A 144,179-nucleotide genomic window follows, 5' to 3' on the forward strand; every position below is an offset into this window, starting at 1 on the left:
TTTCGCGCTCTATTGCACAGGCTATGGGTGGTCTCAAAGAGGCTCACCACCGTACGAGACTGTCTGGAGAGGTTCGCCAGGATATGCGTATTTGGTTGGCATTTCTGGCGGACTTCAACGGTCGAGTCGTCTGGAGCTCCCCGCCAGAGTCTTCGGAGGAATTGGGTCTATGGACCGACTCGGCAGGGAGCGTGGGTTTTGGTGCCATCTTGGGTGATCGATGGTCGGCACAAACATGGCCAACATGGTGGCACTCCGACGGCCTCACAGGTAACATTGGGTTCCTGGAGTTATTCCCCATCTGGGTTGCTCTGATGACATGGGCCGATGACTTCAGGGGCCGCTCAGTGGTGTTTTGGTCCGACAATATGACTGTCGTAGATTGCATTAACCGACAGGCAGCACGCTGCAAAATGATGTTGAGATTGTTGAAAGAGATTGTGCTGCTGTGCATGAGATTGAATGTACTGTTCAGGGCGAAACATGTGCCAGGTGTACTGAATCATGCGGCTGATGCACTCTCTCGTTCACGTATGCAGGCATTCAGGGGTTATCTGCCCACAGCAGACTTAGAGGCAGCACCATTCCCAGAAGCAATGTGGCTAATCGGTGCCTCGGATTACAAGACCTCGTGGCAGCGAGTTTAGCCCCCAGGACAAGGAAAGCATAGGAAGGAGCGTTTCGTTCTTATTGCACATATTTGGGTCCTGTGGGGAGTCTGCATTGGGGGCAGGAGGAATCCTTCCTGGGGTACCTGGTTGCACTACACAGGGAGGGCCGATCAGTGGCAACGGCCGGTAGGCATAGGGCGGCCATTTCATTCATGCCCCAGGTACACAGCATAAAAGACCCTACAGGTTCCTTTTTGGTGAGGAAAGCCCTTCGCGGCTGGCAGCGCCTTAAGGGTTGCAAGAGAGATACGAGGCACCCGATTGGCTTAGACAGACTGTCTCTGCTTTTAGCAAAGCTGGACGAGACGTGTTCCTCCCATTACGAAGCAGTTCTGTTCCGGGCAGCGTTCACATTGGCATTCCATGGGGCCATGAGGGTGAGCAAGCTTGTCGCAAGGAACAAGAGAGATATGGAGGGAGGTTTGTGCAGGGATCACATCCAGATAAGGGGTGATTCGATGGTAATCATGATAGCCAGGTCCAAGACCGACCAGGGGGCTATGGGAGATAGTGTGGTCGTACAGCGCAAGCGAGGGTCCCCCGTCTGCCCGTTGAAGTGTGTGGAAGACTATTTGGCGCTGAGAGCGGCCGCTTGGGGGGGGAGCTTGCTCCAACACAAGGATGGCACCCCACTGACGAGATTTCAGTTTCAGAGGGTGCTGGCACTGGCAATCGCTGACGCGGGCATGGACCCGTGCGATTTTGGGACCCACTCCTTTAGGATAGGGGCTGCTACTGAGGCTACAGCCAGGGGTCAGAGTGCCGAGGAAGTGAAACAATTGGGCCGTTGGTCCTCGAATTGCTTTAAGAGGTATGTGCGATTGCACATGTTGTAAGTGATCAATTGACATGCACTCACGTTTTCTGTCTTTTGTTTACTTTGCAGTTTCGCGGGCCTGCCATGCAGGGCGGAATTGGAGGTCGACCATACATCAAGAGACCAGCGGTCAGAGATCACCGACTGGGGAGAGGATGGTATGGGTCGTGGGCCACTCATACGTGAGGCGCGCCGGTGACGTATTCAAGGAAGGTGACGCGATTCACGCACCTGGGGAATACGGGTTCAGAGTGGCTTTCCATGGGAAAGGTGGGCTCGTTTTTGACAAATTTGAGTCATTTTTCGAGGGACTTTTAGGGCGGCATAGGTCACCGCCATCTATAGTCATAGTACACCTGGGTGGCAACGATTTGGTGACACTGGGTAGACGAGTGTTACTTGAACGAATCTTGTCGGCTGTTAGCTGGTTGGCTAAAAGAGTCCCGGGGTGCACGATTGCCTGGTCCCACATGATTCCTAGAAGGAGGTGGCAAGGGGGCCTTTCGGTGTCAGCTCTGAACCATTCAGTTAAACGGGTCAATAATAAGATTAATAGACTGTTCCGTTCTGCACTGTTGCATGTCATTCCTCATGGGTGTATCCGGGGTGACCATATGTATCTGTACGATGGGGTTCACCTGTCCAGGGAGGGGAATGATTTACTAATAGGAGATTTGGTTGCATGGCTGAGAGGTTTGAGGAAGTATGACCTATAGGAGGAGTTGGGGGGACCGGATAGTCGGTCAACTATCCGGTCTGTGGCGGTAAGGTCATGATCGGTGAGCAGGAATTTAAAGGTCCCTAGAGTGGGGCGCCACCCACAATGGATGGGAGCGCCCGGGGGAAGACGGCCATTGGCCCCTTCCACGGGGAGGCGGCACCCACTAAGGATGGGGCGCCTAGGGGGAGATGGCCATGGGCCCCTCCCAGGGGGGGAGGCGGTTAAATGCCCCTCCTGACTAATTTCCCGGGGGCCGGATATCCGCGACGGCGGATAGAGAGTATGGGGTGGGGGGAGAGTCCACGCTGTCCTTCCTACAGAGACCTCATACGGGAACTCGGACGACCCTTAAGATGGCGTCGAGTAGAAAGGGGGCCCCCACCACGACAAGGGAAGTTACAGTTGGCAATGAGGGTAGAGCCCTCTGCGCATGCGCCACTCACACGGTGAGGGCGGGAGTTTGTAGTAGGGATCTGACACCGGTTAAGACCTTGCCGTTGGCCCTTAATGCTAGGATGTACAATTTGAATTAGAGTGTATGCATTTTCAGGATGTTAGCCAAAAGTACATGACTGCATCGAAATGTAATAAATGTTAAATTGTACATAATGCATAATGATGAAACTTTTAATTTAATGTTTTAAATTTTGTTTCCTATTTTAATAAATACGGCCGGGAGGGTGACTCCCTCCCGTCTTCCAAAAGTTCAACGATTGTCCGACTTCCCATCCTTGGGGATGTGTGTTGGGAGGGGGTGGCGGGCATCCCGGCCATATGGAAAGGGGCGACCGCTCGGTCCCCCCCGAACGTATGGATGGGGGCCCGAACCTCCCGGGAAGCCATTTTGGGCGGGGTGGGCGTGGCCCGGCTGGTATGCCCAAAGCGGCGTAGCGGGAGCGCGCCTTCCCCCGCCCGAGAGAGGTTGTCCTAGACACCTCGAAGGAAGACCACGCCCAGTAGGCGTATCAGGGACGGGTACACGCCCTCCCGCAGAAGGATAAAGGAGCGGGAACCCAGAAGATCGTCCTCTTGTTCCTCGGATCGGAAGGCTGCACCCACTCGTTGCTCGTGAGCCCTCGACGGAACAAGCAGCAATTTTGACCCACCCACCAGCCCCTGATAGCAAATGTTTGGAGAAAATAAAGTTTTCTGAGTGATGAAAGTATAGGCCTTTCCTTTTCCTTGGTAGAGTGAATAAAGGAATGTTGAGAATGTAAATATGGTTTGCATTGGAGATATTTCTTCTTGCAGGAATGATCAGTAATAGCAGTAAGATGATGTGGAATTTTTTCTTTTTAGTAGGTAAACAACTGTCGTATTTATTTGTCGGGCGGTAAGGTCATGATCGGTGAGCAGGAATTTAAAGGTCCCTAGAGTGGGGCGCCACCCACAATGGATGGGAGCGCCCGGGGGAAGACGGCCATTGGCCCCTTCCACGGGGAGGCGGCACCCACTAAGGATGGGGCGCCTAGGGGGAGATGGCCATGGGCCCCTCCCAGGGGGGGGAGGCGGTTAAATGCCCCTCCTGACTAATTTCCCGGGGGCCGGATATCCGCGACGGCGGATAGAGAGTATGGGGTGGGGGGGAGAGTCCACGCTGTCCTTCCTACAGAGACCTCATACGGGAACTCGGACGACCCTTAAGATGGCGTCGAGTAGAAAGGGGGCCCCCACCACGACAAGGGAAGTTACAGTTGGCAATGAGGGTAGAGCCCTCTGCGCATGCGCCGCTCACACGGTGAGGGTGTGGAAAAGTAAATTTTGCCATGTTCTGTGTCCCTACGCCTCATCCATCATATGTTATGTGTGCATGATCAATATGCATATGTTATTCCCCATTTCTGATTAAAGACGCAATTACAGTTGTGTCCACCTCTAGTATGTTAGTTTCTAGTCCTCGTGAATACTACGAATATCAGGCCTATGTAAAGTAATGTTGCCACGTTTCTCAGTGTGCACGTTATTCAATTATAAAGTCCCCGTTTCTAGGCCTCAAAAGGGCCCGGACCACAGATTCAGCTCCTGTCTCCTGAAAACCTCGCTGAGGAGCGATACAGCCCCCACCTGTATCCCTGACCCTTCACTTACTTCCTGCCTCGCAGTGCCCGGTGCAGCCCGGCCCTGCCTCCGAGACTACCAAAAGTATGTTATAGTTCCTGCTATCAGTTCAGTCCTCCTCCTCTGCATTCCTAAGCTACTGAACTGCATCAATAGTTTCCATCATTGTCTAGCCTTCTCGTCTCCACGTTAGAGAAATACTGTATTTAATAGTCATTTAATATTCTTCACGCACTACATGTAGAATAATGCATGGTCCAGTCTTAGAATCAGGTTAGCCTCTCCCCTCATGACTTCTAGTTTATATCAACATGTTCCCTAAACATTAGATACCAGATAGGGTTTAGGTACATGTCGCTCCGACCCTCTAGACTCTAGTCTCTGCTCCTAGAACAGAGTTCGTAAGCCCCCAGCTTCTCCTAGTAACACGTCATTGCTAGTTTTCGCGCACCATTAGGTTAGAGGTCCCGGCTCCTTAGGTAGCCCCCTCCTATGTGTCCGCCCATTCATGACATATTCTGTTACGTTTGCATCACATGTCTAAGTAAACTCCCAGTTACACCTCTTTTTACTGTTATCTCTCGAGACTGTTACGTGTCACGCCTTCTACTCCACCCACTGTTACGCCTACTGCAATGTAATGCTATGTGTTTGCGCTATGTATATAAGTTGATGTTTTGTTATTGAAAGTTAGCGCGCTCATTCCAGACCTAGCCCCAGCAGCTGCTGGGCCCCAGTTGTCCTGCTGGGTCATCCTATGCAGGTTGTCCTGATCCTGTCCTTATGCTGTAATAAACCTGCAGAAACTCCTACTACCTCGAATCTTGACTCTTATTTATTGAGCTATCTGTTATGCTATAAGTCTAGTCAAAAATAGGGTATTATTTATTTATTTACCACATAATGGCGCCCGAATAGGGACTTGCCCTTTCCCCACGCGTCGGTGAAGCCACGCCGACCCCCTGACCCTCTGCAGTCGTGACGGAACCATACTGGCCAAGTGCAGATATTTCTGCTTCAAGTATCCCTCAGGCCCACGGAGGAGACGGAGGAGGCGGTCCAGCATCCGAACGAGACGGTGGAGGAACGCGGCGAGTCCCGACCAGAGCCCAAGCCGAGAGTCCAAGGTCCGAGGTATCCGGAGGTCCACCCGTAATTGAAGTCCGAAGTCCGAAGTTCGTCGTCGTAGTCCAGTCCCGTCCGAGGCCTTCCGTTCCGTGCTGCCCGGTGAGTACCATTGCTGGGGTAGTGTCTAGACAGGGTCAGTCTAAATTGACTCCTGGTCCGTGGGTTGGTGGTACCCAAGCCCACAAACGAAGTGTTCACCTAGGTGGATACGGGTCTTGATGTGTTCCTTTATGGGACCGGTATGTTCCGTACTGTTACAGCAGTGCATCCAGTAACTCTAGTCTGTTCCGTTCTCGAGAATTCTGTTCTGTTTCTGTTTTCAGTTTTTCAGGTAGTATTCTGTTCGAACTGTTATTTATAATGTTGTTTAATGTATTTTCAATGTCGTGGTATGCCTGAATTGTTTTCCCAATTGTTACTGTTTTTTCGTGTATTGTATTGTGTTCCGATTCAAGTTTAGAATGCCGCTCTTTTCCAAGTTACGTCAGTTAAAAACTAGAAAGGGTCTGCTGGAAGCAGCAGTTCCTGTTCCGCCTAGGGACAGTCCAGGTCACTTTATGTATCAGAAACATGGCATAAGCGCCATATTGTATCTAGATTTATGGGTAGAGTATACCAAACAGTTAGAAGAAAAGTATAGATGGCCCGTATCGGGTACATGGGATGCCGAATGTATCATGCGAGTAGAAGAAGCATTATGGAAAAAGAAAGCCAGACAGTCACAGAAAGATGCCATCGAGTTATGGCGTAAGGAAGCGCATAGAAGAACGGAAAAGGAAGTCAGAAAGTCAGAGTTAAGTAGAGAATCCCAAGAACGAGCCCAAGAAAGAGAATTAATCGAGATAGGTGAACAAGTCAAAGCCGAACAGTCAGACAGACAGAGGCATGCCCTTATTAAGGGTATGTATCCTCTCCTTGCCGAAGGCTTGCCAAAAGCGACCCCAGAGGCACCCAGTAATTTCCCGCCACCGTTAGTTCCGACCAAGCTACGTCACAAACCGACCGCAGCTGATATTTTTATTTCGTCCTATTTGGACGACATAGTTCCAGAATATGCAAATCCTGTTCGCGCTCCGCCAGTCCCTGTAAATCAGGCACTTCCCGTTCCTCCAGACACCGGAGTACCTGTTACGGTACCCCCGGGTCAGCCCGCCGTACAAGTTCAGCCCACGTTACAATTACCGACTCTGCAAGCACGAAGAATGTCAGTCGACGATTCTAGTCTAGGGGCCGCAGGAGGAGGTCCTCCTCAAACCCCGCCGCCACACAAGCGTTTAACAGCACTCGAATTACATGCTCAAGCATCACAGCGTACTCCTAAAAGTAATAAGTCTGTTACAGAAATCAGACAAGCCCTTGCCGAATGTGTCTATGACACAGTCCCAGGCGAGTATAATATGGTTTTATATTCCGTACGCGTAAGAAGGGTGACCGAGTATCTAGTCACCTTACCAAATATGAAAGAAGATCTAGACAGAATATATCGTTTCATCCGTACAGGGGATGATCCAGAAAGTATTGGCGAGATTATGTCTCAAAGGAAAGCCGAGATTCAGCTCATGATATTAAAGTTCCTGATCAATTGTCTAATAAGGGAACAAGATTACCCGTCTAAAGATCCCGCCGAGATGAGAATCCTAACAAGGTGGAGTGATAATATAGCCGAGGGTAAGCACAAGACCATTAGTGCCATGGAAAGTATGTACAAGAAAATTCGTAAAGAAATAATAAGGTTACACGAACAGCGTAAAGCAGCACAAGTAAGCGAGAAAGAAAGTATCTCTGATCCTGAAGAGGAAGACGAGAATCCCGTCAGAATAGCGTATGTAGGAAAATCCAGATTTCCAGATCGCCATTTACGTCCAGAACCTAAGTCTATTTTTCATCATCCAGCACCAGAACGAGAGCCTTGCTCTCTAGAACAAGTATTTCAAGCTATCGATCACATTCTGAAATCACGAGTCGGTTATAGCGAATTAAGTACCATGCACGAACAAGAACTAGCCCGATCAGCAGTCCGATGGATTACTGATTCTACCACTTTTCCAGACGAAATAGTGGCACAAATGTTTCTGAAACTGCCCCCAGCCGAGCAACGACTGGTGGGTATGTATATGATCCAGCACCTCATTACCTTGTATGAGGGTCAACATTCTGATCCAGGCCCGTTACATGATATCCTGAACGAGTTACTCCAGTACAGATGGAGAGGTCTAGGTACCGATTTAATTAGTGTCATTCTAGAACAGCGCCACAAGTATAGAACGTTCTTGAACCCGCATTTTGTTCATGTCTCACCCCCAGAAAGTAAACCATTCTACATAGACAGACAGCATCCGTTACGAGAAGTCCACCCAGTCCAAAGGGCGGGTGGCGACATGCAACGAGTGTTTGTATACACTCCAATTTCAAAGATGGAACTTCTCGAAATGAAGAAATTAATTCCCTGTCATGACAAAGATCCAGCGGGGTTCCATAGAGAATTAAAAGACATGCTCCGTATGGGAGAATACACTTACCCAGATGTCATTAAAATGTTAAAGGTTCTGCTACCCGCAGGGGTGTATGAAAAGTTAAAGGAAAAAGAATGGGAGGTGGGAGAGAAAAAGATCGATTGGACAGCTCTAGAAGCTGAAGACAAGGCACGAGTACCAGGTACCGGTCTTGGAGATAAATGTAAAGAATTACCAGAATTATTGATTCAAGTTTTACCCAGATTATTGACAACAAGAAAAGAAGACTGGGATGCAATCTCAGCCTGTAAACAGAAACAAGATGAGGATATTAGTGATTTTTATTCTAGATTCGAAAAATGTTTTAGTATTAATAGTGGTCTCAAGACAAGTAGCGAGTCATACCCTCACCTTTTTGTTACTAAATTAGTCTAGAATTCAAGTCCACAAATTAAAAATCGAGTTTTGAAAGTCGAAAGCACCTGGCAAGCCAATACTCCGTCCCAGATGCTCCAGATGCTCCAGTATCACCAGAATAGAATCAGAGAAGAGCAAGAACACGAAAGAAAACGTATGAAAGACACGAAAATGAAAGTGCTAGTTGCACAATCTATTCCTCAAGACAGTCAGAAGAGGGGTCCGAATCAAGCCAGTCATCCTGCGGCTCCCGTTAGAGGGAACTGCAATTATTGTAAACAGCCAGGTCATTTTATAAACGAGTGTGCAGTTCTGAAACACAACATAGCTACTGGTAAGACCAAAGAAAGACCACGTCCGCCAAGACAAGAACAAGTTTCACAGACTCCTCAGTCACAGAATGCACAACAGACAGTTACAGTACCGCAGCCTATTGCTGCAACACAGCACGTTACATCACAGATGTACCAGTATGCACAGTCCGAGTATCCAGAGTACCAGTCATATTCATGAAACAGCCTAGAGAGGGAGGTAGGCTTGCCTCTCATCGAGATACCTGTAGACCAAGAAGGTCCCTATGTTCATAGTCAAGTATTAGGGAAAGACAGAAAGTTTTTGATCGATACAGGGGCAAGTAGGACCACAATTAGTCACGCCGAAGTTCCAGGGGCTCCGCTCTCAGGCTCAAGAAATGTTTCCCTTGGATTTTCAGGAAAACCCATAGTTAATGAGATATCAAAGCCAGTTACTCTAGAAGTAGGTCCATTGTCCCGTACTACTGATCTGTTACTTACTAAGTCATGTCCAGAAAATCTATTAGGAATTAAGACATTGAAAGAATTAGGTGCAGTTATTTGCTGTTCCCCAGAGGGAATACGTCTGTTCCTACGTGACTTTAAGGGTCACTATGTATTGCGAGATTTTGATTCCAGATTGTCTAATGTTCCGCAGCATTTATGGGCGCAAGGTCCAACTGATGTAGGTTACATGCAAATCACACCCTATCGTGTGACTCTCAAACCAGGTGTAGTGTTACCCCGAATCAGACAGTACAGATTGCCACCTGAGGCTGTAGCAGCCTTATCCAAAATTATTGACGAGCTCATGGCTCAGGGAGTAGTTGTAGAAACTGACTCCAATGTATGCAATTCTCCGATCATTCCAGTCATGAAACGTACTGATCCAAATGTACCCCCAGTATATCGATTAGTGATTGATTTACGCGAGCTTAACAAATGTATTATTCCTCAGTACCCAGTTGTTCCAGACATTTCTTCCCTGTTAACTGCCATTGATTCCGAAGCCATGTTTTTCACTGTTATTGACCTCAAGAATGCATTTTTTAGTGTTCCCATTCATCCGGACAGCCAGTTTCTTTTCGGATTTTGTTTAAATGGAAGGAGCTATATGTTTACACGCGCTCCTCAAGGTTTTACAGAAAGTCCTAGTATTTACAGTCAAGCACTCAAGAGACAACTAGACAACATTCACATGCCAACTGACACTGCCCTGCTCCAGTATGTCGATGATCTACTGATCACTGCCCGTTCTGAACGTGACTGCGAGCGAGCATCACTTACAGTTCTGTATTTTCTAGCCGAGATGGGGCACAAGGTGTCACCTTCGAAGCTTCAATTCTGTGTCCAGCAAGTGGTATACTTAGGACACTTGCTGTCCAAGAGGGGTAGGCAGTTGACACCCGACCGTATCCAGCTAATAGCGAGTCTTCCCCAGCCCAGAACCCAGAAGGAGGTACGTGCATTTATCGGCCTTACTTCTTATTGTAGACAATGGATTCCCCAGTATGCGTTTCTAGCCAAGCCACTGATACAGTTAACGACACAGGAGGCAGCCGTATCGACTGTCCTCCCTTGGACATCTGAACATACACTTAGTTTCAATGAGTTAAAGAAAGCCCTATGTCAAGCTCCAGTTCTAGCTACACCGAACTACAGTAAGCCTTTTACACTTTTCGTTACAGAACGCGAAGGTACAGCATTATCTGTTCTTACACAAGATCAAGCAGGTCAATACAAGCCCTGTGCTTATTTTTCGAGCACATTAGATCCAGTCGCCCAGGCGTTGCCTGCATGCCTCAAGTCAGTTGCAGCCACAGCACTGGCTATCAGACAAAGTGATTCCATAGTTTTAGGACATTTCCTGACAGTACAAGTCCCACATTCAGTAGAAGTTCTTTTAAACCGAACACAAACTCAGCACTTGACCATTGCACGTTTAACGGGTTATGAATTGACACTGTTCCAACCACACATAGAAATTAGACGCTGCAACGTCCTGAATCCTGCTACACTGTTACCATCAGTTAGTTCAAATCCAGACACACATGATTGTATGGAAGTAGTTAACATTACGACAAAGCCAAGACAAGACCTGACAGATATTCCGTTACCGGATCCTGACCTGACACTTTATGTGGACGGTTCATGTATGAGAACTAGTACAGGAGAACTAGTCGCCGCGTATGCAGTGACTACTGACACTGAAGTTATTGAAACACACCGTATTGATACCCTGTCCGCTCAAGCAGCAGAGCTAGTCGCTCTGACACAAGCCTGCATACACGCCAAGAACCTGAAAGTTAATGTTTACACAGATTCACGTTACGCATTCGGAGTTGTACATGACTTTGGAGTGCTCTGGCAAGAGAGAGGTTTTATGACTTCTCATGGAACCAAGATTCAGCATGGTCTCCTTATTCAAGCTCTGTTAGATGCCATACATTTACCGACATCTATTGCTATCATGAAGTGCAAAGCACATACGAAAGTTACTGACATTATTTCCCAAGGTAATGATTTAGCAGACCGCACAGCCAAGCTTACAGCACAGACTCCAGACATTCCAGTTAATCAGACACATATTCCAGATCCGACTACATGTATGACAGTTAAGGACCCTACTCAAGATGTCATAGATATTCAGTCACATGCTACTCCCGATGAAATCAAGAAATGGTCTGTACAAGGAGGGGTCCAGACAGATCAAGGATGGTTAACGAAGGGTAGAGCCACATGGTTTCTCCCCGATTCTATGGTTCAAGTCATCATCAATACCGCACATAGTCCAGCACATTTAGGAGAAAAAGCTATGTTAGACAGTATCCAGAACATTTGGTTTAACAAGCATTTACGAGCTGCAGCCAAGCAGAAAGTCCGTACCTGTATGATATGTTGTCAGTTTAATCCAGGTAAAAGTGTCCCGGTGGAACAAGGTGGTTTCCAGCCCCCTGACCACCCTTTTGAGGTCCTCCAGATGGATTATATTCAAATGGAGCGATGTCGAGGTTTCAAGTATGTCCTTGTAGTTGTATGCGCTTTGTCCAGATGGACAGAAGCATATCCAGTCCCAGATTACACAGCCGCGACCACTGCCAAGCAGTTGGTTCGTGAATTCTTCCCTAGATATGGACTCCCTAGAGTCGTATATTCTGACAACGGCCAACCATTCTCATCAGAACTCATGAGACACGTTTCCCTGTTGTTAGGGTACCAGTGGAGGTTCCATTGTGTACGCCATCCAGAAGCAGCTGGACTAGTCGAAAGGCATAATCAGACTCTGAAAATCCGTATAGCAAAAGTCTGTAAAGACAAGGGTGTGGACTGGTTAGTAGCTTTGCCAGTCGCTCTGTTTTACATGCGTATGGTCGCACATTCCAGATCAGGTCTGTCCCCGTATGAGGTCGTTTTCGGCCGCCCCCCTAATATGTGGGGTACTCCTAGACCCCGAAGTATTACCGATGTTTCATGTAATATGCTGACAGATTACCTAGCTTCCTTGATGTCTGCCCTCAACTCATGTCGTTCACAGGTTGCCGCCGCATTTCCAGACAATACCGAGGTGGCACCGCACGAGATCGTTCCAGGATCCTTGGTGATGATCAGAAATTTTGACAGATCAAGTCCGCTGGAACCACGTTGGAAGGAGCCACGCCAGGTCCTCTTGACCACCCGAACTGCCGTCAAGTTGGAAGGCAGGAAGGGGTGGGTTCATCTTTCTCATGTAAAACTTTTCAAAGGACCGAAATCAGTCTTCAAAAACACTTCCAAGAACATTTCCCAGGATTCGAAGGATTGCCAGAATATTGTTTTAAAGGACTGTCCCGCACCGGACATTATTACAACCCCTCCCTTGTTAGAGAAAACTCCGCAACAGGAGTATAAGTTAAAGCTCAGGTCTAATAAGTCAGTCAGTTTGATTGTATAAGTCCTCCCCTAGGTGAAACGGTTAGACTGTTTCTGACATGTATAAAATAGACCCCCATAGTGAGAGAGTCAGTCAAAGTTAACTTAAATGCATCGTTTTTCTAAGTTTCATATTGTTTCTTAGCATAATGATTTCCTGCACCAGTTATGCTTTCTATCTGTGTTTTCCAGTTCCTCATGTAAATATGTCTGCTCATGCTACAGTAGAGCACACGTTTAGTGATCTGCCTCCTCACGAATATTCATACCGCCTCGCCATGCGTAATAACACATTCATCCGTATGTTACATTATTCACACCAGACCAGCAATGCCACTAATTGTTGGGTGTGTGGTCGACTCCCCCCTTTCCAGACATCGAAGGGAGTTCTGCCACTCTTTCCTTATCCATTCTCACACAATGGTTCGTGTGGAGCATGGTCCACGTTAACGTCATCTTCAACAGATATGTCTTTTCTTAACAGTACATGTTACCCAGACAAGCAAGGTTTTCCCCACAGAACAGGTTTAGATCTAGAAAATGAAGTATATAATTTAGGAAATTATTCGTCGAATTTCATGGTTCTGAATGTTCAGTCTGATACTACTCCAGACTCATCCGCTATTTCAGTACTACCAGTCAAAGGCGAATTATGTGTCCGTAGTTATGGTTCTGTACATATAGGTCATAGTGAATGTACTACTGTTATCCAGTATAGTGACAGTAGGAAATCTATTTTTAAAGCTTCACGTCATTCTTATTTTGTTTGTGGTCAAACTGCATATGTTCGTCTGCCCCTCGATTGGGAGGGAACCTGTTACATTGCTTTCCTACTGCCACCTGTTTTTCTAGCCCCACCTGACTATCATAGTAATTCTTTCTTAGTACACACTAGACACAAGAGAAATCTCCCGATTGTCGATTATACTGAAACCGCCGCAGAGCAGTTCATTGATATAGATAAAGGAGTTTTCCCTTATTTAGGTACAGTTGTAAATAGTAAGCTAATCCGTAGGTTAACAAGAACCCTTGAAGCAGTAGTAGATGAGACTGCCTCCGCTCTAGGTAACTTAACTGAAGAACAATCCTTTATGAGAATTGTCGTTTTACAGAATCGTCTCGTCCTTGACGTCATACTGGCCGATAGGGGCGGGGCCTGTAGAATTCTCGGATCCAGTTGTTGCATTTTCATTCCAAATAACGCGCCGTCTGTTTATTCCGCTATAACCAGACTCCATAAAATTGCCCATCTGTTACACCAAGATCCAGGCACCTGGACATGGTCCGGTTGGTTCTGGAATATAATTTCTGCCTGGGGATGGAAAGTCCTGTCCTTTCTAGGTATTGCAGTAGCGATTATATTTAGCTGCTGCCTCTGTATACAATGTGGCCCTGCGATATGCAGTATGTGTGCTACCTCTTGTATTCCCAGTCCCAAGCCCTGTTCTAAATCCCGTGCCAAAACAATTCGAGACGAGCAAATGGTACTGTATGAAATGATAGACGGTATCATGAATATTGATGTTTCCTGATGGAAACGTAGTGACAAGGAGGGAATGTGGAAAAGTAAATTTTGCCATGTTCTGTGTCCCTACGCCTCATCCATCATATGTTATGTGTGCATGATCAATATGCATATGTTATTCCCCATTTCTGATTAAAGACGCAATTACAGTTGTGTCCACCTCTAGTATGTTAGTTTCTAGTCCTCGTGAATACTACGAATATCAGGCCTATGTAAAGTAATGTTGCCACGTTTCTCAGTGTGCACGTTATTCAATTATAAAGTCCCCGTTTCTAGGCCTCAAAAGGGCCCGGACCACAGATTCAGCTCCTGTCTCCTGAAAACCTCGCTGAGGAGCGATACAGCCCCCACCTGTATCCCTGACCCTTCACTTACTTCCTGCCTCGCAGTGCCCGGTGCAGCCCGGCCCTGCCTCCGAGACTACCAAAAGTATGTTATAGTTCCTGCTATCAGTTCAGTCCTCCTCCTCTGCATTCCTAAGCTACTGAACTGCATCAATAGTTTCCATCATTGTCTAGCCTTCTCGTCTCCACGTTAGAGAAATACTGTATTTAATAGTCATTTAATATTCTTCACGCACTACATGTAGAATAATGCATGGTCCAGTCTTAGAATCAGGTTAGCCTCTCCCCTCATGACTTCTAGTTTATATCAACATGTTCCCTAAACATTAGATACCAGATAGGGTTTAGGTACATGTCGCTCCGACCCTCTAGACTCTAGTCTCTGCTCCTAGAACAGAGTTCGTAAGCCCCCAGCTTCTCCTAGTAACACGTCATTGCTAGTTTTCGCGCACCATTAGGTTAGAGGTCCCGGCTCCTTAGGTAGCCCCCTCCTATGTGTCCGCCCATTCATGACATATTCTGTTACGTTTGCATCACATGTCTAAGTAAACTCCCAGTTACACCTCTTTTTACTGTTATCTCTCGAGACTGTTACGTGTCACGCCTTCTACTCCACCCACTGTTACGCCTACTGCAATGTAATGCTATGTGTTTGCGCTATGTATATAAGTTGATGTTTTGTTATTGAAAGTTAGCGCGCTCATTCCAGACCTAGCCCCAGCAGCTGCTGGGCCCCAGTTGTCCTGCTGGGTCATCCTATGCAGGTTGTCCTGATCCTGTCCTTATGCTGTAATAAACCTGCAGAAACTCCTACTACCTCGAATCTTGACTCTTATTTATTGAGCTATCTGTTATGCTATAAGTCTAGTCAAAAATAGGGTATTATTTATTTATTTACCACAAGGGCGGGAGTTTGTAGTAGGGATCTGACACCGGTTAAGACCTTGCCGTTGGCCCTTAATGCTAGGATGTACAATTTGAATTAGAGTGTATGCATTTTCAGGATGTTAGCCAAAAGTACATGACTGCATCGAAATGTAATAAATGTCAAATTGTACATAATGCATAATGATGAAACTTTTAATTTAATGTTTTAAATTTTGTTTCATATTTTAATAAATACGGCCGGGAGGGTGACTCCCTCCCGTCTTCCAAAAGTTCAACGATTGTCCGACTTCCCATCCTTGGGGATGTGTGTTGGGAGGGGGTGGCGGGCATCCCGGCCATATGTACGTTTGACCTTACTTCTAGGGTTCTCTACAGGCTTGAGGCTTTAGTGAGGCAGGTTGTCTCCACTATTTGTTCTTTACACATGTCTCCGTGAGCTGGTTCCTGTCTCTAGAGTAGGGCAGCTCCTTTCTTCTATGATCAGTTCTCATAGTTGCCAAGGTTTCAGATTGCTATGTATGACGTTTTCATAATTTCAGTGTACATATGAGTGACATTTCAACGACTATGAGTGACACTTTCCTGCGAGCAAAATCAAGCAATTTAGATGTATCCCCACCCTTGAACAGTGACCCTCAAGTCTCCATAACTTCTCTCTTACATGCTTTTGTTTTGTATTATAAAGCTTCTCATACCAGTGTAGAGTGTCAAGCACATTATATCACGCAGAGATAATGAATCCCACGTGTGTAAATCAGTGTATAGGAAATGTTGCATAGGAGGTGTAGGAAAGGAGTCATAGGGCATTCATACTGTGTATAGTTTAAGAGTGCTTGATTGTGAGAAGCACAACCCCAGAATTTAAAATGTACCATTGTGGCTGGAGTCGTCTTTACTAATAGGAATTGATTTCAACGCAAATGAACCCTTTTTGTATCATTAGGATAATGAAAAACTGGGGGAGAATTAAACTCTTTAAACTATACCTTGGAGTTTCCACGCAGCTCTTTGTTGACTGTTAATAGTTCACTGTTCTATATTAGGATTTAAAATTTATAAATTGCAACTAATGAAAGGATCTCCCCCACAAACGCAGTAACCCACTGAACTATTTACATTATATGCACTTCTGTAATCTGCATGGTACACGTGCTTTGCAGTTGGCAAATTAACCCTGTGAACTACTTTAGGAGTCAAAACTTCCATTAGAGAACACTCGATCGATCACCAGAGTTTTCTTGACATTGTTATAGTTACTTGAAGCTTGCAGGCGGCAAGGAACCTGTTTGGTGCCATGGAAATGTGTCAGAAACATCGGAGGGCGTGAGATATTGGCTGATATGAGGTCAGTGCCCATCACCAAGGACTGTAAATATGCAAAAGGAGGTGGGTACATTACCATCGATCCACGAGAAGGCCCAATCGGCCTGTGGGGATGAGTCTGCAAGGCCTTATAATTTTTAAAAAAAATATATATATATAAAAGAAACTTTTTTCGGGTGCACCATAGTGCAGATTAAATCTCAGTGATAAGCATAAAAAAACTCGGGTCAGGTCAAATGGAGCATTCAGGTGAGCACGGAACAGCTTGGCACACCGGTCAAGTGTGAAAATGTTGGTGCACAAACCTGTCATAACCAAACGTTGCTACATCTGTGTAGTTTTAACTGGGGAGGGGGGGCAGGGTTGTATAAATGACACGACCCTGTGCGTTGCTGTGTTTTAGTTGCTATGAGGGAAACTGCATCTTAAGTTTTCAGCTCAATGTTGTTTCCCCTACCACTGAGTACTGACCAGGTCCATTGCCCCTTCCATATTCTCAAAGAATGCCCTACTGGCCGATGCCCCATCCTTCTACCAATGCAAGCGCCCCATCAGCCTATAAGGCTTACAACAGCTCAAGTCCCTGCCTCCTTGGAGTCCATCTGAGGTCAGAGAGGCTTAGGGCCACTTCCATAGGCGACTTTACTGTTGGGTCTCACACCTTACCCTCATCTCCCTTTAACTTAACTGCTGCTCTCCACACACACTTCTAATCCTAAAGGCTGCCCTACGACCAATGCTCCATTTGTCTGCCAACGCCCCTCCATCCCAGAGCGCATATGCATACAGCGGGTCAAGTACCGCTTTCCGCCATTCCTGCTCCTTGGTGTCCATCTGAAGGCTGCGCGTCCCTTCATTTTATCGAATTACACTCTTATCCTTCTAGGATGACTTGAACAGCACTGACTCACTTTGTTTTGCTAGTGGAGCAGCAATTCGGTATCGGCCATCTCGTGGCCACAACGACTCCCACGGCAAGCACCAACTGCCCGAGCATGATTCCGTTTGACTCTCAGTCTGAGCACTAGATGAGGGTTCCAGTGGCTGCAGCGGTCCATGACGGTTGTGGGGTTCTGCATTTTCATTTTATTTCAATAACATTATTTACCATGGTGCAGCGCTGCCATTACCTGTAAAGCTTCCCCCACAACCCCCCACTCAGAATGCAGCTCTCACTGATATCATCTATTAGGAATGCTGCGCTGAGTGGGTAATACTATTGTTACTTTGTAGCACTACAGCTAAATCTGGAGAGCATCTCAGCCAGTCCCGAATCCTGAAGGAAGCATCACGCATGGCACACTGCTAAATTCAGCTTTAGTTTCAGTCTGCATTGATTATTGGTGCATAGCAGCGCTATGGCTTGACAGACAAGGAGGCGCTATGCCATTTATGAGTGACTTTCCCTTTCAGTGCAGTGATGCAGACCACCACACTTAAATGCGTTAGTCTAACACCTGATGCGTGGTATTTGGCAGGGAACTGCTACTTATCTTCAGGGCATAAAATATAATCACAGCTTTTCTGTGATGATAGGATTCTCTCGATTCTTCCGATGTAGGAAGCCTGTAAGCTGCTTAAGCTTACAGGCTTCCTACATCGGAGAGAAGTTGAGGCAAACATTGGTGAAGGGACATGAATTGGCAAGTCACAGACTAAACATCCAAAAAGAGCATTGGTACATCACTATGGAGATGACATGCCCATGCACCCAAACTGGGTTCAACCAGTTGCTGTTGCAGGGCATACATCAGCCTGTACTTGAATAAGTCTGCTACAAGTTGTGTATACTCAGAGGGCACAATTTACAGAGTACACAGAACAACTTCACTATAAATACTGTAACTGAGCACAGTCACACCATATGGTCGAAGATGGATGAAATGGACCCCACTTAAGGGAGATTGAATGCAAAAAGTTAATCTTCCCATAGCCTGATGTGGAGACATGCTAAATGTGGTCTGTCCTTTGAGTTCACCTCAACCCATTTTCTCTGCTGTGGAACAAACCAAAACACTGCAGGACACCTCTACTCTGCTACATGATGTTGAATCTACTGAGGAAACATGTACGGGGTTGGCTGAAAAAAACAAGAAAACAGGACGATAAAGAGCCCTGATGACTTTAAGTTGTATATATATCTGGCAGATGTTACTCCTTTGCTGGGGTGCTAATGAACTTTATTAGGGAAAGATTATTGATCAACTCTCAGTTTTGCAATGTGATGTCCCTACAGTGAATGCTACAGTAAAGAACAATATATGCATAGAAATGGACCACTTCAGTAGCCTGTGGATTTCAGGCTTGAGTCAATGGCGTAGTGATCCATCTAGATGATAAAGAAGGTGCATATCAAGTAGAATACAAATGGTTTTAATGCCTAGACAATCATTACCACGTTTTATTCCATGGGCAACAAGCTATGATTGATCTATGTCACTAAATGCCCTCTTCACTTTATTTTCAGCTGAATGAGAATGAATGTTCGTGCAATGAAGGTTTGGTGGTACCAAGGGGCCCTTTAAAAGAAGTTCCTCATAAAGACAGTTTCAGCTTGTGAAAAACCACATGACACAAGCTGCCTAAATCACATTCTTTAACTGATTTTTGGATGCGAGGTTAATAAAAGGGTGGAACTGTTTTACCAATCTTAGCTACAAATCTTGGGAGTCCCAGCGAAGGTTTGACTAAACTTGCAGTCCAGCACAAACTAGAACACTAATTTAAGAGGCTTAATCTTCCCACTAACCACCTATATTGTGGAGGATATCTCAGATGTTAGAATTAGTTAGCTCTTGGTTGGTTACCTTGATAATCAATTTGTACATCCTTTTTCTGGGGTACTCTGTGTGTTCTTTTACATTAGAATTGTAGACAGCTGAGCTACCTTAGTGAGCAACACGAAAATCATCCATCCTCAACAGAATCTCATTCACGCATGCGAAAATGTAGCAGAGGCATTCCTGAATCTGAATGCCCGGCCTTGAATAGGGAATGTCTTTATGATGTGGCATTCAAGGGCAATCTACTAGTACCTCTGGTCAATTCAAAAGTGATCAAACTTAGCAGCACCCAATCAATCTTCTCAGCTCTAGAAATTTGAAGGGCAACATTCTTGGTTACTTCAATTAGACCTCTATTGCATATGCAAAAGTGTTAGGCTAATAACTGTTATTTCCCAAGCTAACTACCAAGCTATTACTTAAGTTAGAATTTCATCCTCATGAAACCCTGCAGACCTAATTTTCTGAGGTATACATGCTCTTAGCTCAGAATTTAATTTTATTTGAATGGAAACCATCTTTAAATCTGCTCCTATCAAGAATGATCTCAGTTTTGACTGGATTCATATCAAAATTACTTGCAGACAAAAGTGACTTGTCTTCTCCAAGGCATGTGACATCAAGAGGTAATTATTGGTAGTCATTTCAGTATGCAAAATTACCTAACTTACACGCTTCCTCCAGTTAGAGTAATTAAGAGTAATTTGAGGCAATAAACCTACCGCAGGGTCTCAGGAACAGCAAATTAAGAGTGGCTACTGGCTTTTGCTCTTTGTGTCTTGTTGCATTTAGTGCTTATTTCTTAGCGCAAAAGGCATTCTTGGGCTCGTTTTGGATGCCAGGTTTCATTCTGCACTCAGAAAATAGTGCTAAATGCTGGATTATGCTTATCACACAATTGCACATAATTGTGAGTAATTTTGCCGTAGTTCAGAGTAATAACGCTAGAGAGAATTTTGCCAGTTATGGCTACTCCTAATTATTACCCAGTACTCGCCATGGCCAAAACTATTTACTAATGGTGTCTCAGGGCCTTGAACTATATTGCAAATCAATTATACTCCTTCCGCAACCAGTGGTGACTTTGCCAGCAGTTATGGCTTGCTCCAGGTATTGTTAGTAGGTTTTGAATTTAAATGCATTATGACAGTGATCGCACAATAAATTCCATATCTAGTCTGGCAAGTGTCATAAAAATATCAGGAATAATCTTAAATATTGGAAAAATAAGGAAATTAAACTAAGGATCAGAACAATACACTAGGAATTTCTAGAACTTTCTGAAGTATTATACTATAATGCTGTTAAAATGCACTTCTTTGACCAAAGATAGTCCATGGAGAGATTTTGTGAAGATGCAACAGAATTCAGATTTCCTAAATGATCTCAATACATTCTCGGTCCTATGCTATGGACAGTGGGTGTGTTACATTCTTCAATCACAGGCATATATTAGGTCTGCACCTTTAAATGTACTTGTATGTATTTGTATGTTAGAGTTCTATTTAGAACTCACTGCAGCTGCTAGGCATCAGGGTCAGTTGCCTGGTCCTGATTGTATAGTGGCTGCTCTCATCTGTTGCTGTGCCGCTGATAATAAATTATCTATATATCTACAAGTGTTCCTGTCTATTTTCCAACAAAATTTGGCGACGAGGAAGAAGAACAAACTTAGCGGCACAGGTGTGGAGCTCAATTGTTTAATTTGATATATTTTTGCAATTCAACGTTGCTGGGATCATAGCAAAAAGAAGACGGATTGGCGCACTGTTTTTGGGAGCAACTTATACTCCGTCTATTGAAACTCCAGAGTATTTGACTCCAACCAACAGTGAGTGGGACATTTTTAGGCGTTTTGGAAAAAGAAAGGACGTTGTTTTACTTTTGACTTGTTCTCACTGGCAGCTGGAGCCGCGGGTGCATCTCTTCGTTTTAGGAGCGAGCGAGGAGACCGGAGCGAGCACGGAGACCTGAGCGACAACGTAGCTCTATGACGTCGGAGCTGAGAGAGTCCCTAGCGACATGAGCTTTCCTCAATCTCCGCATCATCACGTTATAACGTAGCATGACGGCGTTAACGTGACGGCCATTTTGATTTGTGATTTTGGTTTCCATGGACACATATTTACCGACCGCAAAGATTTGTTTATCTAAGGAATTCGCAGGATAAAAGCAACCTTTATTTATTTTGTGGTGAAGCAATATTTGAAGTAAGTACTATTCACATTTTGAGAAGAACAATATTTTAATTTGGAAATCGTTTTTTTTATCTGCTGGTTTCTTCATTACATCGTTTTTTTTATTACATCTTAAAAAAAACACATCAACATACTTTGGAAAGATTTGTACAATTTTAAAAAACATACAGCGTATAAAACAATAAAGGAAGTCACTACAAGGAGGCATTTGGAGACCTAAGTAGCACATTATTTATGTTATAACTCTATGTTAAATAACAATTCTCCTGTTAGTACTTCTGGTATTTGACAGTTATTACCACTTTTGGAAATGCAAATCGACCCACCAGAAAAGTTCCTACAAAATAAAGGTGATCCGCCAATTCCTTGGACACGATGGAAGGAGGAATTTTTCAACTACATGAAGGCCATTGATGGAGAACATATGGGTTCAGAGAGAAAAAAAAGTATTCTGTTACATTGCTTAGGGTCAGAGGGACAGATGGTTTTCAGGGCCTTACCTCCCATTCCACCTGTGGAAGGTGAGGGTGAAGGCTCAAATGTTTATAAGGAAGCGTTACTTAGAATAGAGAAAAGATTCAAACCTGTTTCCATTATTGCTTTAAACAGGTATAAGTTTTATACATGTGCACAACATGACATGGAATCATTTGATGATTTTATCACTGCTTTAAGGTCCTTGTCTATACATTGCAATTTTGGTAGTATGTGTGATGAAATGTTGAGATACCAAATCATTCTACATGTTAAGAATAAGAAAACGCAGGAACGCTTATGGGAGTTGGGTGATCCTAAATTGTCGGAAGCAATTGCCATAGCTAAATCGTTAGAACAATCTGAAAAATGGATGCTAACAGTCAAAAAACATAATGAACATAAATCTGGTTCTGGGGATGAAGTCTGTTTGGTTAAACATACAGATGGCCAAGTTTCTGATAATTCACATTTTCAACAGAGTTACCCTAGGTTTAATAATGCGGGGCAATTCAAAAAGTGCAGGAAATGTGGAAGGTTGGGACATTTTTCTACAGTTTGCAGAGATGTCAGAAAATTTGTTCAAAATCCAAGAAGCAAAATAGCTTATGGTACTGAAGAAACACCCAAGGTATGCAAATGCACTTGTGTTAGTGGTTCTGCTTGTAGTGAGGAAAATAAAGGATTTGTTGTTTTTCTTAGTGAAGGTATTTCTAGTCTCAATGATTCTACTGAAGATGATTCTATAAAGAAGCCCATTTGTGAGATGTTTGTGTTGGGACTTAGAATTGATCTTATGGCAGATTCGGGTTCGCCTTGGACGATAATCACTAAAGAATATTTTGATGAGCGTCTGGGATCTGTTCTAAACTTGGGTGATATTTTACCATCTGATGTTTGTCCCCTGAGTTTTAATGGTTCAAAAATTGATATGCTTGGTTTTTTTCCTGTTAATCTTGCTTTCAGATCTAGGTGTGTTAGAGTGAAACTATATGTAGCGGTAAAAGGTGTAAATGTCGTAGGTTGGAAAGATCAATGGAAATTCGGGATTATACTTAATCCTCGCGCAAAAGATCCTTTTTTGTTAGATGAAACATTTGTTTTTGATAACATTTCCTCCATTATATCTGAGAAGAATACTGATGTTATCAAGTCTGAATTCAGAGATGTTTTTTCAGATAAGTTGGGCATGATCCAGAACTTTTCTCATAAAATAAAGCTCAAATTGGGTGTTTCTCCTGTAAAACAGAGGTTAAGAGGGGTACCGATTAATGTTAGAGAAGAACTTAAGAATAATTTGAATGAGTTAGTATTAGAGGGGATCATTGAACCTATAGATTCTGCTGAATGGGTTTCTCCCATTGTTTTAGTGAGAAAACTGGATAAAAGTTTGAGGATGTGTATCGATCTCAGGGCTTTAAATTCTGCCATCATTGTAGACTGTCACCCTCTTCCTAACATTAATGAGGTGGTTTCTATGCTGGAAGGAGCTAGGGTCTTTTCCACCCTAGATCTTAGATCTGCCTATCACCAGATTCCCCCGACTGATGATTCTAAATGTCTCACGGCATTTATTACTCCTCAAGGCCTGTATCAGTATACAAGAATGCCGTTTGGCTTAGCTTCGGCAGCCTCTGTTTTTTAGAGGGTCATGTTTAATATTTTTAGAGACGTTGACCAATTTGTCAAGTGTTTTCAGGATGACATTCTGGTTTATTCAGGTACCGCTGAGGAACATTTATTACATTTGCGCTGTGTTATTGAGAAGTTGAGGAAAAGTGGTTTGACTTTAAAGTCAAATAAGTGTAAATTGTTTCAAGACTCTGTTGAATACCTTGGTCATACATTATCTGGTGATGGGGAGGTTCCTAAGAAGTCAAAGGTAGAAGGTATTAGTGATGCCCCTTCTCCCTGCAATAAAGAACAGTTACTTTCTTTCGCAGGTATGTGCGAGTATTATAGTAAACTTGTTAACAATTTTGCAGCCAAAATGGAACCTCTTAGGAAGCTTCTCAGGCATGGGAATTCTTTTGAATGGGGTAAAGAACATCAGTCTGCTTTTGAACATATAAAACCAGAGATTTTACATGCTCCCACACTTAAGCCTTTCTGTTTGAATAAAACATGTATCATGACTGTTGATGCAAGCATGTATGGCATTGGTTCAGTCTTATCTCAGACATCTGGTAAAGAAGAATGGAATGTATGCTTTGCATCACGTACTTTAAATGAGCGCAAACGCAGATATGCTGTAATAGAAAAAGAACTGTTGGCCTGTGTGTGGGCGATTGAACATTTCAGAAACTATATTTGGGGAAGTAAATTTGTCCTGAGAACGGATCACATCCCGTTAGTTAACATTCTTTCTCCAGGATGAGGATGGAATTCAACTGCACGTATTGCTAGACTTACGTCTAGATTACATGAGTATTGTTTCATGCCTGAATTTGTACCAGGAAAAAAAAATGTAGTTGCTGATTTCATGTCTCGCCTTCCTTGTAAAACGTCTGTCAACAACATTTCTGATAATACTGATGTAGTTACTTGTTTACAAGACGTTTTATTGGGTACGTTTGCAGATAATCAAGATCTTTCTCTGCAGACCATTAAAAAATATATTTTGGAGGGTTGGCCTGACAAGAAGAATTTAACAGAAAATGTTATGCCTATGTTCAAGGTTTATAATGAATTAGAGTTAGAAAGTAATTTAATTTTCAAATCTGGAAAATGTGTACCACCGTTTGCTATGCAAAATGTCATTTTGGAACTTGCTCATAAGACACATCCAGGAATGTCTTCCATGAAACGCTTAATAAGAAATTACTTTTGGTGGCCAGGTTTAGATAGGATGGTTGATCGCAAAGTAAGAGAGTGTGAGGTTTGTATGAGCAGTGAGAACATGTTAAAAGTGAATGTTCCTCCGTTGAAGACTACACCCTGGCCAACTGATCCTTGGAAAAAATTTGCATTTGATATCTCAGGGCCATTCATGTGTCTTCCCAATGAATCTCGTTATGCTTTTGTTCTTATTGACTACCACTCTAAGTGGCCGGAGTTCAAGTTTGTTTCTTCTGCTTCTACCAATATGGTCATGGAGTTCTTTAAAGAAGTGTTTTCAAGAGAAGGTTGTCCTTCGACACTTGTCACTGACAATGGGGTTCAACTGACATCATTAGAAATGGAGGATTTCCTTAAACGACAAAACAATGTACACCATACGGTGTCGGTCTATGAACCCCATGAAAATGGTTTAGTTGAACGTTTCAATAGGGTTTTGAAAGGGTTCGTTTCTGATGTGGTCAAGTCAGGGAGCAATTGGAAAAATCTATTGCGAGAAAAGCTTTGGCTTTATCACATAACCCCTCACTCAACAACTGAGGTTAGTCCCTTTCGTCTTCTTAAAGGACGTGATCCTGCTTCTAATATTTGTCCTTGGTGGTTCAGGGACAAATGTTCAAATAAATTATTTTCAAAGGATCTTGTTAAGGATGCTGCCCATAAAGTGGAATCTAAACAAGCTAAAGCAAAGGAGTGGCATGATAGTAAATGGAATGCCAAAGTTTCTGATTTGTCTGTGGGTGATTAGGTTAGGATTAGAAGGCCAGGTTTTTTAACCAAATGTTCAGATAAATTTGGTAAAGCTATGAAAGTGGTTAAAGTTTTTACTAACTCTGTCATCACTCAAGATGGTAAATTGTGGAACATTAAACCGGTTGCTAAATGTCCTGAGGTTCATGGTACCAAGTCTTCTGATTCACAACAGAAAACCATGGAGTCTATTGCATCTAGGCTTAAGTCATTTGCCCGACCTAAATGTGTTCCCAGGAAATTGCTGACTATGTTTCCTAACTATCTTGCTTTCCACAGACTGTTTTATGCTTATGCTTTTGTATTTTTATTTAGTTTTTCTTAATGAAGGGAGATGTGTTACATTCTTCAATCACAGGCATATATTAGGTCTGCACCTTTAAATGTACTTGTATGTATTTGTATGTTAGAGTTCTATTTAGAACTCACTGCAGCTGCTAGGCATCAGGGTCAGTTGCCTGGTCCTGATTGCATAGTGGCTGCTCTCATCTGTTGCTGTGCCGCTGATAATAAATTATCTATATATCTACAAGTGTTCCTGTCTATTTTCCAACAGGGTGCCATGTTGAATATCAAACCCACAATATCAGGGAGAAAAAATATAGGGGACAGCATTTCAAAAAAAGATATATGGACAGGTCAGTAAGCTTAGATTTTCCATACCTAGCTCCACATACAAGTACATATGCAGTACATATATCTTAAAGGTATGGTGATGTGCAGTTAATCTATGCTTTCCAAGGACATGTGAAGTTAGTTTGGTCATTGTCAATGTTATTTTATGTTATGTCATATCATGTGTATGTCATATCATGCCATGCCACGGATTGTTATTGTAGGAAAGTAATCTTTTTGCCTTGATGATCCCCATTTTTGTGCAGGAAAGTAATCTTTTTGCCCTGATCATTTCCCTTTTTTGGTCTGATGCTGATGACTACTGCCTCTGACAGTGCCCTGGGCTCTTCTAACCAGGTCCAGGGCCAGTGCCCAATCCTCACAAGGTATGTGCTGTTTGGTTTGATTTTAATTAGTCAGGGCAAGTCAGGGTAAGTCCCTAGTGTATGGGAGGGCTTGTAGGTTTAGAGACCCCAGTGGCCTTAATACACTTAATGGTGCACTGCTATAGAGTCTGGCGTCATTTTCAAGCCCAACCTGCCTTGCAGCCTGGTTTTAAAATAAAATTTGACGTTGGAATTAAAAACACTCTTAAAGTTCAAAACAACCTTTCTCTTACTTATAAGTCCCCCCTAAGGTATTTCCAAGGTGCCCCAGGGGTAGAGTGCATAGGTATAGAAAGAAGGGACAACATAAAAGATGTTGTATATGCCCCGGTAAGGAAAAATAGCTAAAGTTGTTTTTCACTATGGTAGTGTTGCTAGCCCCACAGGCTAACAGGGGTATGACTTTATTATATTTTATAAATTCTAACTTTGGATTAGAGTTAGCTAGAAATATCATTCAAAGTATAAAATGAATAGTTATATTATTTCAACAACTTGCCTGGGTTGGATTTAATATAACTATTGCATGAAACTAGCTTTAGAACTTACTGTCCTGAATTTTGATTAAAGCAGCCTTGTAGCAGCCTCTGAATGGTCAGCCTTTGACAGCCTGAGCCAAGCTGTTCTCTGAGTAGGTGTGAAGAGGCCTGGGGCTGCAACAATTGAGTCATTTGGTGGGATTAGATCTCCATCTTGGATAAGCCAGGGAGAGTAAGGGGCTAAGTATATAAGCTGGACTTAAAAGGCAGGAGCCTCTACCGAAAACAGATGTCACAGCACCAAGACCATCTCCACTTCCTTGATCTCTAGCCAGATGAGAGCCCCCTAATTAGATTAGAAGAGGGGTTGGAAGGTGAGAGTAGTCAGCTGTTAGCCACACCTCTTGGTTGGATTACACAGGCACGCACACCTAGTAGAGATTCTTCACATTTTGATTTTTGGAAGAATTAAGTATTCTGGCCTAGAGGTTTGCCACACTTCACAGGAAGTGGTCATACTAGAGGGAGGTAGCTTAATTCCTGTTGGTTAGGGTCTTTACCCTCAAGCCCAGAAATTAAGGACAAGTAAGGCAGCTCTGCAAAGTTGACTATATCACTGCCTGGAAAAGAAGAAGAGAAGAAGGACTGCTCTGTTGGAACCCTGGACAGCACCAAAGAGAGGATTGCACTCTGAAAGACTGTACCTGCTGCACTCAAAGACTCCACAAAGAAAGGACCTGGAGAACAAGCTGCCATGAACAAGCCTTACCCGGCCACGACATATGACTTTACACGCTCTGTGATTCTCCTCACTAAGTATGGGCGCAAAATCTGTTCCGCTTCTGGAATTTGCAAATTTTCAGCAATTTTGCAATCCGAGAATCTCGCGAAATTGCCGAAAAATTCACAAATTCACTCGCGGGCGGATTTTTTTGCACATGCCCCAGTTGCAGCTCAAATAATCAGCCCAAACAACTAGTGAGCACTGTCCAGGCTAGGCAGGTGTGCTTCCTCCCTATATTATATTAAACCTCAACAGGAAGCACTTACAGATATAAGCAGGTGCCCGAGTTGAAGCTCAAATTCAGTCGCGCATTATAATCAGCCCAAACAACTAGTGAGCACGGTCCAGGTCTGCTTCCTCCCTATATCTACCGCCTACAATTAGAGGTAATCCTTGATGGAGGTCTTTGCATCCACAAGTTTCTCAAGCGCAATCCCGGTGTACTTCCTGTGACCAGGAGGCTGCTTTCTTCTCATCTGCTGCTCTGAGCAGTCTCTGACCCTTTATAAACAAGAGGCATGTGAACTCGCATAGAAGCCCCAGCCGTTTGGCCCCGCCTCACACACTAGGGTATGCAAGTCCGTCTTCCCGCCCTTTCCTCACTATGATGGACATCTCACTCGAGGTACCTCGGCGCCTTTCGGCACGGTGGCAAACTTACAGACACATGTGGTCACTGGAGACAACTCTTCTGGCCCTTTACGCAGCTGTAGTGTAGCAAAAGCACTATACATTTACCCAACGAGGTAGCACTTACTGATTAGCCAGTAGAAAGTACTCCAGTTGAGTAGAGATATGGCACAACACGGTGGCATCTTCGTGGATAAATATGCAGGCAGGATTCATTCTGGCACGATGCTTCTGTCACAAAAATTAAACCTCAACAGGAAGCACTTACAGATATAAGCAGGTGCCCGAGTTGAAGCTCATATTCAGTGGCGCATTATAATCAGCCCAAACAACTAGTGAGCACGGTCCAGGTGTGCGTCCTCCCCATATCTACCGCCTACAATTAGATGTAATCCTTGATGGAGGTCTTTGCATCCACGAGTTTCTCGAGCGCAATCCCCATGTACTTCTTGTGCCCAGGAGGCTGCTTTCTCCTCATCTGCTGCTCGATCGGTCTCTGACCCTTTATAATCAAGAGGCATGTGAACTCGCCTAGATGCCCCACCCATTTGGCCCCGCCATACACACACTAGGGTATGCAACGTCTTCCCGCCCTTTTCCCCACTATGATGGACAGCTCACTTGAGGGACCTCGGCGCCTATCGGCACGGTGGCAAAGTTACAGACACACGTGGTCACTGGAGATAACTCTTCTGGCCCTTTACGCAGCTGTAGTGTAGGAAAAGCACGATACATTTACCCAATGAGGTAGCACTTACTGATTTGCCACTATTTGTGCAAATCCGCGAGTTCGTGAATTTTTTCGCAAACTCGCGGATTTTTTTGCGATTTCCCGCAAATTTGCGGACCGCATATCCGTAAAATTCGCCCATACTTACTCCTTACTGACGACGTCAAGGACACAACTCCTCCCTTTACACTGAGCTGCTGTTCTACAGCAGGTTGCTGTCGTCGACCGGAACTTCAGATCCAACCAGCCCAAGGAGCTGCCGATCAGCCAGTTGAAGTACATTTTTTTTCATTTAGTCTTTAGAAATTCATATCTCCAGTTCATTGAATGGTTGTTGTTTTAGTGTCATTTTAAAGATAAAAATATTGCCTATTTTTATAATCGGTTGCTGGATTTTTATTGTGTGTGGACTTTCACTTATTTACTGTTTTGGCAGAAACGAATCCATTACACATACCTGTCTCCTAAATTAAGCATGACTACTGGTTTGCCAAGCTACCAAGGGTATTTAACAAGGACAAATATATTGAGACTTGACGGGACCAATTTGTGAATGTGGTATTATTACTAGCTGAGGGTGAATACCCCCACCTATTGTTATCCCACTTGCCTGCATTTATATTAAGTTATGCTATTTTATGTTATGTTCCCAAGATTTATTAGAGAACACATGTCACCCACAGATGAGTATCCTGACGTTAAAGTGGAAAACTGGAGTTATTGAAGAAGCGTGAGGAATCAGAAGACCACATTTTATGATTTTTCTTAAATTCTTGAAAGGATGAGAGAAATGGAGTTCAGGAGGAAGTTTGTTCCACTTATTTGCAGCTGGTAGGAGAAACAGCCCCCAGAGCATGCCCTGGGCATATAGTGGATGTGTGCAAGATAAAGGGAAATGGTCCTTGAGGCACTTAAGAAAGGCACTCCACTATTGAGGTGATTAGTAGTCTCCCAAACTAAGTTTGCAAAAAGGCGCTTGGATATGTTACTTAGATCCAGACTTGTAGATAGGAGCTAAAAGAGCTGAAGGTAATTCATTGCAGGCTTAGTCAGGGAGAACAACTACATAGATAAATGGCGATGAACCTGTAATGATCTCCTTGAAAGCATATTTACCAAATGTTCACACAACGCAGGGTAGCAAGCAAGGTTGGTATGCTGCATTGCATGAATGGGAGAGAGCTGACAATTGCCATATCTACTAAGATATGACGCTCTTCAGCTCTAGGGGATGGCACACTTGAGGCTGCCTACAGTCAACGCAGGCATCCTTGCACCACAGGGCTAGAGTGTCGGTGTTACAGGCAGGATTGCTTTTGTAGAGGTGGGTGTTAGAAGCGGCTGTCTCTAGTTGGCAGAGGTATGCACTTCTGACAAATAAGGACACACCTTTTCTAGTCAGGGCAAGGGGATCACACACTTAGATAACCCCTGCTCACCCCCTTGGTAGCTTGGCAAAGCAGACAGGCTTATCTCAGAGGCAGTGCGTTAAGCATTTATGACCACATACAGTAATAACGTGAATACACTACAAATGGACACGACACAGTATATTATAAAAATAAGGATTTTTATATAAGGCTTAGCACAAGACCAAATAACGACAAAAATATACCACAATCTTAATAAATACTCTTGGAAGGAAAAATAATGGTTCAAGCACGGTTTCTTCTTAGCACAAAAGTCTTTAGTATCAAAAGCAACTCTTCTTCTCTAAAACACAGTTCTTGGCAACAATGTAACCCACACGGGAGTCACACGACGTCGAGGCAAAGTTAATCCAAAGGTTCGGCGTCGACCGCGAGGAGCGCTACGTCGAGCCTGGAGTCGCACAGACCCCAACAACACAGTACCTTGGAAAAGTGAAGCACTCGATGATCAGCGGCGTCGAGATGTCCGGCGTCGCGTTTTCGGCGTCGATCGGGCCTCGGAGTCGGGGCGATCTGCAGCGGCGTCGACCGAAGTCAGGCGGGAGCAGCGCTCACGAGATGAAGCAGGATACGGCGTCGTCGATGTCGATGTTGCAAGAGTGAGCAGCGCTCACGGCGTCGAGAGGGCTCGAGGTCGATGCGATCAGCGGCGGCTTCGACACAGGGTCACTTGGAGCTGGAGCCGAACTCGCTACTCACTGGCGTCGCTACTGGCGTCGATCGGGCCCGGCGGCCGGCGTCGAAGGTGCGGGACACTGGAGCCGTTACTCACGATGTCGAGTTGGATTCGGCGACGTCCGTCGGCGTCGAGATTGCTGGATTCTTCAGAGGTGCTGGATTTCAGGTTCCAGCAACAAGCACTTTTAGCAAATAGATGAAGTCCTTTGGCCCTGTGACTTCAACAGGAGGCTGGCACTTCTTCCAGCCCTTGGAGATTTTCTTAGCAAGTTTGAGAGTACACACTCAGTTCCTCTCTCCTGGTTCCTTGGCAAAAATAAAGAAGCAACTGCAGGATTCCCCCAACAAACAGCACTCTGGCAGAAGGGGTAGACAGTCCTTGGATCAGCAGGCTTCTTGTCTTTGGTTCAGGTTTCCTTGTCAGAAGTGATCTAAATTCTTGGTTCAGGGGTCCTTCTCTTATACCCCTTTCTGGCTTTGATCCCTTTGTCCATGCAGGGGAATTTCCCCCCATCCTGGGTTTGTTGTGGGTGTTGCCAGGCCTAGGCACCTGGCCTATTCACTGTGCAGGGCAGAGTCTTCAGCCACCCAGCAGGAGCGGAGCCAGCATTGTCACTGGCAGGGGCAGGGCCATCAGTGGCCCGGCAGGAGGGGGGCCAGGAAAGTCCCAGGCAGGCACAGAGTCATCAGCCGCCTGGCAGGGGGGCGGAGCCAGCATTGTATCAGGCAGGCAGGCTATCAGGAGCTACTCTTCCCCTACTCTCAATTCAAATGCCCCACTCATCCCACACGGACTCATTCAGACCTCTGGAGCCACCCAGCTCCTGTCACACGCACACCAGAACCAGCAGAGAACGGTAGACAGTTAGACAAGAAAATAGCTACTTTCTAAAAGTGCTATTTTCAAACACAGAGTCCAAAAACCATCCACACAAACGGATGCGTTATTAAACCCTGAGTTCAGGGATACCAAACTCGACATTGCACCATGCTCCCCGAGCCCGCTAGGATTATAGCATTAATAATCCTGGCAGCCCATTCTAACTGATGGAGAGCAGGTTACCTTACAATAGTGATAAACGAATATGGCTGTCATTCACTATTAGGACATGCCAACCTTGTCAGGCTTGTCCTACCTTATGCTTACAATGCACCCTGCCCTTGGGCCTACCATAGGGGTGACTAACATAAAGTTAAGGGAAGGTTTAGGGACTGGCAAGTAGGTGTACTGGCGCAGTCCTCGTGACAGTCAGACTGCACGTGGTCTAGCAATGGTAGACCTTCAGACATACTTTTACTAGGCCGCTCTTGTGGGTGGCACAACACGTGCTGCAAGCCCACTAGCAGCATTTGTATTTACAAGCCCTGGCACTCCTGGTGCACTCTACTAGGGACTGACAGTAAACCAAATAAGCCAAACATGGAAGTCAATCAATACAGCAATTTCACATAGGGAGCACTTGCACTGTGGCACTGATCAGCAGTGGCACAGTGCCCAAAGCAATATACCAGCAAAAACATCGTAAACAGAGGAGGCAAACAGAAAAAATGGAGGAGAGACTCATGTCAATGATATCAGGTCTAACACGGGGGATAACTTACTGCTCAAGAACAATTTAAGGCTGCATATTACTCATTTTGTGCGTGAAAGCAAATGAAACAAGAACAAATAAACATCTTTCTCTTCGTTATGCCTCTCTGTGGTTGGCCTACTGATTTCACACCATTCGAGCTTTACAAACCTTAGTAAATTCGTAATTGTGTGAAATCCATGGGTGGACGCCTACCACTAGGAAATGTAACGCAGCAGAGTGCAAGCTGCTACATTGTGTTACTTTTCTTTAAAAAAGAATGCAAGGCCATGCAAATCAGGCCTAGCATCTTTGTTACTCCAAAAAATTAACCTTTTTGTTGCTCTGCTTCACCCTGCGTAAGGCCAGGTATGAATCTGGCTACATCAATCCTGTTTAGCACAATTATTTTATGAACTTAAACACTTGTTATGCTGTTGCTTTGTTTCTGTGTTATGGATGACAGTCATCATCATCATCATCATCCCTCTTCTTCTAAGAATAAATGCTTTGTGATGGCTAAGCTGTTTTACTTAATTTTAATCACTGAAAATACTGCCTGCTTCAAACTCATCTCAAAATTACAGAATATGTTCCCTTGTCCCCCCAGTCATGTACCCCTCGATTGGTTGGGCAGGTTTTCAAGTATCATTAACCAAGACATGATGGTTTAATATGGAATTTGGGGGTTCAACAACCAAGAAAACAGACATCCTTCATTTTATGCTGGCCATACATGCAGCCAGTTAAAGAGTCCTGGAAATTTGCGTTGCAGCAGGGTCACAGTGTAACCCAATCGCTTTACCAGCCAATTCAAAGTTTGGACTATCAGAATGGGAGATAGGGCTCGGTTTCAGTTCTCCAATTGGCATGTAAGGTGGCACAATTTCCTCCTCCACTATCTTCACCATCCAATTCAGGGTCATATTTATGAGCGCTGTTGTACCACTCTTGCACCACACAAGAGAGACGCAGCTCAAAAATGAAATTTATGAAACCACGTAAAACCTCTATTGTGAACCCTCAGTGGCTTCATAAATATCAAGTAAAGCAACACAGCACAGCGCAGTGCTATGATCCACCTTACAATGTATGCACCCTTGTACCATGGTGCAAGGGTGCCTGCTTTGGCTTAGGCAGCCAAAACAGCACCAGCACAAGGGAAAAGGCAGGGATGCACTGTATTCTTATAAATGCGGCACATTCCTGCCCTTTCCCTGTCACGAAGTGCAGCAAAGCAATGTGACATGCTGCGCTGCACGATAAACTCATCAGTATATCCCTCAAATCTACAATCAGGTGCACCCACTCTGTAAATCACAAATCCAGCTTTAGAGTGGGACTCGGACTGAGACTGATAGCTGAATTTGTTACCAAATCATTTTACACAGCTTGAAGAGTTTCATCAAGGAAATGTCTGTAAGGATTTATATGTCTGTTTATGCCAAAATAAATGTGCCTGTTCTGATGGTGCACTTGTACGAACGTGTGAACGTGACCGGCATTGGGGACTCTCTCCTTGCTCATTGGCCATCAGGCACCCTTGTACATGAATCAAGAATGCAGTTGAAAGAATTTGGGAACCAAAACAGTATTACGGCTTGTTTTAGGTATACTAATAGATGATCACCTTAAACCTGTTTTAGTCAATTCTTCACATACACGGAAAACAAGATGTGATGTCTCCTTTGTATATTTCACGTTAAAAAGCATTTCATACAAATGATCGCTTTAATAGTAAGGGTCTAATAATAGCTCCACTGCTGTTCAGTGCCAAAGTGCAAGTGCTCCCTCTGTAAATTGTACGAATTGGTGATTCCATGATTGGCATTTTTGATTTACGGGTGAGTCCCTAGTACAGTGCACAGTGTGTGCCCAGGACCTGCAATTCAAATGCTGCTAGTAGACCAGCAGCACTGATTGTGTCACCCACATGAGCAGCCTGTAAATGTAACTCAGACCTGCCTCTGCAGTGCTGGTGCAGCTTGGTAATGCCATGTCGACCTGGCAAGTGCGCCCGCTTGCCAGACCCTGACCTTCCTTTTTCTTACATGTGAGTCACCCCTAAGGTAGGTCTAAGGTACCACTGCGGGCAATGTGCAGTGTATGTGAAAGGTAGGACATGCCCAGATGTGTGTGGCATGACGTGATAGTAAAATACTGCCAATTTCGTTTTTCACTATTGAAAGGCTATCTGTCCCATAGTATAGAATGGGAGTTTATTTATGACATCTTATAAATATAACTTCCCATTGGAACAAGATAGGAAAATGGACTTTAGTATGGCAGAATATAAAGATGCATCTTTTAGTAAGGATGATTTTTATATTCTGGGTTTGAAATGCCACTTTTAGAAAGCAGGTATTTTCTTGTTTAGCCATTCAGCGTGCTGCTTGTTTATTGACTGTCTGGTTTTGGAATGGCAGAGGCTGGGGATGTGGATGTGCGTTCTGTTCAGACAGCCACTAAAGGGGTGAGGTGTGTCCTGCCTATCCAAGGTGAGTCATAACTGGGCTGAATAGACCTGGGCCGCAATCAGAGTAGGGGGAGGAGATTTCTTTCATACCTGAATGGGCCTGGTCTGCCTAGGACAATGCTGCTTACACCTCCTACCAGCAGCTGCTGTTTCAGAGAAGACAGAACTGGTTCTGGCTGGGTAAAGATACTAACTGCCTCCAGAGAACAAAGGATTTTGCACTCTAAAAAGTGGGGACCTGACCCCAGCTTTTAGATCACTTTTGGACTTCAAGAGGGAACCTCTGCCAAGGAGAAGAGCTGGAAGAAACTGGAGGAGGAGTACTGCCCCTTTTCTGTGTGCTGTCTGGGTTGGCCTGCAGTAGTTGTTTCTGCCAAGGAGAGGAACTGTGTGCATCCTGCTTGAGAAAGTATTTCCAAGAGCTTGGAAGTGGAGCTTGCCCCCTGTTCAAGAAGTCTCAGGAACAACAAAGACCTCACCATCCTTCTGGGCACTGTCTCTGGAACTGCTGGTTTCAGACGCTGCAGAAGAGAGGAGGAACCGACTCTGTCACCAAGTCCGTCGCAGGTTTCTATGTCATGCAGGCACCGCAGAAGGCCCCCCTGCACTTCCACCGCATCCTTGGTCTCATTGACACCGTCTAGATGATCGTCACTGAGCCATTGCTTGCACCGCATCCTGTGGGTACCGCACTCCGCACCACACCTCCTCGCCTCACCCTGCCTGGACGCACTACAAACCGATCATCGACCTTCTTCGTCGCCTACACCAGAACCTGCCAGCACCGCATCGAGCACCGCCTCACCCTGCACCATAAGCCTTGGTCTCACCGACGCTGTGTGGATGATCATCACCGAGTCGCTGCCTGCACTGCGTCGTGAGGGCACCCCACCTTGTACCGCTTTCATTTTGCAACACAACTGTGAAGGTTGCAGCAGACCGACTCGCACCAACGTGTCGGCTGCAACAAGAGAGATACTGTTCAAGAGTCTGTCAATGCTTTAGTTGACCCGCACTGTCAGCTGAAACTGTTGAACTCTGTTGTTTTCAGCATCGCAGTAGCCCCGGATGGAGCTACTGACTCGGAAGAATTGTGTTTTGTGTATATTCCTACAAAATTAAGGTTCTCTTGCAAAGTAACTATTTTACAGTATTGTATGTTGACTTTTTGTGGTATTTGATCTTGTTGGCTCATATAAATGTTTGCTTATTTTTCTAAACTGGTGTGGTGTCCATTTGAAGTGTTTTCACTGGGTTACTGTATGTGTGCACAAATGCTTTACACACTGCCACTGAGATAAACCTGTCTGCTCATGTCAAGCTAGCAAGGGGGTTATTTTACAAGTGTATCCCCCTACTTGGACAAAGATACAAGCCCTTGCCAACTAGAGACCCCCATTTCTAACACTGACGTATTTCTTTTAAGATAGGCTCCCAGTGATTTTAACAAAACCAGTATTCACTATTTATTAATTTATTGTCTGCCTTAAAACTGTTCAGTTTAAGAATGCTCTTTTTAAGACTGTAAAGTTGAATTTGCTCCCATCAGACCTTCCATGGATTTATCAGCAGCTAAGAGCTCTGCAAAAATACTTCAGAAAATGAGTCACCCTCACACAAAAACAATAATAGCTACTTATTTCAGTAAAGGCGCTGCTAAAACGTGCAGTTTAAACCTACATTAGAAATGTAAAAGGTCAGAACTGAACAGAACTCCACAGGACGAGTGTTCCAAACTAGCAGGCAGCAATAAAACAAGAACAGGCACCATCAGACGTTAATTGCACTCTACTTCTAAATGGAAAGTTCCTGTTGAGTGCAACTTTTAACCTACTCAGTTATATTTTAACGTCATGCGAATTCAGCAATGGTCTTGCAATTCACAAGGCCCCCAAACTACGGCTTTGTTCCGCTGTGAGTCAGTGTAGGCACATTATAAATGTGATGGTAACACAACACATTTCCCTTTGACGCAAATGAAATAAGTGACTTTTAAGAATAGAGAAACCGAGAACCAAAGAACATTATTCCAAGCAATCCAACTTAGAAAATACAGTAGACCAAAAAACGTTTATAGTTGTAGGGGTATCTGTAATTTTGACATTTTGTCTAAAGCAAGTGTCATTAAAAGTATAAATGTGAGCACAACTAGAAAATGCCATGCAGAACAACTATTTAAGTTAAAAGCACAGCGTGCAGCAAATTAATTTAAATGAAATAACCATTGATGTTTTTCATTCATTTGAGTAACGATTATTTCGCGGGTACTCAAATTAAGGAGAAAAAATGTCACACAAGTTGCAACATAAAGTGAAAAAATAAAAAGAATAAAAAGAACATAATTTAAAACTAAAGTAATTCTCATCTCCCAAAACAAAAAAATACAGTTTACATGCTTTGTGTTTTAATTAAATACATGGACAGATCTTGCAATCATATTGTCAATGGATAAAAATGTGTGAAGTCATTGATGTCTGTACAAGCATTGGCAAAGCTAATAGGTCTTTTCTTTAACCGACCAGTGCCAACGTGCTGGCACTGCCAATATTTTTTATTTAACCTGTCTAAAATGGCTGTTGGCCATGTTAGAATATCAAAATAAACAAGGTTTTGCAAAGCAATACGTCTCACACTTACGAGAGTTTGAGCTATTGGCATTGTAAATGAAAATGCCTTTTATTTATGTGTTGTTTTTAAAACAGATAAATAAAAGGCAATATAAATTATAATGCCAATAACTTAAACGCTCGCAAATGTGAAACCTATTGCATTGCAAATGTTTTTAGAGGCGCTGGTGCCACTATCACCGTGGCATGTCATTCTATGAAGAAAAAAGAAAGCATTGCGGGAGAGCATCATTTACTCAACCCTACCGTATAAGCCACAAAAGGGCTGTGTGATTGAGCATGAAGAAAGTAATTTCTTTGATTCCCTGGTAATGTAGTTAGTTAGCCGTGCTGCCGCAGCTACTGAGGTATATATAAACTTTAGATCGTGATACAGTTGTTTAGCATGAAATGTTCCTGGACCTAAGAGTTGATCATGTAAGATATTCTAAACCCCTGTAGTACAGGGCTCGAGTCGGGGTACCACGCGGGTGGACGGCGTTCCCCCACTTATTTTACCGGGAGCTCGATAACTGGAGGAAATAGAGCCACACATTCACTCTTTGGCCTCTCTGGGGTGAGATCGGAGCCCATTCAGAACACTGCTCACGCGCTGGCTTCTCTGATGCAATCGCATCTAAGGGGTGAGCGAGGGGAGACAATGAGTCTGATGGTGCAAGCCACCTTTCGTGACGTCACTTCCTGTCGTGACGTCAGCGTCCCCCCACTTCTTTTTTAGGACTTGTGTCCTGCTGTAGTCAGATGGACTCAGAAGTACATGTATAACTGTATTTCATAATACTTTATTACGTGTTTACACTCTGTGAAACCGACCAGGGATTTGGGCATATTGCTGTACAGATCAGTCCTAAAATACCATCATGTTGTGTTGGTGGTGACGATAGGTAAACTAGGTCTTCTAGGATACACATTAAACACTTCCCCAAAAAAACTTGAACGGTATATGGGTTACGAGCCTTACAAAAGCTTGTACTCTACTTTTAGACTCTTGAAGCCCTTGATAAATGTTACTAGTTTAAGACACCAAATGTAGTTTTGTCCAAACCTGATGCACGTCTGGCTCTGCCTAGTAGCAGTTTCTCATGAATAGCATTAGCTATCTTGTCACGGGACGTCTCAGCCTCAGTACAATGGCTAATGAGAAACTGCAATAGATTTTGGTGGTGTTTAAGAGCCCTACCCTGGGCCAAAAACAACCGGAGATCATGCAATACCGCCCTGGACTCAAGTTGCTTCGGTATACCTTACAAACAATCTTTCCTTTTTTCAGGCTTCTGTATCTGTTATTAAAGGGAATTAAACATCTATAAAGTCGTTTATAACGTGGCAGCAAGTTCGTGGATCTGCCCCGGTGCTCACACTAATGCTGCAAGCTGCTGCGGCCATGGAGGCAACGTCAGATCCAGTCGTTGATAGTGTCCTTCAATACAGCGCCACACCAACATAGAAAAGGGACAGGTATGGTGAAGAAAGTGCAAGAGAAACTGCATGAAAGGTGAGCTGTAGGAAACAAGCACACCGAGTAGCCATCTTATGAGTAGGAGGCTTCCCTTCGAGTACAGTACATCATTGATTTAAAACAAACAAGCAAGGACAGGGAAGGGGGGCAGAAGGGACAGCACATGGTGGGAGTAGAAAGCAGTAACACAGGGAGACCAGTGAGGAGAGAGTAGAAACAACACATGTGAGAGCAGCTGCTAAAAAGAACAAGCATTGTTCAATGCAAGAAAACGTGCTACAGCCAATAGAACTGAAGGAAAAGTAAGTGGTCCGCACAGGAACCAATGAAAAGCCAGGAAAGAGTGGAGGCGGTATGTAAACCCGTTGCAGGCCATACCTGAAAACAAGCCCAATCCCTTTAAAAGGAAGCCCAAACCATGCACATATCCTACTAGAAAAAGCTCAACTGACGGTGGAGATCGGAAAGTGCAAAACACCTAATAAAAATATACAAGCAACGAAGCAGGAGCCACAGTAGGGGATGCAGCAGTAAAAAAGACAGCAGTAACACAACTGTGGAATTAAGAGGAGGTGGGAGGAATAATGCTATATTTGAATGTAAGAATCTAGGGAGCTGAAGCTAAACACAAAGAACCAGTAACTGAGCAAGAACCAAGAAAAATATAGCCCCCCAAAGAACAGATAAAGAACCATAGCGGAATGAGACAGTACTAAGTCCCTGCTCTCTGGGAGGAACAGAAGAAAGAAAGGAGGAACAAAGAGGCAAGACTGACCACTAGCAAGCAAGGGTTTTTAAAGGACACTGACATAGACAAATGCAAAGAAATGGCAAAGAAGGGAATGGGCTTGAAGCGCACTGACTGAATACAGCAGGTCTTGAAGAGCCATGCATGCGCTGTCTAGCTCAACCTAACAAAAACAAAGCAAAATGTACCTGCATGAGAGCACATGATGGCAATGTTTCGAATGGCTTCATTCCAGAACGGCTGCTTTGTGCGCTCATGCATGCACATGCATTACAGTGTCCACTCTTGTCGTAGAGTTGTGAATAATGTATGTGTCATGGTGCACCAGTGGCCAGCCATCAAGGCTTTTTTATTTTCTTAATCCAACATGGCCAAAGATCATTTCAGAACATTAATATAAATATACCAAATGAAGGAGCACAAAAAAGAAAGCAAGAAGCCTGGTAGCACTTAGCAGCTGATTGGCCCTAAAGAAATGTGAAGAAAATGGGGTACATGACAGGTATGAGTTGGGAAGCAGATGGGCACAACAGATGAGTGGGGTGGTGAAGGATAAGCATCCAGAGATATCACAGAGTATATAGGCCCTCGAGTAAAAAAATGAAAAAACAGAAAGTAGAAAGGAGATGCGGGTCTGCAATCATGCAACATATTCAAATTGCACTCAGTAGAGCCAACATTCACTGCCCTTGTGCTGGCAAAGGACTCGTTGTCTACTCCTGCTGTAAGTGAAGTACTATGGCTTGTAGTGTGGCTGGGTGTGATGCTTCACTCATGACACACACAGATCTATGACTGACAAAAGTTGAGTCCCTCAGCCACCACCAGCATTACTAACTCAGCTAGAGCATTCACTGTTGAAATGTACATAATCTTGCCTTACTCTTTTTGAAGTCCTGTCAGCTGCTAGAGTAGTGGTCTTCACCTCTGTAGCAGAGTTTGAGGATATACTGGTTGGTTGCCAGCTAATGATGCTTTGCCCAGGCAAAATTGGATATTCTGCACTTAGCAATGCCACAGGCTCCTCAATAGTTTTATATCTCTGTCTTTGTCTACAGCCAACTCAGTGTCTGCTGGTGATGTTTGAGAGGGGCTGGTTCATGCTGTGGATTCCCCCATGCGTTAAATTTACACTTGGGAGTTCCCATTTAGGTGATTTAGCACCACAGGTTTGTAGTAGGGCTACAATGCCTGCTCAAAATGGTACTTGCCCAGCTCTCTCAAACACAATGTTGGCATAGATGAAAAGATTTTTTACAAAAGTACCCGCAAAATATGTTCACCCTCTCTTTACTGGCTCTGTGCTGCCACTGAGCCATTAAAGGGGGCATGACCAACAGGCAGGCTGTAGAGGTGATAATGCCTCTGCTGCCTGCCTTTGAAATGCATCTCGCCCCGTCCTGAGCAAAAGCCTTCAGGCCGCCTCACACGTTTGTGTGCCCATACGGACTAACCTCTAACTTCCCACATGTCTCGTAATCGTTTTTACCTACCCTCAACCTTCTCTGCCGCCACCCTCCTCTCGCCCCTCCCAGCCCTGATGCCCTGCACGCATAGGTTTTCTGATGCCAAAAAGAGCAGGTTTCTTATTGCAATCTGCTCTCTTTGACATCAGACACCCTCCGATTCCTGCTGCAAATTTTGCCACCCAAAGCCTCAAACTCCTGGGGGTCGGACTTGAATATATTGAGCAATTATGTGTTGTACTCCTGGGTTGGGGAATGACATGAAATTGCATTACTTTCACTCCACTCTTTCCGAATGTTTTCCCCAAATTTCGGTCAGTTTGTCTGTCATATTTCCACCAATCTTTTTTTTTTATTGAGGGACATGTACCTAAAAATCCAGTTCTGGCAAGTTCCTAAAAGTTTTTTCTGCTCTCAACTCTTAGCTGATGTAAAGCAGATCAGCAGATTAACAAACTGGAGAGCCCTCAGAAGTCTTATCCAATTTATTTTAAACACGTTTTCCTTTTTTGTTGTATGACTGTGGCATATTGAATTGAAACCCGCTTCATGCTATCGACATTCGAGTGAAATATGGATATCCTTTCCCACAGCAGCATCCGTGGTGGTTTGATATGTATAATAATAATAATAATAATATCATTTGTATAGCGCTTTGTTACACCTAATCGGTCTGTCCCCAATGTTATAGACAACAAAAGAGCCGATTGAGGTAGACCACAGTGAACATGTATGATCTAGAAACCATTCTCAACATCTGCCACCTGTCTGCTAGAGAAGAAGTAAACAAGGGTTTAGTTTCCATTGATGCAGCAGGTGCAGTAGCACCGGAGCACTGAGTTCTCAGGTACCTACTGAACATTCTTTATTAACGCTTTAAAAATGAAAGCTTCATTTATACAGTTAAACTTCATTACTTATTTAAGAAAGATTAAATAATTCAACATGTCCAGCCGCAATAAATGTCATTAGACAATCTGGTTAGATCAATGTCATTGATGGCCAATAAGGATGCTTTTGATAGAAATCTGATTAGGTACATATTTTGGGCCCCATTTTTCTTAGTTGCATTTCCCGCCAATCAAATATCAATGTAAAATGTATGTGAAATTTTGTCTCGACCATTAGCATTCAAAATAATAAATCACAACTTGTCATTGCGCGAAGCAAATTGTAAAGATAGTTCATTTGCAGAAAATTGCCTTGGCATATAAGCGGACAGTAATTATAGCGCATTGATAGAACTAACACTTTACAAATCACATGTAATACAACATAACACTGTAAAACAACACTTATGCCGTAGGTCTCGTAAATGCACGCAGGCACGGACAGGCACAGACAGTCACTAATAAACTCCTAACATCCTTCTTCCAACTACCCACATTGTTTTGTTCTCGTGTCTTGACCTCTGGACTCGGGGCTGAGGTGTTGCTTTTTAATTCTAGTTGTTTGGAGTTTCTTGCATCTGGAGTCAACATCTGTTTTTGTTATTTACTTTTCCCTTTTTTCACCTTTTTGCTGCAATTGCTTGTTTCTCCCACGATGCCCAGAAACATCTGTTTTTTTATAAGGAAAAGGTTGTCTGCCTCACCAATTATAGGGTGCACAACATTCCTCCCTCCCTCCATCCAAAACACACACACACACACACGCACGCACTCCCCCACACACATCAATTGTGATCTTTTTGCCATAGCAAAAAAAGAGTTTTGCCATGGCAAAGCTCGTTTTGAGCTTTGCCATAGCACTCAAGCATCACCTCGCTAGAGATCCCCAACACCACAAAAAGTGTCAGTCACCGATTGCATCTGGTGGTTCTGTGTTTGCAGAGGACCAGGAAATAAAAACACTCATTAAAAGCGTGACCCAGATTAATTAACCGTGAGTAAAACGAATTCAATCCTTTCATCCATCATTTTGTGGCCTACTCACTGAACAACCCTAACGTGAGCAGTATACCTATATATACGTCATGAACCTTCCTCTGCTACAGTTCGCAGGCTGAAACTCACTGAAAAAGTACAACAAAACAGAAACACGGAGTGTGACGTGCTGTTTGGATTTGACCACCCCAATAGGGCAGGGCCAGGACTTGATAGGATATGAATAACAGCGGTTCATTCAAGCATTCTGCTTTTCACTTTCTGTTCTTCTCAGTGAATATATTGAAGTGAAGTAGATAGAATCACACAAGTTCCACTGCCCCAAAAATCCCAAAGCTCCTCCACTGCCCAATCATTCACATTGCTTCCTGAAGCTTAGTCACTGATCTTATGTCACTTTAGCGAAAATTGTTTTGAATATCAAGTCATCTTGCAAGAAAAAGAATTCCTATCATCCTCATGGTCATGCCCCACTCCCCAGAAATCCACTGGCATTTGTTAAGCGCAACTTCTCACCCGTAAGGGTCTCAAGGGGCTGCAATGACAAGGCTAGTGCCAATAGGCAATTGCCAGGGTCCCCGCAGACCAAAAGAAGGCAGTAGAATGTTCGATTATGTCGCCCCAACACCCATCCGCCACTGTCTGGCTGAAAACTCTAAACTTCACAATTGCCATCAACCCTGTCATCCTTAGATCATTTTCGACCTGTGGCTCCCAGGGAAGTTCTTTGTCTGCTGTTCTGTCTGTGGCTCTTACCAGACGTACTTCAGCAAATAACATGGGCTCAGAGGCTGCTGGGGTGAATGGTAGATGAACCAGGTATTTTCTTTCTGAGGGGTGGGGGATAGAAAGTGGCAGGACACCTGGTGTATTTTGGGTGGGTGAGGACTTTTTCAAGATGTTTGAGTGCTGGAAATGTTGCAGTATAACAGGGATTTGTTAATTAGGGACGAGACGGGTGGTAGCACATTGGGTACTTGTTATATTAATGTAGAGATGTTACAAGGGAGGTAAGAAAGGGCAGAAGGACGTCAGGCATGGATTATATGAAGGAGATAGTGATGTATAACAAGGAACAAGAGGATTGCATTAAACCAGGCACTATATAATTTTACATATTTAAAGTGGATGGAAGCGGGTGAAGAGAGCATGGTAGAAGAGGAAAAGGATCCAGAAGGGCATTTTGCAAGTTGATTCCATGTGCTTCTTTTTCCTGTGCAAAGTTGATCCATTGGATCAGTTTGCTGAGTGGGGGTGATCCCAAAAATTAAATTGAAAATGGATTGCTATCAACAATGGGATGTTTTTCATCTTGGGATTTCAAATTACATGAGACATCACTTGGAATTCCTCGTAAGAAAACAACCTTGATCTTATCATAAACATCGAAGGTAGTGGTTAGCTTTTATAGCAAACATTTTGTAGAAGTGGCTCAAGTTGAATCACCAGAAAGGCAGATTTATGTCTCCTTTCCTTGTGATGCCTTCCGAAAGCTCCTGCACAAAGCATTACAATGATGTCATTGGACCTCCTGACTGATCACCAGGCGATAGCCTATTAAAATACCTCTATCCATGTCCCAAAATGTCTTCCAGAATTTGAAAATGCAGCTTCATTTTCTTTCATTCTCCAGAATTAGCTGATTCAGAGCTGACGGTGTAGGACATCTGCCAGAGAAGGTGAATGTCCAGTCCATCCAATTTAACGCATGCCACATCCCTACATTATAAATAGGTCGGAATGGGACATTCACGGCTTTTTGGAAGATGTTCTGCATCCACCAAACTTTAATTAAGGGCTTTCTGTGTTGTGCAAAACAGTGAACACATGTTGTAAATGTCAGCTGCCCTATTGAAATTCTTGGGAAATTGATTATTAGATAAATACAGAACAAATAATTCACCCAAAAGCACTCCTCTCTAAATAGCAGTCATTTGTATTGTAATACCCACCTGGTGGAATGTGTGGACACATTTTGGGAGGATTTTGAGGGTCCTGGGTCAAACTTATTTTGGGGGCATTGTTTGGAACAACTTTGAATTCATTATCCACTTTCAACTCTTTCATGCCTTCTCCTGCCAGGTAACTGCCAGTGCGTAGGCACATTAGTCCACATTCTAAATGTGTTTACATCTAATGTCCAAGGATAGTGATGTGCGTTTTCAATATTGTAACACAGCAGCTCACTATTATTACTGCAAATAATCTATGTGACCCACTCTCCTATTTCTCATATGTGAGATACTTTTTTGATCTAAAAAAAAAAAACTTTATTATGGATATTGCATGAAACATAAACACAGCACTTGTCTGAAAATGTTCTGTAATAGACTTTCAAACATCACCTGCATTAAAAACAAATTAAAGGAAAACGCTGTGACCACAATCTGTTTAAAAATATTCAAGGTCACTAGGGAAAGACTCTCTCAAGGGGCCCCCTGAAAGGATGGGGCCCTGGGGCAGAGCTCACTTTGCCCATGCCATGTTTCTGTGCTTAAATTTATATTTTGAATCTAATCCCTGGATTAGCTATTATCCATGTGCTTATTAAGGATTTGTGTTTTTTTATACCCATGTGACTTTTGTGACTTCCCAACACTCTTACACTGTTTCAAGACATCAATAAATATGTAGTGCAAAACCAAAACTTTGACCAAACATGTGCTTGTGCCTCTAATGGGACTTGGAGTCTTGCATTGCCTTGTTTAAAGCTCATCTGAAACCATCAACCCAGACACAGGTCATTACTTCTTGTCAATATCCATGTTATTAAGAACTGAGTCATTAGCCATCAATGAGACGATGTTTATTTCAAGTACATTTCAACAGTAAAGGAAATCAATAGATTTCTTAGTGTGACACTAATAGCTGATCAATTTCAAAGCACTATGGCCATACTTCAACACAGTTCACTAAATGTGGCAATTATAACTCCAACTCTAAGGGGAATGCTTGTATTTCAGCTGCAAACCAATCTCATTCTAACAATGCGTTACTGTCTTGAGTACCTATATAGCTAAGAGCCTGGCGTAGCTGGCTCTACTGGCCATTAAAGGCCAGCTCCAGGGTTAAAGGCCTGAGCCGACAAGGAATTGGATCTTTAATGGTCAGTAGAGCCCGCTATGTCGGACTCGAAGGCTATTAGATCATTCCCACCCTGGAGGCAGAATGCTCTAATTTGTAAAACAAAAGCTTCATAAGTTGAACTCCCCTCAGGCTCCTTGAGGCCTTTCTACTTCACAGCTTTTGCTGTGAACAAACATTGAAAGGTTGATGCTCCTGGCTTCTACTAGCTATTAGAAGCCTGGAGCACTCCATTGTCTTCAGTGTAGAGCTCAACATTTCAATGTTCTAATATTTATTAGTCTGGTGAAGCATTCTTCAAGGTAGAGGTTCCGCTATTGTTATCGATCTTCTCAAACCATGTCTTTTTGGGAAGGCCTGCCATTGACTCGCCCCCTGAAGGTAGGCATGACAGTTGCTGGCTATTCTGCTTTGGAGCTGCTTCCAGAGTTAGACAGGCTGCCCTGACCCAATAGGGAAAACCTTTTGTTCCATTCTAGTCCGAGCCTCCGGAAATGTGGGTCTGGTCAGATCATTTGTGGTTTGAAAAGTTTTGTCAGGGGCTGGTTTGGTGTCCAATAAGACCCTGATCTTAGCAGCATTATTCTGAAATAGTAAACTTGAACAATTATAATTGCCTGCCGAAAAAGTCATGACACTCCAGGTTTACAGATGGCCAGGGCTGCATGTTCTTATTTTGCACAGGGATGGGGCTAAGAGTGAAAAAAACAGGAAGAATGTACGAGCTAGTAGGTAACAATAAACATCAGTTATTTCAGTGCCAAGATACCCAAGACTTGGGTGAAGGTGCGCTTTCCACATGCTATGGTATGTTTAGGAAGGAGTTGCGGCAGAGATGTGTCGAGTCAGATTAGGTTGGTGTGGTATGAATTGCACATTAAATGCTAATAAAATATCACAAAAATACGGACAGTCAAAATGATTTATGAAATGTTGTCCCATGTTATATTTCGAAATGAAAGAACTCGCTTCGGAAGTTTTCAAGATTAGTTATTTAATTATTTTAAACGACTATTGCCAATTAGGTAATTGTTATTGTTTTTTATGTATGATGGGGAACAGCATTTGCAGTCTGCCAGCTTCATTTGTTAGCAAAAAAGTAGATATAAAGAGAGGATTGTAATGTTAAATGACACAAATATACATTTTGCATTGTACTTTCGAAATGATTAGAGGGCAAACATGGATTTTCTTTCTGTGGTTGCAATGCAGACCGCACTCTCGTGTTCATAAAGTCAACACAATAACTCGATGCAGCATAGCAATTCTTTTGTTTTTCTATTAAAAGTGCCATGGTTTGTTCATATGTAGGTGTGACATTTAAATTATGCAGTCATAGTTGTGTCATTTCTGGAATTTCGCGTTACGTAGGTTATGCAAAATTCCTGAAACCATGACATTACATTACGTCACAGTGATTAAATACAGTGCACAGCACAATTCACTATGTGCTTACGGGAAAAACGTGAATAGTCAGAATATGAGTGACTATTGCTTATGCCACTATTGGTTTTGACGCAATTTTTTCTGGCAAAATATGTCTTTGCATAAAAAATTGATGAGTGGACGGATGTCCCACAAAAATATAGCCTTAAATGACGGATTTCCAAATAGCATAATTTTACAGAATTTTCGCCTAATTATAAGTATGCAAATTGCACAAGTTCTGCCCACCTCTTTTCACAAGTAGTTCTCACTTAAATTTACTTAGGTTGCAAAAACTGACAAAAATGAGTTCATACAACAGAGGAGAGGCAACAATAGGAAAGCTAAAGTAATCTATAAGTCAAAAGATACAAGGAAATGCAGATTTGTTTAACAGAAGAATTATTTTTTTTCTTCCAATAAGGAGCATAAAACTCAGCAAGACAGCCAACATGTTTTGTTAATATATCACGAGCTTCATCAGGGCTGCAATCATTAAACAAAAACATTTACAAATAATTAAAAACATACTGATTTGTACAAAAATGCACTAAAAATAGGTAACAGCCTATTATGGCAAGTTTATTAAGGAACCCACGTCGAAATTGTTGACAGAAACAGACGATACAGGAACTAAACAGTACAAAATAACTTTATTTTTCAGGTCAACTATTATTACTGCAATCTTATTGGAACATACACACCTATACTTGTTCCCAAATCAAACAAACCAACTCTCATATTAGCAAAAATAATTTCTAACCCGAAAACCAACATGTGAGAGAAAGTAGCAACTACATTACATTTCAATATTATACATAATAGAGATCGGGAACAAACTGGCGGGGGAAGAGGACGAGCTGAGCTCATCACTGAGAGCTCCACCTCCTCACTTCGTCCTCTCAGCTCACATGCGGATGCCATGTGAGCAGCAGCAGCGGTGATGACCACCACCTTCTGCCTGCGTTGTCCCCCGCAATTTTCCCACAATTAGCTCTTTTGATCAGGTATTTATGATGGTTTAAGGATTTTGGGTGCCCTTGTTTGGAACAGCTTTGAGTTTATGATCCAGTTGCCACTCTTTTATGCCCTCTTTGGCAAGGTGACTGCCAGTGCATAGGCAAACTGGTCAAATTTCTAAATGTGTTTACATCTAATATCCAGGGAAAGTTATGTGTATTTTCAATATTGTAACACAGCAGCAGCTCACTAATATTACTGCAAATAATCTATGTGACCATCCCCTCCCCCCATTTCCTATAAGTGAGGTACTGATTTGATCTAAAAGAAACTTTTTTTATGGCTGTTGCATGAAACATAAACACAGCACTTGTCTGAAAAATGTTTATAATAGACTCTCAAACATCACCCACGTTAAAAATAATTTGAATGAAAACGCTGTTGACAACAATCTGTTTAAGGATTATTGAAGGGCAAGACTCTGTTAAGGGGCCCCCTGACAGGCTGGGGCCCTGGGCCAGAGCCCACTTTGCCCATGCCTTAAAACGTCTCTTCTTCTGTGCTTAAATTTATATTTTGAATCTGCTCCCTCGATTAGCTATTATCCTGGATTTATCGAGGATTTGTGTTTTTATACCCATATAACTTTTGTGACTTCCAAACACTCTTACACTATTTCAAGACAACAATAAACCTGCAGTGCCAAAAGCAAAAACGTGACCAAACAATTGCGTGTGTCTCTTTTCTGTAGTCCTAATGGGACTTTGAGTCTCGCATTGCCTTCAAAGCTCATCTGACACCATCAACCCATACACAGGTCATTACTTCTTGACAATATCCATTTTTATTAATAACGGAGTCATTAGCCTTCAGCGATAAGATGTGTATTTCAAGCACATTTCAACAATAAAGGATATCAATATTTTTCTTAGTGTGACACTATTAGTTGATCCATTTCAAAGTACTGTGAACGTACTTCAACACGGTTCACTAAATGTGGCAAATATAATTCCATCTCTAAGGGGGGTGCTTGTATTTCAGCTGCAAGCCAAGCTCATTCTATGCACGCGTTACTGTCTTGAGGACCATTATAGCCTTAGAGACCATCGTAGTGGGCCATTAAAGACCCGCTCTAGAGTTAAAAGAGGTTTAACCAGTAGAGACCGCTAAGGAGGGCTTTAAGGCCATTAGAACATTCCGCCCCTAGGAGGCTGAATGTTTTAATTTGTGAAGACAAAGGCCTCATGGAGACCAAGGGGGTTGAACTCCCCTCGGGCTCCTGGAGGCATTTGTTCACCACTGTTGTTGTAAACAAACATTGGAATGTTGATGATCGGGGCTTCTACCAGCTATTAGAAGACTGGAGCACTCCATTGTCTGCAACGGAGAGCTCAACATTCCAACATTCCAATGTTCTAATATAGCCTTAGAGCCCAACCTAGCGGGCTCTACCGGCCATTAAAGGCCCGCTCCAGCGTTAAAGGCCTGAGCCGATGGCTAGGGCCTTTAACAAGGGAGCGGGCCTTTAATGGTCGGTAGAGCCCTCTAGGAGGGCTCTAAGGCTATTCGAACATTCCGCCCCTAGAGGGCAGAATGTTCTAATTCGTAAAACATAGGCCTCATGGGGACTGAGGAGGTTGAATTCCCCTCAGGCTCCTTGAGGCCTTTCTTCACAGTTGTTGCTGTGAACAAACATTGGAACGTTGATGCTCTGAGCTTTTTCCAGCTATTAGAGGCCTGGAGCACTCCATTGTCTTCAATGAAGAGCCCAACATTCCAATGTTCTAATATAGCCTTATAGCCCACCACAGCGGGCTATACCGGCTATTAAAGTCCCGCAAGGAAGCGGGATTTTAATAGCCAGGATAACCCAGCTACAAAGGGCTACAGGGCTATTAGAACATTCTGCCACTAGAGGGCAGAATGGCCCTGGCTCTGGGTCTTTAAATGCCTTGGGCCCAATGCTCTGCATTGCCAGGAATGATAACGACGACTATGGGGGTTACTCCAAAGTAAGCCCCTTTGCAGCATTCCCAAGCTCAGAAAAAATGTGCTCTCTGGCGTGAGGGAGATAAAAGTGTTGCCAGCACTTTTTGACAGATTACACTTTGTCTGTGCACTCAGGGCACACGTGGCCGATTCCCGAAATTCTTTATGTCAGCTGCAGTACTTCTCTTGCACTCGTCCTTCCCAATGCATTAAGAGTTGCAGGAATTAATAATAAACGGTGCTGGAGTAGTCCTCTTAACTTTTTGTAACTTCCTTGCCTTGCCTCAGCAGCAAGTAGGAATCTATTGCTGGAGCTAAGTGTGTGTGTGACAAGACGTAATGCATTTGGTGTCACATGTGGCATTATGGAGAATCAACAACCACAATCAAAATGTCTTTAAAAGTGTGAGTGTATGATGTAGTTTAATATTCAATCAATACCAATGTTGATAGAACCAGCTGACTAGCTTCATAGACCCCGCTTTAATGAAAGCACTTTTTAAAAAAAATCTTTGAAGTCTAAAATGTTGAACGATTGGCTTGGGGATTTAATTGACTTTAAAACTGTTATCAGCTTTTGCTACTCCATCTTTAGGTTCGCTGATATTCCTCAGGTTTCTAGGTTCACCCCACATGCAGCTTTCTCTTAGACTATCTCAGCATACGTTTTAACTTAAATGTATGACACTTCGAGCATGAATATTCCATACCACTTCTCTGAGTGCACTTTTGCGCTAAAACAACTTCCTTACACGAAATATAGCTCGAACATGCACTGCTACTTTCTATGCAATACTCGTTTCACAGATGAACGAAAGGATGGGACCAGGATGGGACCAGAGAACCGAAATTAACCTTTCCTCTTGCAGTATTTTTTCTATAATTGTAAAGTATTAAAATAATTGGTGGTGGATGGATTTCTTACTGCCAAAAAATCTTCAATTATAAAACATGTGTATTATTCGATTAAATGTAACCCACAGGCATAACTTCCAAAAATGTTAATTCAATCACACTAGGATTCGAGGTTGGATTTGAAAAGTTCCGGATTAAACAGACATATTAGACACATTAACGAGAATCAAGCAATTAAAGACTACCGCACAGATGCACATGAAAACTGACTTCAAACGAGGGTTACTAAAGTGACAATCTTCGAGATGAGCATTAACATATACATGATTTCTTGGCAGAGTTGAGCAATTGAGTTCAGGACTTTCATTTTCTAGTGCTTTACTTTTTGTATAATTCGTATGCTCAAAGAACATTTCCATATTCGGGGAATATTTCTACAGTAATGTATCATCACTTTATCATGTGAAAAAATACCGAGGCCGTATTAGAGATGTAAAGTAAATTATCAGATGTAACACTGGTTGTTAAGCAAGTTCTCACATAATGGAACAGATTTAGTGCAATGTAGCACAGTAACCAAAGTTGTAACACAGCATTGCGTCCAAGGGTTAGCGAAAAACAGTGCCATATCTATTAAGATGTGGGCTCAGATTTACTAATGGTTTGTGCTAGGTTTGCATCACAAAAGTCAGACCACAACACAAACTATAATTTGATTTGGAAAATTGCCTAACGTGACACAAAATAGCACTGTGAGCTCATTTGCATTAAGGGGGCATACCACGACTGGTGCATGAGAGTTCTAGAGCAACCATCCTAGGAATGTTGAGACAAATCCCTATCTACTTCAAGAACACAGCCCATCCTTCATACAACGCACACTCCCTTGCACTATGGTATTTGCACATGGCAGTCTAAAGTAACCCGGGGCGTAAAACTCCACTCCTCTTATGAAGTTTGCAGATTTTTGGAAACTTAGCGTTCCTCATAGAACGCAGAGTTGCCGAAAGACTTCTCAGTCCGCAACAAAGCTGAGTTTTTTTGTGTTGGCGTGCTTGAAATGCGTATTTGCGTGCACACGAGTGACTTACTGGGTGCCTGCAATCACTGACGAGGTTTCCAAGCCATTTGCAAGCACCCCGAGATTTGCTAGGCGGCCGCATGGTCCAACAAGAGTTTGCGGTCGCAAACACGTCATTCAACCGCGTCACAGGACTTCCGGCTGAGGTTTTGTGAAGAACGTGATCCCAAGTGCTTAGAATCTACTGCAACTGCAATCTGGAGAAGGTTCTCTCCCAGAGCAGGATCAAAACCTTCTTGACATGACAATTATGAGTAAAAAACCTCCTCAATTTGACATTTACATATACTTTTTAGTGCAAGTAGTCCTTTTTCTTTTTTCTTTTTTTTCTAGAAGAAGGAAGTGCCCCAGAGTCTCCAACTTCCTGTCCTTGTCCATCAGGCTCCTCCCATTGCTTTGTCCATCTCTTGGTCACTTTTAATTTGGATTTGGAGCTGGAAGGATAACTCTTTGTGTTTGCTGGGACTTTTAATTAGACATTTCACAACTAAGTTGGTAAACTGGTGTTGGTATTGTTAGTTTGATTGGGGCCATGCACCTAGATTTTTTTGTACTTTTCATTGATTTTTTTAAAAATTATTGTGGTGGGTGGCCTGTAGTTTCAGTAGGAGCCTAGTTGTTTCTTTGTAAGTATTTTTTCTTCTTTTGTAAAGAAAACATGTTGACCAGTTCACTACATTTTCTCCATGTTTTGCTTTTGAAATAAATTTGCAATATTTATTTATTTTACTATGTAGCCCAGTAGTCTGCCAACCCAATATGCCTTTCTCAGACAGTAGGCCCAGAGCTACTCATGGGTACATGAAACAACAACTGTTTCTGTGGTGTCTGTTGAATTAATACATCATTTAGGGCATGAATGGCAAGGGATTGAAATACAAAATGTGTCTTTTGTGGTATTTCACATTTATTTCATTAGATGTGTTGTTTAGCATGCCTACTTTGCCTGCCGCCCAGTGTGTGAGTGTGTTTGTAATCGTAGGTCCCAGCATTTGCCTTGGCTCCCCATGTGGCCAGGGGCCATTTTGTAAAGTTTATGTCCATAGGCCTGCTTGTTGTTATTGTTTTCCAGGCCTCCTGCTTGTTGTTGTGAGTGACCATGCGACTGGCAGCCTTTTTGTGGAGGCAGTCAGTGTGCTTTTGTCATAGGCCTGCACGTATTCCCTTGGTTCCTCTTGGCTTTTTGCTTCTTGCTGTGGTGGCCTGGCCATGTGGCTGGTGGCCATTTTGTCAAGGCATCCTGTGTGCTTTTGCCATAGGACTGCATTGTCTTCCCTATGTAAGCTTATTGCTTCTTGTTGTGGCCTGGCCATGTGGCTACCACTCATTTTGTCAAGGCAGCCAATGTGCTTAAGTTCTGACATAGGCCTGCATGCCTTCATTATTGTGGCCTTGTCTTGTGTTTAGTTGTTGTTGTGCATCCAATTTGTTCGTCTTTTATTCAGAAAAAATATAGCACAGTTCACTGCATTTTCTCAATTTTTTTTAATACATTTGCAATATTGATTTGAATTGATTGACTATGTGGCCTAGTCTGCCAATGGGTGTTTCAGCCAATAGGCCCAGAGCTACTCCTGGCTGCATGAAACAACTGTTTCTGTGTTGCCTGTTAAATTTAAAAATCATTTAGGGCATGGATTGCATTAGATTTTGTGGTATTTAACTTTTTTCTATGTGTCTGAAATCTTTTTAGCCCTCTGGATTTTCGTTTTTGGCATTGTTGTATTAAAGGGGTGTTGTTTTGTATGCCTCCTTTGTCTGGTCCAGGGTGTTTTTACTAGTAGTAGGCCAGCATTTGCCTGGGCTCCCCATGTGGCCAGGGGCCATTTTGTAAAGTGTATGTCCATAACCTTGTGTTCATTGTTTTCCAGGCCTCCTGCTTGTTGTTGTGAGTGACCATGTGGCTGGTGGCCATTTTGTGCAGGCAGTCAGTGTGCTTTTGCCACAGGCCTGCATGTCTTCTCTTTGTTCCTTTTGGCTTACTGCTTCTTGTGGTGGCTTGGCCATGTGGCTGGCAGCCTTTTTGTGGAGGCAGTCAGTGAGCTTTGCCATAGGCCTGCATGTCTTACTCTTCTCTTTTTTTTCTCAAATGCCAACTTCTTGCTTTGCTTGTTGTTGTTGATGATAACCATGTGCCTACTAGCAGCTTAATAAATTAATAATTAGACACTTGAGGCAAATTTTTATTTGTTACTCATTATAATTATTTATTAAATTATTTTTTATGTTTTAGTTTATTTTAATTTCTGTTCAATATTTGTATTTTTTTTAATTTTCAACGTTGTGAAAAAAATCTAATTATTTTTAAATTTTCTTTTCAATTTCAAAGTAACAAGGTTAGGCATTAATTGTAACCACATTAATCCCATGTCTGTTATTTGATGTGCACATTGCACCACAGAATTCATTGTCTAGGAATTGTTCCATTGTCATTTGTCAGCTGGAGCTTCCTGGGTATTTGTGTTGTTATCCTTCTTTCCTGTCCTTCCTGGGCGTATTATACACTGTAGTACACTATGAAAGCCCTTGTTGTTGTTAAAGTCTCACAAATGGTTACACTTTATTGTTCATTTTTTTGTGACCACACACTCAATGATATTATATTTGTTTGTATTAGTAATTGAACTACAACAATGCCACATTTCACTGATGTTCTTCTTGCTTCTTTGCTTTTAGGTGCACAAGAGAGGAGGAGACAAGATCACCCATTGTTCTGCCAGACAGAAGACCAGCACCCTGTGCACGATGTCACGTGACGTGTGACCATAGACATCTTTTCAACTTGTGAATCTAAGACAAGTGCCACTGCATGCTAACTCACTGCTTCAAGATGGCCCCAAAGAAAGGTGCCAGTACCAAGAAAGTCAAAGTTGCCAGTGAAAGGAAGAAGGCACTGACACTTACCACCACCGATATATTGGTCACATTTTTTGGGGGAAACCAAAAATTGCGCTTGCAGCTGCGGTGTCCGGGTAGGAAGCTGGGAGCAGCACCCTAGCATCAGCCGACCCATCCCACTAACCTAGGCCCAAGCCCATTTCTGTCTCACAGGCAGCCAGGCTAATTACAGCAACGCCCATGAGCTGTGACGTTGAAATTGACTTATCATTATCGCAAAGTAGTACCCAGTCAATGCAGGAAATTCAGGTAAGTGGGAAACAATAGCCACAACCACCAACAATAGTAGTTCCTCCAAAAATAGGGGCAGTTCAGGAGATTGAGATTCCTGCTGAGGAAGAAGAAGAGCAAGCCGCTCTTTCAGAAGATCCATTGTTTTCCAGTTCCCCAGCAAGGAAGGTTAGTCCATCAACTTCTTCTCCAAGACCCCCTTCTGATGATCTAGACGCCACTTGGATCCCATCTCAGTCTGAGAGTGAGATACGACATGAGACAAGGCTAGGGAAAAGGAAGGTTTCAGAAAGCCTTTGAGTTATGGGGGTAGCTGTAGAAGAGGAGGATGATGATGAGCCAGTCGTCACGAACATTAGCCCCTCCCCAGTGGAGATCGACATTATCCCATCCCAAATTGCTGTGAGAGATACCACCAACACAGATTTATTTATTTTATTTATTTTATTTATTTATTTTATGTTCTTGTAAAGCGCCTGAATAGACCCCCGAAGGGGTATCTCCGCGCTATTGCTGCAAGGGGAGTGTTCTGGGTAGGTATGTTACGGTGGTGATACGCAAGCAAGAGAGACACTAATTACTGGGATACAGGTATGTTTTTAGGGTTTTCCGAAAGATCAGATGGTTGGTGAGTGATCTTAGTTCGAGGGGCAACGAATTCCAGAGTGCTGGTCCAACATGGGCCAGCGCACGGCCACCTTGTCTGGTCTTCTTTACTCTTGGTACCTGCAGTAACTGCTGATTACTAGAGCGTAAAGAACGCCCAGGGATATAGGGCTGAAAGATTTCAGTCAAGTATTTAGGGCCTTCCCCTATCATGCTCTTGTGGATGGTGCATAAGGTTTTAAACTGGACTCGTGTCCTCACTGGAAGCCAGTGGAGTCTAATCAGCAGGGGACAGGAGGGAGTCCTTGGTGGAGCGTTCAGGCAATCCTTGCTGCTGTATTCTGGATTACCTGTAGTTTGTTAAGTTGTCCTTCGTTTGCTCCAAGGAGCAAACCATTACAGTAATCCACCCTGCTGATGACAAGAGCCTGCACAAGCGTTTTCCTGTGATGGTCCGGTAAGTAGGGGAAGACTCGTCTTAACATCCCAATAGCCCGAAAGCAGGTACCTGCAACTTGATTTACATGATCTTTAAATGTAAGTTGCTGATCAAGTAGCACTCCCAAGTTCCTAACCGTACTCTTGGGGATGGGGACAGGGCCTAACTCTAAGGGCCACCAGTCAGATGACCAGTGTGCTGCCGCTTGCCCGAACAGCATAACCTCAGTTTTCCCTACGTTACACTGCAGACAGTTTGATGACATCCATTCTGCAATGGCTCTCATGCCATCTGCAAAAGATCTTTTTATTGCAGGTGTAAGATTTTTAAAAGGAAAAAGGAGTTGGGTGTCGTCAGCGTACGACACCGGGGTGAACCCGAAAGATCTTGCTAAGTTGGCTAGGGGGGGCCACATACACGTTGAAAAGTGTGGGGCTCAAACAAGAGCCTTGTGGCACTCCCTTGTTGAGGATTTGTGGGAGCCCAGCCTAACTTCTTGGGATCGGCCAGATAGAAAGCTCTCCATCCATGCCAGAGCCCCTCCCTCCACGCCCACCTCCCTTAGGCGGTTGAGAAGCACCACGTGAGATACCGTATCAAAAGCGGCGGAAAGATCCAACAGCACCAGAATCATAGAACTGCCGTCATCCAGTGCCATTCTGATGTTGTTGGTCACTGTTTGAAGGGCTGATTCTGTGCTGTGGTTTGGCCTGAACCCAGATTGTGAGGGGTCCAGGCCTTCCGTCGCTTCAAGATACTGGGAAAGATCGGTATTCACGTGCCTCTCTGCAACCTTGCCAAAGTAGGGTAAGAGGGAGATAGGTCGTAAGTTGGAGAGGTCCGTCCAAGGAGATGCCGCTTTTTTCCTTATCGGGTTCACCACCGCCTTTTTCCAGTCTACTGGGACCTGACCTTTCATAAGGGAGGTGTTAATCACCTCCAGTATGGGGGATCCCAGGAGAGAGATCAGAGGGCCAACCATTTTGGCAGGAATGAGGTCGTTGGGAGACCCTGATTTAATATGACTGCAGAGGGAGAGGAGCTCTGTATTGTCAATCGGAGGGAAGGATATCAGAGGGAGTTTATTGTGTATTGGCGGGATCTGAGGAGGGCATTTATTGGTCTTATTTGTAGTATTATTAGCTGCTACTATTCTTTCGTAGACAGTATTTATTTTGTCCTCAAAGATAATGAGACTTCGTCGCATAAGGCCTGCGAGAATTCGTCGGAGCTCTCGCATGCAGTTGGTTTTATGAAATTTTGCAAAATTTTAAAGAGCTCCTTAGAGCAGTTACCCGCTTCTGCTATCTGTTGCGTTAGGTATTGTTTCCTGGCTAGCTTTATATTTTTGTAGTACTCTGATTGGGCATCTAGGAAAACTACACGGCTATCCTCAGTTTTCCTTTTCCTCCATGCCTTCTCAGCTCGTCTACATTTTTGTTTTCCTACTCTCAGTTCATGAGTATACCATCTTTCTTGCTTAGACACAGGATACTGCTTATGCCTCTTTAGAGGAGCTAAAATGTCAATGGCTTGCTTAATGGAAGCATTAAGCTTAGCTAATGCCATGTCTGCTGTATCTGTTGCCAGAATGTCAGGATGTGTCCAGACTTCCTGTACTTTATTGGCAATTAGTTTGCGCCATTGTCGTCTCCAAATAAAGGGGAGAGGGGCACTTTTAACAGGTCTTGTTGGAGTCAATAATATAAATTCTAACATGGAATGATCTGTCCATGATATCTCCTTGGCCGGGGAACAGATTACTTTGGCGCAGTTGCAAAAGAGTAAATCGAGCATATGTCCTCCTTTATGGGTGGATCCATGGTTTTGTAGTGCTAGGACTAAATTAAGAAGGTCTGTGATCAGAGCAGTAGATTCAGACAGTATTGGCAAATCTACATGCGTGTTAAAATCTCCCAGGAGAATAAAGTCTTCGTTAGACTTGAGATGGGGAGCCAAGATTTCCTGGAGGGTAAGCGCAAAATTGGGGTTTGGTCCCGGGGCCGGTAGACTAAAGCACCTTTCCAGGTGATGTGGCTGGTTAAAATGATTTTAAAAAACATAATTTCTAGCTGTGAGTGTAGATATTGTTCTATTATTGTGATTTTTATGTAGTCCTTATGTATTATTGCCAGGCCACCTCCTGTTTTAATTTCTCTATCTAAATGTTTGATCTTATATCCGGATGGGATCCCCATTGCTATAGCTGTAGTTGTATGGGGTTTCATCCATGTTTCGGTGAGAAAACATATATCCGGCTGAGTGGTGTTAATTAAATCCCAGCCCTGGTGTTGGTGTCTGGGTAGCGAACGCACATTTAGAAGGAAACTCTTCAAACCCTGCGGGAGTGTGTTTTGGTCGGGTGGAAAAGTACTGTTGTCGGAGAGACGCCGACATTGCAGACAGGAGAAACCTCCCTCTATACTGTGCCATGGAATTTTAGTGCTACAATGCGTAGATGGTCTGAGGCTCAGTAGCGTTTGGCCAGAGTAAGTGATAAGGTGGTTACCCTTACCAGTAGGGGCTCGTTGGGCAGTGTCAGGGTCCATCGCCCCCTCGCCTCGTCCTGTCGCGGACGGGCGCAGACGGGCTTTTCTTCGGCGCTTATTAGGCGCGTACGAAGGCGCCCCCTGCGCGCAACCGCTGTGCGCTTGTAGGAAGGGCGTGGCTAAATAGCCCGGAGTGAGGTAGCCACTAGAGCGCTAACCTCAGCTCCGGCAGAACCGGAAGTGCTGCCTGGCTCTTACCTGTCCGCCCTCCGCTCTACGGCACTGGTTGCCGAGTCGGAACGAGGCGGGCAGGCTCCAATATCGAGCCGAGGCGGTCAGATGCGGGGAGAGAATGCCAGTATTAGGGGAACAAATGAGGACTGTCCTGATTAAAAATGAAGTATACAATTTTAAAATTAGTCCGCTATTGATTCTCGCAGCCAACGCATGAATGGCAATATTCATAAACAGCTCACGGGTGCAGCAGCGGGTCCGGGAGACACTGCCACCGTCTCCCTACCGCACGCGCCGGAGAGTCAGGCCGGTCTAAATAGCCCGGAGTGAGGTAGCCACTAGAGCGCTAACCTCAGCTCCAGCAGAACCGGAAGTGCTGCCTGGCTCTTACCTGTCCGCCCGCCGCTCTACGGCACTGGTTGCCGAGTCGGAACGAGGCGGGCAGGCTCCAATATCGAGCCCAGGCGGTCAGATGCGGGGAGAGAATGCCAGTATTAGGGGAACAAATGAGGACTGTCCTGATTAAAAATGAAGTATACAATTTTAAAATTAGTCCGCTATTGATTCTCGCAGCCCACGCATGAATGGCAATATTCACAAACAGCTCACGGGTGCAGCAGCGGGTCCGGGAGACACTGCCACCGTCTCCCTACCGCCCTACAGATACCACCAACACCACCTCCAGCTGCTATATTTGCAAAGTCCCGACAGCGACCTACATCCACCACATGCACCTCAGTAGAAGAATGCAAAACAACAGGTGATGGACAGAATGCAGAACAATGTCATACATTCACCCCAGTACAGAGATCTGGGCCTAAATCCATCGTTTTTTTGCTCACCATGCATTTCCAGTCTGAACCCAGCTATATGCAAATCAGTCTTGACCCTGTGCCCCATGGGAACAGTCCAGGCCGAACTGCTAAGCCAGGTCCTCCCTGGACTGGAAACAAGCATCTAAAGCCCTGTGGCAGAGGGCAGAGGGCTTCGCGCTGAGCGCTGGGAACAGCTTGTAATCTTATTTTAACTTTGCCTCACTTGCGCTGCTGACTGCTAGCAGCTTAGTTGCTCTTCCCATCACCGTCCCGCTGATTGCAAGCGGGGAACGGCGACTTACATTTTTTAAACTCACGACGCCCACCCCGCCCTCCTGACCCCTCCCCCACCGCGTCACCTTGTATTTAGTTCGCCTGCTCCCCCTCGCGCGCTGTCTAAAGCCCTGTAGCAGAGGGCAGAGGGCTTCGCGCTGAGCGCTGGGAACAGCTTGTAATCTTATTTTAACTTTGCCTCACTTGCGCTGCTGACTGCTAGCAGCTTAGTTGCTCTTCCCATCACCGTCCCGCTGATTGCAAGCGGGGAACGGCGACTTACATTTTTTAAACTCACGACGCCCACCCCGCCCTCCTGACCCCTCCCCCACCGCGTCACCTTGTATTTAGTTCGCCTGCTCCCCCTCGCGCGCTGTCTAAAGCCCTGTGGCAGAGGGCAGAGGGCTTCGCGCTGAGCGCTGGGAACAGCTTGTAATCTTATTTTAACTTTGCCTCACTTGCGCTGCTGACTGCTAGCAGCTTAGTTGCTCTTCCCATCACCGTCCCGCTGATTGCAAGCGGGGAACGGCGACTTACATTTTTTAAACTCACGACGCCCACCCCGCCCTTCTGACCCCTCCCCCACCGCGTCACCTTGTATTTAGTTCGCCTGCTCCCCCTCGCGCGCTGTCTAAAGCCCTGTGGCAGAGGGCAGAGGGCTTCGCGCTGAGCGCTGGGAACAGCTTGTAATCTTATTTTAACTTTGCCTCACTTGCGCTGCTGACTGCTAGCAGCTTAGTTGCTCTTCCCATCACCGTCCCGCTGATTGCAAGCGGGGAACGGCGACTTACATTTTTTAAACTCACGACGCCCACCCCGCCCTCCTGACCCCTCCCCCACCGCGTCACCTTGTATTTAGTTCGCCTGCTCCCCCTCGCGCGCTGTCTAAAGCCCTGTGGCAGAGGGCAGAGGGCTTCGCGCTGAGCGCTGGGAACAGCTTGTAATCTTATTTTAACTTTGCCTCACTTGCGCTGCTGACTGCTAGCAGCTTAGTTGCTCTTCCCATCACCATCCCGCTGATTGCAAGCGGGGAACGGCGACTTACATTTTTTAAACTCACGACGCCCACCCCGCCCTCCTGACCACTCCCCCACCGCGTCACCACCTATATAGACGCCCATTATGTGTCAGCGCAGCGGACGAGCGCAGCGGGCGCGACGTAGGCGCGCCGGAGTTGCGCCAGAGTTAAGCCCGTCTGCGCCCGTCCGCGGCCGGCCGGGGCTAGGGGCCATTACCCCTGGCTCTCGCTTCCAATATTCAGCCGCGTCTCTGCTCCGACTGCGGGGCCACTGGTCTCTCGATCCCTGTACTATTCATCGGACTGCACTACTGGGCTGTAACTCTCCCTGTCACGCTTGTCCATCTGTCTGCCCGTCCCCTCACGTGTCATCTCCGTCCCCCGCCCCACCCATCACTGGTGACTCACATTCTTCCCCATTATCCATCATATTACTTAATACTAGATCTGCTGCTAAACATCACCATGAACTTTTCACTCTTTTAGACACTGATAAACCCGACCTCCTACTGCTTACAGAAACATGGTTCACTGAAGCCTCCCTCCCTTCCCTCTTGGCTACCCTTCCCTCCACTTATTATGCCATCCGCGCCGACCGTCCTGGAGGGAAAACGGGCGGAGGCGTTGCCCTTATCGCTCGTTCCGATTTTCAGTTTCAAGTCCTCCCTTCTCCCTCCCTGGTCGGAATCGACTACTTGGTGGTCCGTTCCTCCTCCCTTTCCCCCCATCTAGCCATGGTGCTCGTTTATCGCCCTCCTCAATTAACTCCTTCCTTTCTCCCGGCCTTTCAAGACCTACTTGGCACCCTGTCGGTCAACTATGCCTCGGTTCTAGTCCTCGGGGACTTCAATTATTGGCCTTCGGACCCTAAGGAGTGTGTGTCATCTAAGGAATTTTCAGAAACCCTTCTTTCCCTCAATTTTGTTTCTTTTGTCCACTCCCCTACTCATATTCAAGGGCATATCCTCGACCAGGTCTGGTCTCTTAACTGTACCCTTTCCACGCTGGTGATTGCCCCTTGCACTTGGTCCGATCACTTTATTATTTCGTTTTCCCTTAGTCTCTTAGTAGCTATCAGCCTGATTCATGTACGGGCCGTTTTGCGTGTCCCTAATAGCGATTAATAGCGACTCGCTATTGAGGAAACGCAAAACGGCATTCATGTACTTTTCGGGGAAAAAATAGCGACTCGCACGCGGGCGCTAAAGCCGTTAGCGACCGACAAAAAACGCAGAAAAATCGCTATTTCCGGCTACCTGCGATCGGGATAGCGACTCGCAATCTCGCGGGATCTGGAAAACGGGAAGACGCATTACGAGCACCGTGATGACATCACAACCAGGAAGCAGCCAAATCCCACCCCCAAACAACACAGTGACGCTATCAGTCGAGTGTTGAAGACCGAAAGCTGCCGCTAAACCGCCGTTAGCGACTCACAACCCCGCCGAAATTGCGACCGCCATGTCGGACGAACCCCAGCCAGGCCCCAGCAACAGCGCTGGCCGCAAGCGCAAACTGAAATTCTCCGAACAGGAGCTGGAGAACCTCATCGAAGGGGTGGTGGCCAACCACGACCAGCTGTTTGGTGCCAACTCCCGGAGGGTCCCAGAGCAGGAAAAGAGGAGGATCTGGGTGGGGATTGCCTCCAGTGTGAACTCAGTGGGCGTTGCGGACAGGTCTCTGGAGGAGCTTAAAAAGCGGTGGTACGACCTCCGAGGCCGTGCCAAGGAGAGGGTTGCGGAGCGCCTTGGTGAGGCATCAGGCACCGGAGGTGGTGGACCGACTGTCCCACCCAACACCCCCCTGGAGGACCAGGTAGAGGACACCTTGGAGAGGGAGGCGTGTGTTGGCGTGACCCCTCTGGACTCCTCCCGCCCCACCCAAGACACCCAAGGTAAGTGGCATGCGACTGCGACCCTGTCCCCTATGACCGCCCCTGACCAAATAGGCTCACTCATTGGCCCTTAGTCATGCCTATGTTGTGCATCAGGAAATGCCCTGAAGCATTGTGGGAGACGTAGTATGTCCACAATGTAGTAGTACCACAATGCGCCCAGAAAGGTTCCAAAGTGCGCAAATACACAGCCACCCAGGGAATGACACCCAGCATGCATGTAACATCTGCACGTCTGACAGTCACATGCACCTAATGAGTATCCACTTACCCTCACAGGTGCGGGTGACAGCAGTGACAGTGAGAGGCTGCTGATCGATGAGGAGGCCCAGGAGGAGGAATCCCTACCTGATACACAGCCACCAGCCCCTGCAGCAGCGCCAACACCAGCAGCCAGGCCCCCCACCTTACCTGCTGCAACACCTGCAGGCCCACCGGCTGCCAAGGCCAGGCCCCCCGCCTCTGCTGCTTCAACACCTGCAGGCCCACCGGCTGCCAAGGCCAGGCCCCCCGCCTCTGCTGCTACAACACCTGCAGGCCCACCGGCTGCCAAGGCCAGGCCCCCCGCCTCTGCTGCTACAACACCTGCAGGCCCACCGGCTGCCAAGGCCAGGCCCCCCGCCTCTGCTGCTACAACACCTGCAGGCTCACCGGCTGGCAGAGCCAGGCACCCCACCAATGTGCCTCCAGTGGCTGCCGCACCTGCAACACCAGCTGCTACAACACCTGCAGCACGTCCAATAAGATCTGGGCCAGCCACATCCGCTACACAGCGGCCCAACAGCAGGCGGGGCAATGGGCATCTCCATGCCTGCATGAGCGTGGAGCGGCGCATGCTCCGCATACACCAGCGCCAGTCCCAGCAGCAAGGAGCCATCCAGCTCCAGCTTCATAAGATAGGCCGCAATGTGGCTGGAGTAGGCGAGAGGATGGACCGCATGACGGCGGCCATGGACCGCATGACGGCGGCTATGGAAGACAACACTGCAGCGCTGGTGAAGCACCGCAGTGTTGCAAGCAGGCGCCACCACCAGTTGCTGAGCCGGCTCTCCACCTATAGCCGCTCCAATTATGTCTCGGCAAATGCCACCACCCTGCTTGCGCGGCGCTCATTGACCCAGCAGCACCAACTGGTCCAGTGCTGCGAGGATATTACCCGGGTGCTGGAGCATTTGACCACCGCCGTCACCGCACTGCACGCACCTGTGCTACCGGCAATTGTGGGGGGTGATGATGCTAGTGAGGGTGCCTCCAGTGTCAGCAGCCACTCTGCCACGCAGGCCCCCCCACCTAGGCGCAGCACAAGGGCTACGCCTGCTCCAGCTGCCCAGGATGAGGAAGAGCCTCACAGGCGCCTGGGAATTGTGCGCCGGAGGCGCCAATGACATTGTGTCAGGGACACAGGCGCAGGCTGAACTTAAGCCTGCCATGGACCGTCTCATGCAGTATGCATGAACACTGCATTGTGTAAATAGTTGTTGCCAAGACCCTTTTTTTTTTGTGATTCAAACAAATACATTTATTTTGGTGCACACATACGCCTTGTGTAATCATTACAGTTTGCATGCAATTGTGATATGTGGGGTGGGGGAAGGGGGTGGGCTAGAAATTGTTAGCTGTGATGTGGTTGCGACGTCTGTGGCCTTCAGCTGGGTTCTCCCCGCGTGCATGGTGCGCATGTGCTGGTGGGCGGTCGTCCCCCTCAGATTCACTGCCTGAGATGTCAACTGGTATCCGGCGCTTGGTTGCAATGTTATGAAGCATTGCACAGACAGCCACAATGCGGCAGCACGCTGCAGGACTGTAATACATGGCCCCACCTGTCTTGTGCAGTATACGGAACCTGCTCTTGAGCAGGCCAAATGTCCTTTCAATACAGTTCCTTGTCCGGATGTGCGCAACATTGTAGCGGCGTTGCTGAGGTGTGGCAGGGTTGAGGTAAGGGGTCAGGAGGTATTCCCGTAGGGCGTAGCCACTGTCACCTGAATGAGAGGAGCAGATGTTGATTGCCTGTGCAGCGCAGTTACTTCATAGCAATGTGACATTGTCGACAAAGTGTACTTACCAAGTAGGTGTCCTTCCCCAAACTCTCCCCTGATCAGTCGTGTGTGGAGTCCGCTGTGCCTGAAGATAAAGGAGTCATGGGTACTCCCTGGGTACTGGGCCACAATGTCAGTGATGATGGTCTTGGCATTGCAGACCATCTGTATGTTGAGGGAGTGGTACGACTTCCTGTTGCGGTACATATACTCCGTGCCAGCTGGTGGGCAGATGGCGACGTGGGTACAGTCTATGCAGCCAAGGACATGGGGAAAATGGGCAACATTATAAAATTGTAGTTTTGTGAGGTCCAAATCCTGTTGGCTCGTGGGAAATGTGATGTGCCGGTGGAGCTGGGTGAGCATGGCGTCAACAAAAGTGTGGAGGCAGCGTGACATGGTGGGCTGGGATATCCCCCCAGCAGCGGCTACTATGCCCTGGAAACTGCCGGATGCCAGGAGGTGCATGCTGCACAATACCTGCACATGTGTGGGCACAGAATTGTTTCGCCTTGTTGGGTGCTGCATGATGGGGTCGAGTTCTTGTATCAGCCAGGTGATCATTTCCCCATTCAGCCTGTATTTGGCATAAATCTGTTCTCTGGTTTGCCCCAGCAAGGTGACCCGCTGCCGGTAAATCCTTGCCTGCCTCATGCGTCTCCTCCGTGCTGCTCGCTGTAGCCTTCGCCGCCTCACCACCATGTACATCCCAGGCATTGTCGAACGCCTATTGCTCCTGCTGAATGTCCTTATGTGTGATTGGTCAGGCCTGGACCTGTTGGTGATTGGCTAACAGTTTTTCAAATTTTGGTTAATCATGGCTTTTATGGTTACCACCTGCTTTGAGCTGTCCTTAAATTGCGCCGCGCTAATGTGCGATTTAGAGCTTTTTCGCTAATGTATTTCTTTCATGAATGCCGATTGAGACAATATTGCGTTTCGCTATTCAATTCGCAGATTCCGTGGTTGGTCGCTATTTCAGTATCGCTAATGCTCGACTTCCCGGAGTCTGCGACTTTTACAGCGTAATCGCTATTCCGCTCACTATTATTTTTTAGCGATTTCGCTATTTCGTACTTGAATGCCGATTCCGTGTTTTGCACCCGCAATTGCGTTTTCGCAGCCATTGCGGGCGCTATTTCGCTTCATGAATCAGGCTGTATGTCCCCTATGTACATCAAAAATTCCTGGGCCCGTAACTGGGGTAAGGTCAACCTGCCTGATCTCTCGACCGCACTCCTGGCCTCTCTTCCCCCTCTATCGGGACTAGATTCCGCAGCCCAAGCCTCAGCCATTGACTCATGGCTCACGGAGGGAAGCGATTGTTTAGCTCCTCTCCGGCGTACCTCGATTAGGCGCCCTAAAGACGCCAATCGGTGGTTTAACACCGAGCTGAAGGAATTGAAGCTCACCGTTCGAAGGGCTGAACGCAAGTGGAGACTGGATTACTCTCCGAATACCAGGACCCACTACGTTCACCTCCTGGGGACCTACAAGCGAAAAATCATTGAGGCCAAGAAAGCATATTTCTCGGCGAAAATCTTAGCGGCCGAGAATCAACCAAAGGAGATTTTTACCATCACCCATGATTTGGCGTTCTCGGACCGGACCACACTCAAGCCCCCCCCCCTCCCAGAAACTTTGCGACTCACTGAACCTGTATTTTGTCGATAAAATCACGGCAATCAAATCCAATATCCCTCCACCTTCTCCCTCTTTTGTTGACCCTGTCCTTCACCCGTCCCCAGCTACCTTTATTTCCTTCCCTCCTCTTTCGGAAGAACTCTTCTTGTCCCTTCTCCCTAAAATTAAGTCCGGCTCCCCATCTGATATATGCCCAGCCCATATCCTACGGCAGATTTACACTGTCTGCCCGTCGCCCCCCCTGGGCTTCCTTAACGATTCACTAGCCCGAGGGGTTGTTACTCCCTCGCTAAAAGCCGCTTCCATTGTTCCCATCTTGAAGAAGCCGGGAGCCGACCCTTCTGTGATGGCTAACTATCGCCCCATCTCCCTCCTCCCTTTTTTGGCGAAGGTGCTGGAGCGGCATGTGACATCTGCACTCAGCACCTTCGCCGAGGAGAACGGGAGGCTGGCCCCTTGTCAGGCGGGATTTCGGCCAAGGCACTCAACCGAGTCAGTGGTGGTGTCAGTATCAGACACCCTCAGAGAGGGTATGGACTCCGGTAGATCTCAGGCGCTGGTCCTTCTTGACTTGTCCGCCGCCTTTGACACGGTGGACCATTCCATCTTGCTTTCCCGTGTCAAGGCGGCGGGCGTAGGAGGATCAGCCCTCATCTGGCTCTCGTCCTTTCTGAGGGACCGGACCCAGGCGGTTCATCTTGGGGAGTTTTCAGCTACCCCCTGCCAGGTCCAGTGCGGTGTCCCCCTGGGTTCTTCTCTTTCTCCTCTACTCTTTAATCTCTACATCGCTCTGCTCATCTTTTCTCTTCAGCACCTGGAGGTCTCGGTATTTAATTATGCCGATGACCTCCAGCTCATTTTCAATCTTTCTTCTAATTCTGACTCTATTTCTAATTTCCAATCTACTCTATCCTTCATCAGGGACTGGATGAACCTCAACCACCTGAAACTCAATCCCGATAAAACGGAACTTGTGGTGACGGGTGGTTGCTCCAGTCCCTGGAACTCACTCTTTTGGCCCCCCTCTTTTGGTTCCCCTCCTACTCCGGTTTCCTCTGTTAAGACTCTTGGTATCAAGCTCAACAATCAACTCACTGGGAGGAGCTTGGCGGGCATCCGAGATGGCCGCGTGAGCACAGCGCTCCCCGGACCCCCGCCGCTCCCGGCATAATATCCTGCATGAATCCTGATTTTTCGCGAGGATTTGTATAGAGGACGTTGGGCTGCTCTACCTGGACCTTTCAGAAATTGATTTGGACACCGGGTGCAGGAGTTATGGTGAATTGAACTCGGGGCTCCGCCCTTGAGGGGCGCCCGGGACTGGGTGAGGTTCGGCGGCCGTCTTGGAGTTGAACAACAACGGCAGGGGGATTGGACTTGTGGGTCCTCTTCTTAAGTTTCGGTTTCGATTCTGCCTCAGCCTGGGACATCGGTGAGGGGGTCGGGCTAGAGCTGGTGCCGGGACACGCGTCGGCTATCGGGCCTTTGGCTGGACTACTCTCCTCGTTGGCTGCCTCTATCCTAGTGATACCCCTCTTGTGGTCCCTTTGGTCCCGGGGCCTCCATTTCTGGTGCCCAGTCCGTTGACCCTGGTGACTCTCCTTGTGACGCATCTCCAAAATGGCGGGCAGAGGGGACCGGGAGACGCGCAAGACGAAGACACCTCTGCGCGGGGGTCCGGTCCAATCTAATGTTATGGACCGCTATAACCACTCTAAGGGGTCCCCCGGAGCTGCCCTGCCCGGCCCCAGTGCGTCTGACCACGTCGTGGATGCGTCGACGGAGCCCTCTTTGCAGGACATCATGGGCGCCATTTCTGGTATGAGGGAGTCAATAGGCCAACAGTACGAAACCTTGGCCCACAAACTTGATACTGTGGCAATCGAGGTGAATCTAATTCGAGCCGATCTCTCCAAAACGAATGAAAAGGTGAAGTCGCTGGATATCAAATCATCCAGCCTCACGACGGACGTCTCTGAGATACAGACGGAGATTGGCAATCTCCGTAGGGTGAACGATTTCATGACCCGGCGCTTGGAGGATTTTGAGAACAGGGCACGTCGCTGCAATGTTCGCGTGGTTGGTGTGCCGGAGAATCCAGAACCCCACTCGGTTGATCTCCTGGTTGAAGACCTGATCCAGAACCACCTTTCTCCATCTGGCCTTAGTAAATTTTTCACAGTGGAGCGTGCACATCGTGTTCCGGGGGGCCAGGGTAAGCCAGGCGCCCCGCCGAGACCTATTGTTGCGAAGCTTTTCCACTATAGAGATCGGGACGCTATCCTGCAGGCTTTGCGGGTGAAGGGCCCGGTGGCCTTTGAGAATGCCACGGTGAACTTTTATCCGGACTTTTCCCAACAGGTCCAGAAACAGCGGATGGGATTTCGTGGTGCTAAGAAGCGTCTTAGGGACATGGGAATGCGTTACGCTATGCTCTTTCCGACCAGGCTGCGGGTTGAGTATAATGACCGGACTTTCTTCTTTGATCGGCCGGATGCTGTGAATGACTGGCTGGACTCCTTGCCTAACAGACCTCCAGAGACTGAATCCGATGCCCACCCGGGCGGTGCTGAAGGTGGTGTTGATAGCTGAACGCTTCGTCTATGCCTGGTGCCTTGTTTTGAATAGCTTCTCAAGGGGTGTATGCCTGTGTTCCTCTACTGCTTATGTGTTTGATATATGTTCTTTTTCTCGTCATGGGTCTTGATCGGGGTGGCGGGTGGTACGGAGCCTTTCCTCCTCCGGGGTCTTTGTGTAGAATAGGGGTTCTTGGGCGACAGGCACACTGCAGGTTGGGGTGGCTTTTTAGCTTTTTGCAGGGGTGCAGGGTGGGGGGTGTTTTCTCGACATTTGGGGGGAGGGTTGTTGGGAAGTTTGTTGTTTGTGTGTTCTGTTATCAAGGCGACTTTATCCTGTATTTGAAAATGTTTCTAGTGTCATGCTCATTGGTGGGGGTTTTTGGCATTGTTGGGTGGGATGGGGGGTAGCGGGTTGAGATTTGTTTCGTGGAACGTTAACGGTCTGGGAGATCGTATCAAACGAAGTGTGGTGTTGAAATGTATACGACGTTTATCTCCTGATATCGTTTTCCTGCAAGAGACTCATTTGGTAGGCAATGTTTGTAATGCAATGAATAGGTGGGGCTATCGCCTCGTAGCACATTCGGGGTTCACCTCCAGTTCTAGGGGGGTGGGTATCCTTGTTCGGGCTTCCCTCCCCCTAGCTATTGATGATGTGATTCAGGATGACCGGGGGCGATATGCTGTCCTGGTGGGTCGCTATGAAGGTCGTGCCCTCTCCTTATTTACTGTTTATGTGCCCCCCGGCTTGCAGACTTCTACCTTTTCAGATTTGGGCCGTGTTTTGTTGGACCTCCCTGATAGTACTCTCTTTCTGGCTGGTGATTTTAATTCGGTGTTCTCTGGTCTCCACGATCGTCACCCCCCTAGAGATACTCCTGCGGCCCAACAATGGTTGGGTGGATTTTTGGATACCTTTGGTTTGGTGGATTGCTGGAGGCTTTTACATCCTACTCAGCTTCAGTACACCTTTCATTCTGGGGCCCATGGGAGTCTGTCTAGGCTGGATTATTTCCTGATGCCTGCGGCTCAGTCGCCAGCGGTGCGTGAGATTGTACACCTTCCCAGGGGTATCTCTGACCACTCTCCGCTCTGGCTTCGTTTTGAGGTTGGAGTGGAGGCAGTGGGCCGGGTGGCTCCCATCAATCCGTGGTATCTTACCTCCCCCGAGACCCGCAGCCTTTTGCTTAAGTCTTTGGACGCGTATTTTCTGGATAACGAGGGGTCGGTTTCCTCAGCTGTGTCCCTCTGGGAGGCCTTTAAGACGGTGATTCGTGGGCAGGCCCTCTCCTTTATTGTTGAAGCTAAGAGGGCGAGGAATAGGGAGGTGGTGGACCTTGAGGGAGAGATTTCTGCATTGGAGGATGCTTTGGAATCTGGTGTCACGTCTGAGAAACTCCATGCCCTGGGTCTGAAACAATTTGCCTATAAATCCATGGTCACAGATGCTGCTAAAGTGATGTTTCGGGAGCAACAGGGTCGTTTGTATGACGTGGGTGACAAAGCGGGTAAATTGCTGGCGTGGCTGGATAAGAAGGAGAGAGCTAATCGTGTGGTACCCGTGATTCAGTCTTCGAGTGGTGAGAGTGTGACGGACCCGATCGGAATAGTTGACCGTTTTGCTGAGTATTTCCGTGTGGTGTATACCCCTGTGTCTGTGAGAGATGTGGCTGACTCTCGCCTTCTGTTGCGTGATATAGCTCTGCCCAGTGTTTCCGAATTGGATCGTGTTGCGTTGGACTCCCCCTTTACGGTTGATGAGATAGCTACTGCCATCCGTTGACTCCGTTCGGGCAAAGCATTGGGCCCGAACGGGTTGCCAATTGAACTGTACAAGTTGCGTCCCGACAGGGTGGCGCCATATCTTCGCGCCATGTTTCTGGAGTCCCGGGAGAGGGGTATTCTCCCTTATGATCAGCGACTGGCCATGATAGTTGTCATCCCCAAGGATGGTAAACCACGAGACCTTTGTTCCTCCTACAGGCCCATATCCCTGCTAAATGTTGAACCCAAGGTATTGGCGAAACTCCTGGCGTCCCGCCTCCTGACGGTCATTAGTGACTTGGTCCATCCAGATCAATCCGGATTCATCCCGCATCGCAACACGGCTTTGAACCTACGTCGTCTTCACGGCGCGATTGCGAGGGCGGGGCTTCTGACGGAGCCGGCCATTTTGGCATCGCTGGATGCCTCAATGGCTTTCGACACTGTGGAGTGGCCTTATCTTTGGGCGGCTCTTGAGAAATTTGGTTTTGGACCTGAGTTTATTGGTTGGATCAAGTTATTATATGCGGAACCTCTGGCACAAGTAGTGGTCAATGGTAGAGTTTCCGCTCCTTTCACCCTGGGTAGGGGTACCCGTCAGGGATGCCCCTTGTCTCCGTTGCTTTTTGCACTCGCCCTGGAACCATTGGCTGCCTGGCTTCGGTGGGAACCTTCGCTCAAGGGGATTCACTGGTCACCGGACTTTGAGGACCGCGTTTCGCTTTACGCGGACGACATTCTTTTATATCTCACCTCCCCGTGTAAATCTCTGTCTGTTTTATTTGACGTTCTTGCTTCCTTTGGTGCCAACTCAGGCCTCGTTATTAACTGGGCCAAGTCCTGCGTGTATGTTCTTTCGGGTGTTTTGCCCCCATTGCCGAGCAGACTGCCTATCCAGGTGGTCCAGTCTGGCTTCAAATATTTAGGGATTTTTATTACGTTGGACTCCTCGCTCCGCTTTGAGCGTAATCTCCTCCCCCCGTTGCTTAGATTGCGACTGGATGTGGCCCGTTGGCGTAAGCTTCCTTTGTCTCCTCTGGGCAGGGCGGCCCTGTTTAAAATGATGTCCTTGCCGCGGTTCCTTTACGCGCTCCAGAACTCCTATGACGCTATCCCCAAGACCTATTTCCGAGAGATCGAGAGTCTTCAGAGACAATTGATTTGGGACGGGCGTCCACGTATTGCCCTCGCGAAACTCACCATCCCTTGGTATGACGGGGGCATGGCGCTCCCCGATATCAAGCGATATTACTGGGCTTCCCAGTTGTCTGCTATTAATCACGTGATGTTTTCGCCGGGTCGGAATCCTGCATTTGAGATGGATAGACTCCAGCTGCCGGGTGGGGACTTTAATAGAGCGCTTTATTCTCGATCTGCCGGGCGCCATCTTGTGGGCCCGTCCAGGATTGCAGTAACTGTGTGGCGAGCTGCGAATGTGAGTTTGGGATGGGAGGATCGATTGACGCTGGCGACGCCGCTTTATGCCTCGGAACGTTTGGGTTGTCTCTGGTCCACGAAGGGTTTCGACCGCTGGGATATGATTGGGATTTGTAAGGTGGGTGATGTATGCTCGAAAGGTAGGGTGAAGTCGTTCCAGGCCCTCCAGGCGGAATACGGTTTGAATAGTAGGGAATTTTTTCGTTATCTGCAGGTTCGACATGCCCTTGCCTCAGTTTTGACTCCTGATGAGGCCCCGCCCGAGTCTTCCCCCCTCGAGGATCGTGTCCTTGATGGGCACCTGCCTGATAGTACTATTTCCCTGATCTATAAGAAGCTGATCAATAATCGGGCGGATTTATTGGTCCGACTTCGGGAGTCTTGGGTCGACGATGGGTTGGAACTAGACGATGAAGACTGGCAATCGGCACTCTCTTCTCCCAAGGAGGTAGCCATTCCTGCCCGTCTCCGTTTGGTTCAACTTAAGATCCTTCATCGTGTGTATGTCACTGGTCCGCGTCTGGTGACGATGGGCTTTTCCTTGGATGGGTTATGTAAGCGTGGTTGTGGGTCGAGTGCTACTTTCTTACACATTCTCTGGGAGTGCCCGGTTGTGGCGGCTTACTGGACTGCTGTGCTTGAGGTGATGACTGATGTGACTGGTGTGGCCCTGCGACCGGAGCCTCGACGATGTCTGTTGAATGTTTGGGAGCCAACTGATTACTCTGTGGCTCAGACCAGATGGGCTACCTTGGGTTACATGATTGCGAAACGGGATGTTGCACAGCTCTGGGGCGCATCCAGGCCCCCTGAGGTCTCGAAATGGGAGGACAACATGGACTGGTCCATGTTTCGCGAGAAGACTGTTTATGTGGCCAGGGGTAGGCCCAGGGCGTGGACGAAGATTTGGGGCCAGTGGAATGAATATCGTGGGGATATCTGTACCCCTCCCCTTGTAGGCACTACTGAGGTTGTCCTATCTCCCTAGGCGAGCGTTCCCGGAACCCTTTCATACTGTTTTTCGAATTTCCGATTCTCCCCGCTGCTCCCCTCTCCCCCCCGACCTTCTTGGAGCCTCAGGGCTCTGGGTATGTTCTCCTGATCGTGGATCATCCCCTCTGTTCTTTGGGCTGACCTTACTTGCCGTGCATTCGCCTTTTTAGTGTTTGTTTTTCTTTTTGTATAAAATACAAATTCAAATGTTCTGTGCTATGTCGGGAGTAATGCTTTGTGCTGAATTTGTGCCTTACCGCGGGTGTACATTCTAATCCATGCCTTGTGCCTTATTATTAGCGGCCGGCCCGTGAGGTTGTAGGCCCGTTCTTGTATTTTTTTTTATGCTTGCTCAAATAAAGGTTTTTGAACAAAAAAAAACAAAACAAAAAAAAAAAAACAATCAACTCACTATGCACTCCCAGATTAGTTCTGTGGTTTCTTCTTGCTTCCTTACTCTCCGCACCATTCGCTCTATTTCCCGCTTCTTTTCTTTTCCTGCACTCAAGTTAATCATGTCCGCACTGGTCCTGTCCCGCCTGGACTACGGGAACATTCTGTATAATGGCATCCCTCAGTACAGCCTCCGTAAACTGCAATTAGTGCAAAACCAGGCTGCTCGTCTTGCCTTTGGTCTCCCTAAATTCCATCACTCCTCCCCTCTCCTGAAAACCCTTCACTGGCTCCCGGTGCGGGAACGTGCCTTGTTTAAACTCGGCTGCGTGGTGTTCCAGGCCAGGATTGGCCTGGCCCCCCTATTCATATCCTCGGCCATCAAGGCTTATGTCCCGGGCAGAGACCTTCGATCCTCAGCCCAACTCCTCCTAGCTGTGCCCCGCTATCGGAAAAAGAAACAGGGTGGCTCGAAATTTTCCCTTCTTGCCCCCTTGTTTTGGAATTCTCTCCCTTTTTACCTTAGGTCCCTCACTGATTATCCCGCCTTCCGCAAAGCCTTAAAGACCTTTCTATTCCCTCAGGATCTTCCCTAGGTTTCTGTTTAGTTCCAGCCGCTGTCTCAGTGATTGTCCCCGCTCAGTGGGCTGTCTTCGACTTTAGCGCCAAGAAACCGTTTAGGTGTACGTTGCGCTCAATAAATATTTTAAACTTAAAAGACCGGTTTCGGGCTTTCAGCCCTCTTCAGCCTGGATAGCTTTATTCCAGTGGCATGGAGAGCACCGGACTAACGTCTGAGCATACCCGTCCCACTCAGGGTGACAAATGCAAAACAACAGGTGATGGACAGAATGCAGAACAATGTCATACATTCACCCCAGTACAGAGATCTGGGCCTAAATCCATCGTTTTCTTGCTCACCATGCCTTTTCCAGTTGGAACCCAGCTGGAGTCAAGCTATCTGATGAAGGCTGATGAAGGCTGATAGCCAGAAACCGGTCTTTGGATGCTTGATTCCGGTCTGGGAAGGACATGGCTTGGTAGTTCGGACTGGACTGTTCCCATGAGGCACAGGGTCAGAGCTGATTTGCATATAGCCAGTGTCTAACCCAGGGTGGTGTGGAGTGCAAAAAAACGATGGATTTAGGCCCAGATCCTTGTACTGGAGTGAATGTATGACATTGTTCTACATTCTGTCCATCAACTGTGTTTTTTGCAATTTTCACCCCGAGTGGGCTGGGTATGCTCAGACGTGAGTCCCAGGCTCTCCACACCACTGGAGTCAAGCTACCCAGGCTGATGAAGGCTGATAGCCAGAAACCGGTCTTTGGATGCTTGATTCCGGTCTGGGAAAGACATGGCTTGGTAGTTCGGACTGGACTGTTCCCATGAGGCACAGGGTCAGAGCTGATTTGCATATAGCCAGTGTCTAACCCAGGGTGGTGTGGAGTGCAAAAAAACGATGGATTTAGGCCCAGATCCTTGTACTGGGGTGAATGTATGACATTGTTCTACATTCTGTCCATCAACTGTGTTTTTTGCAATTTTCACCCCGAGTGGGCTGGGTATGCTCAGACGTGAGTCCCAGGCTCTCCACACCACTGGAGTCAAGCTATCCAGGCTGATAAAGGCTGATAGCCAGAAACCGGTCTTTGGATGCTTGATTCCGGTCTGGGAAAGACATGGCTTGGTAGTTCGGACTGGACTGCTCCCATGAGGCACAGGGTCAGAGCTGATTTGCATATAGCCAGTGTCTAACCCAGGGTGGTGTGGAGTGTAAAAAAACGATGGATTTAGGCCCAGATCCTTGTACTGGGGTGAATGTATGACATTGTTCTACATTCTGTCCATCAACTGTGTTTTTTGCAATCCTCAGTAGAAGAAGGCAGAGACTCAAATGTCATGCCCACCTAGCAGTTCATCTGACATTGCAAGTGGCTCCAGCAGCGTCAGAAAGATGAGATGCCTGGTTTGGGACTTCATTTCAGTTAGCCAGAAGGAGGTAAGCATTGCTATATACTCCATTTTTGTAGTAGGTGTTAGTAGGGGTAAGCTTGGTACATACTATGGTACTGGAGGCCAAACAACCCATCTGAGAAAGCACCACTTGATCCAGTGGGGGTGCACATTAGCGGCCAAGAACTTCAAGTGTTGTTGGTGAAGGGGATGAAGAAGATCCGATCACGGTGGAAGGTGAACAAGACGGAGACATTTTCTCCGGTACAGAACGCAGTCCTGTCCCCAAAAGTGCAGTGGTACCACCCACATCATCATCAGCAACATTACAATGGCACAAGAATCAAGCTGAGACACCAGGTGGTCCAATGCAAGTGAGTACCGCAACGAAAAATACACATTGAGCCTAACAGTATCTGGTCACCTGTATCAGTGGCACCAGAAAAGAAAAAAATCCGGGCTACTCTTCTCAGCATGTTTAGGCTGGAGAGGTAGTACGAATGCACCCACCCACCCAACGGCACATTTGTACAACATGAAGCTGGCTAAAATATTAGCACTGGAACTTCTACCTTTTTCTTTTGTGGAAGGGGTGGGTTTTCTAGAATTTGCGGCAGCCATCTGCCCAAAATAAAAGGTTCCAATCTGGTCCTATTTTGCCAGAGTTGCTGCTCCAGCACTACATCACTACATGCTGGAATTGCTTGGACAAGCTTTGCAGCAGCATGCTGTTTACATTATCCACCTGACGACAGACAAGTGGACCAGTGCCAAGCCACTGATCATATGTGCTGCACTGGACCTCTTTTGTGGATGTTAGAGAAAAGAGATCTGTAGCTATTGACACTGCTGATAATTTTAATGGAGCTCAGAGGCATGCTACAGTAGCCATGTTCACCATGAAAAAATCCCATACTGCTGCAAACATTTTGGAAGACTTTAACACTAAGGTCTTTGAAAGGCTACCACCAAGAGGGCTTACATTGTATTGTTGCCACAGACAATGACAGTAATCTAGTTAAGGCCACGGCCGAATGGTAGCTACTTTACTGGCCTGTGTTTGGGGCAATGCATGAGCATCATTGTTCAAGACTTTCTGAAAAAGAAGACTAAGTCAGCATCTTACTGACCACCTGCAGAATAATCTGCACACATTTCAGCCACTCTTTTAAAGTACGGAAGCAGCTGAGGATCATTGAACATGATAATAGAATAGCAGTTAAAGCACTCATCTAGGAGGTGCCAACATGTTGGAACTCAACTGATTATATGCTTGAACGTCTATTTGAGCAGTACAGACCAATCAATGAATATGTCATGCAAAGAGGGGATGCTACTGTGAAAGGCATGATCATTGAGTTGGCCCAATAGGGCCTTGTTAATTGCCTTACAGAGATGCTGCTTCTTTTCGAGGTCTTCACATGTGAAGTCAGCAAGAAGGACTGTACCATGCTACAGGAACAGCTAAAGGAGGTGTCTGCAATGTACACAGGTGAGGAAGAAAACAAAAACGAATAAGAGTTGGTGGAGAGCTTAGTCCTTTGCTTATCAGAAAATACAAGGGTGCAAAGATGCATTTTGTCATCCAACCATTACATTTGTGCCACAATTTCTGACCCATGGTACAAACTATTACTGGACACTTGCATTCCGTTTTCAGACGGGGATGTTTCCAACTACAAAACTTGGATAGCTGTGCAAGCCAGTCAGCTAGAAAAAGAACAGCCAGGAATTAGAGGTCCACTGCTCCAGGGCACTACAAGTACTGCAGGGCAGCCTTCAAGTTCAACTTCAGAGCCTGAGGGCAGTGCAGTTGGCTCACAGCAGACAAAACCACCAATAACAGCAAGACAGACATCCACAACAACAACAAGAAAAGGAGTACAGCCCCAAAATCAGCAAAGGAATAGTTTCTATTGGCAGAGCTTAAGTCCAGTGCTGAGGCAAAGGCAAAAGAGGCTGAGCAAAGCGGAGCACCCATGACCATTGAGCGGATGGTCCAGGCCTATCTGGATGACCCAACAGAGGTCTACTTTGATCAAAACACATTGCTGTATTGGTATGGGAAAAGGCGCAATGGCCAGTGCTCAGCAGGCTGGCTATACACTATCTGGCTTGCCTCATATCAAGTGTCTCTGCTGAATGTGTTTTCAGTGCTGCTGGTGCCGTTCTGACAGTGAGAAGAACCAGTCTCTCACCTCAAAACGTGGAGAGGTTACCAATGATGAAAATGAATCAGCACTTTATACCACCGGATTACACCATACCTGAAGTACCACAGCAGGAAGATGATGACGGTGACTTAGGCCATTGAAGTAGTGTGTTATGTGACCTACTACTGGGTGAACCACCAGAGTTTGAGGACGAGCTCTACTTGCCTGACAATTAAGCTTTACATTCTTTCTTTCTTTGACGTCCCCCCCCAAAAAAACAGATATAGTTAAGGAACATTATTTACTTTAATATTTGTGTGTGTGTCTGGTTAACCAATCCATCTCCACCGTCTCACTCTTAGACACATTTTATTTCCAAATTGGAGTTGCAACTGTGTGCCGTGAAGAAGTCCCGACTCACCCTAAAGGCATTTCCCTCAAGCCAGACAATCAATAGAGAAATTAATAAAAACAAATGTGTGCCTGCCTCTGCCTCTAACCCTGGGCCTCGACTATCTATCTATCCTTTCCTGCTAGCCTATAGCTACTGCCCCACCCACATGTGAGGTTATTCATAATTTGATTTACAGCGAAGCAATGGATGATCTGAATTCTGCAATGTGCCACCACCAATTGATCATGGTGAGCACATCGGAAGAACAGGTAAATGATATTATGCATTGCACGCTGAGTGATTGTTGTTTGTTGTGATGTCAACTTGTGAAATAATGCTATGTCATCATCGTCAATCATGTGTCTGTCAACTTGAGATGAGACTTGAGAAGAAGAAAGATGATTTATGTGGTGGCAGCAGGCAGTGTGAGACTGAATGATTGTTTGTTACGCTTAATGTTTTAGTGATGATGATGATTGAGATTCACAATGTTGTGGTGGCCTACCGACAGCTGATCAATTATTTTCCCCTGGAGGTTATTTTTTTTCCTTCCTTCCCCTTTGAAAGATCGGATAGCGAGATTCCTTCACCGGGTCCACTCCACACTGTCCACACTGCTTTTTTAAAATTGTTTTATGCTTACTCATACTCCTCAAAGACTCAGACCTGACCGGTCACTTTGTTAATGCAAAGCTTGCAAATACAAATCTAGTCTACTCTAGTCTACTTTACAGTGAGTCGTCAAGTCAATCTTTCCCTTCTTGTTGTTCAATACCAAAATTGTACTACTGAAGGCTGATCCATTACATTGAGTCGGGACTCACTCGGGACACTGTTGGTACGGAGTTGGACACCATACTCGGAGTCGTAATTAGACTCAGGAGGAACAGAGATGATGGAATGACTCAGGGTATGGGTGTTGATGGAGCAATGATTCGCACGTAAAGCGACTTGCTTGTACTCAACCCTCTCAAATAACTCATAACGTATTAATTAACATGTTTTGTCTATTTAATATTGCATTAAATGACATATTTAGTATCTAGGGGAAGATTTTCAATGTGCTTTTACTAACTATAATCCGCTTGCATTAAAATGGCTGCTGCTACGCGGAATTTTCTACTACACATGCGTCCCTCAGGCTCCGATAAATTGGAAAAACCTATTTCTGGATCTATGATTGCATTGGAACATTTGTTGGAATCCATTTTATTGTTACTGGGTACATTTGTGGGTAGCTCTGATTGTATTTTGGAGTCGGTTACTCAGATATTAAATGTCTTACTGTTAAAGCTTCCGGAAAAGGGTCGTGATTTAGATCCTAAGGCTGGATTGCATGGGTCTGAGTTGAGCAGTGACCACTTAGCCGGAAATGCTAATCCAGTTCAAAATAAACATGTGGTTATCTCTAAAAATGAGCCCTCTCTAGTACCCACATCTTCTGCATTTAACTGTGTAAAAAACTCTGTCCTTGAAATTGAAGAAGAAAATGTTGATGTTACCGCTCCAGAACTTGAAAAAGAGCTATTTCCAATTTTTGTGCATGAAAGTAAGGTGGTAGGGGGTGCAGAAAAAGTAAAATCTGGAAATCACAGAAAAAATAAAGTAAAAAAGAGAAAACCAATCCGCAGATATAGGAAAAAAAAGCAGAGACAAATAATTTTTGATGATTTCCATGTTCCTGTTATAATTGAACCTAGTACTCAAGAGCACGTGAATGTGTCCTCGAGTCAGGAAGTTGACACTCATTCCGCTGACAATTTGAATCCCTCCGCAGCAGATATTAAAACTTCTCCTAGTTGCACTATCCTTCCTGCGGGAGACCCCTCCTTAAATGTAGCAGGTTTGACGATCCCTCCCCCCGCAGTAGAGTTGATGGAGTTAGGTTCTACTGTACCTGCGGTTCTTAATCCATTTGCCCCCGCTTTTCATGCTACTGGTGACGACGCTATATGGCCTCACCATCTGCCCACAAAAGTATCAGAAGCTTTTGTTGATACATTGACTTTGGATTTTCTATCGTTATTTGACTCTGATCAGCCTTTAAATAGAGCATGGTTACTCAAATGTTTTAAAAGCATAGAGAGTTTAAAGTTAATCCAAACAAATGATATTGACTTAGTTTTCTTATCCGGAACAGCTGCCTCGCCTTATGCTAGGGTAAAGTTCTATTCTAAATTTATAGTAAATCTTATATTGCAACAGGCTGAGAACTTCCAGTGTAGGGGAATTGATGTTTTACCTGTTTTTTCTTCTCGAAGAGATAGTCTCCCTTATAATAGACTTCCCCAGCTGGGTAATGGTAAAGATGGTCCCACTACCTCTTATGACGATTTAAAAATATGGGTATCGAAAAACACTCGTCTGGTGACACATGTAATGCCCCCCCCCCGTTAATTCAAAATAGTCTTCCAATAGAAGATAATCCGCGGTGGAATTGGCTGCCCGGTGCTTTGTCTAGTAAAGCCACAGACAACCCTAAACTTTTTCAACATCTTTAGCAGTAATTTGAAAATTATCTCTTGGAATGCCGCCGGGATAAACAGTAGCCCTGAGAAATTACAGTACTTGTTCTCTCTGAACGCTAGTGTGATTTGCATCCAAGAGACCTGCTACGCTAGTAGATTGTGTGCAGGGAGAGATTATTTTGTTCTAGAGGCTGTGGCTGCTCCGTCGAAGAAAGGGCGTTCGAAAGGGAGAATTGCGTGCCTTCTGTCCAATAGTTTGAAGTGGAACTTCACTCATTATGTTGATTCAAGCAACTTTGATTTGGGCATGCCCCCTCTCCTACTAGATCTGGTGCGGTCCCTACATACGAACACCTGGTGCCGAGGGAGGAGAAAGGGGTTTATCGCAGGTTATCCCCTCCATTAATGGATTAAAACAAAGCTGTCTTCTTGCCCCTCTACTCTTCTCCCTGTATATTGCTGATCTTCCTGCTACCCTTTCATCTTGTGTTGGCATAGCCCCGGTAGTGGGGGGATCTCCCATTTCCTGCTTGCTTTATGCAGACGACATTCTTATCCTGGATCTAACTCCCAAGGGATTGGCCAATCCTCTGCAGGCTTTACATCTTTTTGCAGAGTCTCATTATATGAGGATAAATGCCTCAAAAAGTAAAATTATGTGCATTACAGGGAAGAAAAAATCTAAATCTGAGAATTTTGGTTGGGCAGTAGGCGGTCAGAAACTGGAGGTGGTTAAGACATATACCTTTTTAGGAAAAATTATTTCCACTAACTTGAGTGAGAAGCCTTATATTGATAATAATTCTCGTAAAGCCAGATCCCAATGCAAAAGTCTGAGTGCCCTCTACTCCTCCACAGGGAGAAGACATTTTGCCTGTTTACTGGAGGTTTTTAGGGCAAAAATTCCTCCAACTCTCCTGTATGGAATGGAACTGGTTGATATAAAGCATTGGGGCTTTCTGCAGACGGTAGAAGGAAAATTATTAACGTCTATTACATCCCTTAACCCGGCCTGTACTGTGGCCGCCTGCAGAATGGAATTTGGTCTCCGTAGCAGCTGGGCGCAGGGCCTATCAGCTTTAGTTCGATGGGTTGTTAGCCTTGCTAGAGGAGAAACGGGATCTTTGAGATTTCTTCTTAAGGGGGAATTGCTGGGTAATTTAAAAGAGTACTCCCAAATTGTTAAGAACTTTAGAAAGGCTGTGGCACTCTTTACTATCTCTCCTAACCAGTTAAAATCCCTTCTGAAACAGGCTTCATGGGATTTATGTTTTACGTTGGATAAAAAGTCTATGCAAGTAAAGAGGGGAGGGGATCTCCTTGTCAACTCATATTCTATGAAGCTTGCCCAACCCTATGTCGCCTGGAATTTACCTCATGGTATTCGGAGATTCTGGTTCCTTTTACGGCAGAATTTGTTACCCCTGAACATTCTTTTGGCAAAATGGTATGGGTCTTCTCCCAGATGTAATTTTTGTAATATATCTGTTCAGGATCGTTCCCATATAATGTTTACATGCCATGCATTGCGTCCACTTCGGTTGAAGTGGTTAAAACCAATATGTCTGCAATTGGGTATCCTTAATATGAATTATTTTCTACATGCCCTATATACTCCTCCAAATGAAATGTTTTGCTTCAATATTTTTTACTTTTTTAAATGTTTTTTAGCTATTTATTGATGAAATATGGAGGTGTGTGACGTTGATTTTCTTGTCTAGTGGGAAATGTTGTAGTTGTCATTTTATTTTGAGAAATGTATATTTGTACTTGTTGTTTCTTGTTTTATGTGGCCCTCTTTTGAGAGCCAAAACATAATAAATAAAAATTGAAATACTACACATGGGTCTGTCATACTCACATGATATGACATACTCTCTAGCTTGGAGGGAAACGTTCGCTTCTGCGCACTAGAATTAAGATGGCTGCTTTGTGTTACAGCATGCATGAATCTTGCACTGCTGTTTTTGCTTCGCTGTTTGTTTGCCTAAACACTAAACGCAATAGTTAAAATAAAATCAATGGGAACAGAGTAGAGATAAGTGGTATACTGCGCATTCATTTATTCTGTGTTCTAAAACTGTTTCTTTTCTATTTTTCCATGAAATTCATTTCGGGCCTGGGAGGTGCTAATACTCCATCTTGAAAACCCACACTGCGCATGTCAAACTCCAGAAGGAGCTTAAGTCATTTGTCATTGAACTGAATCCAAACTTTTATCACACTAGAAGATGCGCCTGGGAACCTGACTTGATGATCCCAAGCGGAAGACAAACTGTTAACATTGTATTTCTATAAGAACATTCAATTGTTGGGTGGAATAAAAACGTATGAGAAAATAAATTGATGGGCGGGAAAGTTCAATTAAATATTCAGAAGAATAATTTAAATTTGGTATGGTGTGATGACCTCTCCTCATCCTTTTATCCCATGAAAATTGGGGCTCCTTACACTTGCAACATTGGGGGGTGGTACACTGCTCTGAAAAATAGTATAACTAGAGTAGGCTTAGTTAGGTAATTTGTCCGACTTGTCCGAATAGCTGACCTGTCACTGACCCAACGCACTCAATAGGTGATCGAGAGCAGAAGTGCTGGCGGAGCACTCTGTCAGAAGATTCCATACCCCAATCGGGGTTACTGGGAAAGGGGATTTCGAATACTCAATCGGGTTTGGCTGTTGGCTGCAGGGAAGGTGCAACGCAGGCGTAGCACGTTAGCTGTGGGTGCCGGTCTTAGCCTGAGGTGGTACTGTCCTGATCCAATTTGGTGTGTACTTGTCCTGATTTTGATTTGCACCTATTCTTTCCTGCTGGCACCTGCACTTTGGGGTGCTGTCCTTTCATCCAGCCCGTGGCCAGGGTTGGTCTTCACACCATTCTAGGTAAATATAATTAATGTGGGTTCGTCATTGTACTGTTTTCTTTTTTCCACCCTCCCTATGGTTCAATGCTTAATGAAAGTTTCTCATTCTATCTAATCTTCATCATAAGTTCAAGTTAATGTAGTATGGACACTGACATTTAATAATTTACATTAGATAAAGAGTTTAAACCTTTCCTGAGTCTGTGGTTATTATATGAGTGCAAATGTTTATTTACTGCCTATTATGCTAATACCCTTGATCCCTTAGGACTATAGGTACCGGTGACTAGGATTGGTAAGTCAAATGGTATAGGTCCTGAATAGTTAAACAACATTTGATATGAGTGTAGGTTTTACCTGTTCTTTTGCGTAAGTAATTTTATATATGGGCCCAGGTGAGTTTGGTAAATAACGGGCAGGTGAACCTGCCCTCTATCAGTTTCTTTTGGTAGCAGCATGATGGTTAGGGTTTAGTTCGGATAGGTAGTTAGTTGTAGGTAGTTGGTTTATTGAAATATTTTTGTGTATTTGAAATTACATTGATTATTGATTGTATTGATTTTATGTATTAACCATTGGATGGAGTACACAAAAGATGATGGTGTTTTAGAATTTCCAGAAAAAGTCACCTTTAATGGTAGAATGGTAGAGTTTTGTATAATTTGAGGACACGTATGGATGATTTAGATCCTAGACCTAGATTGACCCAGTACGAAGCATTAGAAGAATGGGAAACTGAGGCTTTTGAACGAGATAGACCCAGAAGTGACAGGAATTGGACTAAATTCTATCCTAGATTTCCTAAAGAGACAAGAGATAAACAAATGAAGCGATGGAGACAATCAATGATAGTGGAAGGATTATATCCTGTACGAACTTTAGAAGAACAAATGGGAAGTAAAAGTACTGAGAAAACAGAAAATCTAATGATTAGCGATAATCCAGAAGATGATTATTTGGAGGATTTGTATAGTGGAGAAGTGTGGCTCAATGGTTAGAGCAGGCAGACCTTGATGCAGAGCTCTGGCCAGGGACCAGGGTTTGATTCCCGCCCCGGCGGGTCTCCGGCTCATTAATTCCCCTGACTGGATATTCTCGCCTCAGTGCCTGTTCGGATCATGGGTCCCACGCTGCAACTCTGGGCAATAGCTTGCTTAGTCTCCACAACGGCCCCAAAAGCGCTGGGATGCCTGGCTGCACCTGGGGGGTGCCCAGGAGTGGACATTTCCCAGGAAAGCCAGGAAGGGTTCCTAAGCGGTATACGGACAGCGCCGGGACACCTCCGGTGGAGGTAGCTGTGCGCTTTACAAATTCCGACATTTACATTTACATTTACATTTGTTAATGAAAAATCCGCCACCTTATAATGAGGAGCCAAGTACAGTTAATCCTAGTGCACCATTCTTGAAACCACCTTTGGTTCCGCAAGTAGTACATGAGAGTTCATTAGAAAAAGTGCTACAGGACAGGGAACGAGAAGCATTAAATAAACAAAGAAGTGAATTCATTCAGAAAATTTCTCAATTAAATGCAAGTCCTGAAGCCCCAACAATTCCTTTGACCATTGGTCCTGTTGTTCCTTTGTATGGAGATAAGCAGTCTAGTCCTAAACCCCCTGTTTTAACTACACCTGTAGTACAGCCAAGAAACGGTAATAGTGAATGTGAATCGGTAATTTCCCTTATGGATTTACCTATAGAGAACCTGAAAGGAGCTCAGTTAGGAAAAGTACTCCCGGAAGCTCTAGAGAAGTGCGAATGGAAACACCAACAGGTACAGTAAATACAACAGTAGTTACCCCAGAAGAATTAGAGAGATGGACCCGAGAAATTGATAAGCCAAGAAAGCAACCAAAAGCATTGGATATATTCAAATTAAGGGTCGAATTACAAGAAATGATGGCAGGTAATGTGGGTTTAGAAAGATTGAACACATTCAGCGAAGATGAATTGTTGTTAATATGTTGAAGTTCACACGAAACATCACCAGAGTATTTCATGAGAAATTAATGAATATGGCACTTGAAATGGGAATTGATATTGGTAAATCAAAAGTATTACAGAAACCTTACCGAGTTGAATATACTGATAGAGATTTGGAAAATATGAATGTGTCAGGAAGGAAAGTGCAAACTAAAGAGTTGTTATCAATATTACAAAAATGGGGTGATCTAGAAAGATGGAAAGCCAGGTGGGCAAAGAAAAAGGAGGAGGTAAAAAATACTGCATCAGAGTATATGTTGAAAGAAATAGAAAAAGTGGAAAGGTTATGTCCAATGAGAGAAGTGCCAGGTAGAGGTTATGTACATGTCCCATGGTCACAACAGGATATTTTGTCATTTACAAATGATTTTCCGAAATTACGAGAGAAACCTGTAGAATGGTACAGACAAGTCGAAAGATTTGTAAAGGTTCCAAAGGTACTGTTAAAAGATTTAGATGGATTATTTGATATTGTTGTCCCTGTAGATTTATGGACAGAGTGCAAAATAGCTGTTGATTGGCCATGTGATGAGTATCTTAGAGACCCAAAGACAGGAGCTCCATCAAATGAGGTTATGAAGAAATATAATCAGGTTATACTGTATTTGAAAGGGAAGGTACACCCAAAAGAGACTGACTGGACTAGAATAGATGGAACTACACAGATTAAAGCTGAATCGTTCATGCATATTATGAACATCTCGTGCAAGTCTTTAAACAATATAGTGGTCTAGAGAACATTGATACCAAAGAACTGACACATTTCATCTATCGGTTTGTCTCTGGATTAAGACCAGAAATTTCACAATGGATTCAAGATCATAAAATCTTTTGGCAGGCCAAACCTATTGATGAAATACTCAAATACGCAAAATATTGTGAAGATGAATTAGACAACAAGCGTAAGAATTTGGAAGAAAAAGTCATGTGGGCACCAGTAAAAATAGCAGAGCAACAGGAACTTCAATTGAATCAGTTGAAAAATAATCAAACCCAAGGGGATGGAAATAGAGGAAAGCCAAAGGGAAATTATAACAGGGTTGAGGATAAAAAGAAATTCCCATGTCACGGGTGCGGAAAGTTGGGGCATTGGAAAAATGATTGTAAAGCCATATTGAGTAATAACAACATGCAAACTAACCCTTTGAATTCACAGACGCAGAATAAAATGTCAAAGGAACAGTCGCCGCAGATAATACAGAACCAATTACTTCTTGCACCTATGCCAGATCCTGGGAGCAAAGTAGGCTATAGTGTGGTTACCACGAATTGGGAGGGAAGTGGTAGGAGGGATTCAGTGACTCCACAATTTCTTTTGAGTGACACAATGTTTTGAAGAAGACACCTATTGATGGTGCATGAGAGGGGAGGACGAGAGGTGCGTACTTGGCGCACCCTTGCCGGTAGATCAGTCAGGTCATATATTGAGGGAAAAGTTGAGGGAAATTATGTTACCTTTTTGTTGGACACTGGCGCTACCCATTCTACTGTGAGAACAGCAGACGTTCTAAACCTACCCCTCTCAGGAGAAGCGTCCAAGTAGTGGGCGTTTCTAATAAACAAATTTGTACACCAGTTACAGAACCAATGGAAGTTAGAATAGGAAATTTTAAAGAAATGCACAAATTCGTTGTATGTGATTCCAATCCAGTAAACCTGTTAGGCAGAGACTTGTTGTGCAAAATGAATTGCACCATCTTTTGCACTCCAACTGGTGTTGAAATCCAAACCCCAGATGAAGATGGAAATTATAAATTAATGTTAGCAAAACAGGAAACCGAAAATAAAACATTGACCATAGAAGACTTACCAATAGAATTACAAGATACTGTGAATCCTGAAGTGTGGGATTTTACCGGAAAAGATGTAGGATTAATGGCAAATGTTGATCCAATAAAAGTAACAGTGAAAGAAGGTGCAGTTTATCCAAATACTTGACAGTATAAAATGAGCCCAGAAATAAAAGCAGGAGTTGCAACAGAAATAAAATGTTTGGTTGAAACAGGCATTTTGCAAGAATTAATGAGCAGTCCATGCAATTCACCTATAATTGGCATAAAGAAACCGAGTGGGAAATATAAGGTCGTACAGGACCTTCGAAAAATTAATAAAATTGTTGTCCCATGTTGTCCTGTTGTGCCAAACCCTGCTGTGATTCTATATCAGATACCGTGGGCAGCAGGTTGGTTCACTGTAATCGACTTGTTTCACGCATTTTTCTCGATACCTTTACATCAAGATAGCAGGTATCTTTTTTCTTTTGAATTCGACAGCCATGTATATGTCTGGAACCGTGTCCCTCAAGGGTACACAGAAATTCCATCGATTTTTAATCAGATTCTGAAAAAGTGCCTTGAATCTTTGGTGTTGCCTGGAAAATCTGTCCTAATGCAGTACATAGATGACCTATTAGTGGCGTCTAAAACCCGAAATGACTGTGTAGTGGATACCATAGCTTTGTTAAATCATTTGGGTAAAGGAGGACATAAGGTGTCATCTGAAAAATTACAGTTTTGCACCACATCAGTGAAATATATGGGGCACCAGATAGAAAGGGGTGTTAGAAGAGTTACCAGAGAAAGGATCAAAATAATCAAAAACATGAATCTACCTCGAACTCAGAAAGAAATCAGAATGTTTCTTGGAGTCGTAGGTTACTGCAGGCAATGGATTGTGGGATTTGCAGTCTTGGCAAAACCATTGATACAAATGACAAAGAAAAGAGCAAAAGACCCAGTAGAATGGGACGATGAAAGCATGTAATCTTTCCTAAAATTACGCGATTGTCTGTGTACAGCTCCAGCACTAGGAATGCCTGATTATTCAAAAGACTTTGCATTGTTTTGTGATACACGAGACAATTGCGCACTCTCAGTCTTGACCCAGACCCATGGTTTGATGAGACGTCCTGTGGCACATTTTTCCTCCACACTGGATCTAGTGGCATCTGCATTGCCAGGATGTTTGAAAGCAGTATCTGCAACATGCATGAGTCTTAAGCAAAGTGAGTCCATTATCATGGGCCATGCAGTGACTATATACGTCCCACATGCAGTCGTGATTTTGTTAACAAGGACTAAAACCCAATGTCTGACTCCTAGTCGGCTGACTAAATATGAACGAATTCTTTTAGGTGCAGAAAATGTGACTATTGCTAGGTGTAACATTTTGAATCCAGCAACGCTATTGCCTGAATCACATTTTGCAGAAGTAAAAAATGAAGTCGAACATAATTGTATCGACCTGACAGAATACTGTACCAAACCTCGTCCAGACATAAGAGAAGAACCATTAATAGATTCAGAACATGAATTATTTGTAGACGGTTCATGCATGCGACATGAGGAAGGAGGTTTGAGCGCTGCACATGCCGTATGTACATTATGGGGCCCAGTTGAAGCATCCTATTTACCTGGAGTCAAGTCTGCACAAGTAGCTTAAAAATTGCATTGGCAAGGGCTTGCAAAATTGGGAAAAAAGTTTAAAGCAACCAATTACAAAGACAGCCAATATGGCTATGGAGTTGTGCATGATTTTGGCCAACTCTGGATGCAGAGAGAGTTTCTGACTTCATCAGGTACTCCTATTAAAAATGGAAATTATGTGAATGATTTGCTAAAAGCAATCCAATTACCAGAAACAGTGGCTGTGGTCAAGTGTGCTGCTCACCACTCTGGAAATGACAAAGTGATAGCAGGTAACAGATATTCTGACCAATTAGCCCAACACTGTGCCAAACATAAGATGGCAATAAATAAGAAGATCGATACATGTGGAAACAGCTGCCAACTTATGTTGGGAAGAAGTGAGAGATTTGAAGAATGAGGCAGACACTGAGGAAAAGGAAGAATGGAGAAAGATAGGTTGTCAGAGAAGGTCTGAAGATGGTGTTATTGTTTACCTTGATGGCAGACCTGTGCTACCAGACTGTATGCTTGCTCCTATGGCTAGGATGTATCATGGAGATTCCCACCTAGGACGAGATGCTATGATTAGATTGTTCAGACAATCATGGTTTAATGCAAAATTCGGGAACATTGCAGAAGCTCTTGGCCAAGATGTTTGATTTGTCAGCAAATGAATCCTGGTAAGAGAACAGTAGTTTGCCCTGGGAAGATTGGGAAAGCAGAAGGTCCATTCATAAGACTACAAATTGATTTTATCCAGTTACCACCTTGTCGAGGAATGAAATATGTTCTTGTCATTGTCCGCCTATTTTCAAAATGGGTAGAAGCATACCCTACAAAACGAAATGATAGCATCACTGTAGCCAGACTCTTACTTAGAGAGCTGATACCACGTTTTGGTTTTCCAGTAACGATTGAATCAGACCGAGGCTCTCACTTTAATAATGAAATATTTGGTCTAATTTGTGAAGCATTCAAAATTGAGCAAAAGCTGCACTGTGCATACTGCCCAGAGGCTTCTGGAGTGGTCGAACAACTGAACGGCACAATCAAATAAGATTGGGAAAGATATATGTATCTACAAAATTAGAATGGCCTGATGCTTTACCAGTTGTTCTGATAGGACTCAGAAGTATTCCAGACAGGAAAACAGGCTTGAGTCCTCATGAAATCCTTATGGGAAGAGCAATGAGGCAGGCATGGGTGCCAGGACACAAATTGATAAATATATTTGATGAATTAGTGCTAGAGTACTGTAAAGAATTGGCTGACCGACCAAGTGCGTTCTATCTCTCACCAGGTTGGACAAGACGCTGTCGCCAGACAATCCACTCCAGCACATGATCTGATTCCAGGTGACTGGGTAGTGATAAAAGAACATACTCGAGAATCTTGCCTAGCACCAAGGCAGGGAAGGCCACGTCAAGTAATACTGGTCACCACAACAGCTGTAAAATGTGAGGGAATTCTGAATTGGATCCATGCCAGTCACACAAAAAGAATGACTGAACCTTATGAAACTGAAGCAGAAGGTTGCACAGCAGAAGGGTCTGTAGAAATCGATCCTGAAGTAGCTGATGAACGACCAAGCACCAGTCAGGATGATTGGATTCCAGTATTAGACATACCTGCAAAGACCATAAGAACCAGAATCCAAACAGATTTAGATAGACAGAGTGATAGTGAGGATGAGTCAGGAATAGATGAACGTACTCAGATTACAGAAATCAAAGCCAATAATAATTCTGAGGAGGATCAGATAAGGAGAGATCGATATACTCAGACATTCACCTCCCCTGACAAAGCTCCAGAGTCTGAGTAGGGAGAGATAGGTACTAGGGCGGAGGCTCAGGAAGAAGAAGAACAAGAGATCAAATTACCTGAACAGGACCAGATAGTTGTAGAAAAACGTGTTCAGGAAGAAGAAGGCGAAAGTCAAAATCAAATTCAGCCCACTTCTGAACAAGGCCAGATTAGTGTTCAGGCAGAAGAAACAGAAACAAGTCCTGGACAAAGTCAGATAAAGAGGGAGACAGAAGATGAAGATGTACAAATTGTGCCACAACTGAACGAAAATAAAAGAACAATTAAAGAAAACCAAAGCACAGTGCCAGCTAAAAGACTCAGAAAAGGAGATAAGTGGCCTGGTTTTGTCAAAAGATTGAAATTTAGCCTTAAAAGAATAAATGAAGAACCAGAGCAAGCAAAGGAAATATCAAGTCAGACTGGTCCTTCTACAGAGCAACCAAGAAGGAGAAGTCCACGACTGAAAAGACCAAATAATAAGTTCAGAGGCCCTGAATATACGTACGTCATCCTTGAGGATTTCGAACACTTAGAAATAAGTGACGAAAGTGGTGACAAATTAATTGCTGATCAGACTGACGAAGAAGTGAGACCAACTTGAAAGTAATTACACAGGTTAAAGGACTGTGTAAAAGTTACAAAGAGAGGTTAAGTCTCCCTAGTCAGCAATGGCTGATCATACTGTTAATGGAAGACAGAAAAGAAACTGTTTGAAAATATGCTGTAGAATATGCACATGTAGTATAGTGATAGTACTCATAGTATGGTTAGGACTGACAGTAGCCATTCCTTATATAATGAGTAGAGACATAAAGAATAACACTTACATACCTGAAACAATAGGTACACCTAGAAAAATAGATACACAAGAAAAGGCACTTAGCATTAGACAACAGAAGGTAGATTTAGAAGCATCAGATGCGGAAGGATTACATTATACTAGAATTAAAAATAGAACCCACTTGAATGTTTTTCCAAACCTATTAGTACACTATGTAGAAGCTATGGAAATAGACGATTGCTATGTCTGTATGACGTTACCTACCTCAGTAGCCGAGGGTGTGACTTACCACCATTTACCTTTAACATATGGCATTTCATGTAGTATTTTAGCTAGTTTATTTTATAAGAGAGGACCCTTACAGTATTATTATTCTAACTCTGACGTGATATTTTCTGAACTTCCTATAAGCAGTAACTTGAATCATGTACAAACTAAGAGTGATGTAACACGTTATTTGGGTAAATATATTCTAACTATAGGTACAAAGTTCAAGTTCAAAAGACCTTTATTCGAATTTCATAAAACTCATAAAAGTACCACATGAAACAATTCATTTACATAACACATCATTACAAAAATTCATGATTAAAAAGTATAATACAATTCTAGTGAGGCTAATTTCAAGGATTTTCCATCATTTTGCATACTCGTGTTATCAGTCTCAGGAAAGTGCTAGTGCGAAAGATTAGTTCATCTGAGTCCAGGGAAACCAACATTAAATAAGACTCCTCCAGCGAAAGGGGTCTGTATTTCCTAAAATATGGAGTTAAAAACCATTTAATATATCTTAGGTAAAATTTACAGAAGAATAGGAAGTGTAAATCATCCTGTGTACTTACACCATCACACGGGCATGGGTTAAAGTCAGTGCTATGTCGATAGCCCAAAGGGAAAGACAACAAAAATTTCACTGAACCCGCTCTTAAACGAAACAAGAGTGATCTCTCCCAGTTGGTAATGGGTAGAGTAAGATAGGGCGGGAGTGGTTGCCTACACAGTTCGTTTCCCATATATTTTACAGTTGATTTTTTCGATTCTCTTCCCATCCTTTCAGATTCAAAAAGTGCATACAGTGCGTGTTTAACCTCAATTTTGTCCTTGAGCTCAATCTTGGTGGGGTCGGAGAAAAGATTACCTCTGTCCACGGCACTTAGTGTTTTAGATACTCCTGAGAGCCATAGAATCTCCATGCCACGGTCACAATTTAGGCAATCTTTTATAATATTTTGTGTAAGAGTGGCTGAATTGTTCCTCCAAACCCTAACCCAAAATAGTGTTGGTCTGGCTCTGATAAAATCAAATACATAGGGGAGGTTTAGTTCATTATGACAGATAAAATCAGAGGATGAGATTGGGGCGCCCAGTATTTTTCTGCAGAAGCGGCTTTCTTCCCGCTGAATGCATGCGCTATCTCCCAACCCCCAAACCTCTGCTCCGTATGAGGCTACTGGTGAGCACTGTAACCTAAATATTTTTAAAATGGCTCTTGTGGCACCTATTTTCTTCGGGCGAGGCAAGCTCAAGATAGAATTGGTGGCTTTCGAGAACTTGCTCGTGGCGTGGGCCAAGGCCCACGCCACGAGCCGTTCACAGCAAAAACCAACCCTAAATAAGGAAACATAGGGACAGATTCGAGTTTATCTGTCCCTATATGTATGGTGTTGAGCTTCCGTTTCCCAGGGCCACATGACATGATAAAAGATTTTTTTAAATTTACACGCATATCTAATCCCTCCATGTATTGAACAAAACTATGAACAAGTAAGCGGAGGGCATTTGGTATGCGGCCCATAAGCACCGCATCATCTGCGTATAATAATACTGAAAGAGGTTTCCCCAGGATTGTCGGTACATCACTGGTTGCTTGTTTGAGACTTCCAGATAAGCCATTAATATAGATGAGGAACAAAAGGGGTGCTAAAACGCACCCCTGTCTCACCCCCTACCGATATCAATGGCTCCGGAGACCTCTCCACCCATCCCAATCCTGACCTGTGCTTTTAGATCTGTAGGTAGGTAGGCCAGGAAGTTGACAAGGGTCTCGTCTAGCCCATAGTTCAGTAAGGTGGTCCAGAGTTTAGATCTATTCACTAGATCGAAGGCGGAAGAGAGATCCATAAAAGCAAGGTAAATAGGAGATGATTGAGCAATGCTATACTTATCAATTATCAATTTTAAATTCAAGCATTGCTCAACTATCCCCACCCCGCTCCTGAATCCCATCTGACACGGGTCTAATAATTCTGTATTTTCAGTCCATTCAAGTACCCTGTTATACTCGTCCCAAAATCTTTAGGGTGCTATCCAAAAGGGAGATTGGACGATAGTTGACTGGGTCCGACCTATCTCCCTTTTTGAAAATTGGGACGATGGTGCTAGTTGCCCAGGTGGTAGGCATGGGCACTGTTGGCAGACTGTTAAAGACATTAACAAGAATTGGTGCCCATAAATCTGGGCTATGCTTAATAATATCGATGGGCAAACTGTCTGGGCCTGGTGCCCTGTTTCCAAGGCTCTCTTTTATAGCTGTTTCTACTTCATGGGCATCAATCTGTAGGCCACACAACTGTCCTCGGCTGTTGGTCAACGACTCCTCAGGTGGAACAGCGTACATTTTAGAGAAGTGGGCCTCCCAAACACTACTAGTTATATTATAGCTAATTGGTGTTAGCTTTTTACCCATTTCTCTTGTTTTCCTGACTGCAGACCAGAAGGGCCCGCTGCCCCCCCAGGTTTGCTCTGGCGACCAGCGAATCCCACTGTTCTGAGAGCAGTGTGGCCTTTCTACCAGTTATTGTAAGTTTATACTGTTTCCTAGCTGTCTGGACAGCCGTTGTGCACCTGGGATTAGTGATGAGTGCCCTTCGTAAATCCCTATTTGCCAATAAGCAGGCCGAATCGAACCACCTTGGTTCTTTCTCTACCTTTGGTAAAGGTACTGACAAGAGAGTTTTTATGGTTGAACACAATTTGCCAAAGTCAGCAATTATCCTATGGTAATTACCGTCCATGGATAGGCATGAGTTAATCAGGTGAGGGTGTTTAGTTTGTACGGTGTTCAAAATTGCCCCGCAGTCAACCCCCCTCCATTTTAATCTCAAACCATCAACCGAGGGTGTGATGTCCCTTGCGCCATTTAAGTTCGTGTAAACCGAACCAGGGGCTAAATCCAGAGTTACTATGAGTGGATTGTGATCCCCAAACGATGTCTCTATCACTGTAGACTTGACTACACAATCTATTAAATGGGGCGACATAAAGATATAATCAATAGTGGAACTACTGTCCCTACCTCTGAACGTAGGAGCATAAGGAGCGCTAGAATTGTGGCCTATTTCCATGGCATCACCAAGGGTGAACTCAGATAATATGTTCGCTAATTCAGAGCCCCTTCGTTCCGCTTGGTCTAAGTAGGTCCTATCCTTAGTCCCATGATCTTTTAGTATCTTTGCCTTGAAGTCAACCCCAATCAAAATCCCTGACCCAACATCAGCTTGTGGGCTAAATTCTAAATTGTGTAAGGTCTTTGAAAGTGCCTCAAAGTTTTTATTGGGTACACAGTAAAAATCATTATTATAAAAATTGATTAAATAAATTCGAGTCTTTAACTTGTATTCAAGAATTTGTATGTTCGGATTCCCTCTAGACAAATCTCTGATTGTGCCACCAGCCTATATCTTAATCCCTATAAACAGACCGCCCACTGCTCGGCCAAGACTAGGTTTGGGCGCTGTTACACTAAAACAGTGATAGCCCTCAATGTATAGGTTCCCAACCGCCCAAGTCTCCTGGAACATAACAATGTCTATACCATCAAATGTCTTGACCCATTGAGGATCTGAGAGCCTTGCTTCTAACCCAGCTACATTCCAGCTAAGGATTGACAAACCACGGTAGCTGGGATGTCTAGTAGGCTTAATCCCAAGATTCCTCACTGTATTTACATCGAGTTCGGGCGTTGTGGCAATTTTATATTCATGCGTGACTGTGGATATAGCAGTGTGCTTTGGTATTCCCTGGGCAACATTACCTGGTGTTACTAGTAGATATTCCTCATTAATGTTGCCAGCTACTGTGCAACCACTATTGCCATCCATATCACCAAGTAGTCTTCCCTGAGTTGTGGTTTCTTCTTCTAGTAATTGACACCCCTTGTTATCATTACTTGTAACTATACTTCCAATGTTGTTACCACACAAGAATAATTTAACATGCTTATTACATGAAAAAGAGAAAATACTTTTAAATATGGTTGAGAAAAGGAGAGAGAATTTCCAGAGGAAGGTAAATGATAAGAATCACAAAATTCCTAAATGGGCTAAAAATATAGGGCCCACCCAAAATGGCAAGACTGATGCTGTTATGTTGCTGGATTTTTGAAAAGTAAGGGAAACTCTGTCTTCATAGGGACACAACAAGTTATTATAACAATATATTCATTGTTCCCAGTGAGTGTGAACACAATTACAAGGTAATTGGGGTTTGGGGCTTCAAAGATGGAACTGAGCCAGTGTTTCCTAGAATTTATTTTATATGTGGAAACAAGGCCTATTACAAGCTACCAGATCATTGGTATGGGAGCTATTATTTTGGAATAGTATTGCCAAAAATATATCATGTGAACAAAATCACTGGAAGCAATGAAGAAACGAATGGATTATTACGTAGTAAAAGAGCAAGTTTTGGAGAAATAGTAGGTGATATATTTAGTGCATTGATACCTACAGTGGGAGTGGCTCTGAATACGCAAAGAATTTGCAAATTGTCAACAGTAGTGGATCGCTTATCGACTGACACTGCTGGAGGATTTCTAATGGTCAATACCGAATCGGTTGCAATCAGATCAATGGTTTTATAAAATCGACTTGTTCTTGATACATTATTAGCAAAAGAGGGCGGAGTCTGCAGAATGTTAAAAGAGCAACATTGTTGCACTTAGATACCTGACAAAAGTGTTGAAATTAAGGGGTATGTAAGGAATATTACACATTTGGAAAAAGAACTCAAACCACTGGAGGTTGATAGTGCATGGAAGAGACTTACAGAATGTCTCTCCTCTATAGGTAGTTGGTTTTTTAATGTAGGAAAAAGCTTTGTAGGTAGAATACTGATGCCAACGGGGGAAATAGGCCTACTGATATTAGGGATAACAATCTGTTGCAAATGTCGTAAGCACAAGAAAACATATACAGTAAATAAGAAAGGGAAAAAGAGAAATATTGAGGAAATTAAGTTACAAGAATTGAATGGAAACTTATACAAGGTGAAAAACTTTCACATGAATAATGAAAAGAAACCAAACAGAAAGTTTAAAGAAATTGAATTGGGAGAGCTGTGAAAGTTGGCATCTGTTTAATTAATTGGTGATGATGTAAAATATCATCAAAGAGGGGATTGATGGTAAAAGGATTCGCACGTAAAGCGACTTACTTGTACTCAACCCTCTCAAATAACTTATAATGTATTAATTAACATGTTTTGTCTAATTAATATTGCATTACATGACATATTTAGTATCTAGGGGAAGCTTTTCAATGTGCTTTTAATAACTATTATCCGCTTGCATTAAAATAGCTGCTGCTACGCGGGATTTTCTACTACGCATGCGTCGGACATGCTCACGTGATATAACATACTCTCTTGCTTGGAGGGAAACTTTTGCTTTTACGCACTAGAATAAAGATGGCTGCTTTGTGTTACAGAATGCATGAAGCTTGCACTGCTGCTTTTGCTACGCTGTTTGTTTGCCTAAACACTAAACGCAACAATTAAAATAAAATCAATGGGAATAGAGTAGAGATAAGTGGTATACAGTGCATACATTTATTCTGTGTTCTAAAACTGTTTCTTTTCTATTTTTCCATGAAATTCTTTTCGGGCTTGGGAGGTGCTATTACTCCATCTTGAAAACCCACACTGCGCATGTAAACCTCCAGAAGGAGCTTAAGTCATTCGTCATTGAACTGAATCCAAACTTTCATCACACTAGAAGATGCGCCTGGGAACCTGACTTGATGTCCCCAAGCTGAAGACAAACTGTTAACATTGTATTTCTTGTTGTAATACTTTATTCAATATAAAAAATATCATAAAAGTGTATCTGATTTCACAATTAAAAAAAAATAAAACATTAAACCGTACATTCTGTAGTATGAACTTCAACAACAATAAAGTTAAAAATATTTATATGATAAAAGAAACAATAAGAAATTTGTATAAATAGGCTAAAAGAAGAAGAAAAGACAGAGAAAGACAATGTTTTATAGGTCTATACATAGGCTTCATCATACTTTTCTGGCTAAAAGCTTCAACTGTGTTAGCCATGCACTTCCCAAATATTTTGCAGCCCCACAAACCACAGTGAGAGAGGTAGTATCAGTTCTTAAAATTCGAAAAACGACCTCATAATTCCTTGAGCCCAAGTTTAAGCAAATAGGTATTAGCCATTTGCTTCTCGCATATCTATTTAAAAAAAAAAAAAATTTGCAGAGTTTTATATAGCGCGAACTAGAACCGAACCGAATCAGTTATCAGAGCGCTTTACATAGCACCAGTTACGTTCATTTTAGGCACGGGGAGATTAAGTGATTTGCCCAGAATCACAGGGGGTTTTTGGCGTCGTTACCGAGACTCGAACCCAGATCCCCAGGTCCGAGGTCGAGCGCCTTAGCAGTTAGGCCAACCCCTCTCCAGCTGGGCATGCAAACAGGAAATGTGCAATAGACTCTGTTGTGGCTGTACATCCAGGACATGAGACTACTGTGGCTGTTGGATCTCGCCTCGTCCAGCCTGCAGTTAAATCACTAAGTGGGAGGGTTCCAATTCTCAGTTTCATGTATAATGACCTGTCCCTGGGTGTCTGAATGAAGTCTAGATAGGGTTCCAATTTCCGAGCAGGCTTATGTTCCAGAAACCGCTCGGTTAGGACACCCTTATTTGGACTCCTCATCAGCTCCAACTCAACCCATTCCCAATATGCTTTTTTTAGGTCTTGTTTCGAAGGCGGGGTCTGGCTATCCCATGCTTCCACATACCCTATGTCCATTACCAACCGCCTGAGGTTGGAAATCCATTTAATTTTGTGACCTGAATCCATTTCAATGAGTTCATTGAGAGCTGCAACATAGTTAGCCAGTTGGGGAGGCGTTCTCACCCGTGGCCAGAATAATAAAGGGCGAAGGCGAACGACATCCTTGACGGAGCGTTTACCTAAATCGTGGTATCCATAAAGGGCAGAGGATAGCGCTTTCCTGTCAAGCACCACAAGAGCCGGGGCAACAGTGTAACTTAACGAGAGGCGTTGTTCTCTCGATTGCCCCGGACACCCGCTTATGGTTTAGAAGCATCTTAGCCATATGCGAAGTCCACTTCATTGAATTAGTAAACCGGATGCCCAAATATTCGAAAGCTTCGACCAATTCTAGTGAGGTACCATTCAAATAAATATTATTTCAAAACCGCTTCGACTGGGATATGGTCGTTAACTTAGTTTTGGTTGTATTGATGGATTATCCCCGGGCGTGGCAGAACTGGCTAAATCTAACTAGTTGTTTTTTTTTGGAGGCCGCTTAGACTCTTTGATATCAGGAGGGTGTCGTCAGCATAGAGGAGTGTGGGAGTTTTCTCTCCAGCCAGAGTAGGGGCATCAGATGGATCCTCTCTTAAATGATCGACCACCCCATTCACAAAGAGAGAAAACAGCGTCGGGGCTAAAACGCAACCCTGGCGTTCCCCCCTATTCACTTCTATCCTTTCAGTTAGCTGACCCTGTCCGCCCCACCTGATCCTGGCATAGTTACCCCCATGCAATCGTTTAATAAAAAGAAGGATCAAGGGGGGAATACCCAAGTCGCACAGGACCTGCCATAGCTTTTCACGAGGGACCAAGTCAAAAGCTTTTTTCAGGTCGATAAAGGCCAGATATAAACTGCCCTTCCCTATGACCACAGTTTTCCAATGGATCATACAAAACCTGACCACTTGGTCCATCGTACCCACCTGCTGCCTGAAACCAGCCTGAAAATGCGAGAGGATATTTCCATCCTCCATCCAGGACCTTATTCTCAATAGGAGGATCCTGCCTACCACCTTCTGAATCACGTCGATCAGATTGATCGACCTGTAGTTCGCAGGGTCCTCCCTATCCCCCTTTTTGTATAATGGTACCACTTGGGCTCCCCTCCAAAATTCAGGGACTGCATGGCCTCTGGCGATAAAATTCATCAACAGCGAAATGAAGTGTGCCCAGGGCTTCGGGTCATGCAGGAAAAGGTCACCAGGTAGGCCATCTGGACCCGCCGCCTTTCCCGGAGCTATACTCTCAGTTGCCCATACTACCTCCTGAATCTCGAAGGGATCTAATGCTGTAAAAGCCCCTGATGTGGATGAATAGGACTCGCTCTGCATGTCTTCATTATGACAATATAAATTATTGAAATGGTCTTGCCACTGTTGCCCTGTAATATGATTGGGGATTGGGTCCGCTCCTCCTCGGAATCCTTTGTTAATCAATTCCCAGAACAGGGAAGAGTCTTTCTGATATGCAGCAGATTTGAGGTCCTGCCAATGGGACTCGTCCCAATTGCACTTTGCTGTATCTTGCACCTTAACATACTCTTTTCTGGCCGCTCTTATATTGACCAGGTCTTTCTCCCTTAGGGCTAAAGATAACACCTGCCTCTTTTCCCTACATGCAACCGAATACCAGGGATTTGTGGGGTTGGGTGGGCAGCCTCTCGCTGCACTGCTTTCCCTGATGGTGAAAAACATGCCCAGCCTTTCTAACAAATCTTGGTAAAAATTAAAGAAAGGGATAGCAGGGATCTCCGCAGGGTCCTCCTTAATTCCTTCAAGAACCCCTGTCTTCTCATCAATAAGCTCTCTTATGCTACGCAATTTGTCATCTTGGTGCAAAACCTAATGCCATTTAAGGCGTCGGTTGCAGTAAGAGGGCACAATCTCTTTTGTCGTCAATCTAAGTCCATCCACTGAATTATTAGTGATTGGTGCCCATTTGTTGTTAATCTGCATGCATAAGGGATTATGGTCACTGTCCAGAGTGTGTCTCACTTCCATGTTGACTAAATCCGCCCATAGACAGACATCTAACAGGATATAGTCAATCCTAGACGGTGGACCAATCCTATTGAAGGTAAAGGCCCCGCACAGGTCAGAGCGAGTTCTACCATTTACTGCTCTTAAATTGTATTCGAAGGTTAGGGCATTAATCTGGATGGCCCTTTTTGACCATTTCTTGATGGGGACTATGTTGAGAGAAGGAATAGCCCAGTTATTATCTTCCTAATTTGTGCCCAGGAGATCTTCCCTGCCCAATGGCTCGTGCGTGCAGTTAAGATCTCCTGCCACAATAATATTAGAAAGGGGCGACAAGTATGATGGTTCCTGCTCCAACATAACAGGGTAGATGATGTTTGGGCCCCAGGAGACCCTTGTATTTCTATAAGAACATTCAATTGTTAGGTGGAATAAAAACGCATGGGAAAATAAATTGGTGGGCGGGAACGTTAAATTAAATATTCAGAAGAATAGTTCCAATTTGGTATGGTGTGATGAACTCTCCTCATCCTTTTGTCCAATCAAAATTGGGGATCTTTACACTTGCAACATTGGGGGGTGGTACACTGCCCTGGAAAATAGTATAACTAGAGTAGGCTTAGTTAGTTAATTTGTCTGACTTGTCCAAATAGCTGACCTGTCACTGACCCAACGCACTCAATAGGTGATCGAGAGCAGAAGTGCTGGCGGAGCACTCTGTCAGAAGATTCGATAACCCAATCGGGGTTACTGGGAAGAGGGATTTCGAAAACCCAATCGGGGGTTTGGCTGTTGGCTGCAAAGAAGGTGCAACGCAGGCGTAGCACGTTAGCTGTGGGTGCCGGTCTTAGCCTGAGGTGGTCCTGTCCTGATCCAATTTGGTCTGTACCTGTCCTGATTCTGGTTTGCACCTATTATTTCCTGCTGGCACCTGCACTTTGGGGTTCTGTCCTTTGATCTAGCCCGTGGCCAGGGGTGGTCTTCACACCATTCTAGGTATATATAATTAATATGGGTTCGTCATTGTACTGTTTTCTTTTTTCCACCCTCCCAATGTTTAAATGCTTAATGAAAGTTTCTTATTCTATCTAATCGATCAAGTTTCAGTTAATGTAGTATGGACACTGACATTTAATAATTTACATTAGATAAAGAATGTAAACCTTTCCCGAGTCTGTGGTTATTATATGAGTGCAAATGTTTATTTACTGCCTATTATGCTAAAACCCTTGATCCCTTAGGACTATAGGTACCGGTGACTAGGATTGGTAAGTCAAATGGTATAGGTCCTGAATAGTTAAACAACATTTGATATGAGTGTAGGTTTTACCTGTTCTTTTGTGTAAGTAATTTTATATAAGGGTCCAGGTGAGTATGGTAAATAACGGGCAGGTGAACCTGCACTCTATCAGTGTGAGAGTGACTACTTCTAGAACTGCCACCAGAAAAAGAAGGAAGTATTCAAATTCACTGAAACCAACCGATTTGGTTGATAATGGCTTTGAAGTGGCCTAAAGGTAAACAACAACACCACCAGACCTACACATATCTGTGTAGTGGTGGCTGTCTAACTGATACTATAGCGGTGCATTTGTGTTTTTTACTTAATTGGGAAAATGGTGTGCTATGTCGCTGTGTGTGTCTGTGCTCAGTGATGTCTGGATCAAAATCTAAGCTAAGCGGAGGTTGGGTGGGGGCCTGTTGTAGGAGGTAACTGCCGGAAACAGACTTTTAGCCATGCTGCCTCTGAAACAAAGTCTTCTTTTTGCATTCCTGTAACCAGTTTAGCTTGCCCCTTGATTCTTAAATATCTTAATTTTTTCCATTTACAGGCTCTTACCCTGCGCCATAATGGAAAAACAACTCATACTTACCTTACCGAACTGCATCCATCAGGCACCCTGGATTAACGGACAGTCCATGAGGAATGCAGTGCAGAGATGCAACTCCCAATTTGGCAATACATACAGTATAATTTTTTCTCTTCAATCATTACAACTGTGTGTGTTGTTTATGTTTGTTTAGTTTACTTTATTCCTATAGATATTTTAATTACATTTGCTATCTTTCAAAGCCCGCTACAAGAACATAAATGTAACTTGGGTCTCTCTGGGAGGAGACGAAAAATAAATTTACCTGTACTACTCTAGTACTCATCCTCATGCATGCATTTCCTTTTCCTCCCATAACAGATTTAAGATAGTCGGCTGCCAAGATGAATATGTTGTCCTTGTGTTGTAGTGTTTGTCTTTGTCAAACCTTTCCCTCAAATCACACTTCCTATCCATTCATCAAACCCCCTAACCCTCTTCCCCCGAGCTGTGTGATTTAATGGTGTGACTAAATTTCATTTTCACCATTAATTGATCACACACTTGGTGGGGTGGATGTGGTGAAAGCAACACCAACGCAAGGGCAGGCAGGGCGAGGATCTTAAGTTCTGCTCTAAGTATAACTATAGCCTACACTGACAATATATATATTAGATTGCCTACCCATGCACAGACAGTTTGTGAAGTTCAAATGTATTTCAGAGGAACATAATCCATCATAATTGCCAGCATCATCATCCTTCCAGCAGCAGTGGTTGACTTGCGGCAGATGGCCACCAGACCACCGCACCCTACCACCAGAGGCACAGGGGGGTCCTTGCTGGGGCCGGGTGCATTGGAAGCTGCAGCTGCTTCCCTCCTCCTCCTTTGCTGCCAGAGCCTTCAGCCACCGATATTCATCCCCGATGGCCTCCAGCTTCCGTTGCCGGGTCTTGGCTGCTATCTGCTTCCTGGTGGGTTGGGAAGTAGTAGCTATATCAAGAAAGAAAAAGACAATTATTACCAATACTCTTAGCAAAACATTAACACAAAAAATCATACACATACAATTAAAGTGGCACAGTAGCACTAGCAGTACATAACATGTGTGGTATCCTCAATTCCTTGGCTTTTAAGGTTTGGATGTGATTACAGTTTCAGGCATGAGGCACTAAGGAGTAGACAAGTATTCTTCTTCTCTCTCTTGTTTAGCTAAATTAATCTTGTGGGCATGCCAGCTCAGCTTGAGGCCTAGACAGACATACTCATGTCGTAGACTCATGTTACTTTACTACTGTCTGCAAGTAATGCAGATGTACTACATCATTAGCTCTTTTTCCATTATTATGGCCATACTCTGTTAAATTAATGACAAATGCTGAATTTCACTATCACCGTGACTACTACAAGCCAGATGATATGATTAATTACTAATATGAATGATGATAAATGGCACAACATGAAGTGAAGTGACGTGAGGTACTACTACTGTAACCATGCCGCCGATAGGCCATCCATGGCTGACACTGTCAGAATACAAGAACAAGATTCCCTTTTCCTTATTTTTTAGAAAAATGGAGAAGAAATCACTCACTCAAGTCCTACTCTATTACCAAACAGTACATTAGATATGGATTGGAGTCAACACAAGTTATCAAATTTACACAGACAAGTTATCAAATTTACACAAATCATTATGTACCTCCCTCTATGATGAAATTAGCCAGGACAAAAAGAGCAAAATGCAAAGGAATGGGATGTCTACTTGTTTTATTTATCAATTCATTCTTATATCTTCATCATTCATTCTTGAGAATAAAAAACATCATATTTATTGATATTAGTAAAACATACAATACATAATAAAACACATTTCTTTTAAAGGAAAAGACTGTCGACGCGGCGTTTCGGTGTAAAAGATCGTCACCTTCTTCAGGACAAGAATTTAAAAACAATCTAAACAAAAGTATAAAATATTGTATTATTATAAAAACAAATGTTTTGGTTTAACATTCCTTTTGCTTGCTCTCAGCTAGTATATCAGAGCTATCTGCATATGTATACCCCATCGGAATTCACAAATTTATTAACTGTATTTCATCACATTTTTACTCAGCAACAATCTGCTCCCTGGACATATTTTAATACATTCTAAACATGTTTATGTTACTATATAGAGCCCCATCTGAGATATTAAACATTCATTCTAATGACAACCTCCTCTAAATCATTGGGCATATATGAACAATTAATCGTCCTACTATTTGTTAACCTGTGGACTTTCCCATGTTTCACTGTCTATAAACCAAACTATTGTTTTATGCTTATTCAAATTGAATTAAATGGATTATAATTGCATACCTCGATGAGTATTATTTTCAAGCCTCAATCAATTGGATCCAGATAGTGTTGCATTCCTTTTGTGTTTATATGGAAAATATACTGCAAACAAAAAGGGCTAATTCATTAACTGTTTTCTGATAATACATTTTAATGAGAGGAATAAACTGACTCAGGTTATTATGACTACAAAGAGCCGTGATTATCAATACCTCTGGATCAAGCCTTTGTTTTCCTCTGTTGTGTCCCTATGGCTTTACATCTTAAATGGCTTGCTTCTAATTTCATAAACTGCCAGAATAATAATAATTATTATTTTTATTATTTATTATTATTTATTAAGAGACCCGTTGAGACCTTAAATCTTGATTATCTCAAAAGAGGCCTTCCACGATTTCCAAATCGAAATTAAGGATATTAATACCTTTGTGACGGAATTGCGTTTCCTCTGTTGTTTACTCTATCACAATTCTAGCCACCTTATATTCATTATTCAATGGGCTTGTTCTTTCCTGTCAACCAAATTCATTTATAGAAAAGTGAGACTATCAATTAATTCTAATATTTTATTCATGGTAATTAATTGTTTCTTCTTAAGATTGATTATAGGACGGTCGCTTCCTCTTTATTTTCCTTTCATATACTATAAAATAATTTTAGGTAATAAAAAGACAAACTTATATTAATCCCATGATCTTATCTTGCCATTTGTCAAGAATTCACTCTTCTAGTTTACAATCTTATTGGGGAGTTCTTAGATCTCTTACCTTGGGGAGGAAGGTATGTGCCTTATCCTCATTGAACACCTTTTCTACAATTTGGTGTATTTCCTCTTTTTACTTGTAGGGTCATAAGCTATAATGGAACCATAAATTCATTAGTAAAGCCTGCCAATTAGCTTCTATGGGCCTGATGTCACTGCGTATCTATCTCCAAGACACTTACTTGTAAATAAAGGGAGTAGTCTCTGCACATCCATCCTGCTCTCTTCTCTGGCTGCACCTGATTGTTGGTTGCTTTCCTTCCTCCCTTTACACTGCTCCTAATTAGCTCTTTATTGCTCCATTAGCTTTTAATTGATCCTTAAATCTTAATTGTCAAAGATGCACTAATACCTGTCCTTGATGTCAATGATAGCACGGCGGCCATCTTTTAATGAGTTATGCTCTACCTTTTATTGTACCGCTGAATACTGATTACTTTCTTTCCCATCTACTATATTTCTCCATTTATCATTGCATTGTTCTTCTAGCATTATTTTTATTCTTCACCCTTGGCTTTGCTACTCTGGCACTGTTACATTTTCTTTTACATTGTCTTCGTCCACTCTTCAGCTATGATTAAAATACATCCAGGCATCCATCCATCCAAACATGGCTATTATATTATAATATTCTCAACAAACCTTTAACCAATACACATATGCGTCCGCCTTGCATGCCTTTGAGTTTGACCCCTCAAACCCCCTGGAGGATTACTTTCACCCATACAGTTTCACCAACCCAGTCAGGCATCCTTTATTTCACCTTTCACCCAACCTGCTTTAACCACCCATGCATCCTATCAGCCACCTATCTGCATCCCCGGGCCCCCTTCAGCCACGCACCCTTCTCTGCCAGTCATATATTACATGTCATCATCATCACCCGTCCTTCCTCCTTCCATCCTTCTTTCCCTATTCTATCAACTGATCAAGGTCTGGCTCTTAGTCTTCTTCATAAAACTTTCTCTGCTGAGTTGAAGACGAGAAGAGGCCATTAGTTACTCAACTCCCGCTTATGCTGAGTAAAGGGTGTCTTCTTCACAACTGTTCACAACTTAGTCTCAACAGTACAGTGTACAGTGTACACCCCTGCTTCGAGTTTCTATATACTATAAATTTGATTGTTGATAAGAAAGGAATATGGCTTACCATCGCCTACCACTTCTGCCGGCTCACCCCCTGCCATTGCCGAATCTGCTCCCTCCTGGCAGGTGTCCCCTTCCCTGCTGGCCCCGGTGGTTGATATGCCTAGAAAAAACAAAATGTTTTAGATGCCATATACGCCTCCCACTATTTTTTTATGTTCACTAGCAAGATTGAAAATACAAGACATACACCACACACATCAGTACAATGCAGGTACACAAAGTAGAGATGACAGTATGCCCGGCCAAAAAGAATAAAATATTCGGTTGGGCATTTTGTTGGTGGCAATTTTTGAAAAAGCTGCTCAATAAGAGGACAACCCAAAGGACTGGACTAAAGGAGTGGCTAGAGCTATTGGTGAATCTGAGTCTTTGAAAAAAAAAAGAGTGGCCAACTAGGCGGACAATCTAAGGTCTTCTTGGTTGGAAAAAGTAATGGTGTTGTCCTCCTCCTTCTCCTCCGCATACTTTTTTCTGGCCATGGTGCATGGTAACCATTTCATCAACAACTGCTGCTAATATAATAGTACTAGGTCTAGATGAGAAGAAGACACAATTTTGGGGTGTCCAATGTGACCATCATTTACTGATTGAGCATGAGAAAGTAAAAGAAAGCCTTCTCATCTCAACAAACATATGTAGAATACCTTACTTGGGCATGCACTCTGCAGAGTAGTAGTACTAATAGTAGACCAATAGGTTCTCTGAATCTCCACAATACCACCACTAAGCAGTCCACAAAATATATATGGGGAGAGGGAAAACCGACTGAAGAACCAGAAGAAAGCAAGCTACAGACAGATTAATACAGAGTCAGAGGCAGTTTGTGGTCAGTTGGAATGCATGCGCCCATTGTAAAGAATAGGATTGCAAGCAAACAGTTTCGGTCGCATCCTACTTGATAGGTTGGGACCGACAACAGGAGGTCGGTCAGTCCCAGTTCCCAAATTATGTTTGACGGACTCAGGTCCGTCTGACATTGTAATCGGGCCCTTAGTCTACATTTAGTCTTAAATGCATAGATGGACGCATACATATTGCATACACAAAATTGCTTGATTGGTTGCTATTCATTCATTATACCAACTACAAAAATGGTTCTACTAAGGAGTCAAGGATGAAGTGAGAGAACGCGGGTCACTTCATTACTAACCAATACTAAGTAACTAGCTACTACCACTATCTCAGTGACTGGACAAAGGAAAGGAATCTCTCTAGTCTCCATTACCTAACTTAAGTTCTCATAAATAATCAGCCCAAGTGAGCATAAAGTTGCAAACAAGTATGATTATTAGGTAGCACCAAGCACCTGTCTAGAATAATGATCACATAATAAAAGATTTTTAAAGGTAACTTACCTGCATTTGAGCAGTAGTATTCTTGCTATTTGGGAAAAAAATAATCGCAACAACATAGAGAACACACACAATAATAATTATAATTAGCTACTCACCAAGCCCTGTGACCTCAACACCTAGCAGGTCCTGCTCTCAGTCCAGGATATCAGACCATAGGTGCGTCACTTGGTTATGGGTTCGCCGGACCTCAGATACATTGCCCGGCGCACCCTCACCACCGCTGCTGACGCTCCCGGGGTCAGTACCCGTCCCAGGCCAGCCACCTGCTGCCAGGGTTGAGGGGAGGTGGTGCTGCACGAAAAAAAAAACAAGGGCTGCCACCTCTACCTCCGAAAACAAGGCCTGGGGCTGCACCCCTTCTGGGTGCTGCCTTCCGCAAAGGTAGCACTCTCTGCCATGATGCTGGTGGTGCGGGGGGCAGAAAAGAAAATGTAGAAAGTAAACAAGTAAGGGAGGGGAAGAAGAAAGGAAGTAAAAAAAATGAGAAAGCAAGTAATATAGAAAAACAGTACAAAACGCAGTAAGAACACAGAAAAGGTAGAAAACAACACAAAATATACACTCAACAAGACACAGGGAAAGATAATCAATTAAAAAGATCAGACAAAAGGTTTTCACGAAGAAGGATTGAAAAGATTTATGGAGGATTCAAAAGTAGGCCCAGCACCATGACAGACAAGAAAAACAAGACGGCCGCGCCCGTGCGCGACCGCGTGGTGCAGTTTGCGTGATCTTTCCCCCAAACATGCAATCCATGTTGCTGTACGGCAGAAATGTCACACGAACAAGCGGAACAAGCAACTCTGCCACTTGCGGAACTCCACGTAGCATGGCAGAGTTTTTTTTCCCACTTTGCAGAGTCCCTCCCAGCACAGCTAGTCTAAAGTGGGCCAGCGATGTGGACAGAGAAGTTGAAAACATTTAGGAGTAGAAGTCACCTTTATGGGCAAAATCACATTTAGAAGCAAAAGTCATATTAGAGGCAAAATCATTTAAAAAAATATATAATTATGTATATTATTATCAACATGAAAGCAATGCAGCAAAAGTAAAACTAAAAGAAAATCATACGTTGCCATACAATAACATAGATAGACAGAGACAAGGATCCATCTTCCCAGAATCATCCATATATATTCCATATTCTCCTCCACCCCTTCCACGATTCCTATCATAACATGGTGATCAGCCGATAATAACTCTACACCAGGCTGTACATGGATTGCTTCTGTGTTCATTCTACTTTCCCCAAATCTTAGCCCATGTTTGCTGGCAACCCCTCCCTTCGTACACCACCTTCTCAGCAAACATGCACCAATCCATGTCATTTTCCCAATCCTTCAATTGCAGTGGATGCTCCACTCCCATAGACGTGCAATATTGCGTTTGGCCACCATTAGTCCCAATGAGACCCATATTCTATCCATGCGGGTGAAGTCCGATGTGTTCCATATATTAACGAGGAACCAATTAGCAGTAGGTTCCATGTTATATTTGCACATGGTGTTCATACACTCAATCACAACTGTCCAGGATTGCTGTAACACACGGCAATACCATATAATATGAAAAAACTTGCCTATCTGACTGCATCGCTTACAACACCATTCACTTATGGCTTTGCCAATTTTCACAAAGGAAGTACATGAGATTATAAACTCTATGCAGTATTTTAAGCTGTACTAAAAGGAATCTGGACCACATAACTACCTCCCTGGAAGACGACAAAGCCTCCGGACATTCGTCATCTTCAGTATTTTCAAAATGATGCTCACTTTGGGCCCTGAGATGGATCAAGGCATCAGGTGAGTTGTTAATTATATTCTGGTAGGTAAGGGAGATCTATTTGAGGGGCATGTAAGTGTCAAGTAACCTGTCTTCCAGCGGGGAGGTCTCTGGGAGTGTTGTACCTGTCAACAATGCCTTCTGTAAAGCATGTCTGATTTGCAAGTAGTGGTAAGTTTCAGTGGGTGCTAGCTGATACTCATTTTGCAGATCTTTGAAGGGATAACACCCCCTTGCACCCAGAGACCTCCTACTCTTGACAGGCTAATGAGGTCCCACTTATCAAAACCAGGCTGTGTCCCCAGAGTATCTAGGCTAGCTGTGTCCCAAGGGGAGGTGGTTTGGGTTATTTTATTTTTCCCTCCAAGTGCACGGAGAGTTGTGTGCCATATGCTGCTGTTGGGCCTTTAAACGCTGTGTAACGGAGTCCGCTGTCCAGGGCCCTAAGATGGCCCCTGGGCGCATTGCCAAATCTATCCATCCAGTATGCCAAGTTGGTCATCTGTAGATGCATCCAATGATTGGCTACTGTTAAATACGTGGTCCAGTAGTACTTCTAGATGTCTGATTGCACAAGGCCACCATCACAACCTCTTATCAGCTTTTAGATGGTGATTCAGTGGGGCCCTGTCCAGAGAAGCGTACGCACCTCGCTCTCAATATCTTGAAAGTAGTAATCGGGGACTGGATAAGGGTATTGTTTAATGACATAAAGCAGTCTGCAGCAAGGGGCTCCAAACTAAGAGCAAATATCAGGTGTGATAAGGGACACCCCTGACAGGTACATCATTGGAGCCAAAATGTGGGGGACACAGCTCTATTGACCGTGACCTGCGCCAATGGTTACGATTTAAGAAGTCTTACCCAACTCAAGTATCGATGGCCGAACCCCAGCTTGCTCATTACTTCAAACATATAAGGCCATTCAATTCTATCAAAGACCATCCTAGCATCGAAACAAAGCACAAGGACATCCTCCTGTATGGAGGTGAATTGGCCCAGGATACTGTGGAGGAGTTGCAGGTTATGGGCAGCATTTCTGTCTGGCATAAAGCCTGATTGATCAGGGTGAATAAATGTCTTGATCATTCACACAATACATGAGGGTAGAATTTTAGCTTATATTTTGACTTCAGCAATTAATAATGAGATTGGTCTATAGGGGGCACACTCTTTGGGCGGCTTACCGTTCTTCGGAACAACTACAATATTATCCAGCCACTGATCTCTGGGAAGGTATCTCAGGTCATGGCTTCCCCTGAACATGTGGAGCAGATACAGGGCCCGTTGGGGTTGGGGCCCATTGCTTTGTCTGATTTCAACTTGCGTATTTCTCATATTATTTCCTCCTCAGTGAGCTCTTCCTCTAAAAATGTCCTGTCCTCATCTGAGAGACTCAGGAGCTGTAGATCAGCCAACAATTCACGAGAGTCTCCTTCCAGTGCTGTAACGGCTGGAGAATATAGTACGATGTAGTAAGTGGAAAAGGTAGTTGCTATCTCCTATTTTTCCTGCACTCTTTCCCCAGTGTATGTCTGCATCTCTTGGTCCCAGCGATTTGCCTTTTCCTTTTTGTCGACCCATGCCAGTAGTATAGCTGCTCTGTCCCCAACTTTGAATAAGTGATGCTGGGTTGCTTAGTAACTGGTCTGAGCTGCATTGGATACTACATATCTATATCCTCTTTGCTTTAGGCACAGTGTGTGTTGAATGCCCTGATCTACTTGAGTAGTAAGCAAGGTCTCTTATCTACTATTTCTAGCTCCAGTGTCTCCAACTGAGCGTTCTTAACTTTCAAATGTCCTGTAATCAACAATAGTACCTGTCCCTTTGAAACAGTTTTATATGCTTCCCAAAGGGTCTGTGCAGAGCTGACCGAGTGTTCGTTTTCAATAAAATATTGGTCAGCAGTCTCACAAAAACCTTCTCTTGTACGCGATATCTTAAGTTACCAGGGGTTGAGAACTCTATTGTGGTGATGTCGCCGAGGTGGCAGACCGTTCACTGCCCATATTGGAGAATGGTTTAAGATTCCTTGAGCTAAGTGGCAGACGTCACTAAAATGGGGGTGAAGTGGGCTAGTGTGAGAAGATAATCAATGCGGGAAAAACTCACAGAGGCCCCTAAGTGAAATGTTTATTGTTATGGCGTTGGGTTATGGTAGCGACATACATCCAGGAGACCAAGCACCAACAGAAAATCAGTGGATGAACGGCAGGAAGTCTCCATCAGTCATGGGGTAAACGATCAGCTTTATCCTCAAGTGCTATGTTAAAGTCACTGTTTATCAGCAATATGCATTCTGGAAGGTGGAGAAGCAGTGCACTTAGATTGGGCAAAAGAGTTTAATGTAATCGTAGGGGAGCGTGTACAGAAATGACAATAATCAGTTTGTCTTCCCACGTACCAGAGATTGCTACATATTGGCCCTGGTTGTCAGGCCAGATGTGTTGGACCCTAAGCAGTAGTGTTTTTCATGTTAGAATATCCACCCCTCCTTGAGGCGGTGGTATACTTTATGTGAGCAATCATTTTGTTTCCTCAATGGTCCATAGCATGATCTGCAAAGAGAAAATGTTGTAGTGAGATGTCAAATAAGTTGTACAATGTATCCTTCAGCATTATATCACATTTGATTGACAGCACGTAAAGATGCCACATCAGCAGGAGCATGGAAACACTTTCAGGAGAACAAAAAAATCACATTTAGAATGAAAACACATTGAGGTGCAAAGTGATATACTGGTGCAAAATCACTCTTTGTACAACTTAACAAGCGGGTGTCACCACTATGAGAAGCTCTTCTCCTAATTTAGAAGTCAAAGCACTTTTAGGTGCAAAATCACCCTTCTCTGCCATCAGCTCCGGTATAAAACCCTTTCAATTGTAATAAAATGGGAGCGGAAAGGGACACATTATGGTCCAAAAACAAAGTTAGAAGCAAAAATCACCCTTCAGCCAACATATCCTGAAATACGGATAGTCTTTTAGGTGCAAAAATCACAGTAGTGTACATATACATTTCTGAGCAAACTCAACCGGACTGTGGAACTCTATAAAGAACACAAATCATATTTCTGACCAAAAATGCATTTAGATCCAAAATCACTATTGGTGCAGCATTAATAGTAGATTGGTGATAGTTTGAGTCCACACATATATTTCCATTGTAGTAAGCAGAAGACTCACTTGCAGTGGCTTAAAGCAACATGGAGGGCCACCCTGCGGCATGCGTTGAGTGGCCCCTGAGACCACTGTATTAGAGACATTAATAGGCCTTCCCTGACACACACAGTAGCCAATAGCTAACATGAAAGTGGAACACTCCTCTAGCCTGAGACAAAATGTGAATGACTCATTTTTAAACCAATGACTGATGGGGGGCTCCCTGTTTTACGTTTTTACTGATTTTTACAGATAAATAGACATTCCCCATTTATTTTCATACCTGTATCTATATGTAAATGTGGATAAAAACCGAAATTACTCTCTTTTTTAATTGATTAATAATGTCAGTCGTGACTGTTAGGCCAATAGCTGTGAAGATTCATAGAAAGCGCTTAAAAAATAAAGAAATTAGGGTTATGAGGCTTTAACTCCAGTAGATATGTAAAATGTTGATACTAAAATGTTCATATTTACATATATGTTTATTAGTTTATCATCTGTGGGACTTCATATTATAGAAATCTGTCATACATTCAGATAAAAGTTTACATTTATCGTTTAAATAAATATGGAAATGCACTATTTTTGCTTCATTTGTCTCACAGAACCCAAAATAAAAATGGATAAATACAGATAAAATTTTCAGAAAATAAATTTAGATAAATACAGACGGAAATGTCAAGAAAATAAATACCATAATACCAGGAGCCCTAAAAATAATTAAAGCTTTGTGAAGTGAGACCTAAAAATATGTTTTGGGGGTAATCCTTGTTATTTTTTCTTTAAAGACTGCAATGTAGATACTAATCATGGCCAGAAAGTCCCATTTTAATTAAAAGTCCTCTCATTTGCTTTGCACCCTAGATGCTAATCAATGTCTTAAAATCGTTATAAATTAATGGAGAAATAGTTCAATATGCACAATAAATGTGTATTATGTTACTTCAAAGGAGCCTAAACCAATCATAGTGAATACTTGCCCACACTTTTTATTTTTAGGGGCTTTATATAGCGCAAACTTGACCCGAAGGTATCAGAGCGCTTTACTTAAGCACCAGTTGCATTACAGAGGGAAACATTCATTTTTGTTAGGCACAGGGAGATTAAGGGCCAGATGTAGGTAAATTCAAATTTGCGAATTTAGCGAATTTTACCGACTCGCTAATAAGAACTCGCAAAATTGAATGTAGGTAGGAATCGCTGAAATAATAGCGATTCCTTAATATTCCATAATAAAAAATCGCTTATTGAGATTCGTTAATAAGGAATACCTACCCATTTATTCCAATGGGCTAGGAGGCCCATAGGAATGAATGGGAAGATATACACTATTTGCGATTCGGTATTAAAGAATCGCGAATAGCGGGAGCTATTTCAAGGGTGCCAGGGTGTCAAAAGGACACCCTGTTGCACCCCTGAAATGTATATGTGTGCACATGTGGCACACATCCATGCCCTAAGGGCATGGATGTGTGCCACATGGCACTTTTAAAAAAGCAAAAAAGTACTTTCTTAAAGGAACTCGTTAAGTACTATCAACTTGAAGTTGGTGGTAAATTGCGATTCCTTAAGGCTGAAGTGCACTTTTTTATGTGCTACTTACATTTCATTTAAGGAATGGCAATTTCCGATTCTTTAAATGCAAGAACAAAATAAGGAATCGCAATTTTGCGATTCCTTATTTTGCAAGTAGGTTTAAACTCACCTACATTGCTCTCAGCCAAATACCGGTCGGTAGCGCAGAAATTCTGTGAATTTCTGCATTACCGCTCGGTATTCGGCCACCTACATCTGGCCCTAAGTGATTTACCCAGAATCAGAGGCTGTTGAGCGCCCCTGCCGAGGCTCAGACTGGGTTCGCCAGCTTCGAGGTCGGCTGCTCTAGCCTTTAGGCTACATCCTCTCCCCCACACTTATCAAAAACAAAGTAAATGCAAACATTGAATGCAATACATGCATTGTTCAAACATTGTCCTTTACAGAGGTAAACAATAAGTGTAATAATAGATATACAGTGACACTGCACCTAGGGGTTTAAGTGGGATGAAATGACTGGAGGGTCTCTCAAAGGGGTGTGGCCGCTGTAATTAAGGAAGTGGCTTAAACGACTTAAGATAACAAGCATTTACAATGCAACGGTCTCGCCTTTGAATAAGTTAGAGCTATTGGCATTGTAAATGACAATTTTTGTATTTATTTGTTGGTTTTGAAAACAGATAAATAAATGGCATTGTCATTTACAATGCCAATAGCTTAATCTCTCGCAAATGTGAGACCTATTACATTTGCACCCACACACACAGAGCCAAACACACACAGCCACTCACACACACGGATGGGGTGGTAGTGGATCTGGTGGATGTGGTGGTGGTGGTGGATGGGGTGGATGTGGTGGAGGATGTGGTGTTTTTTCATCCCACTCAAAGCCCTGCATTCACCCATTCATTCACTGCCACAGAAGTGGACACATTCGCCTAATATGGGAAATACTACTTGAAGCACCTTATTTAGCCTAATCAGTTTGCAATCAGCAGCGGAAAACGCGGAGCGTTTTGGAAAGTCACACCTAGTCAACGAAATGTGACTTCATACCGATGGAACACTTTGCGCTGCACATACGCAAACAACATTCAGTCATATTATATACATGACAGAGTTTGCATTGTGTGGCAAAGCAGATACAGGATATTGTTTAGGTACAATTCAGTTAGCGTATAGCACTTATTACTAAAGTAGGCAGACGTTAGCCTTTGTGAGAAGCATAGCAAAATAAAAATTAAAAAAACAGATCAAGTCAAGGACGCAAACGGCAACATGCTATTATTTATTTACTCGGATGATTTGCATCAAAATGTAACTTGTGAGCACGTTTCTCTAACTCTCCAATAAGCCCATTACAACACTTTGCACAAATGAGATTGAATTGCTCACATAGTTACGATTTGCATACGTTCAAAAGAGTTCTCTGATCTTGTTTACTGCTTGCAAAAGGACCAGCCATGCGAAGGAGACTCATCCATTAGCCTCCCTGATCAGACGAAAATAGTTATTTAAAGGCAGTAAATTCAGGAATGCACGGATGAGATCAGGTGATGAAGGCAAACATGCCTTAACAGGATAACAGAGCAACACGGGCTCGAGTATGGGAGTCACATTCTGGCTCATCGGGTGGGGGGGGGGGTGAGATTATGGGAATGCAGAGTGCAGCGGACCGTTGGTGCAGGGAGGTGGGGGCTGGGGGGGAGGGGTCAAGACAGTGCTGGACATGGAGAGTGGGTGGTTGGCTTGCAGTACTGCCACATATTTCACACGTACTCGGTTTTGCTGGTAAAGTTGCTAGGTTATTATGAACATTTTAAAACAAGTAAACCCACAAGCCAACACTGACACATGCAGAAGGAAACAAACACTTATATATCTATGCACACACAGACAGGCACACACATACTCATGCAAGCAAGCAAACACACACATGCGTGCACGCACTCACTCGTGTAAGCACACACAGAAGCAAACACTGACACATGTAGAAGGAAACATGCACTTCTACTTTATGCACACACAGGCAAGCACACACCCATTCACATATATACCCACATTTGATTAGGGCCTTCAAAACACACACAAGCGTGCACCTACCCGCACACACACGTACGCACCCCCCGCCTACCCCACACACAGATCCCCCTTCCCCCACTCACGGAAGCACACACACAGACGAGGGCAGGGTGGACAGTAATATAGAGCCCAGAGACCCAGACGAATCTGCTCAACATGTGCGTTGATGGGAGGGGGCTCTCAGCAGCGTGGTGGTGCCGAAGGCGGGGTAAAGGGGGGGAATATGCCAGGTGCACCCCTCCCCGAGTCTGCTGCCAGAGATGCACAGAGGGGCTGGGAGCGCAGTGAAGGGCCTCTCAGAGGCGCCATAGCAACGCGGCCTGATCCAGCAGGAGAAAGGGCAGGGATGAGAGGGTGGGGGCCCTCTCTGCCGCCGCACTCTCCATCTTGAGGCCCCCCCTCAATACTTCACCATCACCAGTGATACCCCAGTGCATGTGTGGAGTGTGTGGCTCCTGTGCCGGCCCTACAAGGTAATGAGCAGCACAGACCGCCCTGTGACTGGTGTGGAGGAACCTGAGGGAGGAGTGGGGGTGGGGTGGCTGGCAGGGGTGTGAGCCAGGCTGGTTGTGCTCAGAAGAACAGGGAAGGCTGGAGGGTGGGTGCGAGAGGGGTGGTGTAGGACAAAGATATGAAGAGAACATTGCGGATGGGAATGAAATGAAACAAAACACTTCCCGTCGTCCCGAGTTTCAAAATGTAATGTTAGCAGACAAAGACAACGCGTGATGGGGCCAAGGCAAGTGAAGGACAAAATCCAACGAGCGGGCCATGCTCGTGAATCACTAATCACAGGAAGATCCGAAGTCAGGCTGCATTATTAATGCCCATCCTGCCTGCGCTTCCCGCGGTGCGTCTTGATGAGAGCACTCATTTCTGACTGAAAAAAACACTGCTGGGCAGGCTAATGGCAATAACTTGAGACCCTAGGCCGAGCCGGGTGTGCGTGAGAGGCACCAGCTCAGACAGACAGGCCTCGACCCATCCATGACTCCCGCTCTCGGTAATGATTCCTTAGCCTGTCAGCTGTCGGTAATGGCCGGGGTGGAAGAGTTGTCGCGCTGGCTCTTACTGAGCGCGCATGTTAACGAGCCGAGTCTATGTAACAGAGAGCAATTTGTGCCGTAATGTCAGACTTGTGCCTGTGCAACATGAGTCCTTGCCGTTCAGAGTCAATGAAGGAAGCAATAACAAGCCCGGGAATGCGGCCTGAAGGCATTGTGATTTCTAATACATGCCCAACCACAGAGCTGGACTGGTGCGTGCACACGCCCACTAAGATAAGACGAGAGAACAATCACCGCCGCAGCCCGGAGGAAAACACCGGAAGCAGATGTCCGGCCCGCCGCCTGGTTGTGGGCGGGGCCGGGAAGAGGTGTGTCCGCTCCCACTGCCTTGCGGAAGCTTTGCCTGTTGTCCTCCGGTCTCCCGAGTCGTGAGGGAGACCGGAGATGCCGTGCCAGCCATGGCGGGGGGGCCCGTGCAGAAGATGGAGCCCCCGCTGGAGAAGGAGAGACCGGCCCGCCGCCGAGCGCCAGCCGACCCGGTGAGTCCCGAATAGAGAGGAGGGGCGTAAGGCCTCATGTATGCGGCGGCCGGGGGCGCTTCTATGTATGCGGCGGGGGGGAGGTGTGTCTCTGTATGTGTGTGTGCGTGCATGTGTGTAGGTGCGCTCCTGCGTGTGTGCGGCGGGGGGGGTGCGCGCGCGTGTCTGTGTGTGTGTGGGCCTTCCTGCCTGCGTGTGCATGTGTGTGTCTGTGACAGGGGACGTGCACGGCGCCGGGCTGGGCGTGCGCGCTCACGAGGTCAAATCTCCGGCAGGAGAAGCTCGTGACAGTCTGCTGTCCACATTCCCCCAAAAGTGATTACATAAGTTGTCTCGCCCTAGACAGCAAAAGCTTTCGCTTTTGCTTTCGTCTAGGCGAGACCTAAAAATCTGTGTTTCGCATAGTGTGCTGCCCCACTGGTATTTTGCTGTTTCTGTCCATTCAACCAGATATATAATACAACAAGTAACATTACATCTACAACAAGCCAGGACTATTGGCGTTGTTGATCGTTGTCAGTTTCATGAGATAAATAGGCAACAACTATCACTTTGTTGTATGTAATATTGACAATGCTACTCGCTCTTGTGGGCGACGCTACGGTGTAAGTCTAGAGTAGCCAACCTCCGAGCTGAGAAAACAGGTTCGACCCCGACCTGTGATTCAAAAAACGAATATGCCTTTGTGAATGTAACTTGTGCTTATGTAAAGCCTTCAAGCTTATGCCACAGAAAACTGAATAACAGGTCTCTTTGAAATTACATCAAAGGCAATGACGGGTTGTACCCGTCTCGGCACCTGCTTTTAAAAACTGCCGGTGATGAGCACCGGCAGGACCCTGCCCACTTAAAGCCCTGACTGCACCACCAGTGCAGTTGTCACATGCTGCTTAATCTGACATCTATATGCTTCTCCAGCTGGGGTAAAAAAGCAGAGAGATGCATGTCATAACCCCCAGTGAGCAAATGGCTATTCCAGTTTAGATCTCATGGTCCTGGCCTCTCTTTAGGTACCCCACAACGCGTTATCATTGCCTGCTCCGTACACATATGCGATCTAACGTTGCATTACGTCCCAGACATAATGACAGTGGAAATATCAGTGGCCCACATCACGAGCAGTTATTAACGCATCATTTACATTTACAAAATTGCTCATGCGCAAGCATGTATACTTTTAAAGTGATGATAATACTGCAATTGGGGCTTAATGTCACGGAAGATGCAAATTGAAATCTTGGCGTATCATTAACTTTATGAGAAGATTAAATATGATGGATGGAATGGCCAAATCATCGTAACCACTGGAACTGCTAGTGGTTCTAGTGAATTGCTATTACATATTGCTCCTCAGCATGGGCCTTTACAAGGTCTGACCTAGCGACAAGACTATGGTGAAATGGGTTTCAGAGTTTCAGGAGTAAAAAGGAATCGAAGGCACCTCACTCATGAGGCAGAAATAAGCACAAGAGAAATCTTTATTACGCTGGTTTAATGTCACATAATGTCGGCGGTGGTTGTATATGCGGTATTATTCAGCTACATTCATTTCGACTCGTTTTTTTCACGAGAGCAGTGGCAGTGAAGTGCCGTAGAGGGTGAGGGCACTGTATATGAAGCAGCAACTCCCACCCCAGAAGGCTTCTGTCTATGTTTTCTTTCTGGAGTCCTTGGTCATCCTGTATTTGGAGGCAGGGGGGAAAGCATCACTCATTCTTTACCTGCAATCTCTGCTCCATCATCTGCCTTTAGATCTTGTGCATTGTTTTGGAAAATCAACTATGTTCTGTTGAGTAATTTAATAAAGTCTCATGTTTGATGGACGGCAGGAATCATCACGTTTCTACTTTTTTTGGAGTTATATTATTCTTTTCGCAATAGAGCCTGGAATCTGGACTAGGGAATGCAGGCCATGCCAACGAGGGGACTAAGGGATAATTATGAAATGGCAATGTTCATTTTGTGGTTGGTGGTCTGAGGAAATTCTACCCCATTCCTTGTTTTTCTTCATATTTCTTATTATACATTTGTTAATTTTACTGTTGGGGCCTAGTCTGCTGTTTTACATATCGATAAATGTGTGCCAGAAACATTATTGGACCTGTGGATAGCCCTAAATTGGCCTTAAATTCATGTCACATTCATGGGTTTTTTATCTGCATGGGGCTATTGGTGGCGGGATGTGCGAGATGGGAGGATCCAAACGAAGGCAGCAAATCAATTTCCTTGGCCTGGGTTCCTTTTAGGGGCATTTGTAATGTTATTTTAATTCATGTTTCCAAGTGTCCATGTTGCTGTGCTGTCCTAATTGATTTTTGGTTCCTTTGTAGGTGTCATAGATATGTTATAATTGTATCTTTATTTGATGTTTTACATTATCATTGCTGCTTTAATTGTGGTGCCTGGGCCTTTCTTGTCATATGCTTGTCCACCATCTGGTGAAGATTTTCTATTAGGTGGCAATTTCACTTTGTCTCCCTTACCTCCTCCTTCATTGCCATGTGATTGTCCGCAATTTGTGTAATCAGTGTGTGTGTGTGGGATGATTGATCAATAACCATTTTCTTTTTTTTTTTTAAGTTCAAGTTTATTGAAACCAACAGAAAATACAGGATGAAATGCTGTACGGAGAAATACAATATAGGAATGCAATAATACGTAATGCAAAAAGAAATTGCAAAGCGGAATCAATAAACAATATACTCTCGTTCGTGAAAAAAGGAAGGAGAGAGGGAAAAAATAAAAAGAGGGGGAGGATGAGAGTAAATAAGAAAATCAACTTGGTTACAATATCAAAAGCACAGATTACATTGAATGCAAACTAGTAACAAGAAAACCATCATGTAAATAACAGCTGAGATAGTAAAAAATCGGACCAGGAGTATGCAAAAAGACAACAATACATAGTTCAAGGTGGCTTACGAACTGCATCAGGTATGGAGAGAGGGGCCGCAATGATTGGAGGAGGATAAGAGGGAGAAGTGGAGGAAAGGTAAGTAGTGAGTGGAATCCACAGAAGATCACGTTTGATAGCAAGGGAGACTGGGGATACATAGTTGGTGTCTAAACGATGATTAAAGCAAATAGCATTCCACCAGGCAGAATAAGAAAGATTGGAGGCGTCTTTCCAATTGGAAGTAATTAAGTGGAAAGCTACAGCTAGAAAGAGATCAAGCAACTTGTAATGGGAGGGGGAGTGAGGTAAGTCTGGGGACAGAGATCCAAGGAAAGCAACGGATGGAGAGAAGGGGGTCTGGAAATGGAGAATAGCGGAGATACGTGACCAAATTCCATGCCAGAATGAGGTAACGTTGGGACAATGGAACAACATATGGGATAAATCAGCTGAAGAGGAAGGGCAGGACCAACACGCCGGAGATAGGTCAGGAGAGAAGGACGCTAATTTAGAAGGGGAAAACAATAGCCTTTGGTAGATAAAATAAACGGTTTGTGTTGTATTGGCAGCGCGAGAAGTTTTGTGAATCTTGATCCACAGCCTATCCCACAAGGAAATAGACCACGTGACAGATAAGTCTTGTTCCCAGGCCAGTTCAGTGCGGGTTTTAGGTCGCTCCAAAGGCGTTAAGAGGCATGAGTAGATACGAGAGGCAGAGGGAGAAGAAGTTAAGAGAGGAGATAAGTGAGGGTAAAGTGGAGGAAAGTCAGAAGAAGCTGGGAGAGATTGAAGGAAGGAGAAAAGTGCTGGGAGGAGCAGAGTATACTGTTTGTGAAAGGAGTTGGGAAGAAGATAACGAGTTTGTAACTCAGGGAAAGATAAGGGAGTACCATCACAAAGCAATTGCGAAACCCATTTTATTCCTTTAGAATGCCAGGATTTCCAGCAGAAGGAGCGGTTTTTAATACGGAGCTGTTTATTATGCCAGATGGGTTGATGAGATAAGGAAGCAGAGGACGGATAAGTAGAGGGAAGAAGAGGGGTAAGAACATGACACGAGTGCGTAATAATAGGAGAACGTAGAGAGGAAGTATGAGCTGAAAAAGCAAGAAGTTCAGAAAAGTCAAAAGGAGAGATGAAGGACTTTTCCAAGGATAACCAAGTCGGCGGATAAGTAGGAAGATCAGTAGAAACCCAACGAAGAGTCTGCTTCAGGGAGAAGGAATGATGATAAGTTGCAAAACTAGGGAATTTTACTCCTCCCTGGGATTTCTCCTTCTTGAGAGAGGAGAGCGCAATTCGAGGGGGTTTGTTTTGCCAGAGAAATTTAGAGAGAAGAGAGTCTAAGCGTTTAAAATAGTAGTTAGGAATGTGAACAGGGATCATAGAGAGGGAGTATAAAATAAGAGGTGCTAGCATCATCTTAATTGAGTTTAGTCGTCCCCACTAAGATAGAAATAGCGGGTTCCATTTGGTGATAGAGTCTGAAAGTTTCTTAGTGATAGAATCAAAGATGAATTTTAGAGTGTCTGAGATGGAAGGGGAAAACCAAAGGCCTAGGTATTTAATTTTTGAGGGTTGCCAGGAGAAACCAGTTTGATCAAAATAATGTCGTAAACAAGAGACATTAAGGGGAAGGATTTCACATTTGTCACGGTTAAGGCGATAGCCAGAAACTAGGGAGAAAGCATGAACTTGACGAAGAAAAGAGGGGATAGTAGATTCAGGATTGGAACAGTACAAAAGGATATCATCAGCGTAAACTGACAATTTGATTTGGGTAGGGCCAAGGGTGAAGCCAGTAATAGAAGCATCTTGTCTAATTTTTGTTAAAAAGGGTTCGAGTGCCACAATAAACAATAAGGGAGATAGAGGACAACCTTGGCGAACTCCTCTGGAGAGGGAAAAATAATCAGAAATCTTACCATTAGCGAAAATAGAAGCTTTGGGGCCGGAATATAGTAGAGCAATGAGGGAAATCAATTTTGGGGGAAAGCCAATCCAGGAAAGAGCACGGAACATAAAATCCCAACTAATACGATCAAATGCCTTTTCGGCGTCAAGAGCAATGGCAGCTAAAGGACATGGGAGAGTGGAAGCTTTAGTAAGGACGTTAAAGAAAACCCTCGAGTTGTCTGATGATAAGCGACCTTTGATAAAACCAGATTGCTCCGGACCAATGAGTTCCGGTAAAACGGGATCTAAGCGGAGGGCAAGCAGTTTGGCAAAGATTTTGTAATCCGTATTTACAAGAGATATGGGCCTGTAGTTCTTGCATAAAGTAGGGTCTTTGCCGTCTTTAGGAATAAGGCAGATCATAGCCTCTTGAAAAGTACCTTGAGAAAAGCCATCAGAGATAAAGGAATTAAAAAGAGAGTGCAAATGGGGTAAGAGTTGTTTGGAGAAATGATTATAAAATTCGATAGTAAACCCATCAGGGCCAGGGGCTTTCCCACGACGGAGAATGGAGACTGCATGAGAGATTTCTGCTAAAGTAACGTCAGATTCAAGCAGGGAAAAGTCAACATGGGCAGAGGAAGGAGGGGTAAGAGAATGGAAATAAGAAGTTAAATCATCAGGAAGAGTGGGTTGTTCGGGGGTATAAAGTTGCTTATAGAAGGAAACAAAATTGTGTAAAATATCTTCATCTTTAAAGTGTGAAATTCCTTCCGAGTCAGTGATGGACGTAATCCGAGTTCTTTCTTTTCGTGTTTTGAGATAATTGGCCAAAAGTTTACCCATCTTGTTCTGACCGCCATAATAGCGGGCATTACATTTTAAAAGGTAGGAGGAAGCGGCATCTGTGGAAGCTTTATTAAAGGCAACTTTCGCAGAAATAAGGTCTTTAAGAGAAGAATCGGAAGGAGCCTGATAGTAGGAATATTCCAATTTTTTGATCGTTGTTAAAAGGAGGGAGGTTTGACGTTCGAAACCTTTTCGTTTTTTAGAGACAAAATTAATTATGAAACCTCTAGCCGTTGCCTTAAAGGAGTCCCAAATCATGGCAGGGGAAGAGTCAGAGGTAGAGTTAGTAAGGAAAAAGTCAGAAAGGAAAGCACCGAACTGGTCTGTGAATTTGGGGTCAGCTAAAAGAGAGTTATTGAAACGCCATCTGCCTGGTGAGGGTGAGAAGGGAATCAGGTCAAAATCTACAAGGACAGGGGCATGATCAGATATGAGAATAGAGCCAATTTCAGAATTAAGGACACATTGGGTAAGGGATTTACTAAGGAAAAGGTAATCGATACGAGATTGAGTTTTGTGAGGAGGGGAGAAATAACTGTATTCTTGGAGATCAGGATGACAGAGCCTCCAAATATCTGTGAGGGAATTACGACGAACAGCGGAAGTAAATTGGTTATGCATTTTTGATCGGACAAAAGTAACTGGGGAGTGTCTGTCAAGGAAGGGATCATGAATCTGGTTGCAGTCACCACCAAAAATAATATAATTATCAGTGAGGGAAATTAATTTATCTGAGATAGAGGGCCAGAAGGTATGATCAACAGTAACTGGAGCATAAACATTAAAAATAACAAGAGGTACATTATCAACCTTCATTCTTAATAAAACAAAACGTCCATCACTATCAATTTCAAAATGAGAATCAGTAACGGCAAATTTTTTATGAATAAGTATAACTACACCATTTTTTTTTCCCAAAGAGGGAGAGGAAAAAGTATGACCAACCCAGAGTCTTTTCAATTTAGACGATTCAGTATCATTAAGGTGCGTTTCTTGTAACATGGCAACATCAGTTTTTAACTTAGCCAAATGAGCTAAAACACGCTGTCTTTTAATTGGACTATTTAAACCTTTAACATTCCAAGATGTAACTCTGAACGATAAACAGTAATTTTATGATCAAAGAAAATAATGCAAACAATGCAATACAAAGTGCAAAAAGTAAAGCTGTATTTAGAGAAAAATATGAAAGAAAGGAAAGGGAAAAAATAGGATAAAGTCAAGAAGAAAAAAGAGTAAAGAGGTGAAGAAAAAAGCAAGTAAAAAGTGGAAGGAAGATGTAAGGAACAGAAGAGAGAGTAAGGAGAAAGAAAGAGAAAAAGAAGACATAGCGACCAAATAATAACATAGAATCGTAACATACCTACGAATGACGGATTCAAAAGAAACAAGGGGGAAGGAGGAACCAGACGGAGAGACGGTAGTACCGGGGAAAACAGGACGGAGGGCCGGGAGGCATCATTTCAAGGGGATGGAAGAACTGTGGAGAAAGAACATGAGACAGTTAGTACAGATACGACAAGATGGGAAAAACATGTGGTAGGACAAGAAGATAAACAACAAGGAGTAGGGAATATAAATTCAGCCAGCAGACGAGGAGGAGGAGGATTCCATAGGATCAGCATGGTGAGCGTTGATGAAACTGCGAAGGCGAAGAGGGTCCTCAAACGTTGTAGTCTTGTTATTATAAGTAACTTTAAAGAGGCACGGATGAAAAAGGCCATAACGAGCACCCATGTCCCGAAGAGCAGGTCGTAAGTCCAAAAAGGCCTTCCTCCTGGCAGCAGTGACCTGGGCGTAATCCTGTGCAAAGAATAATGTAGAACCGGACCAGGTAATGCGCTGAGAGGATTTTGCCGCTGAAAGAACTTTCAAAAGGTCCGTGTATTACAGGAAATACAGGATCACCCCTCTAGGTTTCTGAGAAGGGGAGGTGGAGGACGGAGGGCGACCTAGTCTATGTGCTCTTTGAATGTTCAACCGGGTATCCTCTGGCATATGAAGAACTTTGGGGATGAAGGATTTGAAGAAACCAATAGGATCTGTCCCCTCTTGTCCTTCCTCAAGGCCGTAGATACGAAGGTTATTTCGCCTATTACGATTTTCAAGCTGCTCCACCTGACGCTGAAGGGTAGTAACTTGAGAATGTAGAGGAGATATCTTCGCACAGTCATTCGCTAGAGATGAAAGGGATTGCTCTACATCCGTAACCCTGCTGTCAAGCTGTGACCAGGAATCAGTGAGCACTTGGAGTTTCGCATTAGTATCTTCCATAAAAGGGCGCAAAGCCCGGATTTCTTCCAACAATAACTCCATGGAAACAGGAGATGATGATTTCGGAGGCGAAGGGGGGTTTTGCCTGGGGCATTTTGTAAGCGATTTCCCAGAGGGAGCTGGTAGAGACTCTGATGCCGCCATCTTGTCTTCAGAGAGGGAAGATAAGGTAGAATGAGACCGAGAAAACTCGGTGAAAATCTTCGAATTTTTAATGAAAATATGCTTGGTAGGCGCAGCGGTTGTATTGCCTTTAGGTTTACCCATATATAGCCTTGAGAGTACTGAAGTCGGCGTTAATAACTGTTGGAGGTCGTCAAAGAGGTAAAATGGCCGCCGAATGAAAGTCAGTCAAAAAAGGCAGGGAATTATTGAAAAATGAGCGTAAACTGCAGCATACCTGAAAGGAAGAAAGGAATAGAAGGATTGAAGAAGGAATCACCACAGAAATCCAAAGGAAGTCCTTGATACTGCGACAAAGCTCAGCCGGTGAGAAATCAAAATGGCGGTCGCATCGCGACGTGTAGCTGCGCAACTCACATCAGTCGGAAATCGGCATTGTCGCACTCCAGCGAAGCCGCCAGGAAACAGGGATGGAGGAGAGATGATCCGACGTCCTCACATCGCTGAACGAAGACTGTGCAAGGGCTGAGCGAGTCAGGAGAGATGCCGTTCACCGGACAGCCCGAAGAGCTTCACCTGGACACCGCCATACGCGTCGGGCGCCAAGCCACGCCCCCCAATAACCATTTTCTGCCAATTTTGAAATACTCTGGCTGTGTACATTTGTTAAGGCCCTTTAGGAGCCAATATATTCTTTGCTTATTCTTCTTTTTTCATATGGTTAATAATATTGGTTTTGTGGTGTGGTTGTAGTCTATAGGGCATGCTATTGCACTTTATTAATTTAATTAATTTCGCCAGCCACCCCTGACTCTTATATGAGTCCCATGGGCCCTGCAGGGGCTTCAGATATGGGATTGCAGCACAGCAGGACATTGCACTTGCTGCGGAGTGAAATGCTAAAGTTTCTCTTCTTTCTTACTTACCATCTCTTATCCCAAGAAAAAGAAGGCCAATTTTCTCATCCTCTCTAAGCCTCCCTTCAGATGATGGGTACTTGGAGTGGATCCCAAGCCACACCATGGGAGACGATTCAAAAAAGAAAGTGCCAGGAGGTATACTTGACAGTGAGAAATATGATTTAGCTATTGTATGCGTCAAGACTGGAACTGTGGAGGTGAAAATCATCTCTTTTCACACTGCTCCTTTAGCACCACCACCGGCCTTCATCGTCTCAAAATTCAAAAAAATAATAAGACCAACCTCCACCGTAGTCCTCCTCCCAACACACCCCAAGCAAAAGCAGCCATAGGCTAGCTCCACCACAAGTACTATCCGGTTTGGCTCTGTAATGAAACTATTCTCTTTGATTTTGGACTTGTTAACAATTAGTACAGATGAAGGACACATTGACTCCCAACCCACCCCAATCAAAATCAAACATAACCTAGCCCCACCACAAGTACTATAAGGTTTGGCTCTGTAATGAAACTATTCACTTTGATTTTGGACTTGTTAACAATTAGTACAAATGAAGGACATATTGCAGATTGCTCATTTTGCGGCAAACCAGTGCCTTGTGGAACAGAAAGCTGACATCCTTACACCAAGGCCCATTGCCCCATATGAAAAACAAACATCTAATCATATGAGGAAAGCTACTAAGACATATGGGTGCTGTTGCGCCAGAACAATATAAACCGATAGAATGAAATGATGATGATGTTGATAGAGCGCGGGCTCACCTGCTTGTTTTACCATACTCACCTGGGCCCATAAAACTATATACACATTGAACAGGTAAACCTACACTCAATACATTTTGTTTAACCATTCAGGACCTATACCATTTGACTTACCAATCCTAGTCACCGATACCTGGAATCCCAAAGGATCAAGGGTGTTAGCATAATAGGTAACAAATAACGTTTGCACTCATTGAATAACCACAGACTCGGGAAAAGTTTCAACTTTTTATCTATATAAAAATGTAAATGTCAATATTCGAACTGCATTAATCGAAAAGATGATTAATTAACAAGAATTTATGATTAAGCAAAGTAGAATAAGAAAAGCTTTGTTTTAAGCTTTGAACATAGGAAGGGTAGAAAAGGGGGAAAACAGTACAAAGACGTACCCACATAGATTTTTATAGTTACCTAGAATGGTGTGAGGACCAACCCTGGTGCCCGCAGGGAAGAACAGAAGCAGACCAGCAATCAGGACAGGTACGGACCAAATTTGAATCAGGACAGGACCACCACAGGTTAAGACCGGCACCCACAGTTAACATTCAAAATGCCAGCGTTGCAAACCCTCTCTGCAGCTAACAGTCGGACCCCGATTGGGTTAGCGAAAATCTTCTCCCTTAGAATCCCGATTGGGTTATTGATTCTACTGACATAGTGCTCCGCCAGCACATTTGCTCCCGATTGCCAATTAAGTGCCTTGGGTCAGTGACAGGTCAGCTATTCGGACAAGTCGGACAAACTAACTAGCTAAGGCTACCTTAGATATACCATTTTCCAGGGCAGTGTACCACCCCCCAATGTTGCAAATGTGTGAATCTCTCATTTTGATTGGTCAAAAGACGAGGAGAGGTCATCACACCATATTGATATGAGGTAACTTGCATTCTGTATTCAAATTACATTCCCTCCCATAACTTTATTTTGCCATGCACTTTTATTCCACCTGGCAGTGAATGTATCAATAAAATATAATGTATTAACAATTTGTACAATCCAGCGTCCTCTGGCAGGGTTAAGAGGTTACGTTGTCATAGTTTCCACAGTTCATGTCTGATGCTGGCATGGGTTAAATGTCATGGCTTCAATAGCTTGAGTTTCTTTGCACAGGCGCAGTTCCTCCAAAGATGGAGTTCAGAAGTACATATCAGGCCTAAAATACGATACATGCAAAAATAGAATAGAAACAATTTTAGCACAAGAAATAAATGAATGCACTGTATACCATTCATCTCTACTCTATCCCTTTTATTTTATTTTAACTATAGCATTAAAAATTAGGCAGAACGAACAAATTAATAAAAAGCGACCATGCAAGTTTTATCATGTGAAAACATAGAGAAGCCATCTTAGTTCTAGTGTGCAGAAGCAAATGTTTCCCACCAAGCGGAGTAATACGTCATGTCACGTCAGTGTGACAGACGCATGCGCAGTAGAAAGTCCCGCATAGTAGCAGCTATTTTAATGCGCAAGCGGATTACAGTTAGTAAAAGCACATTGAAAAGCTTCCCTTAGATACTAAAAATGTTGTGTAATGTAATGTTAATATGAAGAAACATGTTAGTTAGTACATTAATATTATTTTTCGAGAGGGCTGAATACAAGCAAGTTGCTGTACCTGCGTAACCTTGCTCCATCAATGTTGAAGTTGATTGGGCATGATATGCACTCAATGCCAGCAGCAGCCTCTACCTGACAGAAGCAAGCAGTGCATAGCATAGTCACCTCAAATGGTCCAAGCACCCTTACTGCACAGAAGTCACTTGAGATGGGCCAGTCAAAAAAATACAATGGGACTTAGTTATAGTTTAGCGGATTGGATGCTCCATCACAAACATACCGGATAGCTCGTCCACTGTATTACAAGTGTCATAGACTATAATGCACTGGTAATACATCGGATGGGGTGTCTGCCATGTTTGTGACTGAGTATCCTGTCCACCAAAGTCTTAGTAAGAACCTAAGCTTAGCAAAGAATGGCCATGGCAAACCCCCATAATCTGGTCCATTTTTACAATGGAAACTGGCCAAAATGTAGATGCTTGACCTCCTCTAGTTTTATTTGACATTAGAGGAGAAATGTCTGACTATTAGTCAAAGAGCACACTATAAGGTCATTATGGCACAATGGATCACCTTCATGGAGGTTAAGAAAAGGCTATTAACTGGTGTTACTAGTACTGCTTGTGTTAATTCTTTGGCATGCAACAATTGCAATGTTCTCCATGAGGAAACCACTCACAGCTTCCAACATACTGGAAGAATTCAATACCAAAGTAAATGACTGACTTCAACCTAGGGGTCTCAGTACTGGATTTGTTGCCCCTGACAGTGGCAGTAAAATTGTCAAAGCCATGGAAGATGCAGGATATGTCTGAGATCTCTGATTAGCTAATTTCATCAAACGTCTTGTGCAGATCTATCTCCTAAAGAGAGAAGTAGTCTAATTGAAATCACATCATCTGAAGGATACATCTGTGCCACTCTATTGGATCCATGTGCAAACATTGACCATTTACTTTTATTGACTACGCAGTGCTAGATATCATAAGAGTGTGATCATCTATAAACTATCTGAACTTGAAGAAGAGAGACTGCAAGTTCAAGGGTAGGGCAAAAATAATCAAACTGCTCCCCTCAAGAGCCTCTGCATACCATGGTGGTAACTCAAGCAGTATGTCACATACCACCATCAGACAGTAATAAAAGAAAATCAGCACCAGCAGCATCACTAAAAACATCATGTCTCCTGAGGTTTGTTAAGGGAGTTAAGGATTATTTTAAGCCCTCTGATACAGGAAACTGAGGATAGGCAAATGTCAACTATGGCAATGGAAAATATGTTACAGGAGTTTTTGGATGACCAACGAAGATTCATAGTAGACCAAAAGCCATTGCAAATGGAATAGTGGCTAAAACTCATCAGCATAGCAGTAATGCATTAAGCATGTTGCATAGACATTGTGTTTTCTGAGAAGGTTTTCAGAACTGCTGGGGTAATTGTCACAGTCAGAAGAACCAGTATCCCCAAAAAGTGAAGAGATGCCGTTTGGTCAAAGTGAATAAGCATTTCATCAGTGGCGGCTGGTGACATTTGAAAATGGTGGGGCGCTAAATGTTAATCGCACTGCACCGTAGCGAGCGAGCGTAGCGAGCGAGCCCGAACCCCCTAAGGAGGGTTCGGGGGGATTTCCCCCCGAGAAAATTTTGAAAAAAGAGTGGACAAATGGTGCATTTTCAAGCAGATTTGAGAAAGCAGGAAGGTTAATAAAGCAATTCTGAAAGTGCAGGTATTACATCAATAAAGTGGTGTCATATAACAAAGTCTCTCCTCTCATCTCTCTCCTAACTCTTTCCCTTACCTATATCACTGATGTCTGTTTCACCTCCTGGCTGGCTCCCCTTCCCTTTCTCGAAAGTCTTTCCCACCAGCTGCGTCCTCCTTATCTCTCACCTGTCTTTACCACCCCCTTTCTCAGATGTCTCTATGTAACGTCTCCGTTCCTCTTTATCTTCCTCTGTCTCTCCCCTTTCTAACTCTCTCTGACTCTTTCTGCTGACTCTCACTTCTATCTCTTTATGGCCTTTCTTTCAACTGCCTCCACCTCTCTCAGCAGCCTCTTAATAATCTGCCTCTGATTCCCACATTTCTATCCTCCCCAACTCTCTCAGTTGTCGCATTTCTAGTCAGTAGTTTTTCTTTGGTTTCTTTCTTTCTGCTGTCTCCCCATCTCACTCTGAGCTGTTGTCTAGTGCTAGGAGGTGTTGATTCTGGAAGAAAGCCTGCTCTGAGCTCATCACCTATGAGGTGAGGTAAGCTAATCACGGCGCACACCATGAGTCAGGCCACGTGATCGCACAGCTTGGATCATCCATGCTGCCATTGCCATTGTCAAACAGATCGCAAGACAATGAAACGCCAAGAGAAACCTTCAAGCAAATACGTTGTTCTTTGTATTTACTAAATACAATGACTTTGCTAAGCTTGCTAGTTAAAAGAAAATGGTTATCCTGCCTTTGATTTTTCTCTGACTAACAAAGGTCTCTTTTTTCATTTGTTTACAAATGACTCCCTCCTGTCAGGACTCTGGCATGGAGAATAACAGTCTGTCACTAGGAAACAAAATGGACTCTAACACAAATAGCGTCATTTACGTATGGTGAGTCAATACTTGAAAGATCACAGAACGTGCCAGGCCAATAGTGGGCCAGGAAAACAAACAACAACAGCGCCTGGGAACATTACAGAAAGTACTGCTTATGAAGTGTGTGGGTCTGTGGGTGAAGAAGTTCAGACAGCTCTGTCAAGTAGTGGTATCCGAAAAAAAACGAAGTAGTTCCACGATGTAGTTTCCATTGGTGCAGCAGGTGCGGTGGAACCGGACCTACTGAGCTCTGATTATTGATGTATTTTATAATTCAAACAGTAGCCACGGGCCCATGTCCTTCCTTAAACTAGGGCTAATGACACATTCGCTATGCTACTGCTGCATCTTGTACCAAGCGTATATGTTTTGGCATTTTTTTCTTTCTGCATGATAAGAAAATAAACTGACCAAGCTTTAGAAGGCAATATTTAATTGCAAATTAGTTCCTTATCTGATGTTGGTGCTGGGCAGGGCACGAGTCGGGGTACCACGCGGGTGGACGGCATCCCCCCACCTATTTCCGAGGGTTTTTCAGGGTGGACGCCGTCCACCCTGCTAAATCAAAACCGCGTCCACCATTAAAAAACGGGAGCGCGGCGCGCACAAAGAAGATAAAGCATTTCTGGGTGGGCGAGTGGCTGGCTGAATCAAGCACGCCGGTGGTCACCACGCCCCTGCCATTTGTCCGTAATTTTACCCAGGCACAGCTTGCCCCCACCTCCCTTCTTGACTCCGATGCTGTATGAAAGCTCAGACCCCCAGCAGCACCGTAGAGGCACAGCGGGATGGCAACCCTCACACCTCCAGCCCTTGATGAGCTGTTAAAAGGTGCTTGAAGGTGACTGAGAGGGAGGGGCTGCAGGTTCAGGAGCAGGAGGCATCCATTCACACGCAAACAACCCTGAATGCGTCTTGTATCTGCTATTTAGAGGGGCCTCACACATTGCATTTCTACCCAGGGCCCCAAACATCCTAGACGCGGCCCTGATTACACCCCTGATTACACCGAGGCAGCACCTGCTTCTCTTCACCGAGCTTAGTTACTGTCACTAATTTGTAAGCAAACCTCGGTTCTTCAAACATGCAGTCTATAATGTAATACAATAAAGAAATGGCACAATCGCACCCACACTGATTAACAAAGTATGGAGGACAATCAGTTCAATCAGTTCTCTCGGAGTATCTCCTGTAAGTACTGTATATCACAGTGGGGGATGGCATTTTGGACAGAGAGCCTGTCTTCTCGTTGTCTTGTGCAGGAGGGGGCGAGAAGCCCAAGATGATACTAAAATACTGCATGCCCACCCCTGTGCCCACCCTGGTGGATCACGTTCCCTCTCCTGTGATGACTCCTGCTCCTGTCCCCCCATGTTGTGGCTCCAGTCCACCCCCGCCTGTGATGGCTCTTGTCCCCCCCTGTGGTGGATCCTGTCTCCGCCCTGGGTGGCTTCTGTCCCAGTCCTGGAACGGCCCCTGCAGCAAGGGTGAAGTTCTTGATGGGCCTCTTCTCAAAAGGGCTCAGCTCAAAATTAATATGGAAAGGTGGGCGTGTAAGTAAGTGAAGGGATGGGTGAATGGCTGGATGAATTAGTGAAAGGGTGAATGGATGAATGAAAGATTGAATAAATGGATAATGAGAGAGGATAGATGGATTGATGAGTGAGGGGAAGGATGGATGGAGAGAAAATTTAAATAGCTGGATGTATGGGTGGAAGGGTAGCTGGATGATTGATGAGGGGAAAGATGGATGAGGGGAAGGATGAGGGATGGAGGGGAAGGATGGATGAGGGGAAGGATAAATGGATGAGGGGAAGGATGGATGAGGGGAAGGATGTAGGATGGATGGATGAGGGGCAGGATAAATGGATGGGATGGATGGATGGGTGAGGGGAAGGATGATGGATGAGGAGAAGGATGGATGGATGGATGGAGGGGAAGGATGGATGGATGAGGGGCAGGATAAATGGATGGGATGGATGGATGGGTAAGGGGAAGGATGGATGGATGAAGGGCAGGATAAATGGATGGGATGGATGGATGGGTGAGGGAAGGATGGATGGATGACGGGAAAGGATGGATGATGAGGGGAAGGATGGATGGATGGATGATGAGGGGAAGGATGGATAGATGGATGGATGATGAGGGGAAGGATGGATGGATGGATGATGAGGGGGTGGGTGAAAGGATGGATGATGAGGGGAAGGGTGGATGGATGGATGATGAGGGGATGGATGGATTGATGATGAGGGGATGGATGGATGATGAGGGGGTGGGTGAAAGGATGGATGGATGATGAGGGGAAGGATGGATGATGAGGGGAAAGGATGGATGGGTGATGAGGGAAAAGGATGGATGGATGATGAGGGGAAGGATGGATGGATGATGAGGGGAAGGACAGATGGATGGATGGATAGATGGATGATGGGTGGGTGAAAGGATGGATGGATGGAGAGTGGGTGAAGGGATGGATGGATGGGTGGGTGAAAGGATGGATGGATGGAGAGTGGGTGAAGGGATGGATGGATGGATAAGTGGGTGGGTGAAAGGATTGATGGATGGATGATGAGTGGGTGGGTGAAAGGATGGATGGATGGATGATGAGTGGGTGGGTGAAAGGATGGATGGATGAGTGGGTGGGTGGATGGTGGATGGGTGAAAGGATGGATCAGTGGATTGGATGGTGGGTGGGTGAAAGGATGGATGAGTGGGTGGGTGGATGGTGGGTGGATGATGAGGGGTAGGTGGATGAGTGACATGATTGATGGATTGATAAGTGCAAGGGTGAATGAATGGACATATGAGTGAAAGGGTGGGTGTAAGTATGGATGAGTGAGTGAAAGGGAGGGTAGATGGACAAAAGGATGAATAGATGTGTGAAGGAGTGAAATGATAGATGGATGAGTGATAGGGGAAATGGATGGATTCATGAGTGGATGAGTAGATGGATGGATGGGTGGGTGGGTGGATGGATGGAAGGAAGGCTAAGTGAAAGGGTCGATGGAGAGAGAAAGGGAGGATGGATGGATGACTAAAAGAGTGGATGGGTGGAAGGATTAGTAAGTGAAAGGATGGCTGGATTGGTGAAAGGGTAAATGGCTGAATGGATGAGTGAATGGATGGATGGGATGAAGAGTGGATGGATAAGTGTACAGATGGATAGGGTGAAAGGGTGGATGGATGGATGGATAATGGAGGATGAGTGAAAGGATGGATGAGGGGATGGATGAAGGGATGGATGAGTGAAATGATAGATGGAAGGATACATGATGGATAGGTTTGCAAATGGTTGAATACTTTTGGAAATGGCTGGGCTTACTTATATACTATTGCGCGACCTCTGATGTGTCTGTAAAACGTACCTATTGTCCTGAAGTTTTGTCCTGAATTTTGACCTCCTGTCCAGAATTTGTGTCCTGAATTTTGACCCTTTTTGCACCAATGCCAGTTGTTCACCCGAATTCTTTGTGCGGTAGAACCGAGGCTCTTTAACACAGCAGCATGAGAGTGACGAGAGAGAAACCTGGCAGAGTGCTGCCAAAGAGCTCTCCCACTCAGAATATTTCATTATTCAAGTGATCGTGAACAATTAAGGGTAAACTGAGATGTGAAAAACTAAACACAATGTGATGCGGCTGCACGAGACTTGAGGAGTTAATTAAGTATTAGTACTAGCAAGTGTGCTGTAAGTAAAATTAAAACATTTTACATGCACTGTGCGCCTCGTGCGTGTAGAATCAGAGTCCCACTAGACCCGGCCCTGCCAATTAAGTGCCGGCGCTAAGCACTGGCACAAATTAAGCCCTGCATTAAACAATTGACACCAGGCTACAAAATGTAAGTAGTATGATGGTGTACCCTTGTGTGTTCTTCCGTGTGTCGCTGTTTCCACATGGAATGTTTAATGATGACAGCAACACCCCCTTCTAGTTTGTGTTGTTGGTCTGAATTGTATAATTTTGTGGAATGGGGAGGTGTAGGATGGCGCTGGATTGTTCATTTAAACATGACTCCATGATGACGTCTGACTTGGCATTACGTATGTCAGTATATTTTTAATTTAGGCTCAATCCTGTCAGTGTTTGGATAATTGCACTACTGGATAGGGGGGCACAAAGTTTTGCAAAGGTTCTGCCCGCTTTCTTCAAGGGGTCCCCACAAAATGACATAATGAGCTAGGCCCACCCCGATTTTATAGTAAGTAGTCTCTGTAAAGGGGGAAACAACCATTACAAGAAATCCCTCCTTCGCTTGCATTATGCAACTCAATAGCAAATTACTTTGAACAGAAAATATCCGATCTTACGAAAGACTTTTTGGATCCGCCTGCCTTCCCCCTCGCAGAAGCCATAAGACTAAATAACGATAACACTCAGCTACATGAATTTACTCATGTTAGTCTGGCAGCAACTCGTCAGGCCATTTTATCCAGTAAATCTGGCTCCCCATTCGATCCCTGCCCTCCCCTGCTGCTACATGCTCTTGTTGACACCTTAAACCCGAGCATAAATGCTATCATTAACTCTTCCCTGTCCACGGCTGCCATTCCAGCCGAATGGAAACTAGCCGCTGTCAAACCTCTGCAAAAAAAACCCTAGCCGACCCTACTACGCTCTCAAACCTCCGCCCTATCTCGCTGCTCCCAATTCTTTTTAAACTTACGGAAGCAGCAGTAAATAAACAATTGACTAGGCATTTGGAGGAAAACGACATTTTACACTTTAACCAGGCGGGCTTCAGAGCCAAACACTCCACGGAGTCAGCACTGAAAGACAGTAGCGGTGGCCCTCATCACCTCCCGGCTGGACTACTGCAACAGTCTATACGCAGGATCGAGTAAAGCAGTACTGCATAGACTGCAGATGGTCCAGAACGCCACCGCCCGTCTTGTGCTGAGATGGCCCAGGAAGTCGTCTGCTTCGGCAGCACTCAAGATCTTACACTGGTTGCCTATTCACAAGAGAGTGCTGTTCAAAATCCTAATAATTACCTTCAGGGCCTACCACCAGCTAGGGCCTTCTTATCTGTCCAAAAGGTTTGGAAGATATGTGCGTTCTCGCTCACTTAGATCCTCCAACCTTAATCTGATGGTGATTCCCAACAATAGGCTAGCCACGAAAGGAGGAAAATCTCTGGGAGTACTAGGAGCCAGAGCCTGGAATAAACTCCCACTCCAACTACGTCAGATCCCATCAGAGAACCTCTTTCAAAAGGCGTTAAAAACTTGGATCTTCAAACTCACAGACACAGCCTGTCTATCACTAGTCTAAATTTTACCCCCTGAGTCACCAGACACTACTCCTCTAAGTCCTCACTAACCCCTGGTAACGCTTCTTGGACACAAGTGACTAGCGCCATGATGCTCTGTGGAGTGTAAGTTGCGCTTTATAAAAATAAAATTACATTACATTACATTACAATGCATGAGTCATAATCGGCCCTTTTTTTGGGAACTATCACAAAAATAAACAGTATTAATACAAAGTAAAACAATGTTTATATTTTGTTGCACTGAAGTAAATGAAGGCAAATAAGTCAAACTAAAATATACCAAAACTAAATACATTTCCTAAAATAAATAGAAATAAATAAATCTGCTAAAATAAATACAATGGCCAGTTAATATATCTAAAATGTAGGCATTGACCCAAGTTAATGCCCCGGCAGCTCCATTGTCTTCAGCCAAGATTCCCAATGTTAGACTAATGTTCTGATTTGTTACCTTTGCTGCAAATTGTAAAGCGTTCTGATATCCTTCGGGATCAAGTTCGTGCTATATAAAACTTTATAAATAAAATAAATAAATCTAGCCACAGCTAGAGAGAGGCAGCTGGGACAAAACTATTTAATACAGAGTCGCTAGTTTACAATAGGTGGGGAGATAACATATAACACTCATCGATAGAATAACGTGAATATGGAGCCCTACTGTGTGTAATAGTCATTGTCGAGTGTGGGAAGCAGCCTCTCTGGGAACCTGTAATGTATACAAAATCTTGCAGTCAAACTTTCCTGTAGCGTTTTGAAAATGTGCTCATGTCACCTTCGCCAAACTTTGTCCACATTTGGGCTGCTAATTCCTCCATGCAGGGACCTTAAGTCACAGGCTTAAGTACCAAGCAGCTTCAATTGTTAAATCTTGCAGTATATGCAAATGATAGATCTGCCTTACATGTGATGTCACTTCCTGTTGTGATGTCACTTCCTGTTGTGATGTCACTTCCTGTCGTGATGTCACTTCCTGTCGTGATGTCAATTCCTGTGACCACGCCTACCTTGGAGAGTCCCCCCACTTCTTTTTTTAGGACTTGTGCCCTGGTGCTGGGTCATAGTACGTTGAGAAAACATACTGCATGTGTTAACGGTCACTCACAGCCTAACAGGACATAGGGTAATATTGATGTACACACAATACAACCAAGCAGCACGAAAGCTAATAATGATTCATAGATGCGAGACAGCAAATTATCCCATTAACAGTATTCGCCACCATAACAGAAATATAGCTAAACAAAGACTCTGCATGCACATGCTGCAAAGTCATGATGCCTGAATGTGGCATCATCAACCACAATTGTATTGGCAGAATTGAAGAAGGCCTTGCCGTCATCTATAGAAAAAGATTAAAAATAACATACATCTAAAACCTTGCTATAAAAGTCTGCAAATCCTTGTTGGTAAGATGTAACCTCACAACAACTCTTGCTTTGTTCCTCTTAATACATAAACCACCATCTAGCAATACAAACTTAAAAGATGTCTTACTATTAAAGCGAGCAAGATGCTTCAGCACCACCCGATTCGAGTGGTAAGGCTGGTAAGTTACCAGCCTGCTTCTTAGACCGCTCTCCCTCACTGGTACCCTGCCCGCTTGCCAGTCTCTCATCTATCTGCCTACATTAACACCACAAAGCTTGGCAATAGGCATAACATTGTTATGCCAAGCTTTGTGGTGTTAATGTAGGCAGATAGAACATAAGGCTACGTTTCAAGGGGATTTCATGATCTTTGTCTTCTTTGACCACAACTTAAGTTACATTACACAAGGTCGGATTCATATTTTTTGGCGAGATTAAGTCATTTGCCAAGAATCGCAGAATAGTTGGTCAACGCAACGCCGAGACTTGAACCTGTTTCCCCAGTTTCTCTAGCAGTAATACTAACACTTTCCCACTTCTCCCCAACACACAAATATGAATGAATATGAAAAAAATAAAGACTGGTCATAAAATCAGAGCTTTCTTGAGCAAAGTCGAGCGTGAACACATTGTGTTTCTAAAATAAAATGCTGCCTCAGTGCCTCGGCCTTTACTTTGCGCAGACACTGTGAAGGGAAGGTGACGTTCTGGTGGTATTGCCACATATTCTTGTTATAACAGCTTGGGTGCTGCAGGGTACACCTCTGATGTCGAAAACGACGCAAGTGTAGAGTTCCTTCTGCTTAGGCTTGCACCATTCCCTGAGCTCCACTACAGAGCAAGCTCATACTTTGTCACCCGCTAGAGCCCTGGGGAGAGGTTAGACAACAAGCTGAAATGCCATCCGACAAGACTCAGCCTAAGGGTTGCCACCTTGACCGCTTTTCACCAATAAATCAGGGCTTCCTCACTTAAATTGTGTGAACTTTGACAGATATTTTACCTTACCAAAACTCTTCCTTCATTATCATGTATGAAAGCGCTTTTAACTATATGCGTTCCAAATGCCATTTGTTCAAAAATGAATTGCATTTGATTAATAAGCTATGACAATAATGCACCACTTTATAACACTAAAATTACAAAGGATAGTTTTTAACCACGAACCATTAGCGAAATAAATGATTATCAAGACATTTGCCATGTAAAACCAGATTATTATCAATAGGTTTGGGTCGAGTTCTCGCAGTTCCCTGTGGTGTAAAGGCATGGTAATGGAATGCAGAGTGCTTTAAATACTTGTGCTGGGAGCCAATGTAAACAAGAAAGAAGAGGTGATGCAGACAGATGAAGGGAGATTAAAGAGCCAGATTTTCAGTTCATGCCACAGTGTAAACGGCATGACCACGTTATAGCAAATGCAACAAAGGGAATTACTCATATTGGGTGATGCGTACAGTCAGTCAAAGTCAGAACACAGGTCCCTGTCCTCCACCCTACACAGCCACGGTCTTGCCTTGATTTTAAAACCTGTTTGCACTGCCTTGTGCCGTCTGTCCAGCAACAAGTGTCTACTTAGTACATCATGTGTTAATGATTAATAAGAAAAGCCAACTGAAGGGCTCCACTTTCGGGTGCGCTTTTGCAGAGGCAGCTACCATTTGAAGGGCCCCCTATTCTCTCCCACACACTGCCTGAGCTCACAACAGCTGTCCAGCTCGGCTGCCATCTCTTTTTAGGTCGAGCTAGAGTGCGCATGCGAAGCATGCACCTAGCTCGACAACTTTTGTTTTCAGTTCCCTGGGAATCTAAGACAGCGTTCGGTTCCGCGCCTCTGCTGTCTCAGACTTGGCCTCGTGAGTGTGCCTCTGTACCGGACTGCTGGCAGCTTGCTGGAGACAGCTTGAGTGCTTTCGGTTTCTGAGTACGTGAGGTTCGCACACATACACACACACGCGCGCGCACACACACACACACACACACACAGGCAGTCACGCAAGCACATACACACACAATCACACACACGCAAGCACATACACATACACGCCTGTGGAAGTCGCGCTGCCCTCCAGTGGGTCAGCCACTTCACTGCAATTCGGGTTCGTGCTGGAAGGACAACTGCTCTCCCCTCGGGGGCCGCCCACACTGCTTACCGGGGATATCGCCCCGAGCCTCAGCTTCTCAGGTTGCCACACTCAACACACTCACACACGCGGGGCTTACTCGCACGCATGCTGTTGGGGACAATCATTTCTGGAGCGCCGGTGGCACCTGCACGAGTTAGTAGCCCCCTCCATACCGCACGACTCTCGCAGCATTCCCTTAATTACGGCGGCAGATCCAGGGACAGCGCATGCGCGAGCTGCCCTCGCGCCCCCACCCCCGTCTCCTCCCCGGCCCGGATGTGGGCACTAGCCGCAGATCCTGGGACAGCGCATGTGCTAACTTGTTATTGTTAGTTTGTATGCACATCTATTCACCACAACTTTAACTGGTAACTGGACCACACGCAGCGCTAATCTCCCAGAGCCTTGCTAAATACTGTTCATTATAAACATCTGCATATAAAATATTACTTGCCCTTTTAAAATCGCGGTTTTATGGCCAGCATGATGAATTTACACGTCGGCCTCTCACAGGCGCGGGGCAAAGCGTATAAAAGGAAACACTATTTTTCACAAATGTGTATTGAGAGATAACATGCTAGCGTGATCTGTTTAACAGTCGTCTGTAGGCAACGGGGCAATGTGCTTAATGGCGAGAAACTACCCCCTGCACAGGCGGCACCTCAGGCAGCTCCGTGTTACCGCTTGCCCTAGACCAGCCTTGCTTCTCTCATATCAGCTGCCTTCCCAGCCACCTTAACCTCTTCCCGGCGTTTATTGTTGGAGATAAAGAGACAGATGTGTCACGTCAGAACTGTGTGAAGTGCTTGGTTGTCCGGCAACCGATTACCAATCCGAGGCTAGAGTGCATCAGACATCAAAGAAGAAACAACAGCAGCAGCTGTCTAAGAAAAGCAGAGAGACAACTTTTACTTTTCAGCACGCTTTAGCAAGACTGTGCTCATCAGGAGAACTGTCATGTGCCCGCAAGCAACACGGAGATGCTCACTCAATATTCCCTTCGCAACCAAATACCTGCAATTCTAGCACGCATCTAACACTTTTAAAGCCCAGGTTATTGAAAATGTCTTCTTTCTCTACCAGTGACTGAATTACGTATTTCCCGAATTCCAGAGTACACGAGTTTCAATGTGTGTGAACTCTGCTGTCGTCCTTTCTGTGTTCTCCCAATACACTAACTGGTTTTAGAGTATGGTTTCATTCCGACATTGAGGGCATCACGGTACACTATACAAGTGTGTTGACTTCTAGTTCGGTTAACACTACGATCTGTAAAATAGGTACTAGAATTGGGCTCCAAGACTAACAGAATTTCCACAGAAACATGGGAGACCTTCACACTGTCGGCACTTAACTCTAAGTGAAGATGCACTGCCAAGAAAACAAAACTATATAATGTGAATGAGGCACAGTGGGCACTTAGTCTTCGACTAAGATGTAGTCAAAACTATTTTGAAAAGCTGGCTGACACTTCCTCTCGATCGTGTTTCCCACAGGTGAAACCTATCCCCACTTAAAAACAAACCGGCAATGACTGCTGTTTTCCCCTTGGATAACGAACTCGCACCTAAAAACAGTTGAGTATAGGGAAGCTCCCAGAAAGACTTAAAGACTCATTGCTTTGTGTGGACTGAAAACCCCTCCACAGAAAAGGGTAGCGTTCAACGCAGTATATAATTGATACCAAAGTAGACTGGCCCTGCCCAGTCGCAAAACTTAACTACAGCGTCCCATATGGACAAGACCTTTCCACTGGTTGCTAAAATGTGAATGATTCAAAATTGAGAGACCATCTCATTTCAGTCAAATGCCCTGCCTTCAGACGTCCATAGCATAGATCCCCCAAAAGATTTTTCCAAAAAGCGAAGCAAATCAACGTACCGTAACGTAAAATAGAACACCTGAGTTTGCTAATGAATGTAAAATTGGTATCATCAAATTCCGCTGTGAGCTATTTGAATGTCACCGTGTCTATTCATTGACGTGACCTAATATTGGGCTATGTTATACTTGTTTCATGTTCTTTAGGAAAATAACATCTAAAGGTAATGGTGACGTTGTTGTTTAAAACAATATGTTTAATGTTTACAATGTTTTGTACTCCATTTACAATTTAATGTATTTTGTCACAGACTTGAGAACAAAAACCCCTTTTACCTGGGATTGTACACTGTTCACATCATGCACAAGGACACAGTGAGTGTCTGCATGAACTATTAGTGACTTCAAAAGTTTACTTTCCGCACGTGATTTTGGGCTGATCTTTAGGGTTGGAAATTGCGTGTGTGTGTCATGTATGTGCTGCTGCATGTTTCAGGTGTCCGGTCAGTCACGGAAGCTTGTACATTTTCCCACACTGCTGCTCCAGTTTGTGTCAGGAAATGTTCCACTTCTGCCGGGCATGCTCTCTGTGGAAGGATTTTTTAATTAATTTGAAGATGCATATA

The sequence above is a fragment of the Lissotriton helveticus genome, chromosome 9 (assembly GCF_964261635.1).
Source record: "Lissotriton helveticus chromosome 9, aLisHel1.1, whole genome shotgun sequence".
In the NCBI taxonomy this organism is placed as follows: domain Eukaryota; kingdom Metazoa; phylum Chordata; class Amphibia; order Caudata; family Salamandridae; genus Lissotriton; species Lissotriton helveticus.